Source organism: Apis laboriosa, unplaced genomic scaffold (assembly GCF_014066325.1).
Source record: "Apis laboriosa isolate Shangri-la unplaced genomic scaffold, ASM1406632v1 scaffold12_cov154, whole genome shotgun sequence".
NCBI classification, from domain to species: domain Eukaryota; kingdom Metazoa; phylum Arthropoda; class Insecta; order Hymenoptera; family Apidae; genus Apis; species Apis laboriosa.
Window position 1 is genome coordinate 5,384,870 of NW_025221207.1, and position 126,202 is coordinate 5,511,071.

A 126,202-nucleotide genomic window follows, 5' to 3' on the forward strand; every position below is an offset into this window, starting at 1 on the left:
GAATGCGCGCCGCGGGCCAATTAACGAGATCGCGAGTGCACGATGGAATGAGTAAACACGTGCCATTAAATTTCGCGCTGATGCCGAGTGGAGGCGATCCAAGGTATGTATTAAACAATTACCCCGAATATTAGCTTGATAGTGGTAAGTAGTGATGGGATCAAGTTCGATACGTGCACCGATGGATCTGAAATCAAATTGCTAATGTGAAAAGTTTTGTTAGTATTAGTAAAGTGTATTTGCTTATTCTGATGGTTGTTGATTATTCGGTTTTTGTAGGCTGGGTTTTGAAGACTCTTATAAATTTCGTGAATCTGTAAATAATTAGAATTTATAAAAGTTTGTTGTAAGGAATCAGAAAGATTTAAATTTATTTTAATTTTTTCATTTACAATTGCTGTTTATATTATTTTATTAAAAAACAAATGCGAATGAAATATAATAATGAAACAGATATAATGTAGAACATCATATGAGAATTCTAATAGTCAAAGATAGCGATTAAATCGATCTTTTGATTTCTTTTTTTTTTCTTCTGGATTCAAATTTGTCGTATTTTGAAACTTTATAAAAGATTCGAATTTGTCAATTTTCGAATTTACTTACGATGTACTTGATCCCATCACTAGCGATAAGTGACGTTGATGATGAACGTATGGTAACGTGTAGTTTTGTTAATGTTTCTTGTTTTTTCAGGATTGGTGGAGAAAAATTAGGCAACACTTTGCTCGAGGAGCTGTCTGACTGGATCGTTCGTTTATTCGATAATTGTGGCGAAGATTACTTGAACATTTTAAATGAACATTAACCAATAAATGTTGCAATTGTTTATATATCCTCCATTTTTTCTTTTGGTTTTGTAATAATATACATATATATGGCCTTTTAGAGATGAGAAAAAGACCACATATCGTAATATCGATATGTCTAAAAATATCTAAATACATGAAAACATTGATAGATTTATCGAATTAGATTTTAGATCGATTAGAAATTAATCTATTTGTAACAAGATCTCATTCTAAAATTGAAAGCTGTAACGAAACAGAATTATAAAGCGGTAAAAATTTCTTGTAACGAAACGAATCTAATATAAATAATTGTATAAAGTTTAATGGATCAATACTTGAATTTAAGATAATTATAATGATTGAAATTCAATTAGAAAGAAATCTTGTTTTTAGAAAGAAATAAGATGAAAACGTGAATGGAAATAATAGATCCATTGTTATAGAAAAACAGGTATTTGAGATTTTATGTTCTTATCGATGTATTCAATGGAATATGTAAATATAAAAATACAGAATACAGAAAACTTATTTGTTCTGAACAGAACCATAAATCATGGCATATGTAGTTGACATAATGTACATGATATGTACACAGCAGGATTCAGTAGTCAAGTAGAAATCGAATATAAATTATTGTAGATTGCACTGTGAATGCATACATAAATATGCGGATAATATCTATGGAAAACGGAAAACGTTCAATTTCATTTTTATCTTTTGCAATAGAAATGCATTTTAGGAATATAGATACAGAAAAAAAAATCTGTTTTTAGAAGAATCATTTTAGAAGAAGATGGATTAAGATAAAATAATCGAAAATAACTATAGAAACTAAAATCTAAAATTATATTATAAAATTGAAAATAATATGAATATGTTAAAAAAATTAATTAATGGTTTTATTATTATTATTTATTTAGAAATCAGGGAATTTTTAAAAATAGATTTTTTTGTAAAATAAATAAATAAAAGATTTGTGTTGTACAACCTACACAAATTTAGTTGAATAATAAAAAAAATAAAATTAATTGCAATAAATTTATTCAAAAAGAAAATAAACAATCCTTAAGAAACACAAAACAATTTTTAATTTTTTCAATAATTTCAAAATAAGTGAAAAATATACTTAAAAATATATTTATTATTAATCATCGAAATATTAAACTACAAAATAAAAATTTGTAGAATTTTTCATTGAAAGATCTGAATTTAAAATAAGAATTCAAGAAACAATAAAAACTTTATAGATTCTTTATAAAGAAACGCTTTCTTTCTCATAATTTCGGCAAATCATTAAATCGTTGCCGAAATCAATTTATTAAATTTGAAATGAGAGCATTTTCCGCCCATTTTGTTTCCAATTATCGAACAGTCTCGATTGGAAAGCCCGCTTCTCGAAACTCGCAGTTATGACGGTATGGCGCGCGGAACGATATATCGAAACTGCTGCGCACGCATCGAATTGCTAGCCATTATAAATGGAAAAGCTCGTGCGAATCCACGTTGTACAGTGCGAATTTGTGGAAAACGGTGGAAAATGTTCGATGCTCGGTCGTGGCATCGAACGAACGGCGAAACTGAGTGTTATTTCGAAGGGGGAAGTGCGCGCGTCGTGCAAGTGAGACGGTACAATCGACGATAGTGGGGAAGCCGAGTGTAACCGAGCGAGAGACGAAGCAAGACCGACAAAGACCCAGCAAGACCGCAACATGACGAACGCCCGGCAGCAGCCGAGGTGCGGGCAGTCTGCGCACGGACATCGATCGAAGCTCACGTTCAGTTATATCCACTCCCCAAAATTCCCGGTGTTTTCCTTTCGATTCATTGACACACCGCGTATAACGAAGTTCGAGACGCGAACGATTGCGACGCAATTTACGACACGCCGACCCCTCGATCCTGTGAGTCGTGTTTCGATGTGGTGACATTTGTGCCTTTTGGAGAAAAAGACTGAAAATCATCGTTGTCCCGGGCCACCTCGATTCTACAATCCTGCCAATTCAACATTTACATTCTGCTAATCGTCATAAATCGATTGAACAGAAGCATGGTTTGTGGCTAACCTCTACACATTCGTCACCGGTAAGTAACGAACTTCACTTGATTGTTTAATTCATCACAATGGCGCGATTATCACCGTCTAGGCGTATCATGGATCAATTCCATTTCGTTTCGTTCTCAATTTTGCGTAATTATCGTTTCGATTGGCGTTTAGTATGTAAGATTTTCGTAGTTCGTATTATTCGATGGCGTATTGCGTTATAAAAACCACGTTTTTTAGTCCATAGCTATAATAGATAAAGACGCGGCAAACACGACATTTTAACCTCTAATAGCTATATATGATTCTGTGCTGCAAAATTATAAACAGTCATAACTTTGTTCTCTTGTAACACATGGCAAAATAAATAAATGCCATGTGTTATAATTATTTCATTGCTAATAACCTTCATTTAAAAATTGACTATAAAATAAATGTGTCGTATTTTTAATATACTTTTTCCATATATTCTCATATAGGAGAATATATAGAACAAATTATTAGATTTATTTCTATTTCTATATCAAAACTGATATCTTAAACTTTTTAACTTATTATTATTGACTTTGAAAATAAATTTTAAATTTATATAATAATATTTTATCAGTAGTATTAAATAGTATATAATAATATTAAAATTCTTGATACGTCGAAATTATACGAAACGTAATTAGAATATTGAAAGCATGGTTGAATTAGATAGAATCGTCAACATTCTCAAGTAAAATTCCACGAATTTCATTCAGTTGATCCGATTATATCGTTAAGGTATAACAACAAAAAAATTTCGCTTGGGAAATGTTTTTCTATCGCGGAATGTCGTTGACATTAGTCAGAGTTCTGTGTATCGAAGCCATTCTGTTTATCGTTGAAGCGTTCCTTGGCCTCGAAAATCCGCAATGCGTCGTAACGACGAAGATGATGAGCAGGGAAGTAGTGGTCACGGCAGAAGGGCTAACCTTCGGCGTAACCTCTAAAACGATTACGAAATCTGCCCACGGAGCATGCTTTCAACGGCGGGACAGTGTTTACGAGCCGCGATACGTGGTGGACAATAAGTGCGCGACAATAAAACGACTTTGGTACCGCTATTGTCGCGTATACGCTCGTGGATAAGCGTGAGCTCGCGTGCGTGTGTTCCTCCACGAGAGAGCGAGATCGAAGAAGGGCTAAGAAGGCCGGAGAGGCTGAAAATCAAAGGTACGTTCACCGTTAATGGAACGAATGGGCCGCGAGAAGTGGGAAGATCGCGAGTACGCTTGGAAACCATCTCCTGATGGTTCTGATTTACAAGGATTTAGATCCGTGCGGTAGATAGGGCTCGTATTTAGACGTGAGACTTCGAGAGGAAGCTTCTATGGGTTTAAGTCTTCTTTTATATCGCTGTCTTGATGTTTATGATCGATATATAGATATTTTTTCATTTTTATTTTGGATAAATAATTTATTTATTTTTTTCAATTATTTTTGATAGAAATAAGTGATTTATTTTTTTTTTTTAGAAGATTTTTATGAAAGATAAGACGTACAATTTTAATTTCTTTTAAAAATTTAAGGTTATATACTTTTTATAATTTGTAGGAGCTTGTATTTTATATTTTTTGTCCATTTTTCGATTTTGAAATGAAATTAATCAATAAAGTGTTCTGTATTAAGTAGAAAATATTACTGAGATTGATTCAACATCTAGAAATAACAAGAAAAGTTTATATTACAAGTTTTGCATTTTATCATTATCACTTTATTTCGTAGAAGATATTTAAAATGGTTATATAATACTTTACATTTCAATGATTATATTGCATAGTTATTATTAGTTGTGATTATTTTTTCAATATTTTTTGTATGGATTTGAAATGTTAAGTAAAGGCCTAATGAATTTAATTTTGGTATTCTTCTCATTTCTTTTTTTCATGCTCTTATTCCTTCGAATTATAGCGATCCAATGAATGATATTTTAATATTCATTTAATATTTTATGAAAATTTGCTACGGTTCATAAATAAGATCAAATAAGATACATTCTTTATTTCACTGTTTTTAGATGTTGAATCATTTTCTGAAATATTTTGTATTTATTACACAGCCTTTATTTCATAGGATTCGATTACTTGTCAGAAAAGATATTGTTTCATTTTCTGTATTTGCAAAGTACTTTGATTATACAAGCTGGTTTTGAATTCCAAAACATCTACCTATAGGATTCAGGAATGTACTTATGCAAGTATACTTTGATATTTGAATGAATCGGATATCGTAAAAGTTGTACTTGAGCCTTGAAAGACAAGGATATGCTACATACCGTGAATATCGTGTACAACCTTCACTTAGATTTTTATATTCGATATTGTAAACGAGAAAGTTATTATAAGCTTTTAATTAAATTATAATATTAAAATTTTAATTATTCCATTTTAATCATTTTAAATTTAATTATTAACTTCTAATTAACTGTGGCTTTTTAGTCACAGTAACAATTTTAGTAGAACTTCTTTTCAATAATTAATGTTGCAATCGATCTTTCATCACGATAACAATATTAATTATTTTTCTAGTTAAATATTGTTGTATTGTTCGAATCGATTTAAGGAAAAGGGAATATTGAAATTTTCTATTATGATTTAATTTTAAAAAACATAGGAATTTGATAGATAAATAATAATAAAGATAATAAACATAAAGAGTCATTCAAAAAATAAGATTTTATTCCTTGGAATTTATTTCAATACGCGAATTTGCATTTTTGAAACCAATAGATTATCGATTTATGTTTTGAAAGCCAAGTTTTTATCTGGAATCTGGCTACCTGTCTTATACATGATTTAAACAGGCGTTAATGAATTACGATGCAACAGTCTATTGATAATTTCATTTGGAAAGATTTAAATCCTAATAACTATCCAATTATTCTTTCTTTTATGGTGCTTTTTTTTTTTTAAATCGATATGCATAATTTATAATCCAGAAAACACGTATTTTTGATTCCCAGAAATTTATCTTGGAGATACATAAGATGAATTTAGATGTGAGCATTGCTTATTACGTATTTCGAATATCATCTTTATATTTTCTACTTAAATAGCTATTAACGATTTATATTTTAGATATTTCGAATCTCTTGTAGTCAAATTTTGATTATGCATATTGAAATAATTTTTTAATTTTTTTTAACTTGAATAATCTCTAATCGCGAAGTTGTATACAGCGTTTACAAATTCTTTATTTTCCATACAATAGTAATTATCGATTTCTCGTGTGATAAATAAATATTCAATATTTCACGATTGAAATTCGATTCGCGTATTTGCGTCGATCAAAAAGTGAAATTTTATTTGCTCTTCAAACTCGGGACTCCTCCAATCGTGTTGAACAACACGAAGCTGTTGATCGTTACGAATATTTCGTCAATGGAAATTTTGTACAAATATCAAACCGGTGGATGAATCGAACTAATTGGGCCGTTCGCTTAATCCACGATCCTCAAACAGAATTCAACACAACCGTGAAAGCAGTCGATTCACTTTTCCTTATCTTGACAGTTGCTCCACTTTGAAGCCTCGAACCACGTTTGAAAACGACAGTCTTCGGTATTTCCATATCCGTCGTCCTTTCTCTCGTCCAATTAAACTACAAAAGCGGCTGTTACTTAAGATGGGATTACTTCGATCTTTTAAAAGAATTTTATTCTTAAATTAAATTAGCTTCATGTTTCGATCGACGACCGAGTATCGATAACTTTTAATTAATATGTAGGTGCGAGTTGCGAGCGAGATTCTCTATATCAGTTCACCTTCAGTTGAAATCATATTTTGAGGCGCCATAACGGATAAATGTAAAAATAAAACTGAATAATTTACATATTATATTATATTATATTTCTTTACACTTATCGAGATTTCATTTTGATAGAAAATGGGGAGATATATAAAAACAAAAAAGATTTATATATATTATCGTGTATTGAATATTGAACAGTAACGATAATATTTAATAAATTGATTCAAAAAGATTACATTTGTTTAAAATACAATATATTTTATGGTAAAATATTTTATGGTACAATTATTGTTTAATATTATTAATAATTAATCGATCAAGTGAAAAGGTAAAATTGAAAAAAATTGGATTAAATTCTTTATATCGAAAAAATAAGAAGAAACGTACATTAAAACATAATGTTATATATATTACATATTATATACAAATTTAAAAATTCGTTAAATAAGTACGATCTCATGCATTTCATGCTTCCTTCGTTCAACTCGTTTTTTTAAAGAAATCAGGGAATACCATACATTTTACCATCGAATATTTCAAACGAGAATAATTCCATTACCTGAATAAGAATTAATTCACTATTGATAAAATGTTTCAATTTCAACCGTTCAATCGTCATAGATATTTCTCGATACCTTAAAAAATAAATTGATACAGGAATCCAATCACGAAAACGAGAGCTGCTACAAACATAACTATCATCCAGATATAAGCAAGCATTAAACCTGCCTAAGAAAAAGGAAATCTAAGTAAATTTATAAAATTACGAACATTGCAATTCATGATGGACTATATATATATATATATAATACGAGATCGAATCTGAGCACATACATTCTTCACGGGGTTGAATGCTGGTGTTGGACATAGTGTTCATTGTTCTTCGTTACCAGGCTCTCTTGTTACGTCGAAACAATATTTTTTTCGATACTTTTTCCACACACTGTACGCATCGTACACACAACGACGATTTTTTTTGTTATATTTCAAAGGGGTTTGGAAATTGGGCGATTTTCGTACCTTTTCCAAATTATATTTTCCACGGAATCGTCGTATCTGGCTAGTTCTTTACGTCTTTTATGTTACGCTGTTACATCTTCGTTCCGTGATAATATAAAATTACGTGAAACATGCCGAAATGTTTATGGAACCGGTGATTAAGGCGACGCGATATCATTCCGGTGATTTACGCGTCGCGATGTTTGCCCTTGTTCAACCAGGGACTCGAATCTCGTTTGGCCTGTGTATCGTGGTTGCGGAGAGATTACTTTCATTTGCTCACTCGTTGCGCAATCGAGCAGGTCTTGATGTACGTATACGGGGTGTCTTTGAATGTAAGGATAATCTTAGCTTGGAATCTGAGGGATAATGTAATTCCTTTCGAAGGAAGGTACGGTAATAATTTTCTTTTTTTTTTTTTTTTTTTTTATAGACAATTATGTTATATTATGTTAAAATTTTGATTTTATTGTAGTATACTTTGCGTACAAATTAAATTTATTTCACGTATGGTATAAAGAAGCGATAATGATTATGATATGGTATTATATAACAGATATTAAATGGATGTAGATATAGGAATACAGAATTAGTTATTATATGTTAGATTAGTTATAATATTAGGTTTATAATAAAATGAAAGAGAAATGAGGAAACGTGTTATGATGATAATCATTATCTTACTTGAAACGAAAAAATGAGGTAATTTTATCAAACGTGTAAATAAATAAACTAGATAATTTACTATCAATATAACGGAGTACACACGACTAAATTCTTTTGTACATAAGAAATCATAAATTCATTAATTTACGTCATACACACTATCAGAAAAATCATTAGGTTTTTAGTTAAAATATTAAGATTTCAACATATTAATAAAAAACTACAAAGTACGGTGTATCATAACGTGTTGGAATGATTAACATACCAATGTAAAATTAAATATTTATTTAATCCGATAATTTCTCACCATACAAATTTCTTTATTGTATAAAACCGTATCGTATCATAAATCGATACTTTTATTTTTTCAATTCCTTAATGCATGCAAATTCTCTATAATTTACGAATACAAATATTTTTATCTAATCTTCCCATGCAAATAAAATTAGGAAGTTTCGATCCATATAATATAGGCGAATCTTTGTTAAATTTATAACTCGAATTCAAAGCAAAATAAGAAGATAACGCGAATACGTACAAGTTGTTCTCGAGTAAACGAGAAAGTAGGACGGATAATAAGAAACCTATAATTTTGCATTATGAAAATCGAGTGAAACACCAACATGCACAACATCGAGGAATATTACAATCGTAAAAATTCTAATCAATAAAAGATTAAATATTAGTACAAGCAAAGTAGAACCTCTTTAGACATAATTATAGACAACATCGAGACCAACGAGGTGGAACGAAAGATCGATATATTTCGTGGAACGTTATCTCCCCGAAGCAACGTTTTACTTTACGCTACTAATGATGATACGAATTTAAAACTAGAAATTTAATTGAACGTGGATCGCGATATAGGCTATGGAACCGCTTGTGGCACACATTTTCCGTCCACATCGCTAAACATAGATTTTCACTCGTGTAAATTTCGTGTAAATAACTTTCCACGTGTTTTCGCGCGCGCTAAAAATACAGAAGTCGATGTTTTATCATTTGACCGGTCGGAAGTATTCTTAAATAGAGTTCCAAGGGGGAAAAAAGATTCTCGCGGTTTATTTACGAAATCTCTCGACACTGAAGAAATTTACTCGGTGTGTTGAGTATACGGTGCGCGTGGTTATAAATGAATGTTATCAACGGAACTAATGAAATCGTTTTAATTGCCTTACGTAATTCCCAGTCAAGGAAATTCCTTTCGAGTAGAAAGTAATTAAAAGCGAGAAGTTAGATGGAATGTGTACCATTATATTTTATATTTCTTTTCGATAATTATTAATATTATTGTATTCGCGACGAACGAAAGACGAACTTCATTTAGAAAATTAAAAAAAAAATTGAAAAGGATTGTATAGTTCAATATTTATTAAAGGAATCGATATGGTTGTAGTTAATGCGTTAAAAAAAAAAGATATCGTAAAATTTAACATCCATAGCATTATATTTTTTATATAATTTTTAAATAACGATTATTTCTAAAAAGAAGAAAAATCTTACACTCTTTCGCTTGTAATTGTTCATACAATATTATCCATATAAGTGAAAGCAGTGTTATCGTATTTATAGTACGATAATAGTAATCTCTTTCAAGGCAAAATGCTTGCAATTTAAGCATATACAAGTTCAAGTTCAACGATTTCCTCTTCCCTGTACAATCGTGCCAGTCACACTTCCGTAATAATTCAACTGTAATCAAGAATTTCATACTCGATAGCTATATTTTCTACCTGTAGTGATAGCAACCATCGCGTATCAATTTTCGAATCCTCATCGAGATAGAAACTCGTCGATGATCCAGCTTGTATCAATTAATTGGTCTCGTTTAACTCGATATCGATATTTCGTGAGAAATTAGCGATGCAACGCGTTTAATTTGGTAATTTTTGCCAAGCAGAGGGAAAGTAACACAAGGCCCGTGGAACACGTGAATTTCTTTGATCGCGGAGGAAATCGCGATATCTATCATCTCGTTCTTCATATACGGTTCGATGAGTTTCTTACCGGGCCAAGGAAACCTGCTCTCGTGTCTCGAAATATATTAGCCATGTTATAGCTTGTCAATGAGAAATACTACGAGTTTAATCTGTGGATGAGACTCTATCGCGTTAGGTAATCCACGATAAGATCTGAATCGTATCTCGATAAATTAGATGTTATGAACGTGAGTGGGTATTCTATTGCATATTAATAGTTGAGAATATTTTTTTAATTTTTGGTTTAAAGAAGAGAGATATATAAATTGATTTTTCAAGATTTTCAAAGATAGTTAGAGCTTTTTAGTGCTTTGTTATTCTTGTAGATAGATTCAGATGATTGAGCGTGTATTTTTTCAGCGTATATTTTTCTATGATATTTTGGTTAATTTGAAATATATTTTTGATGCATCTTTTAGTTTTCCATTATTCGCTTTTCTTTGATTTATTTATTGTAGTTTTCAATTATTTTAATTTTTTTTTTTTCATATTTCTCAAGCTTATTTAGTTTTAATATTCGATTATTATTTAAATTAACTTTTTGAAGGAGTTGCTATGAATTTTAATAGATATATACTTTCTCTCGTTGAATTCTCTCAAACATCCACCGTGTCCCGCTATTCTTTCTTTCTTTTTAAGAACATTCACCCTCGCAAACGCGTATACTGGCGCCACTCAGCCATACTTAAATGTCGTACTTGTGTTAAGTAGTCAAAGTACCCTTGTCCCGGTAATTCGCGATATAACCGAAATGTGACAAATTCTCGAGGAAGAATAGTAGAGAAAATTGAAAAGTTCAAGGCAAAAATATTCTCGTATCATGTACTATTTTTAAAAAGAACAGAATTTAAATGTTCGATGAATCACGATCTTTTTTTTTTTATGTATTTATACTTGTCTGAATTCCACGATATTTATAAATGATTTTTATAGCTACTTTCATAAATTATTTAAAAAACATGGCTAGATACGAAGAATCTATCCATGAAATCGGTAGTTCTTAATTTTTCTATTTGATTAAATTATTCGACATTTTAATCTGAATGATATTATATGGTGATTTGTTTTTAATTTCAATGATTAAATTGCAATGATTTTAATGCACATATAATATCATGATAAGTTAACAATATCTCAAAAATTTAATCAAATAATAAATTTAATTTTAAATAATTTATCGCTACGTAAAAATATTAATCATAATTTAAATATACCTTACCTTGATTGCTTTCTGGTAAAAATATTTTATTATTCTCTTCAGTATTATCTCCTCTCATAAATTTTATTATTCTATTTTACCAAAGACGGATAGAATCATTCTCAAAGCTATGTCTCACATGCATCGTTTAGTAGACCCATTTTCTACGTTCGTACATTTCCACGAAAGAATTTCCACAACCGTTTATAAAAAAAAAAAAAAAAAAAAAGAACCAACTGTAAATATGTAATAAACATCTCGATATATTTATACCGTTTTCTACCGTTACTCGAAGCTGAATTTATATCGAAATTTACGAGAAGTTTGCATTTCAATATTCCCCTCGTCCTTGTCTCCTCGTGTACAACTATACGGAACACGCGACACAAGAAGAAGAGGAAAAAAAAAAAAAAAAGACAAGAAAACGTGGCCTCTTGTATCACACGCGAATAACGCTAATTAGATTCGAACGAGCGTGAAATCTTAATTCCCCGGTTCGCTTTCGAGGAATTTCGTCATGTGCGACCAGTTTGTCACTCTTTTTCCACGGCCCGAATTGCTCTCCATTTGTCAGCTTTCTTGAACGCCGGTCAGTGTTCAAACAACACGGTTTCTCGCGTGTTCGAAACGATTCTTATAAATCAATCGGGATGGAGACGCGGTGAAACGTCGATTAATTAATCCCGATGTGTGTCACTTACGTCGATAACCGATCTCTCCACGCTGTTCACCGCTCGTTTTCGTCCAGTATCGCGAAATTACGACCCTTTGTTCCGCCTTTTCTTTTTTCTCTTTTTTTCAAACGCGCGCCTTGTGCTCGTCCGCAGTTCCCTCGAATATTCGTGACATGGAGGCTGCGTAATCTCGAGCAAGCTGAAAACCAACCAATCCTCGAATAATTTCTTAGAAGAATTTCACAGCATGGTGATAAAATGATTGTAGAAACGATGGACGAAAATTTTTATTATCTAAGAAATTTTTTTATTAATTTTGTATGACAGATAAATACTGATAGGCAGATAAAGAAAAATGAACGAAGAAAGTAAGGAAAGACAAATTTCTGTAAGATACAATAAATTTAGATACAGAGATCGATATTGATAAACTTTTCCATTACGTTTACTCTCGTTTAATGTAGGAGAAGAAAAATGAAGAATGCCACGTATTTCAAGCGGCTCTTAAATTTATTATTCAGGCTTTGATCTCGCGTAATCACTCGATAATAATGACGTGCGTGCAGAAATAAGCGAGCAGCGGGTTAACCGCATATGTCTCCATTTGCGGAGCGTGGCCAGTTTTTGCCCGGTGGTCGATGAACCGCGATCACCCTTCCCCGTAACGCGAATTGCTCGAAACTATTAATACAACGCGCAAACATTAGAGAAACGGGGAAGAAAATGGGAAAGAAACGAAAAAAGAAAATAAAGAAAATAAAAGGTGGAAGGGGAGAGGTAGAATAGGGACGAAGAAGATCGGCACAGATCTTCTACGATACCAAATTTGAATGTTTGAACGCGCTTCATTATATCCTGCGTTAATTGCAATTATAGCGTAATTAAACTATGACTCCCCCTCCTCTCGTTAACAATGCATCCATTGTGTTAATAATTACGCCGTGGAATGCGATTCGTGATCGGTTTTACGTAACGTGTACACGCCGATACCCGACGATCGAATGCTAATCACGGTGTTCCGTGGAACATACGGTAAAGGAAACGAGCGATGTGTAATTCGCCTAAGACACACCTGTAACCAGACACTTAACGCTGTATGCGTGGCGAGTAGTCGCGATCAGCGGTCTCGAGAATTCTCTTTGGTCGAGTTGTGCTTACTTTGCAGCTCGTCTCGGTGGTTCTACGATACGAGAGAGGAAACGCGTTGATATTTTTCCTTTTTTTCTTTTTTTTTTTCGAAGTCGTGAAAATCTTTGCACACGCAATGATATGATATACCTTTCGCCTTTCGTACAGGTGATCGTAAATGTGTATTTTAAATAAATGTGTATTTTAAATTTGATATTTGAAGTTTTTCTATTTTTTTAGGTTCTCTTTCGATAATTTAAATAATCTTCTCTAGTTTTTTCTTTTTTCTTTTGCAATTTATTTACCTCAAAGGATCAAAATGTATGATTATAATCATGCGTCGATACATTAAACTATTAGAATTTCCCTGTTAGGAATTATGCATATCCATAAATATTTACCAGAAGGAATATCAAAAGATTTATCGATGGGGCACCTGCCAACAACCCTTCCTCGTGTCTATTTAAAGTCCCAACTAAATATCGAGCGCACTCGAGACTCACAGTGGACTCAATTGCAACGCAAACTCACTTGACAATTCAGAATATTTATCGAAAAACATACCGTTCCGATGAAGTTAGTCAGCTCCTTTCGAAGCGTTCAAGAATGTACTTCACTTTCACACTTATCCAATCATTCCAATTTTCTTTAATCGATAGTACAATAACAAATCTTGATATCTTGATTCTTTCTTCCAAAGAAACAAGACACTAAGGGAAGGAAATTAAATTAATTTAAACAGAAATCAGTTTCTCTCGATTAGTCTGAAACAAAAAAAAAATAATATTAATAAATGATATGAAATTATAAGATATAGTATATCTTGATGACACTTGATAATCTATACAAGTAGATATTAATCTCTCTAAACGATATAGATATATCTATCAAAAGATCAATATCAATACTTCAATATACTCGCGAATGGAGATAGGAAAAGGTGAAAAACCTCAACGATAGTAAAGCATAAAAAAATATATATATATATATATATATACGCAAGCAGAAAGGTATTCGGTTCCCAATCGTAAAAAAAAAAAAAAAAAATTACCGAGGAGGGTACAATAATGCGAGAGGAATACTCGCAGCATAAATCAAATCGCCATCGGTTGACCTGTGATCCGTTTGGATCTCTTTTGTGCCACGCATTTTCGTCGTTTTGCGCTTTTTCGACGGAGGTCCTTTAAACGGTTCAGGAATTCCTCAAGGTTCCTGGTTGACCGCGGGTTAGACGAGAGAAGAAGAAGGTTCTGTCACCTCGGTATAGGGTGGTGGCGTGGCCTTGCCGTGGCCGCGCAAAATAATCGTATAGCTGACTGCGTGTAGCCGTATACCATAACGCGCTCCTTGTTCGAAAGGAAGGGGGCCCTCCCTCTCTCTTCTACCATTGTCCCGATCGACGGGGCCTGAAAATCGACGATCACGACCGTACCGATCCTTTTTGTCCACTTTTACGACGCTCCAGAATGAATTCCGCTCACCGTGCTGCCTGCCCCGCCGCCACCCCTTTTCTTATTTCTCCTTTTCATACACTGATGAAGTTATTAATGCTGATGCAGGAGGATGGAGGGAGATTCTTTTGCTTTGTTTTCGGGGTATTGGTAGCGTTTATGAGTTTTGGTAAAGTTTTATTCGTTTGAAAGATTTTTGTTGGAAAATTTATTTTGGGATTGTTGAATTTAGAAGGAACGAGGGAAATGCTTGATGTTATTGCATTATATTTTTTTCTTTTCCTATCCCAATGAATTATAATATATATTTTCGATGGAGGAGGAAATAATTATGTGGATTAATAATTTGCAATCAAGTTTCGATAGATCCAAGCAAAAAGTTGAAATTTTCAGATTAGAAATTTAATATTGTTAAAATGGTGATAGAAATTAAGACGCGTAGCATGTTTTTTTGAATCCTAAGATGGAAAAAGATTGCGGCTAAACTCGTTGATTTCTACACACCTGAATGGTATAAGATCTTCTCGCATTTCCATTTGCAAGAAGATACTACGACGTAATATCCGTTCACGGGATCATAGCGGTTGAATGACTGAAAAAAAATTATAAATATTAGTAGATATTTTTTGCGCGAAACGAATTCTAATTTATATTATAATATTGCACTTAATCGCAAATAATTATTTACCCAATTATGTGCAAAATTTTTTTCACGGATAAATATGAAGAATCCCAATAATTAAAATACCCTCAAACTTTCCACATCTTGAACACATCTTTCGTCGCCAGTATCGGCAATATTTTCAGAAGAATTTTCAATCAATTATCTCACATATCACCAAATCGTTAATCACGAAACCTTTAACGCATACATTATTCTCAAATCGCAAGGTAACGCCATAAATGCTTGATAAAGTACCAACCAACCCAGCCCGTCCCAGTAGCTTGCTAAGTAATTAGCCTCATCGTCGTAAACGAGAGGGGGGGGGGGGAGAAATCGGGAAGCGTGTTCGCGCAATAAAAGCAGGCACAACGGTACAACAAGCGCGCCTAGGCCTCGGCGTTATCGCTGCATAACTCCCGCCTAATAATAGTTGCACGGTGGTGGGTATTCGGCCGTGAGAATTGGCAGAATTAATAGATACGTTTCGTTAATTCCTCGTGAGGCAATTCGCGAGTCTGGTAGCTCGTATCGAGGCACAAATCAATGCCTATTCGTGCGTGTACACTCCGGACCCCTATTTAATGGTCCTCCGCGTTCTAACGGAGCCCCCCGCGATCTATCCGTCCCGCTTATGTATCTCCTCTTACGCGACAACTTATCTTTACGCGTGTGACTCGAGATGTAAATTGGCTGTATAGAGGCGACACAAGCTACGCCAATAAATATCTCTATTCCGTTTAGCCGAGCGTCTGCGTCCCTCGTTTCATCCCTCTTTTCACTCCTCGCTTTTCCCGTATATACTCGCAGCTGGCTCGCGTGTATATGTGTGTGTATATGTGTACACGATCGGCATTGTGGCGTAGCTGTGCACGTCCAGCTTTTGAGATATGCGGTGATTCACAGTGGCGCGGATGTACAGTTTCGAGCGAGAAACTAACGCGGGAACTAAACTCGTGGGAGTGTGTTCAATCCTTTATGCGCTATCAAAGAAGGGAAAGATTGTTTTGGAGTGTACAGTTATTAAATGGAAAAAAATTGAAGACATGGTTTTTTTGTCTCTTTTAAGATATTACGAGATTATTATGAGATTTTCCACTTTGTTCTTAGATATTTAATCTTGCGGAGCACTATGTAATTCAACACGATTATTATCCTTCTTTTCTCGATTTGATTGTTATTTTATTAATTTTCCATGTGAAATATGTGTTTAGGGAAGGGTAGTATTTTTTGTTACCAGCACTTTCTCTTTCGTTCGAATCATGATTTCTCGATATTCACTCTCCAACTTTTTAAATAAATAGGCTTATCTTAAAATAGATTTATTTCGAGATGCAGTAACGATATCTGTAGAAATCATAACAATTTGTACGTACGTATATCTTCGTAATTTTCGATACAAGAAGAACAAAAGATTATTTCCACGACTATAACCATCATGTTCATCACTCTCATGTAAATTTCATAACTCGGAACGACAGGACGAACGGACCAGGCGGCGACTCCCTTACCATTATTTATTCCTAAAACGTTTTCCAACTTATCAGTGAAATCAGAAGTCAGTCGGTACGAGTTACTGAATCTTAAACCCCAAAAAACTCTTCCGGAACTGTTCAGCGTCTCTCTTAGGGGACGTGCGTCAGAATAATTTCTTTTTGACTTTTTTTTTTTTTTTTTTGGTATTCACGTTAAGATTTACCGCGTTTTCTTACGGTGCATAGTTAGAAAGTCGACGCATGTTTCCGTTGATGCATCCGTCGACATTTCCGCTCTGCTGTATCCCTTCGCTGATCGTGGATGCGCACCTGTGCAACCGTGCTTCGATCTAGAGTGATCGTTTGTAAACCGTCGAACGAACATTCAGGTTGAAAACGTGTCTTTCACGCCTCGATTTGCATATAATTTCACGCCACGACGATTTCTTATCCCACTCTGTTACTCCCAGTGTTCTACAGTAAATCGTAGTATATATTTTTTTTTAATAAATTCATTTCTTGCTCTTGTGAATAATTTTCATGTATAACACGAGAATGTAAATAGAGATAATCTTTCGCTTATACGTGTGCAAAGAACAAAAATAAAAATATATTTATACATATTTGGGGTATATGGATTATCTATATTCGTGATGTATCTTAATTTCGTATTATAATAAAGGAAGAGAAATTAAATTTATCGCGGTATAGTTATTAGTAGAATTGTTACAGTTTAATTTTCCTTGCCACTGTATATATACGATTTATATTAATAACCAATGATTGAGTTGAAAATATCGTGAAAATGCATATATTTTCAAATATTTATTCGACCCAGAGGAATAACGACAGAAAATTATATATTTCGAAATAAACGCGTTGTTAGTTTTGAAAAATTCCTAATCTTTTTACAATTTTAATAAAAATTACAATACATCGATGATTACCTTATTTTCAATATTTCATCATCTCTTGAAAAAATTCTTCTTGCAACTTTGTGATTGTCATTGTGTGAATATAATATAATATATTTAATAATGAATAAATTTAGCATAATTTTCGATTATATTGGCCTCGAGGGGATGATTTTTTAGCCGAAAATAATTAAAACACAATTCTTCGATCTATAATAATAAAAGAATTTAAGCATTACAAGGATGCAGTGGCTTTTGGTAGATGTTTGGAAAGTACGAAGGAATCAAATAAGTGGTGAAAAAATTTGTATATAAATACGTACAGTAGATGGCTGTTAATGAACCTCTTATAGGTATATAAAATTTATTACCAGAAATGTTCGCTTCCAACCGTGCATGCATGTTGGTTTTATATGCACATGATTGCAAGTTTCGTCTGTTTAGAAGAATGCTTGTTTCTGGCGAAAATAAGAATTATTATTGATCAATAAAACCGCTTGATATTCAAATATTAAACGTAGAAGTGAAAGTAGAAAAAGATATCTTTAATTACTAAGAAGATTTTATGAACTTGTTGAAATCAGGAAATACGTACCATTCTTTGTTAATTAAGAAATGTCGTGATCACACTTTCAAATCTTAGCTTTGGATTAGAATTTAAAAATTTACGTTTTCCGGAAATTCAATTTTTATTTCAATATATTCTTGTTTTATTTGTCATAATAGAAATTACTCGAACTTCTTGTTCGAGTAATAAAAAATCATTAAGTCCATATAGATAGAAAATCACAATTACATACTATTCAAGAAGACTGTATCATCAATTTTCAACAAAAAACCCTTTCTCCATTACTTATCCTTACTCCATTCTAGAAAAAAAAAAGTGGAAATTAACTTATTCGTATTCATGAATTGCAAATCACGTTTACCTCACCGCCTCGTCAAACGTACATAGTGTCACCTAAACGCATGGACAACTCGAGGCTAATTACTCGGTAATTACATGGTACATACGTGGTGTCACGATGAGATTTCACCGTGAGGACACGTCACGAATGAATTTCTGCTCGCGATTCTGCATGCAACTATGCCGAACTTGCAACAACCAGAGGATCGATCCGCGATTCCTTCGATGGATCGATCCGTGCACACGGGACAGTTTATCGTTCGTTGCTCCCGTTCGTAGCTCGTTTCTCTGTAACCGGCTCTCTCCTCGGCTCTTTCCTCCCTTCTTCCCTATCATTCTCCCTATTTTCCTCTCGCCTTTTCCATCTTGCCTTCTGCTCGATCGAGTTTTTCTGTTTTCGGAAAATTAAATAGGAAAAGATAACCGACTCTCGTTCAACAACGAAGTATCGATCGATATTGTGCAAAAGATTATATTGTTGGAAGTGGTGGATAGGATATCCTTAATGGATTTACATAATATGTTATTAGAGAGGAGAATGTATCGACCGTGGGATCTTGGTTCGATGATGGCCGCTATATTTAAGTTGGATTGGTAAGGGGTGCGTGCGTGCAGCTTTTTACGAGCTTAACGCGTGTATTCTTAAGCTGATGGCGAAGTGATTTTTTTATGGAATATTTTTACGAAATTAATTCATTTTCGTAAAATGCTTTTTAAACATTTCTCTTCGGAAGAAAGATTTTTCTCTTCTCTTTTTAAAATTTTCACGCGTGTATCACCGTGTTTTAAAAGTCGATCTACAAACAGAATTATTCTTTGCGTTGTAGAATAGTCAAATTAATTAATTTGCAATGTTTGGTTATGCATTCCCACTTTAAAACTTTAATAGGGCTCGTCCAAACTCGTTCTCGGCTCTTCATAAGTTATATCGCTTCGTGACTTTTCGCCAAAACTTCACGAAGCACTTTATCACGATTAAGGGAAACTAAATATATCTAAGCACTCTCGTACGTCATATTAAAGTCCAGGTGTTAACGATAAATTTTGATCACGAAGTTTTAAAATATCGACTCCGAGAATACAGAATAATGCGATTATTGAATTTTCAAGTTGAACAAGTTGTTGCGTTTTCATGAAATTAATTCTACTTTATGCGTATTACGAAGTTCTAAATTTTGATTTTATGAATTCAAATTTTTCACAGAGGATTACTTTCTTATATTTGAACAATCAAATTCCATTTAGTTGAATTTATAACTAAATCGTTTTAAAATCATAGAATTATCTTGTACTTGGATATGATATTGAGGAATTAATTTTTTAAAAAAGAATGCATATGCTTATGAAACGTTACAACATATATTTCTTTTACAATGACTAAACAAATACCACAAATCTTTCAAGAATGTAACATCGATGTGCAATAATGCATCGATTTCTTGCATTATCTGATCCAGTGTTTCTCAGCATTTTTTAAGACACGACCATTTTTTTAATCAAATAAGCTTCCATTCCTCTTATAATTACATAACAATGCATTTTTAACGCATACATCAAATACAATATTTTAATTAAGAATTGATAACATACACGTAAAATTATATAGAATATCATCGCACGAATCTCTGATATTTTTTATTACAAAATTTTCCATACACGAATGACTGGAACAAAAGAATGAGAATAATAAAATAACAAAAAGAATCGTTACAATGATCCCAAGAAACCGATACTCCTTTCATCCACGATCCGTCCAAGTTGAGAGACACTGATCTAAGCCATTCCGTCAACAGTACGCGCTCCGGTCGATCTCTCTGCCCATCCACCGTATAATACCACATCTCCTCCAATCTAAAATTCCAAACCCTGACACCAAATACCACCGATTTTCTTGCGCCGGGGAATAGCACACAAGCTCGTCGATGGTAAGTTTCGCGTACCACGGTTAAACTTTCATTTCGATCTAACGGAGTTTCTCGTGTCACTGGGACCAGTTGCCGGCCTGGTGGTGGCGGCGGCGGCGGCGGCGGCGGCGGCGATAACCGTCGCCGCTTCGCATCGTGCGCTAATTTTTTTGCCTGAGCGGACTCGAGCGAAGCGTGTGTGTGCAATGGCCGGCCGGCCACTGGTAAACTAGTCGTTCGAACCACGTACGCTATACGACATTCCATCGTGGCATTAAAGTCTAGTCCGACCTGATATTCACGTTGTCGTACCGCCAATAATTTTCGTTCAAGTGGGGAGGGAGAGAGGGGGAGAAGCGTCGATGCACGATATCGGTCGGTCGGATGCGTTACGATCGACACTTATATATATATATATATATAAAAGCCCTCAGGGCTCCGCCTCTCGAAGACCGGAAGCGCGCGTTCCAACCACCGCGCCACTTTTCCTCTCCCAGTTTTTCTGCGCCCAGTTCGCGGTAAAGCTTGGCCAAGGCCTGTCATAAATCCGAGCAACGCCACGAATTCCATTCGATTTCGTCGTAATTGGGACGTTTCCGAGTAGAAGGGAATCGTGGCTCTACGGTATCCGAGCTAATAGCTCGCTCGATCGTAGAATTTTCGATGATCGGGATCGGCTCGAGGGAGTGGTTTATCGGCGTGAGACCGTTGGAAACGAGCCGTTGGGAAGAAGAGGGATTTTTTTTTTTTTTTTTTGCCCTTCTTTTTATCCCTTTGCTCTAAGAGTTTTTAAAAACGGTCATGCCGAGGTTAGGCCCAGGGAAACGTTTTTCTTAAGGGGTTTGTTTCTAAAATGAATTTTGGTGCAGGAATTTATGGGGTAGTTTATGGCACTTATGTTGAAATTGTGAAAGGAAGTGGATACTTGTTGGTGGAGTCTGGATAGGATTTTGAGTCTCTTCGAAGCGTTGTGAAATTTTCTTGGTATTTGTTTGTTACAAATGAGAGATTTGCTCAAGTATATCAATATTTAAAAATAGTTAATAAAAAGTTAATAAAAAATTTCGATACAAATATCGAAAAAAGATATTATACAAATCAAATTTATTCGCTGAATATACGTCTTCACTCAACCACGTAAGAAATTGATATGAATTATAAAATGGTATTATACGAATGTTATATACACGAAACGTAAATATTATCATTCATATTCGAAGTAAGAAAACATTCAATATAAATATTGACAGACGCGTTACAATCGCGTAAGCTGTGATTTCAGTTTATAAATATTAATACAATAACACTTTATTTCCATTAATCGAAACGTCTCTAACAAAACGTTATTTTTCTCTTTTAATCCAAAATTACGTTAAAATTCTTCGAACGAAATCGATACTTTATCGATTTGGTTATCAAATTTATCGCTCACTCGTTTTATTCTACTACTATTTTATATCTTACTCTTCGTCTACGAAGTCGTTAGTCAAGGATTAGGAGCAAAGTTTGTATATAAAAGCCCTTTCTCTTCGTCTCTGGAATCACGATATTCGATTCGATCGTTAAGCTACCGGATGCTACTCGTCCCTTGGATTCTTCGGTTGGTACTCGTCTTCCACGTTAATTTCTGGTCGTGTGGCAGTTGCTTTACGAGTTGTCCGGCTAGTTGAGAAGCAACTTGTTCGAGTACACTTATAGTCTCGCTCATGTCCACTCTAAAAGTGATTCTTTGATACACCGGCTAGGCAAATCGCTAGATTATCGAGGAATTTTTTTTTACAATTTCTCTGATCGTTATACGTGGATATTCGACGATATTCATTTTTCTGAGATTAATCAGTTTAGTTAAAGTGTTATAAACGAAATGTTTTTTCCTGCTTTAGAGCAACCTGTCTCGATTTTATTTATTTTTTAGTAACGTCCAAGAATATTACGAATAATATTAAGATATTTTATCTAGTATTTTTATTTATTTATTTATTTTTTTCAAGATAGATTGTAATATTTAAAGTTTCATATCAAGATACGCGATGCTCAGATATTTTGAAATGCTAAGTTAATTCCAAGCAATTCCAGCAACAATTTTGATATATATCGATAATTTGTAACAAATTTTTATAAAAAAAAATTCAATGTAGAACATCCAAATTATATTTCAAAATAATTGAAAATCAATAATTCTGAAGCGAATAAGCAAAACATGCAAATCTTAAATGATCTTTTGCCTCACAAAATCGTCATCAATGGAATCACCTCGCCCTCCAACAATATAGAACATTACCCTCGAGCACCAGCGAGCATTTACCCATCAATTAAATACCACCTTAAACACATACCCACGATATTCCAGCGAATCGACCGCTCTCATCGAATTTTATCGAAGATGAAAGCGCTCGTTGCCCTCGAACCAAGTTGCGTATACGTATGCAACTCCTCTTCTCGAGGCCTGCGTTATTTTCACTGGTAAAAATTGAAAAAGCCTCCCCTCTGTAGGCGTGTCGGAGATTGGCAAACATGTTTTGCCAGGGACGGGTGTACCGGCGAGAAACCGAAAAATCCATTGCATTCGAGCGCCGCCCACCTCTAATTGCTATCGGTGAATCGCGGCCGAGGTCTCTTCTCGTAAATAAAAAGAAAAAAAAAGAAGAAAGAAGAAAAGAAAAAGACCAAACAAAAATCAAAAAAAAAAAGAAGGAAAGAAAAGGGAGAAAACCATCAAGCAAGCAACCACTCAATGGAATCTGGAGTATCCTCGATTTTACTTCTTACATTATAATTTAAACGTAAGCATACGTAACGACTCCTTCCTTCGTCCCTCCCCTCTTCTCCTGTTTGCAAAACAGATCTCGATTATCGATACGAAATGGAGAATACGCAAGCGGTTTTATAATCGAAGGGTAGTAGCGGAGAGAGGCGATTCAATTCGATATCTGGACGACTCCGGGCATTAACGCGCTATTAAGACGCATAGAACGGCTTTGGGGATCTGTTGGCAGACTGGACAGATACGGAAGAGACAAGACGCACACGGTGGTGGAACGGGTGAGGAGGGAGAGAGGGGAGAGTTGTCGATCGAGACCGATTGGTTCGACCGATAATACTACTGGTAACTGGTCGATAAAGACACAGAAATGTCGCCGTGCATGCGATAAAATAAAGTCGTGGAATCTCGACGGAATTAAAAAAGAATCGGAGCCGTGACAACGGGCGCGCGAGTCCAGATCAAAAACCGGAAAGAGATAAATTCGAGCAGAGAGAAAATACGAACAGATGGAGAATTAGCGTTGGTTATCGATGAGGCGACAAGTGTAATTTGACAGATATTTTTCTCTCGTCCGTTCGTTTCCCCTCGTTTCGTTCGATTTTCATTCGAGGAAAGATGCTGATAGCAATTAGCTCGAGGTTAGCTCCGTTTGTATCGCATCCGTTTAAAATCGTCGTGGATCGTCGACAATTTTCCGGGGTAAATGACCGGTTTCGTTTTATCGGCGCGTTTCACCTTTTTAATAATCTTTTAATGTAGGACTTTGCAACAAATTATTTGGTTTTACGGGTCGTTTAATCGTATTTTAATATCCGTGCGAGAAATATTATATAAGATATCCTCTCTTGGAAATTACGTGTTAGGAAGTAATTATCTAGAAAGAAAATTAACGTATTCCGAAGCGTGAGTATTATATAGTGATTTTTCTGATCACGATCATGAGAAAATTAATGGTAATGGACATCACGACGCGGAGAGTTTTATCTTTATCGATAAACGAACTTTTAATATTTTACGTAGTGTTATAAAAATATTATAAGAAAGTATATACGATAGAAAGAAAGATAACATTATTACGATTTTACCCAAGATCCTTAATGGCAAAAGTATATTATACTTCTTGCGATATATATCTATTAATGTTGCCACTGAATCTTCATTTACAAATTGCTACGCATATTGAAACCGGGTAACTCGAGTGCAAGGGGTTAAAAACCGCAATTTATTTCCGGGTTGCTCAATTTAAATCTTAATGCTCTTCTTGCCAAAAAAAAAAAAAGAAAAAGAAAAATATTAAAAAAAAGAAATGAATCGAACGATACGAATTAAGCAAGAAACGAAACAAGAACAAGAAAATAAAAGGGTAAAATGATTCGAAAGACAGAAGAGCAGGAAACAAAGTAAGGAACAAAGTAATGGCAAAAACAGAGCGACAAGGAAAAGGAAAGAAAAATTACTTGGGCTACTATAATAGCACAGCGAGAAGCCAGAGGTATGCCTCACAATGTTAAAAATAGTGAGCGAGAAGAATGGGCCAGGTAGAGGAATGAAAGATGAAGAAGCCAACGAAATTAAAATAAGAAGTAAACGGAAACCGAGATCCTGTCTACAAACTTGACCGAAGAGGACTCGGTCCAGTGGAGATCCCTCTGGCCTCGAAGCGTGTCCGAAGCCTATTAAATTCTATCTACCTGGTCCTAAAACAATAACGTTCGAGTTCAGGTGCAACGAGTACTCTCTCGATCCGTGCTCTCTTGTTCGAGCTCTTTCACTCCCATGCCGGCTCGTTTCTCGCTCGTGTCCCGTGGATCACGAGAGAAATCGGTCGTGGACCTTTGATCTTCGCAGCTCGAGTCGTTTCCGATCCAATTATGCATGTCGACCGTAATTATGGGTTTAATTAGATGGCCAGACACACTCGGTGAGAACGTCGAAACCCTCTCGACTTAGGTCGCCTCCATATTCTTTTCGTTCGTATGATTGATTATCTTTGATCTTGAACTTTGTTTCGATCTTGGTGGTCGGTGGATAAATATCGAAATTTATTCTTTCAACAATATTTGTACGATATTATTTTTCTGAAGATAGGATCTTGCAAGTTTGGAAGAATAAAAGAGATAAATTTAACAGGATTTGATTCAGGAATTTAGATTCTTTGTACTCACGATTCTCTCGTTTTAGGATTTAGCAACAAATCATTAGCCATGGTTATTAATATCCAAGCTAATTTTTTAATGATAGATTCTTCTTATTAGAAATTTTTTTAATAGGAAAATTATTCCTAGATAACTTTCAAAAGAGGAACGTTTCGTCGTTCAGAAAAATGTCTAGTCTTTCTTTCTCTCTTTTTTTTTTTTTTTCTCTCCTTTGAAAGCGCAATTAAGAGTCACGCAATTTCCAACGAGAGTGTCACAATACACGACGGAAGAAGGTATCAATTTTATCTTCTCGTAAAGCGAAGAGCTCGATCGAGGCGAATTTACATTCTGTATGCCGCACTTCCGCAACAGGATCGTGGCGGGGTCTTGTGCATCCCCGGGGGTATTTCCGGTCCGCGTAGTACGCACATCGAAGGTTTTTCATGCGGGCGGACAGTCGATGCCAGAGGGTATTCGAGTCATCGTTTCTCGTCCAAGCGGAAAGAAGCGGATACAGGGAGTGAAGAGGAAGGTGGGCTCTCCACGGTATGGACCACAGGATGCCAGCGTCGTTGCTTCTGGCATATCCTCCATCTTTCAATTCTTTTAAATTATGAATTGATTCCTCATCGCGATCGATACCCACGAGAATATTAATAGATCGACGACAACGCGAATTAAAGGCGAATTAAACGTTTCTCAAGGTTTTCTCTGACGATGTTTGAATGGAAAACTAAGTGGACGAGGAAAGATGAATATAAGATGAAGAATATCCGAGCATGAAATGAATACTTGTGACGTGAATCGGGAGGAATAAAATTTTTGCAGCGGAGATTTATTGGCAGGAAAGGTGTTAAGATTAAACTGAGAAATTTCACGATGAAATATTCGATTTTTTTAAAAGGAGATTGAATTTTGAATTTAGATTTTCGAACGAAACACTAGGAATTTTTTTACTTTAAGAAAAGTAAAAAAATATTTAGAAATTTATCATTTCTACACGTTAAAAAGTTTTATTACAAAAGATCATATATTTAACTTAAAAAGAAAAATTTACTTCTTGTTACTTTCCTATTACATTCATCCCTCTCATTTTCCTTTCACTTCATATTTTATACATTATGATTAAATCTGTGAAAAATCAGAATAATTTCCCCATACAGATCGTACCTCGTTTTCTCTTTTACGAATAAAATTTCCGAAATTCTTCAATTCGAAATTATTGAAATTACAACGTATCCAGAATGGCCAATAATCGCTACTCGTTCTTCAATCACCAAACATAACCGGCCGTGACGTATCGATATCTGAAACGCAGCGATCTGTTCGGTCGAACCATCATTCGGGAAGACAAGCAACTTGTCAGAGGGCGTGTTATCGAGCGTTAAAAGCGGGTACGGGTATTTGCAGTGATACAAATCACTTTCCAAACCTTTCATTACATCCGCTTTACACGAGCGGCCGCCGTCTCGATGGCCGCGCTCCGATCCAACGTTATTAACACCGGGACATCGATACCAAATATTCGCTATCGCCTCCATGGTGTACGTCTAGCTGTGCGTAGGACGTGGAACAAGCATGTTCTCATTCTTGCATCCGTTTCGAGGCTGCGAGTACGATTGCGCGTAGCCATAGGTCGTTCAGCCTAGAGCCTCTTCCATCGATAACGCCAATCCGGCCGAGAGGATGTTTTATTCAAGGGAAATTGATCTTCCATGGTCTATATTATGCGTTCGTATGCTGCATCTACAGGGTGTACGGAAAAGAAAAAAAAATGGGTGGAAAATTTGTAAAAAGAGATGATTTCGGAAAAAAGTTGGGAGAGGAAGAGGGGCGCAGAAATGTCAGTTGAGATTTAATTTCTTAAATCGGGAGCAATGTTGCTTCACGCTGGATGAAGAGATATGGAAATAGAGTGATTGAGAATTTAAATGAATTGTTGTAGAAAGGTTGTAATTTAAGAAAAATCTCATTTCAACATTTTCGTATCTTATTATTTTCCGTTTTTGGAATCGTTTAAACTTTCTCGTATCTATTTCGAACACCCTGTATACATTTATAGCGCTCGAACCAAGTACAGACGTAACGACGATTAACTGGTATATGTTTTGTCGCGTGTTTCGTGCGACACCATGGAGGATGTCTCGAGGAGTTAACTAGGAAGTGGTGTAACACGCGAGCCCTATTCTTGAGATGACACGTGACGATTTATAGGGAAAAATCATTCACATCGAGGTTCATCGACGTTTTGACCCAGGTAAGCGGTGGTGTGGGTCGCTTCTTGTGTCTGCCTCGAGTATGGAAATCGATATTCCACGCTGGCTTTCGTGTTATTTGCATAGATACTTGAACTTGAGTAGTGAAAGTGGAAAATTGCTACTTGATGTATTGGATTGGAAATTGATAAAATTAACAATTGATAAAATTAAAATTTTTATTATTTATTATATTCAACATCGAATCGAAATACTTATAATTATGGAAACTATAAAGTGCAATTGTCATTTTCATTTATAGATTTATTGATAGTTTAAGAATTGTGAGTAAAGAATTTGGAAAAGAGGAGAAAGAATTTGAGATAATTATAATTTCTATCTAAATCTAAATTAATAATTCTAAATTCTAAATAATTTATAAAGGTAATTTCACAAACAACAATATTCATTATGACTTCACATGTCTCATTTCCTTTTAATTCAGAAATTCATTGCATCCAATCGTTCTTTGTCAATAATTCATCGAGAATTTAGAAATTATATAATATTTAATATCCTCCCAATTAAGGATTTCAGAAAACTCGATGTAGCAAATGTTTTTTCCCCAAATATCCACTGCCTATTCACTCGATTTATAAAAACTTCACAAAGAACAGTTTGATCCAGAATTTCGAAAAGATCGGGCGATGTAACGATGAATCGATCACGATGATCTCTTCTCGGTTGATCGCCACTGCGCGCATGCAACCATGTGCACAGAAGAGTGTTCGGTCATCGGACCGTTTTATTCAGTTATATCACAGGTGTTATCTTACGTTGTTCTCGTGGAGGAAGGTGAAGGTATCGGATGTTACACGGCATAAGGACAACGTTAGGACCGAATTACACGGGAAACGTTTGCTTCTTTTGGTTCCATTCTCGCGCTGCTCTTTTTTCCCCTCGCCATCTTTCCTTTTTCCTTGCCCTTCTCGAAACGAAAGGACTGTTTAGATTAGGTTCCGGGTTTTCAAACGTATGTTCTAGGACCCTTGGCTTTAGGGGAACTTTCACTCGAGGAAAGAGAGTCGACGATAATTATGATATCGTGTTCAGTCTGGTTGAAGGAAATTGGAGATCAGTCTGCTCTATCGTTTCTTTTTCTAATATTAATTCTTATTCTAATATTGGATTAATTTTTATGTTTCAGATGAGTCAAGCATCCTAAGGATTTGTGCATGGGGATTCCATAGTACGTAGAAATTCTTATATAAGGTAATTTACGTTTAATAATTAAAGATAAGGAAGATGGGGAAAGGATTATGGGAATGGGATATTCTGCATAATATCGGATATAATATTATCAATGATATTTTAACGGCATTATAATAGCTTTAAAATACACATTTTCTGATGTTGCTTTCATACGTAAGAATCAATTACAAAATGCATCGATCAAATTAATAGTCTGTCCATCGAAGTGGAATCTAAAATTCCATAATCACTTTAAGAATCCTCGATTCATCGTTGCCAGGTTATTATATTCGTATTATGTATCAATAAGATCGTCTTATTAATATTTCCTTCCGCGTTGTTAATACCGCGAATTGCATATGCAATTTCGTGGCGCATCAATATCAATCGGTTAAAGCATTATCATTATCCAATAATAATTTCGCGTCGAAGGGACAACCTTCTCTCGAAAGGTATATTAATATCACGTTATTCCACGCATTGTCGTTACAACGATACGAAACATCGGCTATCATCGCGATACAAATGTTGCTGTGCTGAGTCACTAGTGGATATTAATTAGTATCATTATCGTCCATTTTCATTCGTAAACTACGGATAAACGTGTGTTGATCAAATCTCTTACTAATATATATATAATTAAAATTTGATTTCTCACTTGATTACATTATAGAAAATAAAAAATATCGTGCAATTAATTTTTCATTACAATTAAACAAAAATAGAAAATAAATGATTAGGAATCCGGACAAAAGATTTCACAAAATTAGATTTAAATTTTCCTTGGCCACCCTCTTCTTCTTCTTCCGGTTTCGCACAAAATTCCAACTACCCCCTTTTAGAAAAAATATACATTTCTCGCAAGATGTAAAAAATTTTTTCTTCAACTTATTTTCCCAACTTATTTACTCGAAACGCTTCACTCGTTTCACCCGTAATAATAATCCGAGTCAATTATCACGTTCCATATAATATCGAACAGACGTCACATTACTCATGACCAGAAGCAGTAAGATCGCTATACCGCTCACAATCGTACGAACAGCTATTTAGGATCGGTCGATACCGTTAAACACAATGTGTTACAACGATAAACCGCCGGATCTGTTGGTGTATTACTCCTCATGCATATTCCTATCCCGATGGTATCTCTCGCTCTCTTCCTTCCTCGTAAAGGGGCGCGTAAGTTTATAATAGATATTAAGGGGAACAGTTATGCAGTCGGGGAGAAAAAGCGTTGTTGATCTCCTGTTACGACCGTGATTCTCTTTCTCCTTGCTCTACGACCTCGCTACTCGAGAGAGAGAAAGAGAGAGAGAGAGAGAGAGAGAGAGAGAGAGAGAGAGAGAGAGAGAAAGAAGGAAAGGGAGAGAAAGAAAATGGAGAGAGTGGTGGTAGTAGTAGTGGATTGTAATTTTCGAAACGATTAAAGCCCCGTGGCCTCGGCGCGGATCTAAATAAGGCGGAGAAAGGGGGAGAAATGGAGGATGTTAGATAGCGTTAACGATCGAACGGCGATAAATTGTCCGGTCTGGTGTTGGACAAATTTAGAAAAGCGTATGGGTCTCGATAGGGAAATTGCAGGCTACTGCTGCTGCATTGACTGATAAGAGAGAAGAGCGAGGAATCGTGTTCAGCGCGGGATCCATATTTTGGAATAGTTAATTATCGAAGCTGTGATATTCGTGTAGTTCGATATCGGTCACCGTCTTTTGCGTAGAAATTTGAATCGGTTGAAATTGAACGAACAGTGTACAATGCGACATCTGTGAGATCAATTTTGTATTTGAGAGAGAGAGAGAAAGAGAGAGAGAGAGTCGAAATACCTAAGTTTAAAATAAACTTATATCATTAATAAAGCTAGTACTATAATTTTCAGATCGGTTTCACTGTTATTACGATCTTGGTTTGATCACGATATTTATCCCACACATTTTTATCACGTTTAATTGCCACAGTTGCTTTTGATTTCATTACAAATTGCAACTTTGGATTCGTGCGAAGCTTATAATCAACATATTTGTTCCAATTCAAACAGAAGTGAACAAATTCAAGGATAAATTTACGAAGAAACGAATGCTCGAATAAATCGAACGTGTCCACATCGTCTTCCACGCAATTTTAAAATTCGAAACTTTCATCCTCGACACGATTAATCGAGAAATAAAAATTTTCCGAAACGATCATCCCTCCATCTCCCTCCTCCTCCCCATCCACGTCCACGAACGAGATATTAATCCACGATTTCCTAGCAATCATCCCATCGCATCAGAAATAATCGTTCGTGATGTCATTCGACGGATTGGTGGAATGAATGGCCGCTTCAGAGAATCTCGTGGCGTATAATACGTGTGTACACTTACGTCGTCGTAACACGCGTGACACAATGCAAACAGGAGGAGGTTATCCTCCGACGTTATATGCAAAGCTCGCGAGCATGGGAAGCATGAGAATGGCGCGACCTTCTTCAATTCCAATCCCTCCTCGAATCCTCGAACGTTATCACCTGCTCGAACGTCTCCCTTTTTTTCTTTCTTTCTCTCGAGTGTAAAATATCTTTTTTACTCGGCGCACGATTAAATAAATCTCCTCGCATCCGTGGAAGAAGATCATAGAAACTGAGCACGGAGTCTCATCTTGAGCGTCGGCCAGCCAGGGAAACAAGCATTATCTTGGCGAGCGTAGCACCGCCACCGATCACGTCGCCATTATTTCGTTGTGTTCGAGCCCACGAAATTCCTCGAACGGCGGGGTGGAGATCAGAATGCAACATCCATGGCGCTCGCCATGGATCGAACGTAGTCGGATTCACGATGGAAAGTTGGACTACGTTGTTTACACCTCCCCTCCCTCCCCTCCTCTCGTTATCGTCGTCGTCTGCCAAGAAACCTTTCTCTCTTCTCCCTTCCCCCCTTTACATCCCTTCTTACATCTCCCCGAATACCCCGGCGTAACAGTGTACACCTCTCCCCCCCTCTCTTCACCATCGCTTTTTCTCACCTTGAACTTCCTCTTGCTCTCTCGATTCGACTCACGGCCGTTCCACGGTCTCTATTTGGCCTCTCTCTTCCCCCTCCTCTCCCCCTCCCCCTGCCCACCCCCGTCTTATTCGGATTCGCGTGGCGCGCGCGAAGAAATGATCGTATAAGGCAGAGAGAAACCGGCCCTAGATGGTTTGAAAGACCGGTGGATGGCTGAGCTTCCTCCCCTCCGGCCGGTCAGAGCCACCGTGTGGACGACGCTAGGCAAAAAACTAGGATAGGCCTAGATGGCCGGGTTCCCCGGGAGACAGGCTAGCAGGATGGCTCCTCTAGAGGGAGAAAAATAATCGTTGAACGCGCGCGCCTTCTGCCTCTTCGTACGCGCGTGTACGTAAGTGCGTGCGAAGAAGAAGGAGGAGGAGGAGGAGGAGGAAGGGAAGAGAGGAGCTGTTGGATTGATCGTATGGAGCGGAGTGCGAAGGAGAAAAGAGGTTGCGCGATCTGGATGGAATTGAGCGAGAGAGAGAGAGAGGAAGGCGAAGAAGGAGGAGGAAGGAGGATACGGGTGCTGGAATATAAGTGTGTATGTGTGTATATGTATATATATATATATTCAGCACTAGGCGGCCGGACAGTGCAGTGAACTTGGCAAGAAATCCAAGGTTGCATGGCTTAATGATCTAGTTTCTTCGGCAGCGATATGATTCACCATTATGCATCCGCTCATCCGACTCTTTTCCGCACCAACTCGCGCCGCGAATCCGAGTTCGAGAGCTTCTTGAAAGACGTTGGATCTCGTTGGAAAGAGGATTTGGAGGATTCGAAGTTTTTACTTATTCTGTTCTATTCATTCATGTGGGAATAGGTAGATTTGTTTTGAGAAATAGGAAGTTCTGTTTCGCTCGTCTGTTTGCAGTCCGCTCGGTTATCTTAAAATATCGCCCATCTTTTATATTTTGCCATATTCCAATTTTAATGTTTATAACATATACAAATATCAATAGAAATTATCGGATGAACAAAGTTTGAGATAAATATAAACAATAGATGGGACTCATTGAAGTCATTCTCTCTTACTTAAAAAATAAATCATATCTCGTTCATTAAAACGCAGAACCTTTTTTTCCTCGCCTAATGGATATCTTGTTTACTCGTACGTCCGCGAAGAGATCGATGCGTTTCGAATCTACGTATCCGTCTCATCAATCTCCGCCCTTAGAAAAAGTTTCGCATTTGTCATCTGATAAAAGTAATCGCGTCCATCTTTCGCCAACTGCATTCCCCTTCGATCGAACTTGAATCGAACTTGAATCGAACTTGAAAAGGGGAGAATGTTACTTCGTGAGAGGTGCCATTAAATCGAGCCGACGGGAGGATTTCCCTGTAATCTTGGAAACCGTGCGTGCCCTCATTAATTAAATTACCCGATACGCGTAATTAGCAAAAGAAAAAAAAAAAGAAGAAAAAAGAAGGAGAAAAGAATCTGGGTAAGAACGTCGATTCGTTCCTCTTCGTCGTCGATCCAAGGTCGCGCCATTTAATGATCCAATTTCTTTGCCCGAGATACGATTCATCATTGTGCATTCATCCGACTTGGGCCCATTCGATTTGTGCCGAAACATTTTTCGAAAGAAGATTCTTCAAAGGGATGAGATCGATTTTAAAAATGTCCCAGAGGAGAACATTATTCTTTTTCAAGAAGAAAATCTTAGAAAATTCTGGAGAAATATTCATCCAGAGTTTAGAATAAATTTGAGAATAATAAGTTTTCAAAAACGATCATTCTCTCATTTTGTGAAAAATACTTTCGAGTAGAATTGTTAAAATTTTTATATCTATTGATATAAAAATAGATTGGATGATATATTCAGATTTGAACATTGTATTTAAATTGTAATATTGTTCTTTCATATTTACTTATTTATATTAATGGACTGCAAAGGATTAAAGTGAAGGGAAATTTTTGTTCGAGTATAATTACGACGTGACTAACATCCTTGACAAATAAAATTTTCCAATTCTTTTTCCTTTTATTATAATTGTATTACATCAATATTATATCGTTGTATAGACACCGTTATCGCATTTGACATTGCTTGCATTGCCAGACAGTCTGGCTCCTAATTTTATACATAGCACACGGCATCTTTTAGCAGGTCGCTATCGCTTCGTCTCTCGCTCGTTGCGAGTTTAAATTCGAGATCAAAGACTCATCAAAGTGTATCCAAAGTGTTGATCCGTTACGATGCGTGGATCAACAGTAGCCTGTTTCTGGTTAATGATAAAAATATCGTAATAACAAGTTCCTCGAAGCTAGGAATCTTAACTACAAGATTTTAAGGATTCAGAAAGAAATCGATATAAGGATGGAACGGGATAAAATTGTGTGCGGACACGTTGATTTATCACAGGTGGATAAACATGGAAAAAGGGACGAAAAAAAAAAAAAGGAAGGAAAACGTTGGTGTTATTAGCGCAACGTGGCTATTAAAGATAGGGTTTTATTTATTCTCAATAATAAATCCAACGATTGGTGGAAGGGGGAGGCATAAATCAGGTCGCATAGCAATCATCTGGTGTTTATCCCTCCCCTCCCTTTTTTTTTTTTTTCTATTACCACGATCATTAGCTTGGTCCGTGGTACGCGAACTACGAGTAATTATTCCAAAGCCTAACCGGAATGCAACCGTGATTGCTGCTAACGGTTTGCACTTGTAATTGCCGCCGTCAATGGATAAAGCGTATTCCTTATTTTTGAATTAAGTTCGAGGATGAAGAGGATCGTTCGATCCTTAAAAGAAGAATCGTCTCGATTGCGAAAAGAGAATTCTACGGGATATATACGGGTATAAGAAATATTTATTGAATAGCGGCGATGAAAAGATTGTACGAGCACGAACATTTGCATAATTGCCGATATCTTATTAATATTAATGTGGTTTATATACGTAGGAGGAAATAGTTGCGTTAAAAGAGTTGTCGAATAATTGTAATAATGAAGATACGATAGATGCGAGCCAATAATAGATAATTAATAGATAATTTATTATCACGTCAAAATGGTGTTAATAGATAAACGAGATTAAGAATGATCGTGTTTCGTGTTAAAACAAATCAATCGTCGATACTTCATATTGATTCAATAAATTTTTGTTCGATTTATTTTAAACATTTTTTTAAAATGTATATCTATCAAGTTTGATTTATAACATACACCAGAGATATTTCCAGTAACTTGTTTTTCACCAAATTGTATTTTCACTATTATTTAATTGTTAGCCAGTGGATACATATGTTCATCAAGAGAATTTCACCCGATCACTTTCTCCGTTTGTTTCGGTAACTGAATCAATTTACTTTCATCAATGTTTAACTTTCATTGAAGAAGATGCGAAGATGCTATAAATTTCTTTTTCAATATTTTAACGACATTCGTTTTTTCATTATATCTTTACCTCTTTCATTCCTTTTTACCAAAGATTTCAAATGTAAAAATTCCATCGACAAAATTTCAGTGAAATTATAGAATCTATGTAAATTCAAAAGAAATTCCCCATTGGTCGGATGGAAATCCATTAGAATACAATACATCGTAAAATTTAATTTTCCATTACATCCTCTCTATCGTATTCCTCATCGAATAATTTCTATTTATTCGCGTTCACCGATAAAAATCCATCCCTTTCACGTTCTCGTCTCGTTATCGTCGCGCGAAATTCTTCTTGAACCGCTTCTTCCACGGAAGCAACAATCTTTTCGCAAACCTCGTTCAACGTTCTCGGTTCATATATCTCGTCCCCCCGTCATCTTGCTCGAAACATCAGAAAAAGAGAATCCGTTAGCGGCAGGCCAAGTCTTAGGGTGTCACTGGACCACTGGTTAAACTTTTTCCCCCTTGCATCTCGTGTCTTCATTTTGTTCTCGTTACTCGAGTGTTCACGGATCCACGCATCGGGTTGAGAAACCCGAGCGGATTTTCTGGTGGGTCTAGACTTTGTGTCCAAGTAACACGATCGTCGATCGCCACGTTGCTTTCTTCATCGAGTTACCCGTGTTTCTTCGTTCCTGGAGGCCCCCGAAAATGGGCCCTGCGGGGCCCTCGTTATTCCCGTAATAACGGAAACTTTTTTCCCATCGGTCCCAGCGGCCATTAGACCGCTTTTTTCGCGTTTTCGTGGAACGTGGAAGTGTGCCACATTGTGCACGTTGAAATTTCTCGTCAACGACGAGAATTTTTATCCCTGCACGAGCATCGTCTCCAATTTTTGCCAAGCGTTATGTAATTTGCGTAATTCCCGTTTGGAAATTCGATATAACGATTAATTTATAATTTCGTTAAAATGTAAGGAATGATAATTATTGATTATTTTCTCATCGATTTTTCTCTTTATCTTGATATTTAGCTTAACGAAAAAAGGCTTGGAATATTTTAATTAATAATTCTTCTCAGACATCTCCGTTGCACGTTCGGTTGGATAAAAATTTTTTAAAACGGTGATAGATAAGCGAAAACGTGATTCATCGGTCGTATGGATGTAGGCACGAAATACTGTGGGGGAGGGCAAGGCTGCCTGGAGGACACACGTGCAGGAAGTGGCACACCCTTCGGAATGCAGTCGAACATTGTGAACGGCTGCAAGGTACGAAACAAAAGAAATGCATTCTAATAGGTTGCATACGCACGTCGCGGCCCTTCGTGCCTCGACTGCCACCATATTCACGTGATATTTTCTTGGACGAACTTTCGATCGAACAACTATCGATTCAGAACGCGTTACACGGCCATGTCGTTGAACTGTAAATCTGTCGTTAAGTAATCGAAATAACTTTAGATTTCTTTTTTTTTTTTTTTTTTTGCCTGAAATCTCTGGTATCTGGTTTTGATAAATAGATAATTGACTCGCGGGTTATAAAAACGGATTATTATAATAATATCGAAACAGAATCTTTGAAATATGATTTCATTTCACCTCTTCCATTCTTCCAATTCGAACAAACTTCTTCAATCATACGACAAATCCCTTCATCCTTTCGTCGAACCGTTGACGATCTCCTCCTCGTCGCAACATCGAATGATCCAACGAATCGAAACTAGCGTTATGATTGATAAATTGAATGATAAACCGGCGGCCACGATTGGCCTTCTCGTCGGCGCGGTATCTGTCGGCCGATCGTTGGACAAAAGGGAGAAAGGGAAGGAACGAGGCGGAGTGGCGGGGCGGGGAGAAGAAAAAGTCCGCGGCAAGGCTGCTTGGAGGACACGCGCGGACAGGAAACGGGTCGAAGGAATGCAATTCGACGGTATGCAAACGAAATTCATTCTGAAGCTTTGCGCCGCGCGTGTACCCCCTTTTCGAACGCTTTGTCTGCGTGACCTAACGCGAGATGACCGCGAGTCGGGTGGAAGAGGAAAGAGAGGAGGAGAGGCGGGGGAGAGGAGCTGAAGAAGTTGAAGAGAGAGAGAGAGAGAGAGAGAGAGAGAGAGAGAGAGAGAGAGAGAGAGGAGGAGGAGAAAGAAACGAAGAGAAGACCCCACGGAGACGTGATGCGCCTCTTGATGCGAATTCTAAGCCTCCAGGCTGACGGCCTCTGGGGCCCCGAGGGCTTCTGAAACCTATGAGAGCTGCCATCTTTTCCTTTAAGCGTCGAGCTTAAGCCTTCGACACCGCGCATCTAGTCTTCGATTCCCCTCCCTCTCTCTCTTTTTCTTTTGATACAACCAAAGTGGAATGAATCTGCTCTTTCCCTCCATGGGATGAAAGACACTCTCTCTTCAGCTCGTCGTGACTTTAATGCGCGTTAATTGATGCCTGCCGCGTTCGATTAAAATTTTTCAAATACGTAATATGTTCGTTGGGGAGAAAAATCGCTCGAGTTATTTTCAGTTAGACAGGGGATGGATTATTCAAGCAAGGATTTCCTTAATAATTTGAAGTGGTGGGATATGTTTTCGTTGGAAGGCGAGAATGGAATATAAATTTCATCTGAAATTTCCTCCGAGTTGATGATTTTGCCGCTTATATCTCTCTTCTCTTGGATTGATACCCGTGTATATCCCGTAGATATCCCGTTATTCGCCGTGACAGTATTGGATTACGTAAGGTTAATCTAGAACTAGCGTGGGTGTATAATTTCATATTGTAGTCCAGCGTAAGACGAGAACATGGAGAAATTGATCGGAAACAAGTTAAGTTTCCGTAACACCGGTCAAAATTTTTCGAAGCGGAGGAAACTTTCCAATCGTTCTTTCTTCTTCTTCTTTTTCTTCTTCTTCTTCTTCTTCTGAAACGAATCTCGAAGAATTCCTCGTTCGATATTTTACTACGACCAATCCGACACGGCAAAGCGTAATCGAACTTCCTCAAAACGAATCAGACGAATGCAAGAAAAAGAAAAAAAGGCGTAAATCTCGAATCTCGAAAAACTCTGCATCTCAGCTTTTTACACGGACGCCACATATATCTTGCGATTGGTTGGAAAGAAGGAAACGGAGAGATAGAAATAAAATTTTTTTACGAATTTTTCCTTTTTCCTTCCGCGACACGGCTGATTTCACGGCAATAACTATCGAACCACGTTGAAACGACGACGCTTTACTCCAAGTTTGCGGAATAATTTCTGCATCGAGCAGAAACGCAGAATCAGGTGAATCGAGGTAGACCAAGGTGGAATCCTTTGTGCAGTGCGAAAGGCGCTGCATCATCCATTTGGATGGACGATGCGGGGCTGTTCGCCGAGAAAAACTAGGAAAGACAGATGCGTAGATGGACTTTTATTGCAAGCCTCGCCATAATGGAACGAGACGTTCCTCTTCCCTTTGCGCATTTACCACGCATCCGAACGAATTTCACTTGGTTCTTGCCGATCTTAGAAACAGCGTTTCACGGGGCGAAACAATCATTTCTATCAATTTTTTTTTTTCTCTCTCTCTCTCTCTCTCCTTGTTTTATCAGCCTCGTTTCTCGCGAATCTGAATTTTGTAAAGAAGGAAGCTCCCTTTGTGTATCTTTTGCCACGGAATTTCGTTTCGTCACGTGAACGAGTCGACTCATTGCGTCGAAGCGATCGTGTCGTTTTACATAGTTTCAGATTTTCTGTAAAGGTTTGCGATTTTATGGAATTCGTGAAATTTTGTATGGTAAAATAAGTGTTATGAGTTTAAAGTTTCGAGATGTTACGTAGAATTTGTGTTTATATAGAAGAAGAATGGTATAAATATTTACAAGCGAAATGATAATATTTAGGTTTAGAAGAGAGTATATATACGTAATTTTTTCTTAAAATTTAATTTTATTCACAAGTGTTTCTCGAATGTTTTGCCTTTTGTATTTCAATTTTTCTTTAAAATCTTGATCATAATTATATGCGGAAGATATGCCGGAATTGCATTCTTCACTGGTTTATGAAGTGGTAATATTCCTTCGAGTGAAATATCTTTTAGTACTCGGGTAATAAGTCTTTAGAAATACAGCTTAAGGAAAGTAATTCCTGCTGCAAAATCATATTGATTGCGTGTAAATTACACTCAAAAAGCGCGAAAGATTTTTATTTCGACTATCATAAATCAGTTACACAGTTTCCATGGCAATTTGTGGAAGATTATATTTCAATTAACTTTCTGATTTTGCCACTGGTAATAATCGAGTACCGAATCGAAATAAAAACTTCTAAACAGGCATGTACAAAGTTTCTTACGTTTTTCAATTACCGATTACTTTGGAAAGAAACTGCTTCTCGATTTGCCATTTTACAATTTTTCTATGGAACACTTTTAATGTTCTTCGTTATTTCTTTCTTAAAACATAATAATATTTAGTTACAGAATATCCTATACAATTTTTTATTTCTTTTTTCCTCTAACAATTATTAATAATCTAAACAATGAAATATATACTATATTCGTATAAAAAATACGAAATATTCAAAGTATACATTAATCTTCGTTTATCTTCATATTCGAAAAAACTTAATTTTCCATAAATTTCCACAGTAATAACTAATTAAAAAAAGAAAATAAAACAAACGAAAGATACTCAATCGTCTCTCAATAAATAACGTCTCTTTAACTCTTTAACTCTTCCCGAAAAAAAAAAAATAAAATAAAATAAAATCTATCTCTTTACTTCCAAATTATTAATTTTTGAATAAGAACAATTTGCCCGCGAAAAAGATGAGGCCGAATACGAACGCGGCAATAAGGATCTCTCAAATCCGGAACGAAGAAGAGTATCCCCGTTGGTGAATGAAAATCCCTCTCGCTATCCGATCTTGCGTTACTATCGCGCCACGTGGGCGTCTTCCTCTCTTCCAATCTCCTCTCTCCTATCTTTAGTAAGTTCCATTTCGTTTCGCGGCCGTTCTCGCGTTTCCACGAACCCGTCCCCGCCGCTTTTTCGCCCCGGCTGAATTTATTCAGCGTCGAACGACGTTTATGATGTTTATCCGTCGGCGGAGGCCGCGCTCGAAACCGTACACGGTGCACCGGGATGGAAGGAAAGTCGTCACCGACTTTCGATAGGGATTCTCTTCGACAAATTCTCCCCGTACGCGTTTATCGCCGATTTTCGATCCCCGGCAACGTGCCAAGATCGTATAGACGGCGAAGAATTCGTTTCTTTCACTTTGTTGTAAAAGGGGTTTGGTAGAAAGGCGCGTTGATTCGACGTAAGGAATGCAGGTACGTACGAGTTTGGACGAGTTTGCCCAGGTTTTACGATAAGGGTCGTGAAGCGTTCTCTCTGTTTGGGAAGCGGTGGATTAACGGTGATAAGGTTGGTGGGGTGAGATAAGAGGGAAGAGCGTGTGGCGTGTTCTTGTGCAAAGAAATCAAGAGTTTGCGAGAAAGACAATCGGCTATTCGATTTTTGCCCGTTTTCCGGCATTTTTTGGTATTTTTAGTTTTGGAATAATACTTGTATTATTTTGATGCAATATTCATTGCTGTTTTTGGAAATTGAGGATCCTATGATTGAAATTAGAGTCGTTTAAAGCTATTATAGAAATTATACGATAAGAAGTTATCTTTAATCTTGTCAGATTTTTTAATTCGAATTTTTTTTATTTAGATTATAAGTTTCTAAAATAAAGTATTTTTTAAATTATTTTTTACGAAACGCGTTATTTAAAAAATGTTGAACTTTGATCGGTATAGGAGCCGTATGCAAGCAAGAAGATATGGAAACGTTTTTCGCCGTGCTTAGTGTCGTTTGTATCCTCGAATCAAATGACTACACGCATGACATTAATCGTTTTGAATTACTCGATTTCACGGTCGATTTACTCGCGTTCTTTAAACCAAAGTTCGTATCCGAGGCACGTTAAATCGCAATCCCGGAGCGATCGTCGGGAAGATCTCTTTCGCCAGACGTGCTTCCCTCCAACAGAGCTTTTATATGGCTCCCCTTTCAACATTTGAGATTGTATTTCTTTAGCTGACTCGGACTTTCGACTTTCAAAATGATTTTTCGGGACACGTAGCTACTATTTCAACCGGATGGTACTGTTATTTGCGTCTCGAAAACTGGATTTTTCACGTCACGCAACGTATTTGTGCGCTGCACTTTATCTTGCGTGAAATGACTTTTGGACGGCGAGAGATTCCCTCGTATAATTGAATATCGTACGTTATACGGTAGATATAAATATACAAAATATGTTTACTGATTACCTTTCAAAATAATTCAAACGATAATATTTCTTATTTGAGAAAATGGACAAGATCGAACGAATAATTCATTTTTACATTCATTTTGCAGTCTCGAAAAATTAAAATAAAATTTTCTAGATAAATATGGATCATACGTTCTCCACACTTGTTTCACTTTTAGGAAAAATGCAATTGTACTATTTTTGTTCAATGCATAAAGATATCTAATTCTACTAATATACAAAATTGATATTAAAATTATCGAGCGTTTATTAATATTCATACTCAAATATATATAAAAATTTACACTTGAAAACACTCTCAATCTTACCAATATCGTAACGAAATGAATTAACAATGGAATAACCAACCACTGACATGAATTACCAATTAACAATCACAATGTGACAAGCTTCGAAACATTCTTGATAAACCTACGTAAAGGATAAACTCGATAAACCACTTACAACAGAGAGAATATCGTATCCGTTTCAAATCTCGAGCGACAATTTCCGACTTTAATCAAACGTCGAGAAGGGATCGACGGGTGGAGTTCATTAAAACTTCCACGGAACTTTATCGGCCATGGTACGCGATTAAATCCCTTCAGACGTTGGAAATTCGCGTTCCTGGCACACATCGAGGCTTCTATGCGCGCGCGGAATCGCGGATCCTCCTCCCTCGCGAAGGAATGTCTCTAGCGGCGCATTTGAATTCTATTCGAAGCGCGTGGCGTACGCTGGCTCGAGGCCGAACCTTCTCCTCCGTCAGAAGGAAAAACTGGACTGTCTTATCTGACAAACAGGCAAGGTAAATCAAGGATGGACGAAGGAAAGAGGCAAGAGAGGAGGGAAGCGGAAAAATGTTGGCGCGTGCCAAGCGACCCCGAGGGTTATCTCGGTCAACAGGTGCAGCGACACAACCAAAGGGTGGATGAGCTACTCTTTTTTTCGTAGGAACGAGATTTCGTTTCCGTAATTTCACGGATGAGAATTCATTTTGTGATATAGAATGATTTTTTTTTTTATGAGTTGCTGTTATTTTTAAATTCGGTGAATATAATAAAATGTTTCTCGTATATACGTCTTCTCGAAATGATTCGTATGATAATTTTTCTCATTCGTCGTGAATAATTTTGTTATTATAAAATAATTTTAACGCGAATTGCGCGAAAGGTGAGTTAATGGTAGTAGAAGACAGAGAACACGTTCATTAGAGAGGAATGATTACTAATCTACTTACAACTACTTCGTTATTATCGCTAACACGAAAATAGTATATATATATTACTCGTAATTTCTTTATAAATCTTCCATCTTGTTTCACTTGTTTCCCGCCTTTAACCGTTATTTTATATCGTGTATTTATTGTAATTTTAATATCGCGCAATTACTATCCACCCATCCAACTCGTCACACCGGGATCACCGTCAGCAGAAAATTATTTCCCTTCAGGATCGTATATAACCTCGTTTTATTTATAACTATCATTCGATGGAAAAAATGATTTAATACGGGTTTTCTTTCCGCCATTTTATTATCCCAGGTAAATTGCTACGCCACTTTTTCCAATATCCCATATCGTTCGACTCTACACCAGTCAAGTTTCAAGTAAGTCTACGATCGATCCCCCTCCCTCCACCGCTTTTTTTAAAATAAATTCCCCGTTTCATCCTATTTCGATTGCCGGCTTTTCCCTTCGAGCTATCCTCATTTCCGCTCCGCCTATCATATAAAATCACTTTCCTGGGACTACCCACTTAGCTGGATTAAGGAAACCAGTCGGGTAGCCTCCGTCAGGCATCTGATATCGCGTAACTGCATCCCTGGCTCTTCCCTGTTTTAATAAATACGCATCGAATGGTGATGAATAGGTATACCACTATACGTGGTAAACAGTGATTGTAACCTGGCCCTAATTCACCTAGGAAACCGCTGTCCATCGATCTTTCCATCGACGTGTAATTAATTATTCAACGATCGAGCTCGGGTTAGGTTCGAATTTGAAAAGGATTTTGAAATATCGAAGAATGTTATGAAGTTGAAATTTTTCGTTCGAGGAAGATAGGCTCTTGAAGGAAAATTCGAAATTTTAACGCTAACGTGGCCGATCAATTTTATAAATTGATCGTAGTAACTCGAGATAATAAGAAATTCAAGAGTACACGAAATGAATTAATTTGGTTTCTGAGAGAAACCGAAACAAGATTGAAATATACGAAACGTTATACGAATAAAACAAATTTTATATGCATAATATTCACGCGATAAAATTTCATTTATTCGCTAAAAAAAATTGAGAAACATCAGAAAATATAATATCCATAAATAAGATTGAAAAATCCAACATCTTCGATTATTTATTCGAAACAATCGCGTGATTAATCATTCAACCGTCAAGCTTGAATTAGTCAATGAAATTGAGGAAAAGTCTTAAAAGTTGTATAAACGTGGCTGAAAATTTATTGGTATCTATAGATCAGTCAATGATTTAACTCGAAGCGAAACTATTTTAATTTCCATTCGGATTGTAGTTCTCCTGGTAGCGTGATCGAAATCAAAGATAGCGTAATACTGGCCGCGCCAGCGGAATGCGTTTTGCTAGATAGATAGGTGATCAATTCAACGGTATGTACGGTGATATAATTTTTTTTCTTCCCTATTTTTCTTTTCTTTTTTTTTCCTCTTTCTTTCTTTTTTTTTTTTTTCCCCCCAATCGTTCGTAACGGATAACGAAGTTGAATAGTACGGACAGGTGTACAGTCTTCGATCTCTACGCCTTTAATTGCATGCAAATAAGCTCCACTTTTAACGCGAATGGCTTTTAACAACGAAAGAAGTGGAGATTTACACGGGCTGGTGGATAGTACGCGGGTAGCACGCGCGTAAACATATCCTTGGCAGCGTTCCATCTCGTGTTTTTCTGATTCCACTGTGCTGAATAATTGCGTTGATTGCGTTCAGCAAGAGTTCGATCGAATTATATCGGATAATATCGAAGTTAATTGTCAACGATAGTTAACTTCAATTTTAATAAAGGAAATTTCCACGAGATCCTGGATTTTAATGATTTAAGTTGTTTATTCATTATTTCGTAATTTTGTAAAAGCACGCTGCCAGTTTAATTTACCTTTACTTTTCCTAAATTTTCCAAAGTCTTTTTTTCTAGAGATCCGGAAAAGAAGAGTAAATCTGTGGAGATAGAAATATATATATATATATATTTTATTCTTATCAAATTTTGCTTCGATTCTTGGAAACATATTAATCTTTCGGATACGATAATGTACAAAGGTACATTATCTCTTTAAGTTAACAAAATACGATTTTCATGGTTTGAACTCTTGGAACTTCCTAGTCGTGTGTACCGTTATTTGAAAATATTTTGTTTTATATGGCAATCCATCATAAGTGACAATGTTTATGTTATATTCATATTTTCCAGTATTTTCCAGAAAAAAATAGTAGCGAAGATGATAGATCGAACAACATGCAAAACGAGGATTTTATATTTTCATTCCGTAAACTTGTACTGCTCGTTGAATCTGGTATAAATTCTGCGATAAATAATAATATCAGTCTGTTATAAATTTTCAGAGAAAGAGTTATCGTCAACTTATCGTCAATTCTTTTTCTTTCTTTTACACAGAATAGCGATCAGCATTTATACCAGGCTCGCATATCTTCATCGCGCTTGATTATCGTTCATCAGTCACCCTCATCGTCGTCGTTTAACTCGGCTCAGCGCTTCTATCATTATTATCGTTGTCCTAAATCTCGAGTACACGGAAAATAACGCGAATCTATTACGTTTCATCGTCGTCTCGCATTTATCATTATCACCATCAACCCGTCCTTTCACGACTTCTTAAAATCGTATTATGTCTCAGAACTCTGACAAATCCTCTCTTCAAACCTCCTTCTTCTAAAATTTCCGTAAAACATTCGTTTCAATTTTCTCGTCTCTTTTTCGTGCAATCGAACAATCAACTCGTTATACTGATCTTTCCTAAATCTCCACATATTTAATTTGTTAAACGATATTTAAATTGAATGACATTGAAGAGTGGCATTAACGAAAGAGAAAGCGTAAATGTTATTCATAATATAAAAAAAAAAAAAAAAAAAAAAAAAGAAGAAGAAGAAAGAATTTCGATCGAATAGATCACGAAAATTTAAAATATAAAATATCTATTAAAAAAATTCTACCAACTTAAGATCATTCTACCAACTTAAGATTTCTGAGCATCCTTGAAAATGAAACTCGAGAATCTCAATATCCTCAGACAAACTCGAATCGTTCGTGATCCGTGAACGTAAGGCTTCCTGAGAGCTTCGACCAAACTCCCGTCATGGTTCCTCGACTTTCACGTTCTCCGCGGCCAGAATCTCTTCCTCTCCTCGACTTTCCTCGACCCGTTCACTGTTCGAGCCTGTTGTACAGATACAGTTGATGATTTATCGCATTAACGTTTCCACCTGTGCTATTACGTGGATTGTCGAGATGGAAACGGTTCGATGAACGGTTACGCTTGTGACACTGGGTCATGAAAGTATCGCAATTAAACGCGCCGATCCTGTGTGCAATTAAGTATGCCATGTTGTGTACATACTCGATTGATTTCTGAGCGATGTTGAATCGGTTTGAAGAAAGGAATAAATGTGAGATAATTAGGAATATTTATTAAATATTTTTCTTTTTGTTAACATGTGTTTGACGTGCTTTGGATTGCAATAATTTTTTTTTTTTATTTCTATTATGTATTATATCGATGGTTTGCATTTTAGATGGTACAGTAATTATCTTTTTTTTATATTGGTGTTCGTTAAGATGAATAACTTGCAGAACAAAGAATTTTTATATCGTATTTTGAAGAAATCGTGATTGGTTAGTGTAATTGAATCAAACGTTGCGTTTTAATTTTCAATTTTTATAATTTTCATTCGTTTCTCCGGATGGAAATGATCAGAATTAAGTTGATCGAAGTTTGAAACATCTTGATAAATTTTAATTGGATTTATTCCAGTTATTAAACCCTATACTTATATGCTAATCGTATTGCAATAGCATAGTTTGTAGTAATCGTGAGGAACAATTTCAATAAATTTTGTTCACAGTAGTTTTTAGTTATAGGTATTGCACTGTGCTTATATTTTACTGCAGCCCTAGCTCAGTAGGGATTTTCATGCAAATTAAAAGGATGAAAAATATAGAAACAGATCACTTGTTATGAGCCACTATTAATCACCGATACAAACCGGTTCGACACTTGCTTTTACTCTGTATTAACCGAGCTACAAAAATTATCTGCTACCAAATACAAGATAGGAATTCCATCTATTATACCTGACAGTGTCTTTTTTTCATATATTCTATGTATCTTTTGTATATTGACATTATGAAAACGATACAGGAAAATTTGAGAAACATTGAACATTGTTATAAATTTCTAAAAATAATCCCTTTTTAATTATTTTTAGCAATTTTTCCATTCTTCAAAAATTAATTTCAATCTTAAATCACAATCTCGTCTTATAATTATATCAAGTTTCTCCAATTTCAAAGATTTTAAAACTAAATTGCTTAGAAAATTCCCATATAAATATTTTAACGTTCATTCAATCAAACGCACAACTATCTCGATCATCCGCATCGAAGGTGTGGAAAAATCACACCGCAACCGAAATTTACTACACGTTGCATCATCCCCCCTCTTCCCTCGAGCCGTGATACAACGTCTCACTTTCATGAAATATGATTCTCGATGCACCGAGAGTTAACTTACATGGAATTACATTCAAATATTTGCTCGTGCCGCCGGTAATTAATCAAGGGTGACCGGTGGAGGGAGAGGAGGGGGGCAGAGACAGTAATCGATTTACCTTTTTTAAATCGTTGTGACATTATACATACGGTTAAACGACGAAGGCCACGATGCCGTATTTTCCACTGAATGAACATTTCTATGCGGCCTTTTATCAGCCATTAGACATATTACGTGTTTCGATAAATCATTCCTTTCCGGTTGAAACGCACCCCGATAGGACGGCCTCTCTTCTTATGGGGACTGCCGTGCATGTCAGCATAATACCAAAGTCGCGGTGTATCGTTTCTATCTTCTCGGTGCCACGCACCACGATGCCATAGGAAAGATAGCGGTTTTGTCGTTATTATTACACGGACGTTGCTTCGCTTATTTCTTGGAATTATCCACTTTCAATTCTCTCTCTCTCTCTCTCTCTCTCTCTCTCTCTCTCTCTCTCTCTCTCTCTCTCTGTCATCCTCTTGATATTGCAAATTCAAACGGATTGTTTAACGGATCGCTCAAAAGTGAAGTTGAACGAAATAGAAATTTTATTTATTAGTTAATCTGGCATTGAGATATTTTCATCTAATGATTCGTAATTATAAAATTTTCTATCTCTTGGTAATTCCATAAATCAATCGTACATAATAATTCGCGCGAAACTTACAAATTTTAAACTTTCCCTCTCCCCATAAAACGTGCAATTCAATCGATTCACCGAACGATCCATCAAAGAACCATCCTAATTAGTAACCAACGGAGCGATCTTCGATTTCCTCCTCACCAATCTCCCAATTCCCTCCAACGTATAACGTGGCGTTTATTCCATCCACGAGGACGAATCATCGTCTCTCTCCCCCTCTTTCTTATCGAACGCGCAAACGTCTGTAGATGTCTCGTTTCGCAATACACGGCTCTAAATCAACACACTGGTATCGCGAGGCAAGCCGCATTAATCAATCTCACCGAACTCATCGTGCTCATTGATGAAGATACGGCGAGGCTACGCTGTCTCGCGGTTTTCGCCATTCATCGCGCGCTCCCCTTCTCGTCCACGCTGCGATTAACGTAATCCCTCCGAACGGACGGTGTGTACGATCGATCGATCGAGGGGAGAGGGGAAAACGGGTCCAGGCAGGCCGGCAGCAGGAGAAGAGGAACAAAGGGCCCGGAGAGAAGAGAGGCTGGACCCTCGTCTGGATTCCGTGACGACCACGCTAGTTAACGTTTTATGGAATCGAGCCGGGCCCGAACAGGTGCACGAATTGGTCCATTCGATGGATGGATCGCTTCTCTCTTCCTCTCCCCTTTCTTCTTCCTCTTCTTCTTCTTCTTCTTCTTCTTCTTCTTCTTCTTCTTCTTCTTCTTCTTTTCCCTCCTCCTCTCGTACGCGTTTCTTTGCAGAGGAGAGAGAAGGAGAGAGAGAAGGAGGAGAGGTTCTCTAATTCTCGAGGGAACAAAAACTTAATCGGTTGCTTCCTCTGGGTTCTCCTCTGCGAATAGAACGGCCTCCGCTGGAGGCTGAACCCGACGACCGAGAGGCGGCTGTGCTCCGCTCGTGAGGAACGAGAGAGGGACAGAGTGACGCGTACACTGGTGTGGAATTAACTTTTAGTCTAGATATGTATTTTTTCTTCCTTTTTTCTTGGAACCACAAGGTCGAATACGCAGAGGGATACACGGATCTTGTCGTTTTGGGTTGTAACAGATAGCCATTGATCCTCTTTCGAGCCTCGAGTGTTTTAGAAAGTTTTTGTGACATTTGTGATTAGATGATATTCGTTGAATGGCGTGAAACATTTGAATATTTCCTCTTTGATGTCGAATTATTAATATTCAAATCGAGTTATTTTAAGACATTAAAATTTTGAATACTTGGAATACAAATTCTCGATCGATGTAATTTAAGCAACAAATTTAATTAAAATCGTTACATCATAGAAAAACATTTAACTTTCGTCGAATATAGAAAAGGAAATGATAAAAAGAGAAAGAAAAAGAAGCCAAGAATTCAAGAATCACTCGATCGAACTCGATCTTGATCTCCAAAATTCACTCGTTAATTCGATTCTCCGTACTCAAACGAATAATAAAAAACGCATATTCTTTCAATCACCAGTGATTCGGCCGAAGAGAGAGAGAGACAGGATTTCGATCCCGTAAAAATGGTGGATCCTATACCACTGCGCGCGTCAGCGCACGAGATGTGGGTAAAAGAAAGAAAGAAGAAAAAAAAAAAAGAGAGGCACGAGAGGAGAAATCTAGCCGGAGGAGGGATCCTTTCGAGAGCTGCGTACGATCAGGATTACCTTCGGGGTAATCTTCGTATCCAGTAGCTATAAGCGACTGCATTCATTTAGCTGTGCGTAGGGAGAGATACGCGGCGATATATAGGTGCGAGCGAGAGAAGGAGAGAGGAGCTAGCCGGTTTTGTGTTATTACGGGGCACGGGCCTCCAAGGTCCTTAAGGAGGAGCTTCTGAAATATGCTGATAATGGGTGGACGTCGCGAAATCTTCACGACCTAGCTAGCCCGCGGTAAACGTTTATTTCACCGCGTGAATGAGGGCGACTGGGTGATTGGAAAACGCAATGAACGTCTATGTAATGCACGTTATGTGATTCACGTTGTGGAAATGTTGTAGTGTTATAAATTGTGATTGTAAAGTTGGGGAATATTTATTTTTTATTCATTCTTTGAGTTATCAGTTAACATTTCTCGGGTTAGATTGGAAAGATTGGTTAATTAATTTTGTCATCGTGGGGCTAATTGGTTTGGCCATGATATCGATGAAATTTAATTGTTGATTGGATAAGCAATAGTTGTTGGAAATAAAAATAAGGGGATTAGTAAATTCTTATTACTGATGGAATTAGGTGTGACGATAGTTATAAAAAGAGATTCAGATTGATTCTGATATTTTTTGAAAAATAAGAGATTTGAAGCTTTTGCAAAATTGTTATTATTATAGTAATTGGTGAAGCGTTATTTTGAAAGCAAAATTTCAATATTTTGTAGTTCATTTTAAGGATGAAATAGTTGCGATAGTAATATCAAAATTTGTAATTGGTATTATTAATTCTGATTTAGCTTTTACGTGAAATAGAAGTGTTGAAAGAAATTTTATTATTATAGAATATTTCTGTTATAAATAAATATTCGCGAAAGATATGGGAGTAATGATTTAAAGAATTTTTCATTAACACAATGCTGAAAAACAATAGAAAAATTCTTCTCTTTGCTATATTTCACTGATCTCAAAACACGTTCATCTGTATGGGTGTACCTCGTAATTTTCTCTTTGGCTCGGCCAAATCTTTTGTCTTGCGGTTATATAAGCAGACGAGATCGGTCTGCTTTAATGGCGGCACCGTGATTATTCTGTGTTAGGTGGAGTATATCTTGTGGTCTCTTAATGATAGGAAAACGTTCCTGGATGTTGGGGATATTTAGTTGAATAGGGAATTGTTTTCTCTTTTGAATTGTGTTTATTATTCTTATTCTAACGAGACGAGGCAAATGAATTAGTTGAAATTAATATATCAATCGCAATTATTTATAATTATCATCAAATTTTTTGTTAAATATATGAATATATCATATAAAATAATGGATAATATAATATAAAATTTGAATTTGTGAATTAGAAGGGACAATAGTTCATTGCTACTTAGATGTGGACAATAAATAATTAAAAAATTATTTTTTTTATGGCAGTATATAAAGTTTTTAATTTAAAATAACGTTGTTATTGTTTAGGATATGGAATAAAATAGAACAGAATTTAAATATAGTCATACAATTCTGTACATTTGAAAAATTTTCCGAGGAGTTATTTTGAAAAGATCTTTTTATGTAAAGAAACTAAGAACAATGGATAATTAGTACTAAATTAGTATAATGAAACCAGTTTTAAAAATTTATTTTTGCTCTTTCATAACAAGTTTTCGACGTGTTCTCCTTTCGTGTAAATGCCTACACTTATTTGATGTCAGAAATATTTTTGTCTTGTTCCATTTTGTTATCCGATATATACACACATTTCATTAATTATAATAATTACAGTATATTATCAGGCGTGAATAAATAAATTAAATTCATTAAGATGCATGAAGGACAACGATTACAAAGATATTTAACATCGAAAATATTGATTTTACAACACATGTTGATTAAACATTTTTTCACTCCTCTCAATTAGTATCATAAACTCTTAAAGTTTTATAGTCTCTCATTTAACACCTTCGTGTATTACATTAACGCATTACACTTTGATCTTTTACTATGTACAAACGTGTTTCTCGTATTTATAATTTTTCTCTTTTTTGAAATTGAATTCTCATTATAGACACTAAAAATTAGATATATTATTCCTTGGAAAAAAAGATAAACAATTAACAATAATATCCCACCAAAAAGAAAAATACAAATGATTTAAATAGTGAAAAAAATAATTATTAAAGAATTTTTTTTTTTAGGAAAATAAAAAACTTAATATTTTTATTTCTTTTTTTTCAAATAGAATTCAATTCATTTATATATGCAAATATTTGCAAATAAAATGAATATTGAATATTTCTTTATTAAATAAAAAAAACAACACCTTACGATAATAAATAATAATGTTGTAATAATAATAAAATAAATAATAATGTTGCTAACAAAAATACAATATATTTGTACAATATATTTTTAATACAGTACAAAAGAAAATTAAAAAAAAATATTACATGATATAACAGATAGATCCTAGAAATAATTAGAAACGCCCCATCGTTTGTCCACGAAATTGCGCGATTAAACTTCTCTCCGTCCAGAAAATTCGACACCCACTACGAAATTAAAATGCCGGCCAACGACACCGCGTCGTAAATAATCACGTAATAACGCGGCGGGCAATCACGATGGTCTATCTCTCGGTACATCGTCGAGGAACCGGCGCAAATTGAATATTAATACGCGCTGTGTCGCGAGGACACGAGGATAATCTCGACAAAGGTCCGGCACCGATGACGCTGTCCCAATAAATAACAACCTGAAATATAATACAACGTAGATAGAACTCGCGAGGAGAGGAATTTTCGCTTTTCGCCCCGGGAGGATCGCGCGTTCGAATCTCGTTGTCGGCCAACTACTTCTTTCTCTTCCTTTCTTTTTTTTTTTCCCTTTCTTTCTTTTTTTTCCCCTTTTTTCCCCACCATCCCTCGTATTCCCTTTTATACCAGAAATAGTCAGTTTGGATCTAGATAGTTGCGCCGGCCATTTAACACGACCCTGTACTATCCGGCGTGAATCTAAGATGGTTGACGTGGAGGAAGTCAGCGGAAGATCCTGAAAATCGCGGATGATTGCAACGTATCCCGCGCGCTCTCGGCCTCTTCTCTGGTTCTCTAGCAGCGAGCGGACACCTCGGTCCTGTCCAGATGGTAAAGTGAGAACAGTTAGCCGCGAAATTTACGGCTCTATTGACGCTGATAAATGGGATAGTTCAGTCTATTTATAATTTGATGTTAGCGTACGTACGAGCGTACGTTTCGGAACCGTAGTAACACGGTGATACTGATCGTGGTTTCTAAGAGTTCAAAAGTTTAATTCGTACGCAAAAGCAAAAAGAAAAACTTCCAAGTTATATATTTTTGATAATTATACGGTGAAAAAAAAATATATTGAGATCGATGCTCGCTTTTAATTTTAGAATTTCGAAAGTTTCATTTGTAAAGAAAAAAATGTCTTAATTAATCTACGTATATAATTACTGCCTTTAGATACATTCACAAATCGATAAAGATTCATCGAGGGAAAGAAACTGACCTTGAATTAAGAAAAAAGAAAAAAGAAACCTGAAAGTATCGTCTTAAAAGTTCGAAATCTGGATTCGATTTATTATCACCGTAATAATAATAATAAAAGAACAAATAAATAAATAAATATTTATCGATTTCGAAGTTTCGAAATTATCAAATTATCGCGGATGTAAAAAATTTTCGAGCGAAAATTAACGCGATAACAGGTTAAGGGAGACGAATTTCGTTTAGGTTAATTATTTTGTCGCGGGCATTGCTCGTATATCGTATCGTATACCGGCCTGTCTCGTAAAAGTCAAGTCGGAAGAGGCTTGTAATTAGAGGACGGGGCTCATTCGGTCTAACGACGACAGCCCGCGGCGCGCATAACGTTATAATGCCTCGTTGCATTGTGGATTCTGGCGTTAGGATTGTTATCGGTTCGGTTCGAGAGTGGAGGAGACCACGTTATATACGCCGATGTTGTATATATATATATATCGAAGATGGAATCGAGGAGTAATTGAGAATAGGTCGTTCGGATGGTTTAGGACCTGAACGTCAGGTAGACAAGGCTAGTAAGGCTAGTTTAAGAGTGGCCGGCTCCAGCGGTTGGAATAAGATTATTTCTTTCGGCAAAGGGCGAGGTGGCCCGGGGTTATAATTATTGGATTATACGGATGATGCGAATGTATGGTCGAGCGAGGATGAAGATTGAATGATACGATTGGGAGGAATCGTTGAAATTGTTGAAGGGTTCAGGTCGTGGTTTAAAAAGTGGCTTTTCTGGCCTTTGTGGGCCTTCGATGATAATTAACCGAAGTATGGGATCGATTTTCATTTCGTCTGGATTCTAGTGGGAATATATATATATTTTTTTTTAAAGAGACTTGTACAAATTGGAAAAGCTAATAGCGTGGATGAATAATTAATTTTTTATTCGTAACGTGAAAAAGTGTAGTGATGTAGATAAAATGTAGATAAAATTTCTTCGACGTTAGAATCGAATGGATGATGATTATGCGAGGAGAAAATATTGTTTGAGATTGATTTTTTTTTTTATTAAAAAAATAACTTAACATTAATTTTAAGAGCCAATTATATTATCTATGTTTTTTTGTTGAAACAGTCACGTAACTTTGTTATTCCAGTGAGAAGAATGGAGATTCTATTGTGTTATTAAGATGCTCTACGTCTTAATGATTTATTCATTATGATTATAATGCGTAACAAATGCACATCGTTTTTTTTCCACCTAGCAAGTAAATGTATGTCGATTGTAATTTCAAAGTTATTAACTTCGTCCATAAAACGTTAGTAAAAAACGTCCGTTGTGCTCCAATTACTGGACTGATGACCGGTTGTGTGGAAAAGATACATTTACTGTTGGATCGTGCCTATATTAATTAGAAGTAAAAGTTTGTAATTATAATAAGTTTGTAATCAATGACCGAATTTCGAATATACGTTTATATAATAAAATTATCAGAGAAAAATACACAAAGTATTGAATCACGTGTAAAAAGAAATAAATTAAAATACCGTCCTAACGATAAGAATAATTTATAATTTGTAATTAAATGTACATTTAATTCAATTAATAGCAGTATAAATTATTATACTGTCAAAATACAATTACATATTTTATTCAGTTTTACACAAACATATTTAATTTTTAATTGACGACGAACAAATTTATATTTTTAAATATAACAGCAATATAAAATAAAGCCAAAAATATTATTCCAATGGAATTTATCGAACGAAACAAAAATTATTTCGAATAAATTAATCTATCAAAATTTTATTCGAATAAATGTTCGTTTCAATAACGTTCCAAACCTAAACGATATCGACTCGTGTGAAACGCGCGCACGACTGTCTATTTATCAATGGAAGCACTGTCGACGCGAATCCGGCGGAAGTCACGCTCACGGAAAACAGCTTTCATTTGACGTCGAGCGATCATCTTTCTTGATCAGCCGTCTCGAACGAAGAATCGAGAATTCATTTAATAAAATTCCGACTTATTATTCGCAATTAATAAATTGTCGTTACATTGGACAAGTTATATTAAAAAATTAAACTTTTTTTCCTTAACAATCTCTCTTGATTAAAAATCAAATTGCAAAAATCATATACAAAGTGTTCTCTTTCTTGGATGGAGAAGTTAAGGAGCGGCAAGAGCTAGAAATCGTCGGAACTTTTTCGTCCCGTTCGTTCATTCTTTTCTCGCCTCTCGTTTATTTATTTTAGTTTTAAACGCTTCTTGCTCCACGAAACCTTTCTCACGGATCGAAATTCGCTAAATCATACTGTCTTGCAGTTTTTCTGAAAAGCTTTCTTGTGTTCCATCTTCTGTTCCCTCGCTGTTTTGAATCCAAGTGTTTGTATTTAATCTCGGCTTTCCGTCAATCCTGCGACGCGTGTTTCGCTGATTCCTGTGTTAAGTATGACGCGTATAAAGTAGCTTCGTTCGCTGGTCGTGACGGTTGTCAATCAAAACGTTGATGAATTGAACGTAATTAACACCAGTACCGTCAGAATATTTATGAATATAATAAATGGTTGAATGGTTGAACGTATGGGAAAAAATTAGGAAGATTGGAAGAAAAACGAGATAGAAAGAGATTATTCATTTATAAAGTGTATAATGATAACGATAATGGGCGATGAATTAGAAATAAAAATAAGAAGAGACGAAATCTTAAATGACGATGAGGTATGAAATAAAATTCGAATAAAGTTTGGAAGATTATATGATATTGTTGATGGATTTAATTCGTTATATATTTATTCATTGCGATAAATTGTTCGATTTTCAAGTCTACGATTTTCTTGCTTACTCTACATGAATCGTCATTATTCATTCATTGCTAATACTCAAGTTAGAAGTTCGATTTTCAACGTGTGCACGTGTTACATGATGTAGCAAACCTCTTCGTCATGAATTATCAAGTTTACTCGAGACCTACTCCACTCTAATAGCTATTTTCTAAGAGAGCTATTCATTTCGACGAGCTCATCTCTCGTTTCAGCATGTGAATTCACGTAGAATCTAATTTACTTATTGATTGTATAAAAGCGTGGATGGAGTAGACCCTCGTATTAAGTGAATATGTTACATTAGAAAATTATGATTCATTCAAGTATAATTTCTTCCATGATTGCTGAAGAGCATATGTTCAAACGGAAGAAAAATTCTATTCTTTCTTTTACTAAGAATTTAATCTCTTTTGAGAAATATAAAAATGATTACTTTGACATGGAACAACACATACACACGTTAAAAAATTTAGACTTTTTAGTTGATTTTAAATTAACCTCGAAATTCAATACACAATATACTCAATGTTCATATAATATAACTATAATATAATTACAATATAAATTGCAACACCAACCAATTCTCTCTCTTAATATTTAATTAACTTTTGTAAAAAAAAAAAAAAGATTTTACACGGTGGTACAACAAATTAATATTACATAATTTTTTCCACGTTCACCCAGACATCCGCCACTTGACAAGATCCCGTAACACTCGCAACGTGTCGTTGGAATTCATTCCCGACCCGAGCAAATCGCGCTCTCGTTTCTCCTTTTCCCCAAGATTCCGGCATCCGCGGAGTCTGGGCCAAGAGACGAGGATCTGAAAGAGGAACGTCCACGATCCTGACGTCCACGATAGACCGCCACATTCAGAAATAAACTCGGCCAAAATAGACATGGCGAGAGAGTATTAAAACTAGGGGGTGAGCGAGGTGGTGTTTGCGAAGTTTGTTCGAACGATGGAGAAAAGGATAAAGGATCGAAGGAGAGGCGAACTGGAAACGAATATGTCTGCGAATTCGCGGGAGATAAAGAAGAGTTTGATGGAAGAGAAAGAAAAAGAAAATAGAAGAGAGAGAGAGAGAGAGAGAGAGAGAAAGTTGGGAGACCCATTTCGCATTCTGCAGAGAGCTAGTCAGCGGCTAACTATAAGAGAAGCTAACTATAAACCGGACTCCCTACCCCGTTGCTATTTTCAGCGTCGCGCTTGTCGCATTGCCAAACCCCCCTTGCTGTGTTCTTCGCTCTTTCTTCGTCCCTCCGTCCATTTCTCCGTCTCTCGCAACCCCTTTCGATCATCGCTCCTGTGCCCGCGTGAACGTTGCATTCTTCGACGTGCCATCGCGAGTGAACTCTAAAGATATGTATTTTCACTTTTTCAGAGTATTGAAATTTATTTGAAATGGAAAAAAAAGTAATAATAATAATAATAGAACGATTGTATTTATTTTGGATCTAAGAAACATTGGAATATAATTATCGAATAAAATAAGAAATATTGAAATAACTTATTTCTCAAATAATTTTTAATCTAACATTTTTGAACTTTTGTTTTTTCAGATAGATCTGTGAGCACAACCATATCGGAGTGTCAATAATGCTTTAATAATAATCTTTGACTGTCGGCTTTTCTGCAAAAACAGCAATTGAAATTGTAAGTATTACGTTTTAATTATTTATATTATGAAATACATATCAAGAACAAGTGTAAACAATATTAATCATCTCTTCTCAAATGTTCTAACAAGAAACATGTTTAAATATTCGCCTTGTTAGAACAGTATTTTATAACAAAATACCATCGTTATTTTTTCCATATCTTCGACGGAATCAATTTATTAATGAAAAAATTCTTTCGAAATTTATTTATAACTATAACCAGCAAAACTAATCGAACTGCTACCTGATTGTAAAACTTCGAAGGCTCTCCTCGCAAAACACCGTTTTTACGGCGTTCATTTACACAATGTAACGAGCCGTTTAAACAAATACTTTACGAGATACTCAACACATCGTTATCGAAGGTCTAAAGAAAGCGACAGTCGTTAAAATCAATCCACCATGTATGATGACAACCTTTTTTTTTTTCCTTTCTTTCTTTCTTTCTTTCTTCCTCCCCCCTCCCCCCCTTCCTTAAATGCATTTTATTAACACACGACCCGATAGCCTTCGCGAGTGGTATGGCAATAACGGTCGTTTGCATTGCGGTTTCAGAGGAATCGATTTCGTCTCTTTTTTTTTTTTCCACGACCGCAATTGGAACGATCGTAAACCAAGTAACACCACTTGCCACGTTCACATAGAAACCCTTACAAGCTCGGTTACACCCACTCGTCGACGATGAAAGGTACAATTCGTCAAAAGAGAGAAAGCTTTTGCACTATATATTTTCGCAAAAATCGATTCGTTCGTGTTTAACGTTATTATTAACGTTTCTTTTATCGATTAATTGAAATCTATGCGATATCTATTTATTTTTTTGTTAATCGATCATAGAAATGATTACAGTATATTTATATTTGTAATTTGAAAATCGATTATTCTGAGAAATATTTTCAAGAAATTTAATAATACGAAAAGACAAGGGGAAAAGGGAAAGACGTGGAAAGAAATATTTTTATTTATAATACGTAAAAAACCTACATTTACATTTTTCGAAATAATTCGAGGAATCGTTAGAGATATGACACGTTCCTTATATCTCGGGATAATCTGGGAATTCCTTAAATGTTCATTCGGTTTTCGAGCCGAATGTCATCGTAAAGCGCTAATTTATTCAGTGACTGGGCAGTTATGCCCGCATATGGGAAAAATGTGAACCGGAAAACGTATAAACTAGCAGCTAAACTTTTATGAGAAGGGGGATCTCTTTCTCTCTTTCGCGGCCATGATCCGCGCATCAAATTGAATTATGCGCAATTACATAAAATCTCGATTAATTTATCGATCGAAAATTAAATTCCTCTCATAATATTAGTTGATTGAAGGATAGGATCTCGCCTGGTGGAGATCAACGTCGGTTTCCTGGATACACGATGATAAATTTGAATACACCAACATGTCTGGCGTGTTCCGTTTTTATTATATCTGAAAGGATACACCGTTGGTCAAAAGTTTGAAATTGCTTTCCAAATACGTCGAATTTTCAATTAATTTTAATCACCGATACGAAATTAATATTAATAAATGGGTTTGGAGAAAAATTTATTATTATTATTTTTTTTTAAATTTTTCAATTTTAATTCGAAAATGTATAATTGATGTTTGATCTTTTTGGAAATCAAATGGAAAATTCATATTAAAAAACGTTGTTACGTTTAAAATTTTTGTTATTTGCAATTATATTATGTATAATATAATTTTAAACTTTTGATCGATAACTTGCACGGGTCGATTCGTTAATAATGGATTGATCGACTCGCAAATCGGATTAATTTTCATGCAACCGACGCCACGTCCAATGATGTTCATATTAGGAAAATAATTAATGCAATGAGACGTCTAGAGAAGAATTGATAAGTTATCTATTATGGAACAATGTTCAGTTTGGAATGAGGATGTTAATTATCTCGGTTTTTCTCTGGATATTAATATTAACTAGAACAAATTTGGAGATATAATAGAATTATTCAAAATCGTGGAAGAGATTATAATTCAAATTAATTTTCTTCATCTTGTAATAGTTGGTATTTAAGTGTGTGTGAGTGTGATTTATTAAATAATGTAATTAATTATATGTACTTAATTTGCAAAGATAATTGGATAGGCATTAAGCACAGAATTCATTTAGATTCTTTGGATTAGTTTCTTTAATTACTTTTTTTATTTTTATTTAATCTTATCTATCTTTAATTATTTCTTGAGAATCGAAATGTAATTCGTAGTGTAATTAAAAGGATCGTATTTGATATTAAATTAAGATGAAGTTAGAATTTAGTTTCATGTAATAATTAATTCGTTTAATATTTTAAAATTTCACCAATAAAATAAAAAAAAAGAATATTTTAAAGATTACGTTGTAATTATAAAAAAAATATTTCACATATTTTTATTAAAATTTAATTAATCTTATTGTTTACAAATTTTAGTTTTAAAAAGTTTGAACCATAAACACCAGTACTTTATTTTCAAAAAGACATTCTTTAAGAAATTAACGAATTAATTTACTTTAATAATCTCGTCAAAAGAGCGCCAATAATTAAATTAATTAAAAATTATCAAAAATACATCGAAAACTGGAAATATTTGAACAGATAATATTAATTTTCACGTTTGTTTCGAAAAAAAAATTTCAACTGCGTTGAATGCTTTTTGAACAAGTATCAAGTGTTTGAAGAAATATAATGTAAAACATTTTGTTTACGCTTTATAAACATCGTGAAAACCAGCGTTTACAACGAGAAAGCATCTATGAAAACCGAGAGTACGATAATTAAAAATTATCAAAGACCAGCAAATGTTTTAATAAGGTATTTTTTCAGTAAATCATTTTCCTTTTATTTTCTGCATTTAATCTTAATTAAAATACAATAATTATAAGAATATAATCTCTTAAAATAGGAACAATTAACATCAAAATCACATTATCAACGATAGATAAATAAAATAACGAACATGATGATAAATAGTTAGAGATCGATCCATCCCAAATTTTCAAATAACATCGACTTTCTATTTTTTTTTTTTTTTTATTATAATTACTCTAAATTTATATTTATTTAATATTACGAATTATTTTAAAGAATCCAAGTTTTATTTTATATTCTTTTACAATTTATTCGTGATCTCTATCTTTATCAACGATATAAAATAAACTTCATTATGCATACATTATAATATATATACATATATTATAATATGACCATTCACATCTTGCTGATTGACAGTGAAACCTTGCTTATATATATACTGTATAACCGTTACATTGATAATAAACGGGGATTATAATCGAGCAATGACCGAGAGATCAAGCAATCTGCATTAAATATTTCCACGGTCTGTATCTAGATCGCTGGCTAATTTCTGGCTGCTTTCAATGCTAAAATTGCCACGGAAGAAGAATAGATTTCATACCGTGGATAAAATTAAAGAGAACGAAACGAAGAGCTTAATGTCAATCCGGGGAGAAAAGGATTCATTCGCGGAAATCAATTTGAAAAATTAAGAAGGAAAGACGTGTGTGAAAAAATTCAATCCTTATTGATTGAACAATAAAATTTTTAATCTAATGGAAATTAGATATAACAACGATTTAATTAGATTTGAAACTTACATAAAAAAGAGAAGATAAAAAAAATGGCGAGTGCGTGAAAGAATACGAGAATATTGAAAAGGAAAAAGGGGTTAAAGGAAAACTAAAAGGTCATTGACTTATACATTTTATCTTTTTAACGTTAAATAGCTTGATACGTTCTGAACAGACGTTTTGTACACCTACTGACAAAATATAGACCGAAGATATCTCGTGATTCAGCCTTCCGGTTCATCCAGATATTCCATCATTCGTACTATATTAGACACAAAGGAGCATAGAGATATGCAGTATCGTATCTTTCAAAATGATAATTACAAGATACCTAATTTCACGATTTCTATTTAACATTTCTCCAAACTTATAAAAGCAAAAAGTTACATTACTTTAGAAAAATATTCGAATAACACAACGAAATATCATATCATAAATCTACCGAAAATAATTTTCCAATAATTTTCTCTCTAACGATATCCATTTGGAATAAATTAACCAAGTTCTCTTCACCTCATTCTCTCAATTAAATCTCTATTTCCTAGAACAACCACCCCCGCAAACCTCTCGAACAAAATTCCAAAAACAAAAAAAAATAAATAAATAAATAAATAAAAATAAATAAAACCATTCTCCTGTTGTACACCCGCTCACATTCGAACACATTCGCGGCTCGAATCTTAATTCGAAACGACTTCCTCGTGTGGCGAGGAACAACCGGAATCGCATCTCGATGTTTTCGCGTTAGCGACATGCGTACGGTGTTGAATGCAGCCACGCGCATAGATTAAAATTGCACGTGGGCGCTGTGCTCGCGCTTGCATCCACGTTTTATATAGGCGTGTGTACAGATACATATACAGATATATATATATATATACACAAGGAGGTTCAATTAAGCGCGGTCTCGCGACGGATCGAAGCTCGTGGGGTCAGTGCTCGGACCTATTTCAACGACCGTTGAGCCGCCTTCATTGGCTAAATTCTATTATTTATTTACGGTGTTACTGCTCTGCCTCTTCGAGGGTTTGAGAGAGTGGAAAAAGTTGCTTACCATGGCTTCGAAAAGACTATCATCCTCGCGTGGCCGCTAACAGGTAAACGAGGGGGGGAGTTGAACTACGAGGGTTTGGAAATGGGATTAGGGATTAAGGAGATTGTCGTAGAGATTCATAGTGAAAAATGGTGATGATAATTGTTGAAGTTGGAGGGATTCTTTAATAAGAGTTAAGGTATCGTAGTTTGGAAGGTAGAGATTGTATTAGGAATAATTTGTGTGAAATATTGGTGATATTGGTAGGAGGGGGAGTGGAAATATATTTTCGTAACGATTAGGAAAGGTATTACGACGCGTTCCTTTCTCGTTTTATTATTATCCATATTATCCTATTATTTTGTAAATTTCATTCAATGATAATATTTTAGAGCAATCGAGTGTTGTAATTTTTTTTTTACGATGGCTAGGATGAATTTTATGAAAGTATAATGAAATGGTTGATTATGATTAGTTAGTGGATTATGTATATAATATTATGTAAAATAAAAATTTTATTGATGTTAATTCTGTATGATTTTACAACCATAGAAATCATAATGATATAAGGCACGAGTTAATGTAATATAATGGTTTTTATAGGTTGTATATTAAATTTGATAAAAATATATGAAATAAAATTCATTTGATAGGAGATTTTGGAATAACAAAAATGACATTTAACGTGATTACGACAGCGTATATAATCTAAAAAAATAATATTAAAAAAAAATCTATATTTAAATCTGTATATTACCGATTATACACAAGCTTGGATGTAAGATTTAAGAAGAAAATTTTATTTGGATTCATCGTTTTATAAAAATCTGAATAATTCTCTCCTGGTCATGTAGGGATGTACAAGCAGAATGTATTATAAGCAGGATTTTTAATATTAGCTATCGACTTGCTGGTATTTGATTACTGGCTTCTGCTAGTTACAAGAATCCAAATATGCGATGATAATGTCCATTTAAATTTTATGCATTTGTTAGTGACGCATACGGTAGCGTTTCGTCGTTTTATGTCCATTCACCGTTTCGTTGATCATCGAGTTATATGGATGATTGAAATGTTTGGATAGCAATAAAATAAAGATCCACGTAACATTCTTATTTTATTTTAACTTTCGGAATTCCTATTGATTTCTTTCCACTCACAATATCCTTTATGATATTCCGCGATAATGAATTCGCGACGTGAGAAAAAGTTTCAGAATTACGAGGAAAAAATTCAATATTTCGAAAAATTTTATACGTTCTTCTCGTATTTTCTAATTCGAATTCTTGCTTAATCATCGTTAAACTTATGCAGAGTAACATAACTTTCATTTTCCTTCTCCTTCTTTTTTTTTTTTTTTTTTCTATTTAATAACTTTATTCAACTTCGATTATTCTTTATCTTTACGGATCCAATTAAATTTAACGAAATCGATTTTCCCTTACAACAATACAAATATTTTCAAATATCCAAAAGTTAAAAGTTAGACGATTCTCAAAAGAACTAATTATTCCAAATTTTCCACGCACTTATTCATTACCACTTTATTTCTATCTCGCCAAATATACTCTAAAACGTAAAACGTAACATAAAGCAACATACCTTTCAACGATAATTCCGCGAAACTGCGTCAAAGTAAAGGGAACAAGAGGCATCTAAGCTCGCGTTGAACTTTTAACGAAGCCTCACCTCCCCCTCCCCGAACAGGGTGCTTTCTCCTCTGCAGCTTTTCGAGCACAACGTTTCACGCGCTCCCTAGGCGAAAAGTCAACTCGACCGTCTAATTACAGTCGGTTCTCTAGGAATTAAGTTGGCGTTTAGAAGGCCTCGGTTTTCTCTCGCGTCTGAGCGCGCTGTGATTTTCAACCGATTAAACCGGGCAAACGCGATTTCAGCCGAGCGACCGAATTAGCCCAGCTCGGACTTCGTGACCGTTCCTGAAAAATCTGGTTCGTGATCGATCGACGGACAGAGTCCTATCCCCGTGTGCATCTATGTAACAAATGTTCCCTCTGTGATCCATTCTTTTTTTATTCTTTTCCAGGGGAAAGAGTATATCGATACATTAGGTATTCGATAGGGTGTTATAGAAATAAATTTTTGTTTATATTTTAAATCTTTCAAATTTTTCTTTGCTGTTTCATTTGATCTAAAAGAATAAATAAATAAATAAATAAATAAATATAATTGGATAATGGAAAATGTTAAGGATATAGGCGAGTGAAGAGTGTCAAAGAATGTCTTTGAAGTATGAATATTTTTGTTTAAGAGGATTATAAACGATTATAAGGATTATAACGAATATTTTTGTTTCTGGAGGATTATAAACGATTTGGTTTATTGATAAATTAAATGAAAAACACTTAACAGCATGATACATACATTCGAAAGGAAATATTAATAAGAATGTTAGAATTGCGAAATTCGTTGGCAATCTTCTGTTCCTACATTCTCAAGACAATAGGATCGATTAATAGAATTCGAAAAAGGAAGCCATTGAATGCAAAGGCTATATTCTAATATATGTAAAATGATACTTAATTATGTATCGTAAATCTATGACTGTTTATTTTTTAAACTAACGCTTCATTCAATTCTGAACATTCACCATTTCATTATACAAATAATTCTTCAATGAAAGACCTATACTTATATCCATTACCTATACCCATTCGATCACTTTCAACTGTAAACTAACAACATTTAAAAAAATAATTCTTTCTTTCTTCATATATATATATACCGTACAATGAACATCACGCAACGAATCTGATTAGAAATTCCTTAATTACGAAATTTGAAATAATTAGCCGACAATTAAGGCTGTTAACGTACGATCGAGAGTTTTAGCACGCGAAAGTAAACTCCACGTTCCTTCATGTATGATTCAGGAGTTTATTGCCTTGATCCGTGTAAAAAAAAGACTCTTTAAACCACGGATAGAGATTGCAAAAAAGAAAAAGAAGATAATGGATGTGATATATAGGAGTGAACATTTTATCACGAGATGAAGGATGGATTGATGCAACGCGCGATTATTTCCTTTTGTCAAATAAAATAAAAATTGAAAAAAATTTTTTAATTTATTTTGCTCGAAAAGAAATTGACGGAAGATTAAAGATGTATCATGGAAAAAATTTCAACATTTGATTATTTTTCTTGATAAAAAAATAAGAAGAAATTAATGCAAATTGTTAATTGATTAAACATTCTCTATGTCCATTATTTTTTTCCACCTTGTATTTATATATATGTATATTTATGGACAATTTCATCGTGTTCGAGCTTTCACGATTCGAATCAGCTTCGAAGACCGCGCGTAATTCCAGGCGAAAGGAAAAATTGCGATGTCGTAACACGAATTCGATTCACGGTCGAACTGGCTACTGCAAGTAAATGTTGAAATTCTTTGTGAATTTTTAGTTTCGAAGCGAAAGAAAGGAAGAGAGAGAAGCTGACTCAACATTGGAGCACTTTAAACGAATTGTTTCTTGTGCTCGATGGAATAGAAACTCGAGGGTAGTTGGCTCGAAAGAAGAGTAGATTAGCAAAGATGAAGGAATGCGCGATTCAAAGCTAATTAAAGATTGGAATTTCTTGAATTTTTTGTTTTTAGGATTTAATCTTTCATTACCAAACTTACTTTTCACTTTGACTCGTGACTTTGGATCAATAGAATATTAAAAGATATCTCGTTATGGACTGAAAAAAAATTGTATGATATAAATATGAATTAAGGAAATGCGTGCACGTATGACTTTCTTCTTTACCATTATTTTGCTTTGTTGAAAGAATTTTCACATCATCCATTTCGCATTATCTCTCTATGTGTACTATGATTCGAGCACAAAGAATAAGAAACCTTTATTTTGTAAAAACTAATATGGAAATATTATCTTACGACAGATCTTGTAACAAGACAGGGAGAAAATAGTTCTGTCAGATAACCGATGTCGTTAGCTAAGTTTTCACCGTGCATCTCATATTCACCAGTCACATAAGATTAAGTTGGCGTGTAACGTGTAGGTTATTCCAACCTACGCGAGACAATAATTTCACTTTATCAAGTGTGCCTAACAACCTTTTCCATCCTTTATTTTTATCATTTCATTTGTGAGAAATGATAAATTAATTATACGTAGATAGTGATGGGCACGAGCATCCCTCAATATAGTTTGAAAAAATAAATAAATAAATAAATGAAACAATTGAATTCCAGAGAAAAAAATTCTCAAACATGTATTTGATGAAGATATAATAATTTTAAATGGAATGATTATTCGATTTTTGAATATTATGAATACTATAAAAAAATATTGGCAAGTTCACGTAATTTCAATATAATTAGATAGGCGCATAGAATTTGGAAGAAGTTTAATAATTCATGCCATATTGAGATATAGGTCACCGGAAAGATCGGCCGAGTGGAAAACTTTAATTATGCATGCGGAATAGTGACAAAAGACAAGGGATCCCCTTTATTTATTCGCAGATATTTTATGCAGCTTCGTCTATCAGATCTTGTTATCGATTGCAATTAATTCGAATTCTGAATTATTTTAGAATCTTGCGACAAATAAAATGAATAAAATAATATAATATATTTATATATGAATATATATGAATAAAATAAAATGAAAATGCTTCGTTTATGAAAATATACTCGTTGTTGTATATTTTAAATTATTTTCTCTAATCAAATATTAATGCAACGTATCTTATAAAATATTTCTCGAAGTAAAAGTAATATTAAATTCTTGAAATAATTTTTAGTAGTTGAATGATAATAATGAATAATCGACAGAACTATTATTCTTATTAATATTATTAATATTAATATTTATAAAAAAAGGAAGTGAAAAATTATAATAATAACTATAATAATTATAGTTACAATTACTTCAATAATAATTTCCATATTTTCCAATAACTTTTCTCCATTTATTTTCTCAAACACTATTCGTCTCATCATTTTTTTTTTCTTTTCCATTTCCACAGAATCATTTTCATCGTTCCTCTCCTCTATCTAAAAGAAAACAACCGCATTTTTAATAAACTCGATTTTTCGCTTTTATCGTTATTCGATCACAGGTGGACGGTCCAACGTTTTAACAGGGAGAAATGTATTATGTAAATAGCGGTTTGACTTACGGTGGAACATCTGTTGCCTCGAACCATGGTATGTAATATCAAAAATTATAGACGTGGCGCGGCCATTTGACTTCGGGGAAGAAGGGGGGGAGGAAGGGTCGGGGAAAGTCGAAGAAACTTCGTAGTACGGGTTATGTCATGTTCAATAGAAACGTGTAAAGATGGCCACCGATTTACTAGAATGCGTTCCTCTTTCTCTCTCTCTCTCTCTCTTTTTTATTTCTTTTGTTCGAAATAATGAAGGCGTAACTGAAGAACGAATGGCAATGCGAAGGAAAGCAGAGCGAGTTAGTTGGAAACTTAGTTGCTCCAAGCAAATTGCCACTTACCGTGTTTTAATGCATCGTCTTCGAGAAAATTTTCTTGGACGATGGGCCTGGAACAGGTAACGATCGATGGTGTGGAGGATCTTTTTTGTTGAGGATTAATTGGAAGAATGTGCACGGGATGATTGTTTAATTTTTTCCTTTTTCGATTGCTATGTGGAAGAACATTTTTTTTATATTAATAATTTATATTATTATTTCTATGATTAGTGACTTTACAATATTTATTTTTAAGATAAGATTCGTTTAATGTCGCGTAAGGTAGAATAAAATAGTGTATTTCGAAGATAAAGATTTTTTTTTACGTATCTACATATCAAATTGATCTTAAGATGAACTTTTCAGAAATAAATTTGTCTTCGAATAAAAGTTATACGATATTTATTAGGATAAAGATATTTTATTGATCAATAAATATGCGATAGTAAAATGAATATAGAAATAAAATGCATAAATATTATTACGGGTAACCACAATGGTTAATTGTATTGCCAACACTCGAGATAAATTATATATATACACATATTCGTTTAGAATATGTTTCTTTAAAGCAATTGGTCATAAAATTTTCTGATCGTGATTTAGTTTATCGTGTGTACACGTCCGATAATTTGTAGTTGAATCAACGATAGGCTCAGATTACTCATACAATTCCGTTTCGTGCCATGTATAAATTTATTTCTTTCTTTCTTTCCCCTCCTCTCCCCCTTTTTTTCTATTTTTAAAAAATTTTTTCATTGATTACGTTATTCATCGATTTACACATCGAGATACGTATATACATATATCTGTACTTTAGACCTGCATCGATAAATATCCTATTTATCTCGTTCCTTCGGGCCTCAATCTGAAACCGTGTCAGGTGTTTCACTTTCGTTCATGGATTTCGATCATGATTACTCACCGACTTACAATTTGCTACATGAATCATTGATTTAATATATAAAAAATTTATTTAAAGATGATTACATTGTAATAATTTAATTTCGTTGCAGGATAATTATTATTTTTCCAATAGCATTGATCTTTGAAGATCAATAATTTTTAAAATTTCAACAAGTATAAACAAATACAACAATATCCCTACATCTCCAAATCTTTAATTTACTTAATGAACGAACATCTTCAGATAAACGAATTATCATCGAGACCTGTGTCTCCATTTCCATCGTGCAATAATATTTCCAAGATTAATTTCCCTCGAATTTTACCCAATTCCGTGGTATGCGATAAAATATTTTTCTTCGATCTCATCGTAAACCATTGAACGTTATGCGTGTGTGTGTGTGTGTGTGTGTATCATGCGCGACACCATCTCGAGTGAAAGTACTCGGAATTCTTTGCGGCCAGTTTGAGCCGAGGGTTCGCCTCTGAAGAGGCTTACGCAACGCGGTATAGTAACAGGTGTATTACCTGTGTAATAACGTGGCCGAGGCTCGTTCGCACTTACGTACTTGCCACGTGTGTAAAAATGCACGCGATTCTCTCGAGTTACACCGCAGTACAATATTTTTCGATGCTTTGAATTGGAGCACGGGGGTGGAGAGAGAGAGAGAGAGAGAGAGGGAAAGGGTCACCGTGAATTAGGATTGGAAAAAGAAGTCGAGTTCAATGCGTGGTATATACAATTTCTCGCGATAAAGTTTGCAAACTCGTTGTGAACCGCCTTCTCAGGTTACTGGAATTTAATCCCTTGATGATTTCACTTCTCTTAATGATCTAGCTTAATTGTGTATAATCTTGAATGACTTAGTCCTCGTTAATCTAATCTTGAATGGTTTAAGTCATTCTGGCCAAGTTGTAGTCTCCAAGTTTAGCTTTAGTATTCTAGCTTTTAATAGTCTAGCCTCCAATGGTCTGTCTTCCAATGAATTTATCCTCTAATAATATATATATCCCTCAATGATCTATTTTAAAATTCAATGGTATTTTAGCTCTTAATGAGACTAAAATAAAGATAATTAAAAGATTATAATTATAAGAGTAACGCGATATCTGAAGAGTCTTCAGATTTTGAAAAGTGGAATGACAGTGAATTTTATTCATAGATAAATCAACAAGAAAACAATTTCTTTGTTCAGATTTATATCTTAATCTTAAGTTCAGGTATTCTGGTGTTTCTTGTTTTAATCATCCACCCATTTCCTCGCACTCCATAGAATTCAATGCAACTTCCATCAAGCGCACAGCTCTCGTTTTAAGTCTATAATTTGATTCACAATACTCGTTATATCTCTATCCAATCCCGTTCGAAGTGACCATTTACAAAGAGTTTCCTTTTAACCAAGAACTCACTTCCAATCTGGTTCTAGATCTTTGAATATTCTTTGTTTGCAATTTCAATTCAATTCACCCGACTGCGGATATATATACATATATATATATATGTATATGTATATTTTGAAGACAAGCTCGAATATTCATACAGCGCGCACACATTTCTATCTCAATCGTAAATGGATTCGATACTTTCACGTTGTAACAATTTTTCTTTTCTCCAATGGAATTTATTGGTGGAATTCTTGAAAGTGGAAGTGCTTATTGAGATAAATTAGAGCGATAAAACACGATAAAAATTGTCGACACGAATGAATTCAATAGGAGATAAGAGCAAGAACGATTAATGAGAGTTATAAGGGGAATTGTTCGTTAGAGTGAATTAAATTAAAATTATGGTACTGACAAGTTCTCAGAATTAAGTATTGATTTATTGATCAATACAGCGAGTGATAAACACATCATTGGCAATTATTAATAATCGACTTTGGCGCAATTGATTTATTATCGTTAGTTGGCGTCTACTAGAGGAATCTTTCTTAACCGTTTCAATGATGCAGCCCGTTCAAAGACCCGATTACTTAAATCGGTAAGTAATTAATACAAAGTATCGAACAGACATGAATTTAATCATCGTTCCAATGATACATATTATCCATTGAGAATTCCCTCGAACTCTACCTTATTTTTCATCCTTGTAATTTTACTTTCATTTCTATATTTTTATCTTTTATTTCTCGCATGCTTTCTATCTTAACATACTTTCTACATATATTTCTACGAAAAAAAAAAAAAAAAAAAGAGTATCGAATAAATATCCACTTTTAGAAGTTCAGATCAACGTTTATTTCCAACTTTTGATTCAACTTTCATTTCAATTTTCGTTACTTTTTTTTATTTCTCGTTACACATTTACACACTTTCTATCGCCGTACTTCAATAAAAAATAATAAATATCTATCCAAGAAAGCGACTCATATGCATATCATCGAAAATCAACCATGCAGGAAATCAATACTCGCGCGAATCGAAAGTACCAACATCCTCCGACGATCCGATTTTTCCCAATCGACCAACCTGATATTCTGAGAGAGAGAGAGAGAGAAAGAGCGTGGTTACACGTTGACACTCGCGATTGATTCTTGGTAAATTACGCCCGTCACATTATATCAATCGTTTAAATTGCCGGTTGTGCAAGGAATGCGACTGAATCTCGGCCCACAATGCGCATACCGGCATCGACGTGTCTATTGAAACGCTCACGTGCAAATTGCCGCGAGATCCGATCGTTGTGTTTTCATCCAAGTAGCCGTGTGTTGGATGTGTTGTTCCGAGAAACGGGAGATCGAAGCTACTTGGAAGGAAACGAGAGCGTTCTCGTTTCATCAGCGAGATAATTGCACTGCCTGAAATTATTACGAATTGTTGTGACCAAATTGTGAAGTCGATCGAATCGGTTCGATCGAAAGTGTTTAGTTAAAAGTATAATTTAGAAATAATATCCTATAAATGGTATATAAATACATGTAGCTATATAATATAATTTATATATTTAATATAATAATGAACATCGAACAGAATATTCCAATAATCGTGATTAATTAAATAATATCTGATTATAAAAATGGGCACGTTGTTTTCAACGTATACAACAGCAGAGGAAGCAATTACAAAACAAACAATCTTAATTTTATGTACGTAACAGTCGATATTGCCGTATTGTCGAGGAGCTATCAACGTGATTAATGCAACCCCGAGAGAGGGAATATACATAATACAAAATCGACGGAAGCAACGGGTGACTGGTAACTGATGAAACGGCTATAAAAGCCAGGCGAGCAAACATTCGAGCAAGTTCTTCGAGCAAAGAACGATTAGAAACACCGTGACCAAAGCCATTTCATTTCTCAGCCGTGTGGAATTCATGTTAACGAGTAATTGAATGTAAAGGGGCGTCCACGATGCTTGTCGCGTCACAATTGGAACATTAAAGAAGAAATATCTTCCGTGGCGGGTAGAATGGCCGTCAAATTGCCGATCAAAAGCCCGAATTTCCACTATTGTAATTTATGAGAGAGGCGTAATTAAGTAGCGTTTCGCATTTATCCGAAACATCGGTGTTCTTTCATCTTTTGAACGGTTATAAATGGAGAGGCGATTTATTTCTCGTGATAACTGCGATAGGTGATATGCTCGGGAGGAAAGGATAAAGTGATTTTTTTTCTTGTATGAAACACTAATGATTATTTTAAATAACGTAATAAAATATATATATCATTATTAATATATTTGATTGTTAAAAAAGAAGCAAAGATTTCCAAGATTAAGAAAATACGACAAGGATAAATCAAAATTTATGGAGCGAGTACAAGGATGCGCAAAAATAGATCGAGAGAATCTAGAATGGTAATTTTTTTAATGTTTAAATTTCTAGTTCTCGATCTTCACTGGAATCATAATAATTAGTTGTGATTATTTTCAACTGTAATTTCGAACGATCGTTGACGATAATCGATGCCTACATCACGAAAATCCGTAAAATTGCATGAAAATCATTGTACCTTCTGATTACTATCAGAACCCATTATCCGTAGATTCCGATGCGAATTATTCGAGACCCGAGGCTCCTTCGTATCTAGAGCTTTTCATCTAAAGCATCGCCTCTGAGGTGTATAGTTTCTTGGATCTTCTATCCGAGAGAATATATTCGTAGATCTCGACTCACCGTGTCTTTTAATCACTTCATTTAAACCACGGTCCTTACGGTTGATTTAATGAAAGGAATATTTCAAGTGCGCCGAGAGAGATATATTTTAGATCAGCTTTATGAATCGCAGCGATTAAACTCTCTCGTATAATTCCAATGAGTTTTATGAATGGAAGAATGTGAAATATTGGAAATAACGATTCTCTCGAAAGAATTTTTTTCCTCCCTCAAAACATTCGAAATCTTAATTTATCTTGTATTGCTGAATTTTACGAAATGATGAAATGTGATTGGATGCTATATGATATATATTTTTTTAATATTACGTCTATGATGGTCAGTGAAATATCAGTGGAGGGATTGGATTCAAGATTTATCCAATATTAAACGGAAGAATAAATATACCAGAATCGAATGCTTCCTCGATTTTATTACGATGTATGCTCTTTTACATGGATTCTAGGATCGATTTGCACGAGTGAAAGGATGAAGAACGTGTCTGGAACGCATCATCGCTGGATGGAAAAATAACGATTGCAACTGTATTTTTGTACAGATTATGTATCTCGTATCCTCCTGTTGGAAAAATTTTCCTCGAGAATGATTGAAATTGTTAGGTGCACTTCTGGATTATGGTAATAATATTATAGACGAGATTAATGAAATGTTGAAAAATTTTAACGTTAATATCGAGTCTCATACGCATATATATTATTATAAATAATGCTATTTATTATGGCAACAAATTATTAGTTCAATAGATATTTTAATCTTATTGGCACTATAAAAAATATATTACGTATATGCTTGCTACTAAAATTTTGAATAATAAAAATATATATTATACTTGATTTTTCAAAATAATATTATAATAATTACAATAAGATAGTATCAAGATTATATATATATAATTTAAAGTGAATTGGACAATAGAGATAAGAGAATATTTTTTTGTAGAGATATAAGGAAGTATTCGAATGCATCCATTATTTTTCATGAGTATTTCTTTTTTGCACATCTTTGCAAACGAATAATCAAAGTTTCATTCTGATATATACTTTTTCTAAACCTATACGTCTACATTTTTCCATCCTTTTGTACGATATTTTAAAAAATAAAAAAATCCAACGACTCTAGCTTCTCTCGTATAATCTCTAACGACGCAGCAACGATAATTATCTCTCTTGAGCAATCTACGTGTTTCTTCTTCTCTATTTACTTCGAATCGATGAAACTGGTGATAACACAGACGATCCAGAAACGAAGGAAACAAGTTACGCGGGAAACAAAACAGAGCAAAAAAAAAAAAAAAAAAATTCGGTTCAACTCTATAACCATAAACGTTCTCTTCGCAGAAATGGAAGTCCCAATTGGGAAGAGGAAAAATGGTGAAAATAGAAATGCATCGCTCGCCACGTTTGGCGCGCGTTCCGCTCGAGGATCACGGTTCATGATTTCGAAATGGCGCGAAAACTTCCTCGTGGATAAAGTAAGAAAACTGATCGATCGAATGTAATTAACTGCATGTCGAGAGAGAGAGTGAGAGAATTTCTGATACATTAAGCGAGAAAACGCGAAGATAAGGAGAATCGGTTTGATACGGTTGCGACGAAACGAACGATATTTATTCGCTTCCCCTCCCCCTCCTCTCGTCCCGTTCTTATCGATCTGACGAATAGAAAGTTCGATTAGTTCTGCGTGATACGAATTTCTGTATTCCAGAAAGGGAGAAAGAAATACGTGGTAATTGTGTTCCAAAAGGCGTATAAGGCACGAGGCACGAAAAATTGACTGCGAGTTTAAGTTGTGCAACGAGTTTATTACTAAATACGTAATCAGTTTCAGAGGTGTTAAGAGGGAATTCGGGATATGTGAGAGGAGTTTTCCAATGTGTTCATTGAAATGGACATTGAGTGTGGCAAGTGTGGGTGAGTTATGAAAGTGTTTGTTTTTTGCATTCGAATATTTGATGGAGTGTAGAAGTGGTTATACAAGTTTCGGTATTTGGTTGGATATTTATGTATGCATATTCATTTTTTTTTTTTTTTTTTATTTCTATTCAATGATAACTTAATTGTAGGAAGGAAAATTATACGCGTTAGAAATCTGAAACGCGAGATAATCGGGATAATTTGGGATTAAATTTATGCTCGTGTTTTTTTATTATTATGCAAGCCGTTGAAAAATGCAAAAGAATTTTTCATTGGCGAAACTTAATGATAAGATATTATTTGAACTTTTGAAATTTATCGATATCTATCTATTAATTTTTAATACAATTATATATATGTAATCTAAAAGAATAACGAATTTTTATGACAAAATAATTATAGAAAATAATTCAAATTTATAATATATTTTATAATTAGATGGTGAAGAATTTTTCATGATTAACATTATTTTATTTACGATCGATCACGAGATATTGAATAAATTTTTGCATTTCATCATCCTAATTTCATTTACAACGTAATGCAGAATACAAATTGGAATTTTCTCGCTTAAAATTGGAGAAAGATTACGTAGACGTAGAGATAGAAATTCGATGACGTCCTACTTAACATCCACTCGGAATAAAGGACTGAACTTCCGCGATAAAATCTCGTTAGATTTCTCCTTTGGTTAGAAATCTCTTGGGGTCAACCGCGGCGCAACATCTCCGAGGTTATTTAATTGTAGTTATTACGTTGATAGTTCTTCTTCTCAAAGACAAGTGAAATTTTCGGCATATTTCTTGCCGAGGATTTCTGCGAAAAAAAAAATGGCAAAACCGAATGAACTTCCGCAAGATTTCTCCCGATTAGAAATCTCGTTTAAAATATCACGTTTAAGGTATTAGGATTTCTTTGATTCTTTGAAACGAAGGGAATTTTTCAAACAAGCGTAATGTAACATGTAGAATGGGAATGAATAAATTCCGATATTTCCAACAAATTCCAATAAAATTTCCATACATTCGTAAGATTGCGATGTTCGTTCAATTCGATCGAAGCGATTGAAATTTCTTTTCCATGCCAAATAAATTTTACTCGATATAAATGACTTTGAATGATTTAAATTTTAATATATAAAAAAAAAATCTGTATCAAAAAAAAATCACTTATATATAATACAAGATCCAGGATTATTCACAATACCGAATACTTTTCAATCAAACAAATCATTTCTTTTCCAAACCCTTCAATTATAATTCCCACGAACGAACAAATTTCTTCTTATGCAATCATTAAGAGACATCGTTAGAAATCCGATTAAAACTAAAAATTGGCTCTATCGTCTTTTCTTCAAACTCTCTCAAATCTTCACGAAAATCCATAGGAATCGTTTTCGAATCGAAAATATCGAGCGCGTCGGATCGTATAGGATCTCTTCCGCGATGATCCCGGAAGCGGCGCTCCTCGAGGAGGCGAGCCATTCGAGATATATCCCTCGGATGCGGTAAATCAACCGTTCGAACTTGGAAACGATCGATTCACCTTCCGATTTCGCCTGGAACGTCGTTCTCGAGCGACGTTCCCTCGTCCACCGCGAAGCGCATCGCGCGCAAACCTTGGTGGACGGCCTCGATGGCCGATCGTCAGCTCGAGCGGAACCGTGTCCTCGCGTCACTCGGCACGTGCGTTACGTGAAACCGTGCAATAATATTCCCTCTATGGCACGAAGCCGCATTGCAGCCGCGCGAGGACTTTCTCCAGCCTGGGGCGTAGCGCGCGCGTATACGCAGCGATGGAATCGAGCGCATCGCGAGCAACAGGATCGAACAATTAACCATTTATTCGAAGAAAATTTTCTGTTGATTCAACGAGTTCGACGAAGCTGTCGATTAAAAGTTCTCCTCACTCGCGGAATAAATTGATCTTGGGTAACCTTTTCTCTTCAATTTTCGCGAGTTGATCTGTCTGAATTGTTTGTGTAAATTCGTTTGTGAATTTTTATGATAATTTATATTTCTCGTTCCAAAAGATTTATTTCAATTGTATATTATTGTAAACATTCGTTTTAATCAAAATAATAGTAGATGTATATATTTTTGATTGGTTTCTTCAAGAATATTAATCTTGATTAAAATGAAAGTTGCAGTTTGCTCTGTGGTTTGGTGTAATTTGATCTAAGATCGATTAACAAGTTGGTAGTCTTTTTTTTTTTTTATATTTAACACATTGCTCTTATCTCTGTCATTTATGATTTTTATATATAGATGAAGTATATATTTTCAATATATTTTACAATTTTCATGTGGAACTCGATCAACGCACAATAGATACAATAGTGACGCTATGATTATTAAGATTATAAGTAAAATCAAGCAATATAATTATGTTTATACAACAGCATATAAAGTAATGAACAGAAACTAAGAAGAAAATATCTCGTTTACGTAATTAGCCGGTGAAAAATTCTTTTCCTTCGAATATATTGATTGATGACGATGCTTAATGGCGACGAAGCCGGAAAGAAAAAGCCCATTTTTCATCCTATTAATCGATTGGCGGTTTTTAAGAGATTCTTAAAGCCTCCTCAGAGTCTAACCTCCTTGATGAAACCGGACAATTTATCATTATAAATTAACCAGGAGAATGTTTAGAATAGCATTTCGAATAGTATGGAAAAGAGAGTTGTCAGGTTTAATTTAGATGCACAAGATTCTCGCTAGATAACTTGGGTACATGAATTCTTACTGAAATATGTTGTCTACTCCGAGGAGGAATTAAGATGCTTAATCGTGATTTAATCTTTTCTTGTCGGCGCAACGGATCAGAATTATTTCTTTTTACGTTTAATTTACGTGAAAGTTCAGTTGTTGTTGGCATTGAAGTTGGAATAATTGCACGAATTAAACTCGATGATTCCAATCGCACTAATTCGAAGAAATTATTATACCTTTATAGGAAAGGAAAAAGAAGAAGAAGAAGAAGAAGAAGAAGAAAAAGTTGAACCGGAAGATAAAAATCAAAATTTGAAAGGATTCTCGTTTGATCGGAATTTTTTGATAGCTTTTGAAAGTTTTGATTAATATTACTCTTTCCTCGTATCGAGAAAATCATAAAATATCCGAAAATAAAAAAAATGTTAATTAAGGACACGTGAAATACGACTCGATATATATATAAAAAAAAAGTAATAATTGATGTCTCATTTAAGGATGAAATTTTTATAGGTGATTATCCGTCAATTCCTACTATTTTATTGATGTCGTATTTTATTATTTCGTCGTTCGATATTGAATCTTTTTTTTTTTTTTTTTTTTTTTTAAATAAGAAGCACCTCTTCCAGAACCGAAAATATTTTCACGTGAAATTTATACTATTTATGAGAGGAATAAAACGTTCTTACAAAAGTATTTCATATATCCTTAGAAAATTTATTTTTACGATTCGAAAGATTCGTATGATTAAAATTCGAACAAGATTTCGATTTATAATTACGTTTTAATATCGTTTAAATAAGAGACGCGAAAGTTTAGTATAATATAATTTAATAATTTCAAGTAGTAGTTTGTTATAAATTTGATCGAATCGAGACTTCAACCTAAATATTATCATACAAATTCGCTGTTAGAAAATAAACGAAGAGAGATATATATACACACGCGCCCGACCAATAACAAAAACAATCCACAAAGTCTCGTCCCGTAGATGCGTAATTATCGCGCTCGTTCGAATCAAAACGATCAGTGCCATTGGGGCCACCGGTTCTCGTAGTCACGAAGTCAGCCAAAGGTAAGAAGATGGCCGAGAAATTTTAATTTTCCATTTCGCAACGCGCCTCGTCATTCATCATCGTCCAACCATTAGTTCCGTTCGTTCGCGCCGCGTGTATGAATATTTAAACGTCGAAACCGGCTCGAATTCGGCTTATCCTTTCGTCCAAGCAATTTTCCACTGTGATGCTTGTGCGCAGAAAAATTCCAAAAATTCAGGAAAAATGCAACAAGTAGAGAATTACGATCGACGGTTGTATAATTGCTTCCGTGTGCGCGAAACCGCCATTCGAGATCACCAATCAGGCAGTTGGATTAGAGAGAGGGGGAAGGGGGTCTAAAACATCTTGGACGTCGCCGCTTTGTTCGTCGCAACAGGTGTGCGAGGCGCAAAGACGCGTTTGAAAGAGATCTTCTCGTGAATTTCGTTTTTTCTAATTTTCGTGATGGAACGCTGTTGTGTGAATAGGATTTGTGAGGTGGTTTTACCAACGGTCGATAGATTTTTTTTTCGTTGCTATTTTCTTGAATTTTTGTTTGAAGTTATTTAAAGAATGTTATTTAACCCGGTTTGTTTGTTCGCGTTGTTACTCGTCGATTCATTGCGAATGATTTTATTCTTTGTAATTATTCCAAGAGTACATCATCTAGTAGGAGTGCATCTATATTAGTATCCTATTTAAAATGCAGTTTCCTCTTTTTCTCTAAAATATAAACTTTACAATCTTACGTAATTTAGACTCTTAAAAGAAACAACTACCTCCATCTCCCTCTCTCTTTCTCTCAAACATCGTCAAACTTTCTTGAAATTCTCCCCTCCAAAAAATCCATTAACCAATCCTTCGAACCCGAATCCTTCGAAGGAAGAAAAAAAAGTGATATCCCGTAAAACTTCCTCAAAAATTCTCGATAAAGAGACGAAAGAGAGAAGGGGATATCTTGCCTTCCCCTCCGTTCAATCTGTCAAACATCGCCTCGTGGCTTTAATCGAAGCTGACAGAATCGGGGCCGTAAACAGGCAGGAGTGTCGACCGGTTAAAAGCCTACCGTCGTACGCAATTATAATCGTCGCGGTGCGCCCCGTTTCCAAAGAGTCAGAGGACGAGGCCTGGCTCGTTCGTGTCCAAAGAAGATCTGCGGTGCCGATTTGGGGGCCCCGCGCAATCCTCTCGCGATTGTGGACCGGTCACATGTCGGCCGTTCGCGAGCGGACAGGTGGTTTCCGCGCGAATTAACGAGTCCGCGCGATTATCTGTCGTACGCGTTAATTGGCGGCCGCGTGTCTTCCTCCTCGCGACGACGAGGATCCCTAACCTGTTGACGTGATCGATAAAAAAAGAAAGGAGAATTTATTTAGTTTTTTTTTCGACAATACACGAGGATCGATCCTCGGCCTCTCCTCCTCATCGTCGAACGATGATCGACGATTGCCGGTTGACTGTGAGCATGACTCGCGCAGTCGGCAAGTTTGGGAGTGACGTTGTCGGTTCAGTGTCCTTTCTCGTGATGCGAATGGGGTGAGGTCGTTTGTTTTTTTTTTTTTTTTTTATATTTCAATTCATTTAATTGTAATCTGATTATTGTCTCGAGAATATTATAGATTATATGTCGATTGAAATGTGATTAATGAGATAAGTTTTATGTTTAATTGAAAAATGGTAAATGATATTTAATTCGATACGTAATTCTATCGGTGGTAATTCGAGTGATAAAAGATATAAAGATATATTCAGTTTAAATTTCATACGCGATAATTGGTTGGCGAGAATTGAATGAACTTTCCTCTGGAAATAATTGACGTTTGCCTGAAATATCAAGGTTCAAGTGAAATTTATAACAGCATCCGCGTGCTTAATCACGATGAATATCTTTGATAAAGAGAAAGGAAAAATGAGAGATTCTTCTCGCGCTTGTAACAAGAAGAATCAGTCTCAAGGGAGATTTCTTAGAAGGAGGAAACCTCTTGATCGACCCAATCCTATCAGGTCATCGAGATATCGTCAAAAGTTATTTTCCTTTATGTCGCAGAAATTAATATTCTTCAAATAAAAATGTTTTGATACGCAATTTTTAAAAATGTTTGCAATTCATTTACAATTATTCATAATTAAACATTAATGGAAAATTTCGTAGAATTGATATAACGATATATACTTCGTTTAAAAAATTCTATGAATTTCCATATTTCCATATAATAGATTATATTATCCTTAATGTATAATATATTATTCATTATTTATATCGATTAATATTCCAACTAAAACCTTCGTAATACTTATAATATTACTAATGAAAATATATTATACAATTAATTCCATTCCATTCGATCGAAAATGGTTATCATTGATGAAATCGCTTCATTAAAAATAATTCTTCCCATTCCATATATTACAAACCGATGAAGCCGAATATCGGCTAATTAAATTAAAGATACACCGATTTTGATAAAGATTCCATTTCGATTGGAGTTAATTAACAGTACTTTAAACGGATAATCAATGATAGCCAAGCAATCTAATAGCTCATTCCGCAGAACCAATCGTTTTCTATTAAGCCACGAGTGTAAGATGCTCCAGTCGATGCAAGTATGTCTTGAACGTCACGCGGCCGTTTAAACAGTGTTTAATTATTTCTATCTACTGGACAATTCGATTGTGACGAATTGCCTGGTTAATCTCGCCGATTAATCGCGATTTGAATTACTTATCGTTCCATCCCATTCGATTTCATTTTATCGATGGAAATTGTACTTGTTGTTAATTCGATTTAAAATTAATTATTCATTATTGAAAGTAACTTCAATTAGATTTACATCAATTACAATCGACATCGTATCGTATCTTTTTAAAGGATTATTACGAAGAAAATGTAATTATGCTAATGCATATTCGAAAAGTAGAAATTTTTAGAATCTGTGTGTCGAAAGAATATTTCGACTTTTAAGTTTATTCATCTCGATATCTATCACTTGTATTATTCATAAACACTCTCACTATAGAAGATATTATTAGTACATTTTATTATAATATTTATTTATTCCTTCCATTTCGCTCAAAATTTCTTCACCCTGATATATCAAAAAACGCAACTAACCTGACAAATCGTCAAAAAAGGAAGAAAAAAATTCAAAATTCGTTCAAATAATTCGTAATAATCCTTTCTTACCTCCCCTTGACAAATATATAAACGACTACGTCCCAACGAGAATAATTAGAAACAACGCGCAAAACGTTTAACCAAACAATAATCCAGAATTTCCTGGAACTTCAATTCTCATAAGCTTTTTCCCTCCCAAAATTTGTCCTCGATCCCTCGAGACAACGCGTTTAACGCGTTTCCAAAAAACACGCGCGCCTCGAAGAGAAAGATGGATCCAACCAACCGGTCCCGTTTTGCGTACCAACGCGTCAACGTTCACGCTTTGCATACGCGTCCATACGTGAACGACGACGAAGAAAATCCGCGCGTGAATTAATTTCGGACGTTTCACCGTTGGGTATGCACGCCGGGTTTGAATGCACGCGCCGTTGCCTCGCGAAATCGGCGCGACGAGCGCGCCAAGGAAACGAGAAAAGGTTTGGATTGAAACCGACGGGTTGTTTGGCGGATGGCATGCGAGCGTGTTCGTAATTGAAAAGCAGAAAAAATGAAAATTGAAAGCGTTCCGCGATACGAGAGGCGGACGGGAGTTTTCTCTTTGGAGTTGGCACAGCCTCGATCGCGCAAAAATGCAATCCTCGTTGTGATCGATAATGCGCCCTCTTGAAAGGGTTAGGGTGTAATCCGAAGTAGAAAGCAATAGAACTTTTTTTATAAATAAAAAACGTCTCTCTCAAAATAATCTATTTCATCCAAAATCGTTCCTCGATATATTCTCGATGCAATAAAAGATATGGATCTCTCTCTTGCTGTCCTCGATTCAGCAACAGATACATATAAATATATATATATATATATGTATACTCATATAAAGGAAGATCCTTTTCCGATGAGCGTCTCGTTAAAAGAAGGGACCTCTTCCTGCCGTTTCGTTGATAAAATCAGGCCACTTTCACTGCAAAACGGTTAATTTACGAGCAAAACCGGCGCACACCGTGCGGAGAACGTGCAATTGAGAAAAGAGAGGCGGGATAAAGAGGATCGGCGTTCGCTTTCTTCTCGCTTCGTCGGGCTAATTGACCGAATCGAAAGATGAGGGAGCGCACGTTGGCGACAAGAGAACGTTTCCGTTTGATGCGTGGCTTCTGTAATTCTGTAAGGAAGAAAGGGGTCACGGGGTTAACGCTTCGGGGTTAAACGGAGAGGTTCCTAAGTCGAGGTAGAAACTGCACGGCAAACGTGGATTCTTCTTCGTGCGAGGAGGACGAGCTTGATCGTTTAATTGCTCGTCTTTCCACACTTTAAGGCCAGTGTTTCTCAATCTTTTCTCGAAACGTAATTTCATTTTGCGACATGCGAATAATTTGCGACCCCTTTTTCTCCCTTATGAATATGTATTTTTAATTAGTTTTGAAGTGTACTCTTATTTCTTTTTTTTTTAAGCCTTCTCAAGTTTATTATTTGAAATTACGAGTTGTAATTACCTATTATGTAAATGTTAGATGATTTGGGTAATTTGTTTTAAGTGTATAAAAGTTTGAAGATTATTGTTAGGTCTGTTCAAAAATTTTTCTTTCTTTTTTTTTTATTGTTAATAATTACGAGCTATTAACTGAGCTTTGAAATAAAAACTATGTAATCACTGTGCAATTTATAACGATTAAAAATTACATAAGGCGATGAAGAATGAAGATATCAATAGGAACATCATTATTTCAAGGTAGAATCCTTTTTATAGAATCTTACACATATCCCGCAAAAAGTGACTGAATCAATTCTTACATCAGCATTATAATAAAAAAACTCAACTTTTACATAACCAATGACAATAAAAATAATTCGAAACTTATATATAACCCATAGAAAAAATTAAATATCTTCTCATCAATTCTCATCGATCTCGGTTTTATTTTTCGAGTTGTTCGCTCAGCACGCCACTATACAAAATTGAACCAAAATGGTCTCCTAAATTCGGTGTAAATTCGTGGGAGGGTGAAAGAAGTACGTTCGTGCATCCACGAGACGGTTGTGCAGTCTCGTCCGGTTCCGTTCTCCATTCCCTCCTTGTATCTCTCCAACCAGAGGACCTTGGCGAGGGAAAATAAATAATAGCGTGCGGCCTTCGTAGTCGGCCGCGAGAGAGAAGTTAATTGCTCTCCATGCGGCCGAGCTACCGCCGTTCGAAAATAATATCCCGCGATCGGCCGTAATGGCACTGTTACACGGGACGTTTCAACGGCCGCGACCTCTCGCGTTCTTGACCGCCGCTTTCCCCTCATTTTCGCTCATTCTCGCTCATTTTCGTTCGATGTCAGGTACTGACTTGTCTCGTTAAATTTCCCATCGCTTCGACTATGCGTGGTTGATAATTTTTCAACGAGAGATTTTCTTTTTGACGAGATGTGTATCGCGATTTACAATACAACGTGAACGTGGATCAAATGTGATTAAACGTGTTTGGTAATTTTTAAGCGAGACGGGACGAGTGTTTCTCGTGTAATTGTAATTGTGAATGGTGTTGGAATAAGTAATTTCGTTTCTTTTTTTTTTAATGGGATTTATAATGCGTGATTGTGAGAGAAGGGGAGTTACAATGTGCGAGGTTTTGTATTAATTGGTCAGTTTAAATCGAATAAAGATGTACGTGTGTTTAATGAGATTTGAAACGAAGTGAAAAATTCGTGGATTATTTGAAAACAGTTCGTGGCATTTATATATAAATCGTGGTGAACAGTAAAGTTGAAATATAAAGTGTATCTGATAAACGGAAGAATGTGGTGAGTGGCCGGTGATTTCTTCCTGCTGCCTCTCTTTCATTTCTCTTAGTTAGTTGCACCTTGTGGTGAATGGTATCGTTTTGATCGAAAAAGAAGATTTACAACGAGCACCATCGTTGTAAAAAGAGTTTTGATATCGGCAAAACGATGCAATGCTACATGTTTGTATTGTTTATAATGATTTATAAATATCAGTTAGTTTTTCTTCTCGAATCCCGTGATATATCAGTTTCCATTTTCCAAAATTAAATTAATTTATTTCTATTTAATCTTATGCAATTATACGAAAGAGCGCGATAAACAATAAAATATAATAAAATACAAAAATCTCAATCTTTTATACAACGAGTGTAAATTCGGATATTATGAACTTAATTCACGAGAAATTCTCTTTTAATTCTCCCATTGCTCTAATTCAGTGGTTTCCAACCTGTAGACCTTTTAAGAAATCATAAAGGATTTTCGAATTATCAATTACCTTTTTATTCGACAATTTTATTATATATTACATTTTGTTATATCAAAAGATTCAAAAACAATGCCATTCATAGTCATTCATTTTTTAAAACCAATTTTGAAAATTTTTCGAATCATTCGAGGAGGAAGGATCGTGAATTATTGTACTTGAATACTATAAAAAAATTCGAATATCGCACAAAAAAAGAATTGAGAAACTCTGCCCTAATTACAACGATGTAGATCGACGAAACATTAATAGTTCTGGGATCGTTGGTCTCTCGTGTTCGGGTCGTCGCATTCGACACGACCTTCGAGGCGTATTGAACACGTTCTTGCTCTCTTAGCTTTATGACGAAGCTTACACGAGAGGAGAAACGAGCAGAACAAGTAAATGATCAGGGGGGGAAAAAGTTTCACTCTTCTTCGTACCGTTAAATAGACTTTCTTAAATCTCGTTTTCGATTTTTTACGCAGTGAAAATTGTGTCAGATTGTGTCTGTCCATAGTATACATTGTAACTATCCAGACTGATATTATTGAGCAACGATTATCATTATAAATGATTGATATATACGATCACTTTTACGAAGAAAACAGATATTTTGCGAAGATTGAAAAGATATTTTCTATTTCAAGGATATAAATTGATACGTGTATTTTTGGTTATCGTTAATTCATTCATTAAACTGTTACATTGGGATCAACGAATTATCCTCCAATTAAAATGGAAAAGTTGCACTAAATTTTTGTTTTGTTAATAAACGAATATCCAATTACAGAGATTGAACAAATAAATAGAAAGAAAATATGGTATGTGAAACAACAGTTATCTCTTGCAGCTATGCTCTTTTTTCATTTATTCATATTTACCTTTTTTTTTTCAATATTCACTGATTCGAATCACGAATTCACAGAAACATGTACACGCGTATTATTATTCTTCTTTTGAACAAATTCGATCGATTATAACTCAACTGAATGATTCATATCGCGTTCATTGTTAGTTCTCTTTGGGAAAAAAATCGAAAAAAATGGTTGGTATATTGGGTTTGCTCAGAGGAATCGAAAAACGGTAAATCGCGAAGTTATGGAAAGTCATGGATCGAAGCGTATCGGCTATTATATAACGTAACGAATACGGCCTTTATGTTTCCCGTTTTTTACGATTGTGTATCGGTTTTTTTCTTTCTTTTTTTTTTTTTAGAGGGAAGCTAAATTTCAAGGTAGCTCGCGTTCGACAAGAGGAATTTGACCCGCAATCGATGCCAAGCGTTGCGCATGACCGTTACCTGAAATCGAAATAAAAATTGAACTACGTTCTATTGTTCTGTGATAAAAGGTGAACGAATGGATTAGTTGGTTGAAAAATTGTAGGAATTCCTTGATTTTTATCTCGAGCTTACTTGTAAATTATATGTAACTCCTTTCCTTTTTCTTTTTAGATAGCAAACTTCAAATTTCGATCAAAATTATTTAATTGTTAACTATCATAGTGAAAAGGAGCAAATAAAAAAATCTAACTTAAATTTATTTAAATTACAAATCTATTTCAGATTTATTATACAGAAAGTTTTTTTTTTTTTACGTGTATCTCAGAAATCAAGCAGAGCAGCATTAAGTATATAAATAGAAATAAAAATTTCATCCGTTTAAACTTTATCTCGATCGAAATGTTACCTGTCAATCACTTCAAATTCAAAAAAGAAACATCTTCTCTTCCAAATTGCCCAGTATTAATCAAAAATATAACCAACAGAGAATAAAAGAATGAAAAAAATCTTGGCTCCAAATGAAACAAACTTTTTTTCTTCCAAATTCCAAGAATTTGTAATTGGAGATACAATCAATGCACGATTAAAAGTATCACTAACCTTTACGGATTCGATTCTGGTTGCAGGTGGAAGGATGTTTAAGAGGCTGTCGAAGTCGAGGCGGCACAGCGCCGATGACGTGGCCCTTTCGTTATCGAGCCCGACGACCCTGGACGAGCCACCGGGGACGTCTACACCGCGGGACAACTGTCAGAGCATCAGTCCAGCCGCCCTGCTGAGGGTTTCGAGGACGAAGTACACCAGGAGAAGCTGCGGGGACGCGAGCGCCATGCAGGCGTTACTCGCCACCAGCAAGCAGGAACAGGAGCAGGACGCAGCCGAGGCGGATTATCAAATGGTCACGGCCGTTCCTGCCTTCATCGTTGAGCACGAGCCCGAGAAACAACGTGGTGAGTGTAAAAATTCGAGTCGATTCGAGATAGCAACGATAGTTTTCACATTTGAAAATAATGTGTTGATTTCATTGAAGAACAATCTCGAAAATTATTTTGTCTTAGATAATTAGATGTTTTGTTATTTGTGATAGGATTAATTCTCGACACGATGATTATATATATGGAAGATGGAATTACATTTTGTGTTAAAGAAAATAGGATAAAGTAGAAAAATTTATGCTCGAGTAATGGCAAGCTGAAATTCTGTTGCTTGATTTGGATCGATTTTATAAATTGATAGGTGATAATTGAGATAAATTGTTCAATTATTTCTTCCATTCTTCTAAATATTCACGTTAATCCATTAGATTGAAATGCCTTGACGTATATCAAATTAAATTTCATTTGCCTCTATACATTATGGTTATTAATAAGGTAAGCATAACGTATGAAGCATCGGTGACGCTTATTAATTGAATAATTTCTTAATCACTTCTTAATAACCATGTTATATATCGTTTCTAATTTCTGTTACCAATCAATATTTACTTTCAACTAAAATTTCTTAAGGGATATTCACTTTCATATATAAATATCATATTCACTTCCATATGTAAATATCATACATGCGAAGTTTCAAAGTTTCAGAATCAATAATATCCCCTATTATTCCCCGTTTATTAAATATCTCACGAGAAAATATCGTCACGCTTTTCAAGCTTCCACTGATTTTTACTTATTTTTTTTCTCATAATTACAAACGATTACTCCGTCTCTTTGAGACACGAACGATTGATGGTATATCCAATCGAATTGAAAAACATACATCGTAAGAAAGAAATAAAAAAAAGAAAAGGAAAAAAAAAGGGATTTGAAAAGGACGTTTGTAATTTTCCCAGCAATCAAACAAATTACGATTCGTGTCAACGAGTGTATACGAGTAAGTAGTTGTTGATTTGTAATACACTCAACGTTGTTAGAAATCCATAATTATTATTCGTAGCTACGAATAAACACTTCGTTCAGTTTCCTCATGCTAATGAACGTTCGATTATCGAGAATATTAAATGACTGTTTTATATCTTCTCATGGAAGATCATTACAAATAAAAAAGAAATAAAAGATTAGAGAGTAACGCGTTCATGGATGTCATTTATGAGAAATTTAAAATAAATCAAATTTTATATCCGTGAAGAAAATTTTATAATTTTTAAAAACATCGTGTATCAGAATATATCTTAATATCGTGACGTGTTTCATACAGGATGAGAAGTTTAAACACGCGCGCACACATTGGAGAAGAATTAAAATAATTATTGCGAAGTGAAAAGGAATTATTATCGATTGAAGAAAGGTGAACAGCGCTCTCATACATTCATACATATTTTATTATATTATTATAATATTATAATTCGATTATAATTTTAATAATAACACGTCATCAAGTATTGCTAATTAATACTCGTCAAATTCAATAAGAATTAATCATACATTGATCAATAATTTGCATTACAATTTCAAAAGCATTACGCTGAAAATTTACTTTCCTTTTTTTTTTTTATCATATACACATCTATAACACGTTACATAAAATCTGCATTCATTATCATCACAATCAAACTTGAAAAAATATTTATTCCTTGCTTTCCTTATCCAACTATATCCAACAACTTGCATTACAATAAAACCATTGCGCCAAAAGATTCACCTCCCCTTCCTATCTTATCATATATATGTATATATATATATACAATACCACATAAAATTTCCATTCATTATCACCCTCGAAGACAATGACACCATTCCAGACAGTTCAAACGTGCCTCGGTTATATAATATTCAACCATTCACTCATCGACTTTCTAAACTCACGACGAATCGAAACGTTTCGGTAATTTTTCATCAAAAAACTGTGTAATGTACAGTTAGCTGGTACGATTCTTTTTCCGCATTGATTTCATCTCTCAGACTGTGTTTCTTCGATTTGTCTCACGCTTGATTTCATTCAAGGAATAGATGCACGAAAGAGATGCAAAATTTTTGACAATCCATCCATTTTTGACAATTTTTGAATTGTTATAACGAGTAATTAAGTAACTAAGAAAGAATTCACCTCTTGTGATTTTCGTAAAATAAAAAAAATTTGCATCAAATTTCATCAGAATGACTCAGTCACTCGATCATCTTTCAAATTTGCAATTAAGAAATTCTTTTCAGAATTTATGCAATTACGAGCACGAGATAATAAATTAATCGTTGAAATAATCGTATTCAATTTTTTTTATTTTGATAAAGTATATCGAATATCGAATAGGATATGCTTCTTATATAAAACAAATGACTTTTAATTAATAATTCATCGTTGCTTTATTATTCAGATTTGTGAATATACTTATTCATTTGTCAATTTTATTTTTCGTTTAAACAGGCAGAAATGAGAAGATTAATGCAATATAAATTAATTTAAACACTTTTCGCAATCAACATTCATCGATTCATTTTCTTATGTGATGTGATGTAAAGTTGAAACGGATGTGAATCATTAGAGACCAGCAATTATCCAGATCAATCGTTTTCCATGTTGTAAATGGTTAGTAACCTTAGCCTAGCTTCTTTTAATGTCAGTAAACGGATCACCGTTTTCTGCAACAGTATTCATAGATCGGATCAAGCTACTTATTATCTAATTTTATCTATTTTTCTTTCGATTTGTGCCTCTATTTTTCATCGCTTTATTTATCCCTTTAGTTATTAGAAATTGTTAGTTTTGCATACAACAGAATAACGCGTAGAACAGTTTCGATTAATTAAAAAAAAAAAAAAAAAATTTGAAACAGTCTTCTGGAGCGAATGAGAGATACTCACGCAACGTGATCGTGCTGTTAAACGTATCCATTTAGAGTAAAGAATGCAAATTTAAATGATTCGATTCTTGCAAATTGTCTAAATGCGTGTGATTATCCTATATAAGATATAAATTTGAATAGAGGGCGAACTTTGTAGAATACATCGGTCTAGTTACTTTTTTTTATTGTTATAGCACTATAAATTTTTTGTTTTGAATTCGTAAAGTAGAATTCCACAGGGATAAAGAAATCGAAGAATTAATTTTCCGCAAATGATGACAACTGTATCATTAATTCATTTAATTTATAATTAGAGAAGTTTTCTGATAATGAGGAAAAATAAATCATCATTAAAAATTCAATGTATATTTGATGATTTGAACTCGTAAGCGCTATAAGAAGCTAATAACATCACATGAAGGTGTGTCTTATTTGCTCGAGTGCCGCGCCTAATTAATTCTTTTCGCGAAATGTCATAGTCTTCGAACGTTACAATGCTCGAGCAATCTTTGCAACAAAGACACGCGATCAGAAAAAACAATTATATAATAATATTTATTGTTTCTGACGTTAATATGTCATATCCCCATCGTTTTTAAAATACAATGCAGATTTATAATATTAAATTCACTCTCTGTTTTGCAATACTTTTAAAAAAGAAGAAAATAATATTTAAATCAATATTGTTACCATAATCTCGCAAGAACAGAAGCGAAAGAACACAAGCTTAACTCGAATCCTTTGTACTATTATTCATTATCGAAATCTTCACTATACGTTTTATACGTATAACTCAAATATATTACCTGATGTGATATCCCCAAGCTACGTAAAACAGACATTTATTATATATTCTCCATCGTTAAAACGTTTCCCCTTCTTCTTCTATTTTTTTCTAACACTCGTGCAAGACAGAGAGAGAAAAAGAATCTAGCAACCATCTCCATAACCATTAAACCTCTCATGCACTTACTCGCAAAAAAAAAAAAAAAAAAAAAAAAAAAAAANAAAAAGTATCGTGAGAACAATCTTGGAAGCATTTTCATTTTTATCGAAACACCGAAATCAATTCCACCAGTCCCCCGGTAATCACCGCGAATATCCGCCGCTCGAGAGGGCAGTCATCGAGCCGCCCAAATGGCGTCGATAATCGATGGCGGTTATCGTGTATCGTGGCGGGTAAAATCGATCGCGGGCGCCATGATAACGGGCGATGAAAGAAAGAGTACAGTTAATCGCGGGCTACCCTTTCGGCCGTTACGGTACATCCTGTATCCCTCGAAACCGTCTCATTTACAAAATCGCATGAAACGCATGGACGCATGCGGCGCACGTACGAACCAGAACGAGCATTTCGAGCCCGGCCAGGCGATCCGTCCCTGGAAGAAGAGGGAGAGATGGTGCGCACGATTTTCACATTCAAATTGCCCTCGAAAGAGAAGAAGAAGAAGAAGAAGAAGAAGAAGAAGAAGAAGAAAAAAAGACAGAGAGGGGAAGAGAAGAGGATGATGGCGTGCGTTCATCAGAGAGAGGGTTCGAGGGTCAAAGCGTTTTAAAGCGTTGCGACCGAGCCGCACGCGTCGTGCGAAATTAACACTTTGCCGGGCGGCTGTCAAGTATGGAATACGTGTATGTACGTCTTAACTGGATGTTCCGTTGCGCGCTTCCGTGCGCGAACACACGCGTGGAAATGTTCTTGCGATTAGGTCGTTCGTTAACGGGTTATTTCTTTTTTTTTTTTTCGATTAAATTTTTGCGCGCGTTAAATCGATTTCCTTGATATCGAAGAGATACTCGATGGAATTATTTGATATTCGAGCGTAATTTTAAGTACTTTTTTGGTATGGTATGTGGATGGATGTTTTTTAAAAAAAATTGGAAATAGCGGATGATTCCAGCCGATTATCGAGTGCATATGTTGAGTGCATATGTGTATGCTGGATAACTGGATGTTTCGTTGCTACTCTTGCATATGAAAACATGTGCAAATGTTTTTTATGATATTAAAGTTGTTGAAGAGGGATAGTGTTTTAGGCTTGTAATTTTTTTTTCGTAAAATATTCACGTATAAAGACGTGTGAAGATTAGGTTTGTTGGATGGATTCTGGAGAAAATTCTTCCTAGAATAATATAATTTTCCTTAAATTATTTCAATGTTGTAATAAAATATCGAACTTTAATAAAATACAATGTAGCGAACAAGATTTTGATCGGTCAATTTTGTGGAACAATTTTCATCGAACCGAAGATTTAAAATCCACGTGTTATAACCATAACGTGTATAATATTTCTTTACACCCAATACTTTTTCTCTCCTCATCCTGTTCGAGGAAATCATCGTTCGCGATATCGTCCAATTAGCAATCAATGATCTCGAACGATTCTCGAACTCGAGTCGAATCGGATCGAGTAAAAGTAAACGGTTTCTGAAAATTCCCATCTTCGAAATGACGCTATGGAAGAATTTCACTCGAGGAGGAAGATAGTATCGCGGTCACGTGCCCGTTTCTTTGTTGACCAGTGTACACGCGGAGGACACCGTTTCCTGATGTGGCGAGTCTAAGTGCTCTCGAACAGAATTGCATGCTCTGATGGCTTCGGTGTCCTTTGCTTCGTGGCAAACGGATCGCCAAGTACTGTTGCTCCGGTACAGTGTTTTCCAACATTTTTCGAATCACCGCCTCCTTCCACGATTATATTTCATTTATAATTTCCTTTCGTTCCTCCTACGAATCTCGTTTTACCTATTCGTCTGAGAAATTATTAGAATTACTTACTCGAGGCCTCTACTTCTTCGTGCGATCAAACGTTTAATTTTATAATGTTGAGTACGATAACGAGAGAATTATTGAAAAGTATATCGTCTATGATAGCGAAAATCATTCGTACGGAAGTTGAGAATTACTGATCTTCAAGTCCAGATGTTCGGTATTGTGACTTAAGTTCTTTTTAAAACGCCGCTAAACGCTTGAACTTCGCATCCTTTTACTAATCACGGCGTGAATTATTTGCTTCGTTAGAATAAGGTATGCACGAAGATAGATGTGCAACATTCTCCATCTTTTATTTTTATTTTTCTTTCTTTTTTTTCGAGATTATCGTGTTGAAAGGTGGTAGTCGTTTACGATATGAAGTTTATTTTTGTTTGTATTAATCATATGATGATGGGGATTATTAAGGAAATAATTAAAAAAATACGAGTTCGTATTCGAATCTGTTTGAGAAAATGAAAAGGGAATGTAATTTTGGAAAGATTTTTATCGTATCTCAAATATTTTCATATGTAGGTTATATAACTTATAGGTGTGAATTAATAGTATGTTACGGTTCAGAAAATTTTACGTTCCAATTCTTGTTTCGATGAATAAAAGAAGGAGAGGAAGATCGGAAGAAATAAATTTTAGAATATTTAGAAAAGATTCGATATTTCGAAAAAGATTGTGGTATAACTTTTTTTTTTTATATCTCATGTCAATCATTTTACTTTATCATCCATCATTAATTTTAATTACCTTAGGAATAAAGGAAAGATTATGTGAATATAGTATGATCAATTAGCGAGATCTAAAATAAATTTTCCTTTGTCGCAATAATTTACCTACCAGTTTAAAATACAGTTGGTACCAGTCTCGTTAACGCTTAACTGTAAGGACCTCTTCACAATATGTGCAACCCCGTACTTTCGGAATATTTGCCAACGTTAGATAATTAACAGACCAGCATCAAAAAGCTGACGATTCTAAATGGAACTGTTTGTAAATTGTTAGCGCAAATTAATTATAAAACGACAAACGAGATGTGCAGGACAAATTTACAAATATTTATATTAAATAGAAACTCGTATTTCTATGATTTAATTTTTTCTTTTTTTACATCTAGCTGTATTATAAAATTATACGTTCGTTTAAAAATTTATGATGTGTGTCATAAAATAATTATAAAATTATCGTGCAAAATTTTTCTATTGAAAAGAAAAATCATGAGTAATAAATTCCAAGGATTGCTTCGAGTCAGTCACATAAATTTTAACATTCACGACATAATTTCATTCCATCCACATTTCTTGTATCTTCCATTAGCACCTTCAGTTCTTATTCTCCATTGACTTACTTGATGAATAAAATTCTCATCAGATAAGTAGCTTCAAAATAGAACATATATCCTTTCCTTTCCTGATTAGTTTTAGAATTCTCAAAAACGAACAATTGATAACTTATTCTATTTTAGGTTAATTTATAATTGCTATTGCAAAAAACCTAAAATATTGCATAACCTGGAAAATAAATTTTCCAAATAAATTCCACAAGAATCTTTTAACCTTATAAAAAAAAAAAAATCCAGTTTTCCAATCTAAAATACAAAGTATGTGCTATATCATATGGATCAATATGAACGAGACTTAAAGCGACATTGCAATTCACGCATGGAATTAGCGGTATTTAGCGGATATTTCGAAAAATTAGCAAAAGTGTCTGGTGTGTACGAGTATCTCGTTTTTTTCTTTTCTTTTTAAAAAAAAAAGCTCGTCGTGGAACGGCTTGTCGGATCGCAGCCTCGGTTTTATATAACAGGCAGCGTGCTTCTGGCCGCGTTACGGTGCCTTCTTCCTCTAGAATTAAATTGCGTTGATCGCAACGCATTGTCGGCCCGACGCCGCCTTTGCCTCTCTCTGAAAACACAGTTCATCGTCGGTTACTAGCGACGACGCGTTTCGCCCGACCTTCTTTTCTCTCCTGTGAATTTCGTCTCGCCCGTCTCGAAAAGCTGTATAACTGTCAGGAGAAAGAACTTGGGCGAGGGTAATTCATCGACGCGACGGTGAATTGAATCGACAACCTCGAGGCTTTGCTTCCCTCGATGATGGAAGGCTCGGTGATAAGCGAGCGAGCTCGGCGATGATCCCGTTTATGAAGTGAGATTTCAATTTTGTTTCATGATTCGTTGGATGTTTTGCGGACGATGATGTCTGATGACGCGTGAATATATATTTTTTTTAATTTTAGACATTGATATTACGATGACGAGATTATTTAACGTCAATTTTTCTTGAACAATTTTGATTCGCACAAGTTCAAATTATGCAGAGAATAATATTGAGAAAAATTGATGGTAATTTTCAATTTTAAGATTGAGAATTAATGTAATTTTTTTTGAAAAATTTTCGTTTAGGATATTAGAGTGTAAAGTATAGAGAGAATAGAGATGACGATATGTAATTATTTTAAATTTTATGAAGATTGGTGTGACTTAACAAATTTTAATATGGGATCCAAAGTGCAAAGAGCAAAGAACGAGTCGATACGTAATAATTTTTCAATTTCTTGAAGAGTATTGTGATTGTTTGGAAAATTTTATCTTGGGATTTCAAAGTAGGTGAGTAAGAAAAATTTCAAAACAATTATAATTTTGACATATTATAATTCTTAATGATTTTTTATTGTTTTAAAGTACTACAGGAATTTGTAATATTAGTATAGTTAATATATATGAGTTTATCTTCTTTTCTTATAAATAAGAAAGTTTATTGGATCAAAATAAAAGACATAAATATATATGTGAATACTTAAATATAGGATATTCACTCTAACGGTTTTCTTTACTTTATGACACGTGAATAAAAGTATCACATTTTATACTGAATTTCTTTTTTAGTGTCTCTTAGAAGGGAATAGAAAAGAATTATGTGATTTCATTTGAACAATTCAAAGACCCATTCACCATGTAAAAAGAGTACTCTTTAAAATGTGTATACATAGCACAGATTATAGTTGATCTTTTCTGACCAAAGAATATTCTGATAAAGTACAGACCATTAGAATCAGAATATCCTGCATATTCAATGATATAAAGGGATTGTAAATAAGTATCTCAAGCATTAACCAGTTAAAAAAGAAAGTCGAATTACTGAAAAGTGTTAAAGTTATTTTTATAATAAATATAAATTGGCCATTCACATTTCTCATAAAGAAATGAATTATGACAATTACATCAACTTCAATATAAATATTACAAATTTTAGAATTCAATTCTGTTTCAAATCAATTTCTGTTTCAAATCCTTTAAATATTTCTTCAACGCAATATATCATTTTAAAAATATTTTATTAAATTACTTAATAATTTAATAGTTAATTTCCTTTTACAAAAATATTTATATAAATGTACATAACTTATACGTTGCATTATTAATAATTTAGTTGAGACATTTCATTCTATTTTTCACTTTCATTAAATTGCAAAATTAAATTGCTCAATCCCCTATCAGCAAATATATTTTTCACATTCTTTATATCTAGGACTATTTTTTAGAATATTCATTCTCTACATCATCATACAAACATTCAATCAAATATTTTCTTAAAGATTTAAAAAAGATATAAGATATAAGAAAAAATTCGATAACAAATTCGTCAACAATTCTAATGTCCATTATATTTCACACGATCGCTCGTCTAATTTAACCACGTAATCGAATGGAAAGAATAATGCAAATACGTTGTTCGTTGTTTTATTGTCCACTTTTCATGGAAACGCTCGTTAGGTATCCATCGGCTTAACTTGTTCGCGATTTCATTATCGCGATACGCTAGGATGCCCGTGATACGATTAATTAATTAAAACGCGCTGTCATTATCTGTCGGCCGGTTTAATGAGGAGGAACACGAGTTTTCAGGATCGCGTGTTAACGTTGCACTCGTTGCACCAACTGTGTTTGTAACAAGGTTACGATGGAACACGTTTTCCGCCTCGTGTAAAAATTCTAAAATTCTCGTTTTCGTAGCTAGTGGTTCACGGGTAGTGTAGGTTAATAAGGTCGCGCGAAAGATCGTTAATAATATTAATTACGGATGCCTCTCTTGACTTTCGTTTTCGTTAAGTAATCATAAATATGTATATCTCAGATTCTAGCTACTATAAAATATAAACTGTAATTATAGAAGATAATTAAGAATTTGCTGGTGTGAAGAATGCAAATAATTTAGGGGATGCGGAATAGAGTTAAAATTAGGATTGTTATTTAATTAAATTTGTTGGAATTTAAAATTCTACACAGATTGTGAAGAAGATGATTTTATTTTTGTTAGTATGTGTAATGATGGCAAATAACTTAAGATGTGCATTAAATTGTTAAAATTGTTAAAAGGGGATAAATTTTTGGGACCGAAGGGGAAGAATTTTTGTTGGAATCTAGTTATTTTTCTCCAATTTAAAATTTGATTTTATATTTATAAACTGCTACAAAAATAAATAAATTACAATGAAAATTCTATAAATTCTATAGACAAAATGCAAAAATTGCAAATGAGCATATTTAATCTCGATAAATTATAGAGAAAGAGATTGTAGTGGCGTATAATTAGGGATGCGCTGATAGTTCGTAATAAAGAAAAGGATTACACTTAAATTTTTTTTTACATTTAAAAAGGAAAATTACTTTTTAATGATATTAATACAACTGAGAATAAAAATTCATAAACTATATAATATCATAAAATTTAAGATTTAGTAAGTTTATAGTATTATATAGCATGTAATCATCTCGAAAATTATATAGTACATCGATATAAAAACTAATTAAATTAAAGTAATGATGAATATTACCTTATAAATTTATTTATACGCGCGATGCACACTAAGTGTCATAAAAACCGAACTTCAAGGAGAAATGAAATATGCTGGCGTGACTTTGGTGTTGAAATAAGAGGCATTAAATGAAATACGAAGATTAATCACTCGTCTTGACGAATAGTGGAAACGATTTGCAGAAATATGAGCGCTATTACAAACGTATGACATTTTGTTATATAATGGAAAAAAGATATATAGCAACTTTCGTTTATATTATATACCAAGATCGATAAAAATTTTGTTTGCGTTTCTCTTAAAACTTAATTACTAAAAAAAAAAAAAAAAGAAATTGTCATGTCAAAGTTATATTATACATTATATAAATAACATTTTATGGATTTTTATTCTTTCTCTAACACAGTAATAAATTCAGCATTTGTTGAACAAATATTAAAGAAATAACACACTCGATATTTCATACATTGCTATAAATTACAAAAATCTTACCACGGTTAAATTCGTCCAAAAATTATACATAATTATATAATAAATGATTTTATCAAGAAATATGTATATACAATTCATGATTTATATCAAATACCTAGTAAAATATAGTGGATGAAAATGTACATCTTCATCCACAACTTCGTAATTACATTTCATAAAAAAAAAAAAAAAAAAATATCGTTTATTCGTTCAATTAATTCGAAAACATTCCAAGGCCTTATTTAAATTTCCCGCTATCACTCACGTCAATTTTTCACGCAAAGAATCAACTCCGCTCAATATCTTCCGCTGTAACTCCTCGAACAAAGGTAATCATTTTCACCGTGTCGCTCAACATAATTATCGTCACGTCGAGCGGTGTTCCGTGCTTGATTAATTAAGAAACTAATTAATCAAGGATAAAGCGATGACGCCCGAGCGTCATCGCGGTCGAACTGTATACGACGTTGATAGCCGTTGGTGGCGCATGGAAACACATTCACGGTTTAATTGTGCCCCGTGATGCACGGATGCAACTCGTTACCTTAATGAGAGTGTAAGTCATCGCACTTGTCACGCCGCGTTCGATTTATCATGAATTCTCTCCCTCTCGAGATTAATTCGAAGAATTACCCAGCTCCGTTCCCATTTATTCTTCCTCTTTTATCTTTCAATTTGTATTAGAGAACAATGGCGCCATATGGCGAGTAAGTGATTCGAGGCTTTAGCGGTAATACTTTGCCCGTAAGTTGAACGAGAAAATGAATGATAACGTCGAGGGGACGTGTTTATGAGAATGGTTATCTCAAAGAAATAGAATTTTTTTTTTTTTTTTAATTTTGGAATTAAAGATTGAAATGGAACGATTCGAAAGAAGTGATTCAATTCTTAAAATTTCATTAATTAACTTATAATTTTGATCAAATCAATTGTTCGTTTTCTGTGTATTGGCGTAATATTCATATTATTATTTTAAGTAATTAATCAAGATTATTTCTCATAATTAGAAATATTTGATTAACATTTAATTTTGATGAATATTTCATCGTTGTATTTTAGTTTTCAAAATGATAGATTAATGGATTATTAAAAATATCGATACCATTCAATCATTTATGAGATCGCATTCATCGAAAATATTACTTTACATTCCAGATCGTGAAGTATTACTTGAACTTGTTCCTTTTCTCAATTCATGAATATTCCTCGTTATAACCTACAAAGGCCTCTCATCATATCAGAAATGCAAAAGTCGTCTTGTTAATGAGGTCTGAACTTTCAACTTTTAGAAATTCTCGTACAATTTTTCTTCTTCCTAATTAAAAAAAATCATATTCTATATTTTTCCTATCACTTTAAAATAATATTACAAATACGTAACATGTAACAATAACTTTTGCAAATAATTTCCACGAATATTTCTTCGAAATTATAATCAACAGCAAACTTATATTTACTTTATTTTTAATTCTCTCAGAGAAGCTTAACAACCATCAACGTTCCAAAATCTTTCCATGAATAATCTAATAAATCATACATCATACATTCCTTCCTCTCTCCAATCCCAAAATCTCCTAAAGAAAAACCTTCAATCTCCACGAAATTCTCTTATCCATCACTTACACAATTTTCCAACGTTTTTTCCATCCTCCCTCGTTTCCACTTCCATTAACTTCCATTAACCAATTAATCCTTGACCTACCAACCCAACCTCTCTAAAACCCAACCTTAAGAGATACTTAATACCTCGTTTCCATCGTTTCACCATCTCGTCCAAAGTATATATATACACGCCATCTATCACGTCGTCTCGAACGGTTAAATAACGAAGTGTGGCGCGAACAGCTCGCATTAAAGAAAACGCTGCGAAGGCAGCGGGTTAACGAGGTCGTATCACGAAGCCAAACCCTCTCCGTTGCGTTATCGCAAAACACGTGTACCCGATACCTGAGCAGCCTGACAATCGTTCCCCATCGTATAGGAGCGAATGGCCCGGCCCCGTTAACCGACGACGGCTGACACCTCGAAAAAGTAGTCCCAAAATACGCGGAACCATCGTCTCGACCTGCTCTCTGCATACTCGAGACTTCCTTTTACCTGTTCTCGGGGGCGACCATATGTCGACCGCGAATAAGGATGCCGACGGATGGTTTTTCGTACCGCGAGATGGTCCGGTATCCTCTTCTTCTGCCCGGTTGCCCGGGACCTCGAGCAGCTGAACGCCCGAGGCTTCAAATTCCTTGAAATTTTTCGAATCCGTGTGGAGATTCGAAGGTGATGATACCATCGTCGTGAAGTCGAGGAATTGTTTCATTAGAATTGAATGTCGTCGATTTTTTGGGAAGGGGGATTATTGGGTCGCGATTAATCGACGAAGATAATAAGGGAGAAAAGAATCTTGTGCGATTCCATTGGATGCGTTCTTCGAGGAATTATATTTGTTAAATTTTTCCACGCGGAGAAGAAGAAGGGCGTTGTTATTAATCGAATTCGTGAATCTGTCTAATTCTCGTGTTACTTTCAGGCTCGAGTTTCGGAGTGTGGGGTCGAAGGATGAGCAAGAAGATAGACTCGTTCCGTCGGGCTGGTTCCCGCGAAACGATCTGCTCAATTTCCGAGAGGCCGGACACAGGGAACAGCGGGAACAACAACAACATGGCCGCAGCGAGCAACAACAACAATAACAACAATATCAATTTGAAAACGGAGAAACCGTTACAGGCGGAGCACGGGAAGCTGGAAAGCAAATTGGAAAGCAAACTGGAGAAGAGAATACCCGGAGGTACGTTTCACAGATCACCCTCGCCCTTCAAATCCTTCTTCATCCGCATGGGTTCGACGGGGATGTTGAACTCGGCCAGAGGCAACAGACGCTCCCAGAACATCGAGGACAGGTTGAAAACGTGCGAGAAGGAGAATTTGTTCCGAAGTTGCAGCACCAGCCAGTTGAACACCAGCCCGACCTACGTGAAAGGAGACGATCCGTCGGAGGGGATAGATCTTCAGATAGCTAATCGAAAAGACAAGACCGTGTCTTGCGACAACCTGGCCGGTCGTCAGAACGACGAAGCGTTCGACGAGCGCGTGAACGACGCGTCCGCGAATCTGTATCCGCTCGGGAACAACGGGCCCATAACGAGTTTCAGCCCGTGCGACTTTGGACAATCGCGGAACGAGTCTCCCATGCGGAAGAGCAGCAGCTGCGACTTCAAGGAGGCGAAGAAATCCAGCTTCCCGTACGCATTCCTGCGATCGAAGCTCTCCGTCCTGCCCGAGGAACGTCACAGCACGTTCGCCTCGAAGGACGAGCGCCTGTTCAAGACTGCGTCCGAGGAGCACTTCCCCGCGTTGAAGATCGAGGACACGTACACGGGCACGACCACGCTTGGTCGGCGACGAGCCAGGAACGGGAATATGTCCAGGGGGAGCCCCAACAAGGAACCGTCCGCCTCGAAATCGGGGCGGAACTCGTACACGGAGTTTCGAAAGAGTGCGAGCAGCAGGTGCGAGGACAGGTACAGTCTGAATCCGGGACACTTGGAGAGGATCGACGACAACTTCCAGCAGGAGGACACCGGATGTTACAGCTCGTACGACAGCAGTCCGATGTCTCTTAGAGGGAACGCAGGCGTCCAGCATCCGGATGCCGGCCAGGATAGAGTGGACTTCGCAGGAAGGATGAACGAGGCTAGATTCTCGGAGACGTCCTCGTTGAACGTGGACCTGGACATGGTGGCCACGCTGAGGAAACACAGGAGGAACTCGGCCCCGAGTGGCGAGCAGAGGCTCTCCTCTCACTACGTGAGCTCGAACGAGTCCGGCTACGACAGCGACGGGCCCAGAGGGGAGTCAGCGGCCGCTTCTGAGAACGAAGGTTTGAGCCTGAAGTGCACGGACAGCTCGGACACCAGCAGCGTGGTCGATTCGGAACTGGAGAAACCTATAAGGAGTTCCACTCCGAGCGAGTGCCAGGAACAGGAGAACAGCAACGAAACCAGGACGAGGAAGAACTCCGAAACGGAGGGCGTGATGAGAGCCGGAAATTCCGAGTTGAACGACGGTATAGACGGGCTTAGGTGGCACCAGAGCAATTCTGGCAGATTGTTGCCGAGCATACATCAGACTTACGACGATGCCGCGATGAACTCCCAGTTCCCAGTTTGTGGGAATGGGCTGACCGCGTTGCAGAACTCGTCCAAGTCGTTGGACATTTCGCCTCATAGAATGAGACTTCAGCAGGACAAGACTAGGTTTCTTAGCGATATTATTCAGCCGCCTAAGAGAGTGAGGAGATGTCGGTTGGTGCAGTTGCATAAGAGGGATCCGAAGGAAAGCTTGGGTATCCGGTTGGCGCAGCAACGCTTGCCCGAGCTGCGGTACATCGTTGTTCAGCTGGAGAGCGATGGAATAGCTCATAGGTAAGTTTAGATATCACATCTAAGGGGGAAGATCTAAATTGACAATCTAGAATAGTTGTAAGAGAGTTGGATTGTTGAAGGAGAATTATCTCGTTAGAGAGCATCTAGATAGTGTAGGGCATAAAGACATTTTTATCATTAACTTTACAACAATGGTTTCTTAATGAATCAAACAAAATACAATTTGAATAAACAGAGACGGAAGACTAAGGCTGGGCGACGAGATCGTGGAGGTGGAAGGCAAGGAGTTGAGGACATTGGAGAGCCTCGAGGAGGTCCAAGAGTTTCTGAGATCCTTCACGGGCAACAAGATACGTTTGATGACCGCGTATGAAGAGACTGTGCCACAAGTGTACGTAAGCCCGCCGACCTTACCTGGGGAGTACGAGTACCTGGAAAACGCAAAGAACCTTTCCAATCTGTCGTTGATCGACAGCGAAACGAAGCAAACAGTACAATCGGAGGAATCGGGCAAATCCACCGCGGACGAAGTAGTCCAATCCTCGAAAAGGCCAGACTTTTTACCGCTCTCCTGCGTGTCCAAGGAGCGAAAAGGCGGCGAGAGTAATTTGGAATCGGCCACGGAGCCGCAACATTATTTGACGAGGCATATCGCCAAATTCGAGAAAGGCTACGGCAAGCCTAGCCTTGGTTTCAGCGTCGTGGGTGGTAGGGACAGCCCTCGTGGTGAGATGGGCATCTTCGTGAGAAGGGTTTTTCCTGGTGGCCAGGCTGATGTCTCCAAGTCATTGTTTCAAGGTAGGATAAAACTTTTAATCAGTTTTATTGTTTGATATTACTTCTCGATTGCTATGTTCTTTTCTATCTAAATATCCTTCTTATTGTACCTATATTATCTTTATTTATATCGATGAAAAGGGGATTAAACAGAGCGAAAAGTGTGTTAATTTTGAATTCCTTCGAAAATCACTCGATATTCAAACGCATTCGTGTACGTACACAGCAAGACAGTTGGACCATTTATCTTTTCAAGGATCTGTCTCGAGCTCCTCTATTCCTTTTACGGCGTTAGCCTCGCAGCAATGTAATCTCTCACGTTACCATTCCTACGTTAACGTGACGCAATCGATCGTGGATTCCTCGTGCCTGGATCGCGCAAGGATCTCGTTCCATCGACATAGTTCGCTATTTCAGGATCACGGCGTGGATCGATGCGTCACGTACTTACTCGCCGCTCGTTCCTCGTGCATTCACGCCATGGACGCGTCGAACACATCTCGAATCTTTAATCCAAAGCCTGACGTCGCCGCGTGCATTTCTAAACAGAGTTCGATCTCTTTCCCTCGCTTCCTCTCTCCCGCCTTCCCCCTCCCCCTTTCTTTTCCTTTTTCATTCTTTTCATTTTTTGCCACTCTTTCTTTTCCCGCCTTTTGTAACACCACGCCACTGGACTTGGCTCGGCCTCGTCAACGGGATCTTTTCTGTCGCTCTCTTCGTTGCCAAGCTAAATGGAACTCGCGATTATGTTTTGCGGAGAAAACGGAAGGAAAATAAATTTGACAGATCGATTGGAAAGTTTGAATTAAGAGATTTTAATAAACACTCGAGAATTTGGATTTGTTTTCAATGTCCGTTTGTTGATGGTTTTTCTTTGGAAAGAGGTTGAGTATGATTTTGTATATAAATAATTAGTCGAACCAGTTTGTTTTGAATCTTATAGGAATATTTGATTCTACGAGACTTATATATAATTTCGATTTCGATCATTTATATGTAGTGCTGTTTAAACGATATTCGATCGAAATTTAAGTTTTGTAATTGTAAATTGGGGCTCGAAAAAGAAAATGAATAAATTAGTCTATAATTATTCCTTTTAATTAAAATATTTTTTAAAACATTTCAACGTATTAGGAAATTATTATTATTTAATATATCTTGATAAATACGAACAGTTTCGATTAAGAAAAAAAAAAAAAAAAAGAGACAAGTATAGATGCTCGATACGAGTGTTTATTTTTTTTTTTTTTTTTTTAACGAAGAAAAAAAGAAGGGTTCGATCAAGGTGGACACGAGGAAGTTTCCTCGTGGAAGAAAAGCCGCGATGTCGACGTCGAATCGAATTTCGCGCACACGCGTGTCGTCCCTGTCTTCTACGCGATTTTTGCGATGGCTCCCGACGCGGTAGGCGGCAACACGTTCTATAGGCAGGTTTCACGCAACGCGTTTCGAGTTTCAACCGATCCTGACACTTTTTACGAGCACGCGAACGTCCGTGGTTTCCTCGTGCCACTGCACCCTGCCGCATGCTTGCATAACGGGCCGCCGGCCGTTTCGGTTGCATAAGTACAGGATCGATGCATCTCCGCCTGCTGCCAAAAGGCTAAGCCTCCCGTTCGAGCTGTTCCAAAATTGGAAACGTTCGAAATTCGAGTCGAACGAGATTTGTTTCTTGGCTTCTCGAATTATAATTGACAAAATATATAGGGTGTTGACGTATTCGCGGGACGTATCGTTTGAAGGATCGATTCTAAAGATCGAAACGAATGGAAAAGTTGATGTACAGAAATTAGATTTATTTTTATATTTTTCAAGTATGAAATTAATGAAATAATCTTGTATAGAAATTTGTTTAATTTGTTTGAATATTTTTGATATCTTATGTATTTTTGCATGTTTCTATATTTTTCTATCTTTGAATTCTTTGTAAATGTATATTCTAGTTGTAAATGTATATTCTAGTTGTAAATTAATAATAGCAAATCGACGATTTATATATAAATTTTTGTTAACAGATCGTTTAATTAATTCGATTCTCTAATTCTTCGTGAATGTATTTAACTAATACAATATTCGAATTTTTGTTGCAGGTGACGAAATTTTAAGTTTAAATGGAAAAGTACTGCGTGGTTATACTCATCAAGAAGTAATCGAATTATTTAAGGCAGTAAGGGAAGGTCCTGTCGAGTTAGAAATCACAAGGAGACACAGGTATTAAACAAAATTCATCACATTAATATTTTTCAATTTGAAATTCTACAGCAAATAAGTAACAATTAATTTTATAAATAAACTAATTTTTATTGTTATCTATTAAATAAAAATAGTATTCTCCTATAAAATATTATAATTTTACGTATTTAATAATCTTGGATCTTTAGCACGTAAACAATTAATATAAAGAATCGCAGCATCATTTAATATCTCTCTATATACTCATCACTTTGTATGAAAATATAAAAATGGATGTCATTGCTAATAAATAATTTTTCAAATATATAACAAAATTAATTATTCTATAAGAGAAACATTTTGTGTTACAGGTATCCAAAAAGTACGCAAAAATCCGCGCCATGCTGAGAAGGAGGCAATGTGGACGAATCTGCCCACCGGAAGTGCTCTTTCGAATCGATTTTAAACGACCTAACGTTCGCTGCATACGAAGTTTTAGGATTCTAGTCTATCAGAACGAATCTTTGATCTTTGATGTTTGTTTCAATTAATTTATTTAACGCGGTGTCGCAATTGCGTAATGATTAAGTTTATTATCAAATGGTTATTATTATTATTATTATTGATTATTATTGACTATTATTATTATATTATTTTTATTATTATATTATATTATTATCATGACTATAAGATTTTATACAGGTACATTGAAACAGCGTGAATTTATTGTATGCAATTTCTTTTATTATTATTATTATTATTTTTTATTATTATTACTATTATTACTATTTTTTATTATTATAGAGGACAATAAAGAGGTCGTAATTTTAAGGTGCTTGAGGAATCTGTTGTTTGCGAGACAAAATGATGTGCAACGATCGACAACGTAATTTTTCGATAGTTATTAAATAATAGTTTTATTTCAAGAGATTTTACAAATTTACAATATGTACAGGTCCCGAGTTCATTTTTACAGCGGTCACGGAAGTATTTTCTTCGTTTTTACAATCTTCTTATACAGATTTTCTTCACGCGTCGACGAGTAGAAGGTCTGCGCACGACTTAGCCTTTGTCGTCCTGAAAAAAAGTATAAAGAATTATTTAAAGTCCCATTTTTATTTTGAAAGTTTAATGTGTTATATAATTAAATAATTAATATATATATATATGTTTCGTGTTGATTATGTAAAAATTTGGATTCAATTATTAAAATATTATTGAAATAAGTATTGAATAAGTATTAAGACGATATAATATTATATCAGATAAATATTCATAATTTTGGAATATTTATCTACGATATGTTTATCGTGAAATAAAAAACTAAGAATATTCTGGAAACATATAAAAAAAATAGAATGAAAAGATGCTAGATAAAACTTTTTAAACAAAGATTCAATTTTCCTTTGATTAAATTTTTCTCGAAAACATAGTTTTCGAAAAAAAAATTTCAATTTTATACGTATATCTATTTTAAATATTTTACTCTTTAAAATTGAAAAATTATGATTATCCTTTTACTTTTATATAATCAAAACGAAAATATCTAATATACAATTTTATAATATACATTCTTTTAACTTAATTTTCTTTTTTCCTTTCTTTAATACAATCATCTAATATTAAGTTGTAAAACTATATGCAATAGGACAACACTGCCGTACTCACTGTAGTTCCTTATTTTTAATGCGTCTACAAAGGTGCAAAGCAACCGGTCCAGTTTTGATATTACGGAAAAGCTGAACGGCCTTTCTATGGGTCAAGTCGTGACAGACGTGGCCATTCACTGCCAAAATCTCGTCACCTGCTCGCAAACGGCCATCTTCTGCGGCTTGCCCCCCTGGCAATACCGATTTTATAAAGATACCTGTAACAAACATAATTATATAGAATAGTATAGTGTTATGGATTAGAGAAAGGAAACTAAGCAACGATTAATCGAAATGAGTTCGATAAAGAAATATTATTAACGTGATAATTATTAATTATTTACTCGCAGATAATTTATTAACATACGATTTGATGAAATTGAATAGTGTTAATAAATAAACTTTATAGACAAACTCTGACAATGTAGTGTTTAACGTAACAATTTGTAATTTGTAGAAAAAATTTTTATAACAATTAAAATTTAGAATTCTAGAATTTAGGAGATTTTCAGATTTTGCTTTGTATCATTATGAGAATCTAATGAATTGAATTGAATTGAATTCCACGCTTTGCGAGGAAAATTGTTCTTTGAATTGAGTTTTATTTTAAAAATTAATTTCCATATTTTTGTTTTAGCGACGATAGTGATAAATTATGTATTTTTAAACAGGATAAATATTATTATTATTTTTTTTATTTGAAAAATTTTTGCATTTTTATTTATTAACACGAAAAAATAAATTTTAAAAATCTGACTTCTTTTTTGAAATTAATTTGATAATACAAAATTTAAATGGGCAATTCTATGATTCTAATTTACTAATATTTTTAAAAGAATGTATTTTAAAAAAGAAATATTTCTAATGAAATTAAAATGAATAAAATCATAATATAACCATCTACTTCGTCATGCTCTCAAAATTAATTTTTTAAATCGTTGTCTTCGCGCCGTATCTGTTTGAACTCCATCTCTTATACAAATTTAATTCTTTACAATATATTATCGTGTATGAATTAAATATATTATACTTTGAACTATATTAAAATCTATTTCTAATTTTACATAAAAATTAAATCAATGAATTACCGCGAATCAAATTTATTTTAACAATTTAAATATAAATAATTTCGTTCCTGTATTTTCCTATTCCATAATCATATTCAACTCATTACATCATTACATCACACAATTTAAAATATTAATATCCAATCAATTCTCTCTCTCTTAAAAAAAAAAATATACATATACACATTACAGAAACTAAACCAAACATTTCCAAACCCTCCAAAACTTTTCTCTAAACTAGCTCGAACGATTTCACGGCGATCCTCTTCATCGTTCAAGAGGCGAACTACCAGGCATATATACCTCTCCCCCCTTCGTTTTACACGAATGTAAAACAACTCGAAGCTCGCGCCGATATTCCAGATGCGTGCTTACGAAACCCAAGTTCCACGCTCTTCCTAGGATCGTAGCGTAACGAGCGCGTAAAACTCGAGACCGCTTGTATACACGCGGAGGCAATTTATCGACAAGAGGCGGTGTGCGTCGGTCGAAGCGAGCTTGTAAACCTTGTGCCGGGAAATCGACGTCGGTGTTTCTAAGCTATTTCTGCTCGGGTCGACCATCAAACGTGCGCGTCCACGAGCACGAAGAGCACCGTTTCGCGAGAAAAATAAAAAGCGTGCATATATCTTTCAAAAATTGATATCATTATTTGGTCATCTTTTTTGGAGCAACGAATTCTTTTTGAGATTAGATTAGGGTGAAAGGATTTAAATAGGGATGAAGATTATATTATTGATCATTTTAATTATAAATATTATGTTATACTAATTGAGATATTGTGTTACATGAATGAATTTTGATCGTTTGTATTAATATTAATGTTAGGGATTTTATATAAAAGTTGTGGTAGTATTCAATTTTAAGATTTATTTAATTTGCAATTGAAGATTTTAAAATATAAGTGATTTTATTTTGTATTCCATTTCAAGTAAAATGTAACAATTTAAATTTAGATATTTAATGAAATATTAAATATATGTGTTTTTGCAAGTTTTGCAGAGATTTAAAGTATTTTGTTAAAGTATATAATATTCAGGATAATATATAGAAGTTAGGGAGAAATTTTGAAGTTTTTGCAAGTTATTACAATATTCTATCGTGTTAAAAGTTTAAACAAGTTGAAATGCGATAATATAAACGATATAAATAATGTTAAGGTTTATAATATTTATAATATTTATAAAATTATTTTGTTTTGGATATTTTGATATTGAAATGTTGAAAAAGAAATATTGTTTATGAATATTGAATATGTTTAATCGTTAAGTTTAAGATACTTATATTAATTCCAGGTGAGTTGCCAGAATTGAAATGTTTAACACTAGATTAATATTTAAGTGTTTAAAATGTTATTTATTATTTTAGTTTATGTAGAATAATTTTAAAACGTTGAAAAGATTTTCGTCAAAGTGAAATGTTAACGATTGTTGAAGTTTTGGAAATTTTTGATACATTTAATCATTAGAAATTTGAGATAGATTTCTAGGAATATTGTGTTAGCATTTTTGAAATAGTTATTTAACAATAATATTATATAGCTTTAAACATTTTTAATATAATTACATAATTTGAGATTAAATATAAATTGAATAACATATAATTATAGTAAAGTATAGTATCGCTTTTAATCTTGTTAAAATTTAAATCTTTTTAAAGAAATTATTGTAGCAAATTATTTATTAGTTTTAATATTAATTCAAGTTTAAATTAGCTTAAATATTAGAATATATATGTAATATATCATATATATTATTTTTAAATTAGTTAAATAATTAATTCATTTAATGGTAATATGCTATAATAATATTAAACAACGAATATTAACGACGTTGCCTTGCATAATAGTTGTTAAACATTTTTACTGCATTTAAATTAAGATAGCGTTGATGAAAACTAGCTTTAAAATTAATATTATATTAGTCTTTAATATTAGCATGGATTTAACTTTAACATATTAGTACCTATACCAAATTTATACAATAATTAATTATTTATCCCCCAAAATAGTTACTGTTAGTCTTATATAACAAACAATACATAGCATAGATCGAAGGTAGAAAATAATGTAAACATTCTTTTATAGATGAAACAAATATGTGAAACGCACAAATGGAAACATAACAGAAAATACAATTATAATTATCCACATTATTTAAGAAAAAAAAAATCAGTAGAAATTTTTTGTTGATGTGAAACGTTTTCATTTCATTTCCCTTTCATTATATCATTAAATCTCGATAAATTTTCATTTCTCATCACGCGTGAATTTTAATAATAATATCGTTGTTTTATCGAAAATAAATTACTCACCGATGCTTCCCTTAGGACTGTCGCTTCCACCCACAATAGTGAATCCCAGCGATTTCTTTCCAGGACCCTTCTGAAACACGACGGTGAGGAACGTCGAGACGGTGTTCCTAGGCCTCCTTGGCAGCGTGCAAAAATTCGAAACATTTTGAGAGCTCGTACCGTTCTCCACGACAGCCTTGTCCGAAGAACCAGTCCTGTTACACTCGTTCCTCCTGTCCCGATGATGCTTCGTCTGATGTTTTCTGAAGTGCGTACCAGGTGAATTCTCGACGATGACACCGTGGCCATTCTCCATATGAACGTTCTCGTAGTCAACGCTGCTCTCTGTCAGCTTCTTAGAGGACTGGTCTACAGCCGAGTACCTGGAGACGACGATGTCCACGTCGCCAGGTCCATTTCCGCTTCCAAGAATCTTCCTAGCCTCGGCCATGCTCAACCCTCGTAGCCTCTTCCCATTAACTATCAAAATTTCGTCGCCTATCCTCAAAGTACCTTCTTTATCGGCCAACCCATTAGGCACTACATGAGCCACCAGGTAACCGGGACTGGATTCCGCTGTTTTCGCGATGAAGATGCCCAAACACTGATCCGAACTCTCTCTAGGAAGTTTCACGACCATCGTCTCCGTGGTGTAAGACCTGTTCCTGATAACAGAAAGCCTAGAGCTTTGATAGCTCTCCGACCTTAAACAGTCTTTACTGTTCAACCTCTCGATCACGTTCTTCTCCTCGGACAATTTCGAGCTGTCACGATCCTGTCGATCTATCAGTTCGTTGTTCGCTGCCTGACAGATCTGGCTCGAGGAATCTTCAAGAGCGTTAAACCTGGACACGTCCTTCCTGCAACCTCTCCCCTCGTTCCTTCCACAATAGACGTCCAAACTGGAGAACATCTTCGCTGTTCTTTCGACGTCCACGATGGAGGACGAAGGTTTCCTCGGTGGTAACTGAGGTGGTGAATTCAAGGACGAATCGTTGAGCGTGGTTAACAATCCAGAGGCGCTGCTGCTGCACCTGTCGTCGAGCAAAGAGCTGGTGGCAGAGTCGTTGTCCAGGATACCGGAATCGTTGTCGTCCTGATCCTGTTCCTCGTAAAGGGGATTCGTTCTGAGCTCCTCGAGACCCGGCAAAGTGCCGTACGAGAAACTCCTCAGTCTTCTTCTTTCCTTGTCCTTGCCCTCCTTCTTGTAGATCTTCGCTATTAACTTACTGGTGGAACTTTTCAGATACCTGTCCTGCATTGCTCGAAACTTGGCGGCCAAACAGCTCGATGGTGTTATGCTGTCAAACTGAGAGCCATCCTTGAACGTTCCATCCTCGGTGCTGGTAGAACCTTCCAGAACGTGATCCATGGATCGCCTCGGTGTCTGATGATCTTGAACGAACTCTCTGCTCTTCCGCCACCCGCGATTCTGTTGACCGACGCTTTCCTCGATTATGTCATTGGACAAAGTCGCCATCTTGTGACCAGCGGATGGTCGCAGACCCAAGAACGAGGAGCGATCCTCTTGCTGTTTTCGATGAGGTAATCTGCTCTGCGATTTCGACCGTCTTTTCCTCTTTGCCTGAGTTTTCTCCTCCTCGATGATCTCTTTCAAATCTGATTCACAGACCGATCTACGAAATTCGTTTCTGGTCAGGCCATGCTGGTTCAACTCGCACATGGAACGAAATTGCAGCTTCTCCGGCTCTTCCTCTTCTTCTTGCTCCTCGTCGTCCGAATCTCGATCCTTGAAGAAGCTCAACCTGGTATTTTTCACGCGGTCCAACAACGGGTTTCGTTTCTCGCAGACCCTCCGCCTCTCTTTCTGGATTCTCTTCTTGTTCTTCTTGGTGGGACTCCGCTCGGTGGTCACCTGCGACGTCTGCACGTTGTAGCAGTTCCGCTCCGACTCGGAGCTCGACGACTTCCGGCGAGCCCATCGCACCGGAGACAAATCTGTGAAGGTAGGAAAAATGATTTAATACATTGCTTTATATTTTGCTCAGAATTATTAAAAAAGTAGAATTTTTTTTTAAATATTATATTTTATTAAATAAGAATTATTTTGAATAATAAAGATTAAATAAATTATCAAATATAGGAAATGAAAAGAAGTAAGGAATTATTAAAAAATTTAATCAAGATTAAAAATGGATGCATAATCATTTAGAGTTAAAAGTTTGTTGGTTTATTTTTTTAGTAGTTTCATGGTAGTTTTTTTAAACAATAGTGATACTGAGAAAAAATTAATAACTTGTAAATTTAATTTTAATTTTAATTTTAATTGTGAGAGAAGTAATTGTGTAGTTGTAAATTACAAAGTGATTACATTATAAATAGATTCTTTTTATTTCAAAAGTATTTCTTTGTCAAGGAAAAGTATTGAGAATTTTTTGCACATCTCTTTGCTATATTCATAATACCCATTGAAATGTTTGTCAGTGCTATTTACACCTCTATTTCATCACTACTAGACTGTCTTTCCTTTGAAACTTCAGATTTTAAGACTTTGCACAATGAATGTAAAACGAATATTTGTGACTGACACATCAAATGAATAATTAGACATAACATGACACGTTTACTGAATGACTGGAAGACTGTAAAAATAATTAATCATAATTTTATATTGAATCTATTTGAACAATATTCAATATTCAATATTCAATATTCAATATTCAATGGGAACCTATTTTATTTGAGATTTACATATAGTAATTTTTCAAATATTCTATTATACATAAAATTCATCGTGTATCTAATCATTTTCAAAATTGAATTAGAAAATTATATACATAAAATTTCAGTTAAGAGTAATAAAATATTATGATATAATAAAATTAATTTTTAAGAATTGTAATAAATTTATATTCCAATGTAGCATCACTGTACAATTAAAACTTCATATTGCACCGATACAAGATTATTCTTCAATTATCATTTAATTCAAATTTATGGCGACAAACAGTTCAAAAAGCATCGTTACATTTCACAAGATCATTATCAAGAATTACAATCCACCATTATCACTGATAACAAAAATCATTCTTAATCACGTTCAATAAATCACTACCTTTAAAAAAAAAAGATAGTTATAATTACAAAAAATTTTAACAATTCGAAATCTGTTTAATTAATAATTTAACGCAAATTACAAAAATCAATAGACGTCGATAATGATGAAAAAATGTGAATCATGTCGAATCGAAAATTCGAATTCTAATCAAACACAATTAACGCGAATTACATTTTAAAAATTGATGGATATCGACGATTGTCTTCGAGTCGTTCGCGTCGTACAACGTTCTGTCGTACCAAACGTTGTTAGTCATCCTTCCAAGGAAACGATCGACGAGCGCGAAACGTACGCGTGTGTACAAGTCGAAACTTCGTTTAACAGTGACAGCCGCGACGAAAATGATCGCCTTCCTCGAACCGTGACGGTATATGAGTTTGAGCGGAGAGGCTCAAGACAAGGAATCGTACAGGATGTGTGGAAGACAGGACATCCCGTATGAGCAATTCACGTGAGCGCTTTGCTCTCGAGCGATAATAAAAATAGTCACACGAAACTAGGAGAGGAATTGGAAGAGGAGAGAATCGGAAGTGACGTTCTGTGCGAACTTCGAGGTAATAATATTTAGAATAATCATTGCAATTTGAGAGAATATAAATAATTACAACGCTCAAGATTCAAAATTTCAGATGTTTTAATCGAAAGATTTGTGTATCGTCCAAGTTGCAACGATTAAAATTGAATAACGGATATAATTGGATAAGAATTATTTATTAGAAATAAAAAAATGACATCGTGTTTTTCGTCAAGAGAAATAATTTAGAGAAATAATTTTCAATATTATTTTCTAGAAGATAGCTTATCGCTTCACAGATTAATTATTATGTTATATAAATTTCATAAAGTTTTTGCAATTTATCTTTGATAATATTCGTATTATTTCCTGGAAGATAATTTCACAGATTTATTATTATTATTATATATATTTCGCAAAGTGTTTTGTAAATTTCATTTTACAATTTCTTCCATAATTTATATTTTAAAAGTTAATTTATCAGTTTGCAATTGTTATTATACATCTACAGAATTTCAATTTAAGGATACAGGAAGTAACGTTTTAATAAAATCACCGCTCGTCTTTCTTTGGCAGCTCTTTCCTTTTATGCCAGTTCGTCGTGTTACATTTACCGCAAAATTGATCCCCACTTTCTTTAGTTGTGAAACGTTTTCTTCAATCCCCTTCGGAACGATCCCAAAGGTCTATTTACCGTGCAATTCTTAGCTCGACTCTCTATCATTATCGTCGATACTCGAGAAATATAGATATCGCGTGTAACACATTTCCTGCAATTCGTTAAATCCACTCTGACATTTCTAACGGCAAAAATTTCGATTATTTGTGCAATTATTTTAGAAGTAAGTTGTTAAAATTTTGCGAGATATAATAATGATTAATATGTGAAGTGGTAAGTTGTTTTTAAAAAAATAATATATGTATGAAAATTATTAAAGATAATGTGTGATGATGCCTAACATTTTATGATAATGTTAATTGCTTTATTGTGAATAACAGAATTTTATTTTTTTCATGATATATAAAAAGTTTAAAGAAGATATTAATGTAAATGAGGAAAAGTATGGTATTCTTAAAATAGATTAGGGGAAAGTAGTACAAGTGCATTTTTTAAAATAAATATAGGAAAATTGTATAATATGTATATTTATCTGAAGCATCTTTATTTATGAATATACATGTAGTATTATATTTTATGTTTATTTGTGTATATAGTTAAAGTTTATATTTTTTTACTTTTTTTCATATTTTTACATTTTTCATATTCATGAAAAAATATAATTCTTTTATAATTCTTTCTTCATATAATAATGGAGAAAATTATGGAGATATTCGAAACACGCAAATTTTGTTATTTCATCAATAATATTTAAAATAATTATAAACAAAAAAATATTAGATTATTTTGAGGAAACAGAATTTAAAAATGAAGCTACTTAAACATATAGAATAAGAAACACAAAGATTAAAGAAATAACCATAATAATCTTCTGCTAAGATATTTCTGTTTCAGTTTATACAAAAGTAAATAAGGATCAAAGAAACACGCCTCTTCGAATTTTATATTGCACAACTGTGTTTGAAGAGTGTAACTTGATGCCGCAGAATTTTTCCAACCTTTCCCTCAAACAGTGATTTAAATAATTCGCAATTTCCCCGCCCGCAAACGACACACCATTACGAAATCTTTAACCACCGGTCGTTTTTACCGTGAAGAAACCCGTTAATGTCCACGTAACGTTACAAACTTGATGTTGGCCACTAATGCCACTACCTTTTCGTCTAGAATGCGAGCTGACTTCGCAAAATCCAACTGTTTCGTTTCTTAGATTGAAAGAAAAAGTTTACGTGCACGTAGAAATTCTTGCTGTGACACCAAATAAAGAAAACGAAATATTCTGATTACAAAACGTAATTAGAGATACGGGATATAAAATGAATTTCAGTAATAAAAATTCATTCATTTTTAATTTTCAACGTTTTTATACTTGAATATTTTTTAAATAAAATAAACTTGCACGAGAATCAATTTCCTTTTGATATTTTTATTTTATCAACCACGAATGATTACAACTCATTTGTGTTAAATTTTAATATTTTATGTCTAGGTATTTTTGTATTATTATAAAATAAAATTTTATTTCGTATGAAATATACTTATTTAATATTTGATTTTTATTTGACGATTTGAATTATTATCATCATAATATAAAATGAACATAATTTTGTATTACACGTTTTAATTTTATCTTTTTATTTTCAGGCAGATTAAAATTGATGTCATTAATTCATTTCCACGATTAAGGATTATGAAATATCTATAAAAATAGTGACAGGTTCACGCATATATGCTAAAAACCACAATGATGTTATCTCAGTGTTCATAGAAGTGACTAACACAGCGGTTTCCTGTGAGGGTGTTCCTTTGTCGGCTATGTAAATACTCATTGAGATTAAACACACAATTTTACTCAAAGGAACGTATTTGCTAATCCAATTATTATTTTATGATATCGTCGTATCACCGATTGCATTGATAACACGAAATTATTATTCAGAATTCGTTAAACATTACGTGATTCTGTGCGAATAATTGTGATCCAATGTTTGTTTGAAAAATTTAAGAAATTGACTAGTAAACAGAAAATATTAAAATATTTGAAATTTCTGATGGTGTAATTTTACGATGGATTAAAATGAGACGAGGTAAAAATAGATGTTACACAGAAATTTTTGCGGAAATGAAATAAATGATCAAAAATTTGCAAAACATGTTTTTACTGAAATCCTAAGAATTGTGAAATCGATTCTCCAAATTATTACGAATTCTTTTTAAATTTATATGCGTGAATCACATACAATATTTTGCTTCATCGTGTGAATAGCTTTAATTGAAACGTCAGATTTTTGCCTTTTATCGTTAACAGAGATTATATTGGAATGCAGCTTGTTTGCATATCGTCGATTTTGTCTGGAAACAAAAAATTAATGAGAAGTTTTTGAAGAAAAAATGGAATAATTTAAATAATAATTCAAAACAAATTGCACAAAACAGGAGATGTATTACGATATACGCAAAAGTAAAGACAGTGATACAGCGGATTTTTATGATATGATAAAACAATATTATCTGCAATTTGGTAGCAAGAAATAAAGTATGTCATTGATCAAATAAAATATTGTTGATCTCTTGGATAAATTCCATATTCAATAATAAATTTTTCTCTGAAAATAATTTAATCATCTCTTCTACTCTAGATAAAATCAATCTTATCTACTTGTTATATATTAAATTAAATATAAATTAATGAAATATTTATACATATATGAAAATCAAAAATTAATATATAATATTATTATATATTTTATTGCAATATTTATAATTGTCAATAACTAAATAAAGTTTCAAGTAATTTCAAGTAGCCAATATTCGAAAGAATCGTAAAATACAATCAACGTATTGTTTCTCTTCTCACATATTTTAACAAAGTATCGGCTTATTAAGCATATTAACATGTTTTCCAATACGTGCAACATGCGTTTAACACGTGTTGCTGAGTTCATCATGACGAACGAGGTAAATCTCTCCTGTTTCGTGGCTGGGTTCATAAAAAGAGACTCTCACGAAGCTAACGAGGCTATGCAAAGTTTCTTCACTTTCGAAAGAGGCTTTAATGAAACGACGCACGAAAAACGAGCATCGGCTTGGAGAAACTTTTGCGTTTTTGAAGAGAATCGACTCGAAACGCGGAGATTATTAATCCATTAAGGATGGAGTGGTGAAATATTTACGCGTATAATTATTCAACATTCATCAAGGTATGTACATAAAAATATAAATGCTGTCAAATAAATTTTTTACAGTACTTGATGACCTGATTTTTTTTTTTTTATTTTTAGAATGATTCTAATGCATGGACGATTTCATGTGAATAAATACTAATTATATTAATCATTAATGCTTACGTAATGAACGTATTCATCACAAAATAGAGATATAAAAAACATTTGCATAATTTAATGAAATTTTGTAATATTGTTAATTCTAATTGAAATATAAAATACCAAGTAAATTCTTGGAATTATAATATGAGTATCTTAAGCCTCAATACTTTCGAAATTAAAAAGAGGAAAAAATATTTTTTTATTAATTATTTATTATAATAGAAATCTTGGAATGTTTTTAAAGATATAGTGTATTAAAATTTCTAGATCTATTTTTATTAATGAAAAGAGAAGGATTAGTATTAAATAAAATGGCGGAGATAAAAACGAATTAGGAATAAAGATATGTGAAACAATGAGACTATTTTCTTTTTCTTTTTTTTTGCAGGAATGTTTGTGGATGCAATCTCGAGTAATAATCGCACCTAAGATGAAATCTCGATGGTACAGACATAATCTACGTCCAATCTGCCAATACTGTTAGCTAATAACACGACATTAGTCGGTGAATATTGCAGCAACATCGAAAGGAGATGGTATAAATTCCAAATGAGTAATTTCGAGGCGATTTAGCCAATTCGTTGGAATCGAATTGAATCGTCAAAGGAACGTGGTTGTAAAACATAATTTGAATCGTATATGAATATAATTTTATAAATGTAATTAGGATCTAATTATAAATATTTCGTGTGAAAAACCTTGTGGATGAGGATATCCTGTTTATTGGGCAACAATATTATTTTCATTGGGATATTGTTTAGACAGAGAATACTTATTGAAATTGTTAATCTTAAGACTCGATTAAAAATTACAAATTACATGATTTTGAATCTTGAAATTCCTTAATTTATTTCATTTTATTCAATTTTGGAATTTTGAACATACTGTATTAAGATTTATATTCGAGAAATATAATACCAGTTTGTATGGGCAGAAAGTTACATTCGATTTCAAGATGGCTAATCAGTGGCTAATTAACGTTAGAATGATCGTAATTTGGATTATGAAAGTTCACGTTGCATCCTGGTGTAAGCAGTGAGGTAATTGTATCGGTGTTTTCTCACGATTCTTACCTCTGTACTGAGACGCAGCATGAAAGTGGTAAGATGCTCCGTCAAGGTCTTCGTCAGCTTGAAGAGGACTTAGGCTCAAAAGTTTTGGCGCCTCGGCGTGGCCACGAAACCAACGCATTTCTGGAATAACATTAATAACAATAATAATTAAATCTCTCATATATAAATATTTTTATCGACTCGAATAAAATTATTCTTTCTTCCACTGCCTTTAATACTCCGTATTAATTTTTTATATATTGCAGAATATCAAAAGATTGCAAAGCAACGATCGATCGACCATAATAATAATTTATAAAAGTGAAACGGGTTACACTTGCGGTGAATGGATTTCGCGTGAACGAATGGCGACAGTTTCCGCCGTGTTCGCTGAACCGAGGCCCTTCCTTTCTATCTCGTGATTGCACTTGTTACTGATACTGAATATTGTGTAAAAAAAAAAAGAAGAAAAAAAGGCTTGATGAACGGACAACCTTGGCAAAGAATGGAGGATGTCATAAATTACGAGGCTATCGTTAAATCAATTCATTGCTATGTTTGATTTGAAATGCCTCGATCACATCGACGATGTAGATTACGCAATATTTCAAAAAAATCGTACATTCAGAAAATTCACATTTCTTTTCTTTTATTTTGATCTATTGAATCATTTATTGATTAAGATTCGTCGATGCACAGGTAATAAAGAAGAAGGGGATTAATTAAATTAATATTTAAAACAATTAAATAATTCTTTATTATAATAATACAAAATTTGTACAAATAAATCATATTCTTATTTGTTCACCTTAATTTATGAAATTATATACATGTATTTACTACATATTATATAATTTCTGCAATAATATAATTTTTTATTATACAACAATTTTTCTATTAAATTAACCTTGCTTAAATAATATTTATTATCAAATACAAATCAATTATATTTTCAACATTTCGTATCATTAATTAAAAATAACAATTTTCTTTATATCAATCAATAATAAATTAATAATTCCAATTCCTTTCCAATCTCTAATACAGATTTTACTTTACAGAAATTTACAAATATCGATTACGTGATCAACAAATTGCAAAGCAGTGCCTCTTCTTACAGGCATTAAAATCTCCAATACTACTGTCGTGGCGCTAGTATCGTTCACTCCTTCTAAAATAACAGAACATTACATTTCAAGGTAATTAACATTACTGCAATTTTTCCAATACTACTAATAATAGATCTATTGAAAAAAACAATATTCCATTACAAGTGAGATTATTAATTATTAGAAAAAATTAATTGAAAATTAGACATCATCTATTTTTATAACTTAATCTATCATATTTTATATTATAATATTCCACAAATCTATTTCAAAACAATTCCAAAGAATCCAAAGAAATTAATCTCTCGGAAAGGAGAAGAGGAAAAAAAAAAAATAGTAAACATCTCAAAGAAATTTGCCTCATGTACTACTTACATAAGTACCGTTGCATAGCAACTGTCGATGACGAAGCTGTCCTCTTCCCTCTGGCAAGAATACATCGTTCGATCTATCGTGATTCTCTGTCAGACGGGATCCTCACGGAGGCGTTACCGTTCATCTGTTCCTCGTAGAGACCGTAATTTAGCCACCTTGTACACTCGTCGAAACGAAGCGAGGAACATAATAGCTTCTACGATAACGGTCCAACGGTGGAATCCTTCGTGGCGAATCTTAATTTTTCCGTGTGATAGACGCCTCGATGCGTAACGAGGGATTTCGAGCGCGATTATCTTGTCACGATTGAAAACGGTCATTACGAAACTGTTTTACGTTCGTTATCGATTGAACCGTCTCATTTTTAGAAATAGAAATATCGTTAATCGTTTGCAAGATAAAAATTTAATATAATTTTCATACATGGAGAGAAGGAATATATAATATATATAATATAATAATATATATATATATATATAATATAATAATAATATATTATAATATATATTAATATATATAATACATATAATACATGCGTGAATTAAGAAAAATATAAAAGAAAAGTACGAGTTCGTTTTGAAGAAATATTGCATATCGATAATTAAGAAATATTATAATATATGTGCATATCGTTTCCATCTCTCACATACATAGAGTGTAGATATTCCACCATTACATAAGTGTGATTTCTATTTGAGATTTTTAAAAAATTTCAAATTTTATATACACACTTTTTTATTTTACAACGAAATAACCCTACTTCCTTCGAACGTTTTAATAACTGTCCTCTCAATTTCTCCAGATTTCCTGGCGAGCATGGAAATTTTGCTATGCGTATCATACACGCGCGTGTGTATAATCCTGTTTCGACGAGACAGCCGCGTAATGAGATGATTAATACCGCGAAATCGAGTTATGCAAGGTGTTAATGCATCGATTATGTAGCACGCAAGCACCGTGAGAGAAAGAGACGAGGGGACGAGAGAGGCGACTTTCTCCGATGCAAATATGTGTGCCGTCTCCGTTGCTTCCACGACCACGTCCACTTTTCACTTTTCATTCAGACGACTGATGACTATCAAAGAAGATGAATCGAGGATCAAGGGTTGGCCTTCCGTCGACAGCAAGTTCACGGCCAAATGACTCGAGAAACGCACGCTTTGTGACACTTAGTTGGTCGCGATTCGACATCTGATCAGAAAAGTATGCGTATATCGAAGGATTGATAATCATTAAAATCAGAATTGTATTTTATTTCGAGTTTCTTGGAATGTATCGTTACAATTTAAAGATAAATATACTGTACGTAAAATTCCTTTTTATTTAAATATAAATTTTTTGAAACACTTTGTGATGTTATGATATTCAATCTGTCATATGAATCCCATCGATCAAAAATTTAAAGTCAACTAATGCATTTTTTTTTAGAATTTCAGAGAATATCGGAAGATATAAAATTTCTTAGTCGTTTTCGAATTATATAATAATAAAAGTAGCAAGGAATCTCGATGATTCTAAACTTTGGCACATAGTTTTAACGTTGAATGAATTGCATGGTTAGATAGAAGTTTTTTTTTTTATAGAATTATGTGGAACGCGAATTTTACGCTCCAATTCGTGGTTTCAATTCTACAAAGCAAAGAAACTTAAGTAGGTGCAGGTTTTACGTCTCTGGTTAAAGGAATCAAGGAGATTTTGTCTCGTTCTCATTTATTATTGATGGTTGAGCACGGTCACGGGTAGATGATTCGAGGAATGATTGGAAAGTTAGAGAGAAGAACGATTTGCAATACAATTGTATTTTTGAAAAATGACATAGAAATAGATTTTAATTATTCGATTACTGTCTTTTCATTTCTGTCTTGAACAATCGACATTTGTAAAAATTGAAAAAAAAAAAAATAAATGGAATATTTAAGAGGAACATCCTCGTTTAATCCTCTTCTTCGACTCTTAAACAAAAATTATTCGTCTCAGGAAAGATAATACAAGAGCTGGAAAAAAAATTAAATCTCAAAATCTCTCCAAAGCTTAACAAAACCTTCGAACTTCGAAATTTCACGATCTTTTACTTGTCATTATTCGAATCGAATGATCAAAAAATGTTTCAACAATCACAAGATAATTCAAATTACCACCACACCACCCACACTAATCCTGCCCACGAATACGCGCATAAACAAGTCAGACACTTATGACACGCGTGTGTGTCTGGCGATAAATCCCACGTCATGGGCCACGAGTCGTTAAGGGTTTGAAGAATCTGGAAGCTAAACGTCCAGTTATCCGTTCGCAGATTTATCGTTCTACTTTCGTGGCTGCCGATTCGTTTCAGCCTCCGGCGTTAAAACCCTTTCGACGTTCAAGATTGTAAATCTTCGTTGCGCTCTTCGTCGCATCCGTTATCGGGAATCGGTAATACCAGCAGCGCTTAGCTCACAGATCTCGCGATATTTCGTGGTTAAACTTTGCCAATATGATGATTATCGTTGAGTATATTCGACCTTTGTCCCTGGGGAAAGAGAGAGGAAGATTTTAATTTTGCACCATTTTTATTTCTGAGAACGATACGATGTGCGTTACACGCGCTCTGTTGTGTGAGTTTAAGATATTGGACGAGCATGATTTGCAATTCAATGGATGAAAGATGTATAAGGTCGAGTGCGGTGAAGGATTCTTTTATTTTCTTCTTCTTCTTCTTCTTCTTCTTCTATTATTTTGCTAATTAAGGTATTCTTTTTATTGCTTCGTTTCGCTTCGGGTAAATTTTAGTTTTAATTTTAGTTTCCTTTTTTTTTTTTTCTTTATGATATTACGAGATAAAATTCTAATTCTTTTTTAGAATGATATCGTGGAATTCGTTAAATTATACGCGTTTACGTAACTGATGTTTTTTACTTTTGAAAAGTAATATCAGAATTATGCAACTGAAAGTTTCCCGGCAATCTTTGAATGGATGTCACATCCGTGTCTGCACGTTACGTGCGCATCATAGACAAATATTTATCACACACCATGTAGAGATATTGGAATATTGGATTGAGATTGTTAACATCATTCAGCTAATAACATGTAATACTTTTTTTCAAATTAAAAAAATGTTATATCATTTTCTTTTTTTATTACATAATAAATCAAACATAATATAGTTATGTATACTATGATAATAGATCTGAAGGGAAATTTTCATTATATCAGGGACAGATAAAAGTATAATACAGATGAGTCAAACGTGAAATCAATTTCACGATAATTTTCCACCGCGATGTATTCTCTTGTTTAAAAACGCGAAACGGCCAAGCTTGTCATAATGGAAGTGTGGTATACACGTATCTAAAACGCTCGAATCCATTAAGTAATTTACTCGTCGCGCTTTCACTGATCTTCCAAGTAATAAAATAAGGAAGATGGCGCGGTAAGGATTGAACGGAAATGGAGATAAAGTGTAATTATGCGAGAAAAAAAAAAAAAATTGGAATCACTTTCTCAAGGAGGCAAATTATCTCGATGTTCTCAGGGATTTTAAAACGACTGTGCAATTATAAAATATAAACTCGATTAACTGTATTACTTTTCCTGTTCTTATCTGTTTGAATTACGTTGTGTTAATTATACATCCCTTGGATAAATTTAATTTGAGAAATTCTGTGATCTTATAAAAATAATTTCAGTCAGATTACACTCAGACTATTTTCACTACTGTATTTTTTTTTCTTGTGACATTTTTCTGAATGTTACATTATACAATATGTGAAGTATATCCAACAAAATTGAAGAAATTATTAATCAAATATTAGAATTAGAATATTTGGAAATTAGAAATCTTTTAAATTTAACATATCCAATTGTTAACTATTTTACATTCATTAAATCTTTTCAGAAAGTTTAAAGGTTAAATTATTTAATATTTAAACTACAATAAATATTCTTATACGAGAAATTCAACAAATTATAATTCACTTTTTATCAAGTACCATATTAATTAAGAATGAAAAGAATTCATCAATCGCTCTACATCCAAATTGAATCTCATTTTCACAATTGTTTGATCGCAACGAGATCAGAGTCAAACGATCTCTGAGTCATCGATAAACGTGGTCGATGAAAGTAGAAAGTATCCAAAGGGATCTGGGGATGGTAGTATCGAGTATCGATCCGAAAGACTTTCCTTCGGCTAAGTGAATCGTACTACCGGGTAATTGGCCTCGATCTATCGATCTTAACGCGACTAGAACTGCATTTTTATTAACCAGGTGTTTCGTGGACTTGTAACGCCAAGCATTACATTTTCCTCTTCCTTCAAGAACGAATCGCTTAAAGTTAATATAAAATTGTTATTTATAATTATTCTAAGAAATCGTTTTTGATAGATAAGTTTAATTTAGATATTGATAGATTGATAGAAAATATTCGTTTAATGAACGGATAACATAAAACTTGATCTCAAATTTTGTTCAGAAAAATTACAATTTCGTTGGAAATTATAACAATGTGATATATTTTTATATACACAACATATAAATTGAGAGTGTTTGTGCAAAACAATTTTGAATGAAAACTTTCTCCAAACTTTCATCGATTAGTGTGCACGATATGATCTATTTTCATTCTATTTCTCTTCGTCACAAGCATAAACTATTGTAAATAATAAATCACAATTATGGAAACGATTGAACGATTCTCTTAATTGTCTTCCTTATATTGATCGAGATTGGTCATTATTTAGAGACAATCGACAAACTAAATTACACTTTTATACGTCGTAATTTAGCCTACGGCGATGTCTAGCACATATATCCATGGTTCCAAAGTGACCCACTTACTTTGCTACAGCATTCGTTGCACACACAGTCGTTGGCACGAAGGTATAATTCGAGGTACATACGTTTGTGCGTCGTTCGAGTTGCGTACAACTCGATTCTTTTGGGACGATCGTCTCGGGAATGTTGATCGTAAACTACTTTCATACCGCGAAGAATTCAACAGGCAATGGTTGCAGCCGGAAATTTGCACTGGAGGATATAATGTATTTGTACGATCGATATTATGAAGTATACGTAAGTATATAATATTTATATATATTGATTGTCTTATAAATATAATTAATCGTTTGAAATATATTATTTGTTTTTGGAAATATTCAACTGTAAAAAAGTTGAAGCATTTTTTAATATTAAAACAAATTAAATACATCAGATATAAAGTTATATGAAATATTATATTTATAAATTATGGAAAAATAAAAGAGAATCATAAAAAAAATTACAAAATATATAAAAGATGAAATAATAATACAAAAGAACATAATAATACATAATAATACAAAAAGATAGCAGTCATATTGTAAGAAGTAACTTAAAAATTAAAAAAATTCTTGAAAAAAGGATATAAAAATCCAAAAAATGAGAATTGCAATAGATAAGTATGCAAATGGTAAGTATTCAGAAGATAAGATAGAAGATAAAAAGATATATATAGAAATAAGTAAACTGTTAACAAAAAGATTAAAAATACAAAAAAGAAAAAAAAATAGCAGCTAATATAGGTAAGTATGCAAATGGCAAGTATTTTAGAAAAAAGTATATGAAAAATCATAAACATTCATGTTTTTGAAGATAGCAAAATCATATTTTGAGTAAAATTATATTACATTTAAATAAAGTCGAAAAAATAACAAAAAGTTTATTTGTATTCGTACAATATCGAAAAACCCAAGAATTAGATTCAATTCTAAGAACGACGAAAATTCTTGGAAAAAATTCTCGAGAGACCTCCTATCATATTATGTTATCCTAATACAAAATCGAATTTTCGGCAAAAGGTTCGTCCGTTCGACAATTTATAAATTTCCGAGAATTTGACGTCAGCTTCAAGAATGACAGAAATTCTGAGAATATGACATCATTTCCAAGAATTTTAGAGATTCCGAGAATTTGACGTCATTTCTCCGAAA

General features: G+C 34.6%; 2 protein-coding genes and 1 long non-coding RNA gene across 8 annotated transcripts; 2 read left to right on the plus strand and 1 right to left on the minus strand.

The window, feature by feature from the left end:
- Window positions 1-2,336: 2,336 nt before the first annotated feature.
- On the plus strand, window positions 2,337-105,963 carry LOC122720368. 2 transcript variants are annotated; one of them, XM_043947031.1, is made up of 8 exons: window positions 2,337-2,873; window positions 28,870-28,934; window positions 57,519-57,612; window positions 86,631-86,954; window positions 100,364-102,257; window positions 102,454-103,016; window positions 105,086-105,206; window positions 105,539-105,963. In XM_043947031.1, exons 4-8 carry the CDS (start codon window positions 86,639-86,641, stop codon window positions 105,573-105,575), a joined length of 2,931 nt encoding a protein of 976 aa, XP_043802966.1. In that variant the 5' UTR covers window positions 2,337-2,873; window positions 28,870-28,934; window positions 57,519-57,612; window positions 86,631-86,638; the 3' UTR covers window positions 105,576-105,963. The 2 variants fall into 2 exon arrangements, with proteins under 2 accessions (XP_043802966.1, XP_043802969.1); XM_043947034.1 differs by having other exon boundaries at window positions 28,870-28,911.
- A 94-nt stretch (window positions 105,964-106,057) lies between these two features.
- LOC122720369 lies at window positions 106,058-118,946 on the minus strand. Of its 2 annotated transcripts, none has more exons than XM_043947035.1 (4): window positions 118,787-118,946; window positions 110,197-112,134; window positions 106,836-107,034; window positions 106,058-106,244 (listed from the first exon to the last, which is right to left on the minus strand). In XM_043947035.1, exons 1-4 carry the CDS (start codon window positions 118,944-118,946, stop codon window positions 106,196-106,198), a joined length of 2,346 nt encoding a protein of 781 aa, XP_043802970.1. In that variant the 3' UTR covers window positions 106,058-106,195. The 2 variants fall into 2 exon arrangements, with proteins under 2 accessions (XP_043802970.1, XP_043802971.1); XM_043947036.1 differs by lacking the exon at window positions 118,787-118,946 and adding an exon at window positions 113,426-113,570.
- LOC122720370 lies at window positions 114,183-121,440 on the plus strand. 4 transcript variants are annotated; one of them, XR_006347758.1, is made up of 7 exons: window positions 114,183-115,713; window positions 116,032-116,474; window positions 116,696-117,587; window positions 117,669-117,696; window positions 118,102-119,464; window positions 119,827-119,964; window positions 121,052-121,440. It is a non-coding gene; the product is annotated as an uncharacterized LOC122720370 (long non-coding RNA). The 4 variants fall into 4 exon arrangements; XR_006347759.1 differs by having other exon boundaries at window positions 114,183-114,660; window positions 115,282-115,713; window positions 116,032-117,587; XR_006347756.1 differs by having other exon boundaries at window positions 116,032-117,587.
- Window positions 121,441-126,202: the final 4,762 nt, after the last annotated feature.

Bases quoted from the DNA above. Each gene is read 5' to 3' on its own strand.
- LOC122720368 (XM_043947031.1), top strand. From the start codon at position 86,639: ATGTTTAAGAGGCTGTCGAAGTCGAGGCGGCACAGCGCCGATGACGTG. The intron at 86,955-100,363 runs GTGAGTGTAAAA...TGTTACTTTCAG, and splicing joins CGAGCCCGAGAAACAACGTG to GCTCGAGTTTCGGAGTGTGG. The intron at 103,017-105,085 runs GTAGGATAAAAC...TTTTTGTTGCAG, and splicing joins CTCCAAGTCATTGTTTCAAG to GTGACGAAATTTTAAGTTTA.
- LOC122720369 (XM_043947035.1), bottom strand. From the start codon at position 118,946: ATGAGAGATTTAATTATTATTGTTATTAATGTTATTCCAGAAATGCGT. The intron at 107,035-110,196 runs GTGAGTAATTTA...TGTTTGTTACAG, and splicing joins CAGTCCTAAGGGAAGCATCG to GTATCTTTATAAAATCGGTA. The intron at 106,245-106,835 runs GTGAGTACGGCA...ACTTTTTTTCAG, and splicing joins ATTAAAAATAAGGAACTACA to GACGACAAAGGCTAAGTCGT.